The sequence below is a fragment of the Gasterosteus aculeatus genome, chromosome 12 (assembly GCF_964276395.1).
Source record: "Gasterosteus aculeatus chromosome 12, fGasAcu3.hap1.1, whole genome shotgun sequence".
NCBI lineage: Eukaryota > Metazoa > Chordata > Actinopteri > Perciformes > Gasterosteidae > Gasterosteus > Gasterosteus aculeatus.
This window is the reverse complement of record NC_135700.1, coordinates 22,788,166-22,910,061: the sequence shown is the minus strand read 5'-3', so window position 1 is coordinate 22,910,061 and position 121,896 is coordinate 22,788,166. Positions and strand designations below refer to the sequence as shown.

At 48.0% G+C, this 121,896-nt stretch overlaps 6 protein-coding genes across 24 annotated transcripts; 3 read left to right on the top strand and 3 right to left on the bottom strand.

Annotated features, from left to right (window-relative positions):
* Positions 1–264: 264 nt before the first annotated feature.
* ddb1 (damage-specific DNA binding protein 1) lies at positions 265–29,770 on the bottom strand. Its single transcript, XM_078085857.1, has 27 exons — positions 29,505–29,770; positions 27,451–27,599; positions 26,907–27,023; positions 26,540–26,761; positions 26,178–26,292; positions 25,767–25,864; positions 22,533–22,691; positions 21,258–21,341; positions 21,028–21,144; positions 19,750–19,852; positions 19,180–19,255; positions 18,879–18,987; positions 15,981–16,159; positions 14,269–14,432; positions 13,084–13,191; positions 10,689–10,896; positions 10,388–10,483; positions 10,066–10,177; positions 9,296–9,419; positions 8,103–8,267; positions 7,738–7,832; positions 5,987–6,157; positions 4,332–4,441; positions 3,594–3,763; positions 1,844–1,946; positions 1,575–1,698; positions 265–829 (listed from the first exon to the last, which is right to left on the bottom strand). The coding sequence occupies exons 1-27, from the start codon at positions 29,563–29,565 to the stop codon at positions 746–748; spliced, it is 3,423 nt and encodes a 1,140-aa protein (XP_077941983.1). The 5' UTR covers positions 29,566–29,770; the 3' UTR covers positions 265–745.
* A 1,678-nt stretch (positions 29,771–31,448) lies between these two features.
* On the top strand, positions 31,449–40,688 carry LOC120835634 (cilia- and flagella-associated protein 70). 12 transcript variants are annotated; one of them, XM_078085850.1, is made up of 26 exons: positions 31,449–31,635; positions 31,776–31,959; positions 32,305–32,400; positions 32,486–32,556; positions 33,045–33,131; positions 33,421–33,603; positions 33,713–33,895; positions 34,106–34,200; positions 34,601–34,679; positions 34,772–34,909; positions 35,056–35,193; positions 35,447–35,533; positions 35,651–35,742; positions 35,846–35,906; positions 36,004–36,186; positions 36,319–36,450; positions 36,556–36,684; positions 36,840–36,973; positions 37,201–37,316; positions 37,645–37,926; positions 38,159–38,334; positions 38,537–38,836; positions 38,997–39,086; positions 39,323–39,424; positions 39,851–39,898; positions 40,158–40,688. In XM_078085850.1, exons 1-26 carry the CDS (start codon positions 31,546–31,548, stop codon positions 40,254–40,256), a joined length of 3,375 nt encoding a protein of 1,124 aa, XP_077941976.1. In that variant the 5' UTR covers positions 31,449–31,545; the 3' UTR covers positions 40,257–40,688. The 12 variants fall into 12 exon arrangements, with proteins under 12 accessions (XP_077941976.1, XP_077941975.1, XP_077941974.1 ...); XM_078085849.1 differs by having other exon boundaries at positions 35,444–35,533; XM_078085848.1 differs by having other exon boundaries at positions 33,418–33,603.
* LOC120835616 (transmembrane protein 138) lies at positions 40,157–45,477 on the bottom strand. 3 transcript variants are annotated; one of them, XM_040204704.2, is made up of 5 exons: positions 45,378–45,477; positions 43,096–43,644; positions 42,729–42,900; positions 42,107–42,182; positions 40,157–40,940 (listed from the first exon to the last, which is right to left on the bottom strand). In XM_040204704.2, the coding sequence occupies exons 3-5, from the start codon at positions 42,852–42,854 to the stop codon at positions 40,828–40,830; spliced, it is 315 nt and encodes a 104-aa protein (XP_040060638.2). In that variant the 5' UTR covers positions 42,855–42,900; positions 43,096–43,644; positions 45,378–45,477; the 3' UTR covers positions 40,157–40,827. The 3 variants fall into 3 exon arrangements, with proteins under 3 accessions (XP_040060638.2, XP_040060630.2, XP_077941982.1); XM_040204696.2 differs by having other exon boundaries at positions 44,841–45,430; XM_078085856.1 differs by lacking the exon at positions 45,378–45,477 and adding an exon at positions 44,267–44,502.
* A 1,242-nt stretch (positions 45,478–46,719) lies between these two features.
* On the top strand, positions 46,720–56,598 carry LOC120835640 (CD151 antigen). Of its 6 annotated transcripts, none has more exons than XM_078085840.1 (9): positions 46,846–47,034; positions 48,053–48,099; positions 49,899–49,983; positions 52,073–52,264; positions 53,870–53,944; positions 54,350–54,454; positions 55,031–55,189; positions 55,358–55,444; positions 55,524–56,598. In XM_078085840.1, exons 3-9 carry the CDS (start codon positions 49,900–49,902, stop codon positions 55,581–55,583), a joined length of 762 nt encoding a protein of 253 aa, XP_077941966.1. In that variant the 5' UTR covers positions 46,846–47,034; positions 48,053–48,099; position 49,899; the 3' UTR covers positions 55,584–56,598. The 6 variants fall into 6 exon arrangements, with proteins under 6 accessions (XP_077941963.1, XP_077941964.1, XP_077941965.1 ...); XM_078085842.1 differs by lacking the exon at positions 46,846–47,034 and adding an exon at positions 47,384–47,946; XM_078085837.1 differs by lacking the exon at positions 48,053–48,099 and having other exon boundaries at positions 46,720–46,935.
* A 22,650-nt stretch (positions 56,599–79,248) lies between these two features.
* On the bottom strand, positions 79,249–106,855 carry kcna4 (potassium voltage-gated channel, shaker-related subfamily, member 4). The gene is made up of 3 exons (XM_078085836.1): positions 106,264–106,855; positions 102,260–105,997; positions 79,249–85,187 (listed from the first exon to the last, which is right to left on the bottom strand). The coding sequence occupies exon 2, from the start codon at positions 105,407–105,409 to the stop codon at positions 103,376–103,378; it is 2,034 nt and encodes a 677-aa protein (XP_077941962.1). The 5' UTR covers positions 105,410–105,997; positions 106,264–106,855; the 3' UTR covers positions 79,249–85,187; positions 102,260–103,375.
* A 3,500-nt stretch (positions 106,856–110,355) lies between these two features.
* Positions 110,356–120,675, top strand: fsh-beta (follicle stimulating hormone beta subunit). Its single transcript, NM_001267631.1, is given in 3 exon segments — positions 110,356–110,428; positions 120,137–120,315; positions 120,406–120,675. Coding segments are annotated over 2 exon segments (369 nt in total). The 5' UTR covers positions 110,356–110,428; positions 120,137–120,156; the 3' UTR covers positions 120,616–120,675.
* Positions 120,676–121,896: the final 1,221 nt, after the last annotated feature.

Here is a 121,896-nt window from a genome sequence, read left to right as displayed (position 1 = left end):
TCCGTCTGCAGGACTTTCGATACTTTGTGTTTAGTGTGCGTACGCACACGCACGCTGGTTCAATTTGCTCAACGGCGTCAGCCGTGTGGAAGAAACGATTATGTTCTTTCTTTGCCAATAATTAAAACCCCCCAAAAATCAAACATCAAAGCCGGAATGCAAATCCTGGTTATTTGTCGTTAGACAGTAATCAGTTTCCCAAAAGGCAGAGATGAGACTCGGATGACTCACTGGGCTACGAGGTCACGCTGCATTGACTCCGTGTACAATACTAAAGCAAACTTTATTAGAACAAAGGAAACATCACAAAGACAAACAGCTGTGGATCTATCGTGTGGCTCCCGGGGGGGGGGGGGGGGGTCGGGGGGTGGGGGGTGTCACTGCGGATTTCAGAGTCGTCACATGTGGAGGATATTCTGACGCACAAACACCCCCCGAGATGGCGGGGGGGCGTCTATCGCCACGGTATTCCACACGGACTCAATCACACACGCAAAACACACTCAGACCAGCTTCGGTCTCTGTTGTCCCACCAGGCGGCTGTGAGGGGGGAGAGGGTGGGTGGGGGGGGGGGGGCTGCTCTCTCATCTCAGCAAGTCTGAGGGACGAACATGCACACGCTGCTTATTTATAATTATTTACAAATCTGTAAAACCCAAACTCCTGGTTTTTCCCTCATCTCACTGAGCATCCGTTTAGTTAGTGGGGGGGGGGGGGGGGGGGGTCAGATGGCAGGTTCGGGGTGCTAGTGGATCCTCGTCAGCTCCTCCACGATCTTGATGACCTCGTCCACGGTGGCCTCGCGCTTCATGCCGCTGCCGTCGTCGATCTGGAGGGGAACAAGGAGCGCATGGTGAGCCGAGGGGGGGGGGTGGGGGCTTTTATCTGTGCCGTGCTGCTTATCAGCATCACTTTTCTCAAGGGGGGGAGATTCAAATTGGACTGAAAGCCGGACCAGTCAGAGCTTTACTTTCTGCTGAACACCATGTAATGTAATGTATGCAGGTGCAGAAGGCCACCCCCCCCCCCTCACAGGTTTACATCGTTAGCTCTGCTGTGATCTTCTTGAGGGGACCTGTGTGGACAATGTAACTGCTTCCAGTTTCTCACATAAATGAGATTATACAATCAAATGAATTCATAGTTAGCTGTGTAGTTCTATGCTGCATTTGTTTAGTTTTTTAAAGAAATAATATATATATTTCATGAATCCGGTTTTGAGGATAATCCTAAATTGCAGCCATGCGTTTTAGACAATTAATGCATGCATGCGTATCTTCAGCTGCACATGGACACGTGAGCAGCATGTTTTATAGATAAAGGCAGAGGATCAGAGTCAGCTGCTCCTGAGAATAAGCGTGTTTATGAGCCAAAAGTGAGATTTCTTTGTCAACACCTCGAGCGCAGAGACACACACCGCGAAGTTCCTCCGTTTATTGCCACCTGTTATTTATTCCCTCTTCTCAGAGACAATGAAACGCTCTAAAGGCTTCGAACCAAAAAGGCACAAACGTCTGAACCGGATCTCTCACACAAACCATTTGGTGCTTTTTTTGTCAGCGACATCTGCTCACCTGTAAAGTGCTGACGACCTCCTGCATCTTGGCCCGGCCGAGGTCCAGGAAGCTCTCGATCAGATCCCCGTCGATGAACCCGGTGGCCTGCTCCGTCTTCCTCTCCGTGTGGAAGGACCTCCAGGTGCCGCCGGAGGTCAAGGAAAATTACGACAGGCGACACGCAAGATATCATCCACCCCCCCCCCCCCCGAGGTCAAAGTTCCTCCCAGTAACACCCGCACATTCCATCACATCTATTCAACCAACGCAACGTCCCAGAAGGATATAAGCTGTGCTCGATCTTGCCCACGCTCTTGATGACCTTGTTGAGGCGGTTCTGCAGGTCCAGGAGGAGGCTGTACCAGCCCTCGGACAGCGACGTCACCAGACCTAACACGCACACGCACACGCACACGCACACGTCAGTTGAGGAGGACACGGAGGCGGCACATTCACAGACTAACAGCTCCATCAGAGGGTTTCAGGACCGGCTGTGGAGGAGAAGCTTCATGTAACATCATGGCTTCGTGCTCGTTTGCGGAGGCCTTGATGAGAGTAAAGTAGTGTGATTTGTAACAGCTCAATAATACAGACCATCCTGTTCTTGTTTGAGAGAGAGACGATCCCTTCGGAGGGGGGGGGGGGCTTTCCTCTAAGTATAAAACCTCTGACAGTTCATCGTCGCGATCTGCACTCAAACTTGTGAACAAAGGTTTGTTTCTCTGCGTTGAAGCCAAGAAGACAAACAGTCAAACAGTTGAATGAACAATGAATGTTTTCACTTCTGTTTATTTGTGGATTTCGTTTGTCGTATGAAATGTTCACGAGCTGCACGTCTACATTATGGTTCGTTGTCGTCGTTCATGTCATTTCCCTTTAAACACATTAGAACCGATCTTGGATCCAATAAATCCTTTCAGTGAAACGCAGACTACGACCCCCCCGACTGCAAGCGGGGAACTAACCACCTCGACGGTGATGAGAACAACTGATATTTGGGCGGTTTCCAGGTGAAAGCATAAAGTCAAGCTGTTTGAATGACATCTGAGACACTTTTAATATCCGCCACGCAGCAGCTTTATCAAATCTCTCCACTTGTGGAGAAGATCAAACGTGTTGCCTGCAGCTTCTTCACAGGCACTTTTATCACACGCACCATCTTGACGAGCGATAAGACGAGAGAGTGTGTGTGTTTGTGTGTGTGTGTGTGTGTGTGTGTGTGGGGGTGGGGGGGTCTGTTCTTCATTACTCGCACTACGTCTTTTCACTGTGACGAACCACAATGTAAATCTTCTTCTCTGGGACTGTAAACACTGTCGTCCAAGCTGACAACAGCTGGACAACTATTCGGCTGGAAGACGACTCTTGAATACTAAATATACATTTATTTACATATAAAAAAGCACCTGGAATTGATCCGTGGGTTTACTCAAGTCACTGGACTATTTTCACAGTTTTATTTACCTTTAATCCCCGTAATATCAGTTCGTCCTTGAGTTTAGGTGGATATTTTTGCCAAAATTGAAGAATGACATTTTGCTTGAATGAAATAAGAAGCGGACAGAGAAAAAAAAAAAGGCTTTCATTGTTGGTTGTCGTAATGACAGCGAGGTCTACTGGGGGGTCACTTCTTGGCTCCGATCAGTTACCAGGGTAACAGTAGAGAATACAGGAAATAAATTCTTGCGGCCAAGAAATATTCTATTAAACAACATTGTCATAAAAGAAAGAATTTTTCAATTTTACAAGTCCCTTTTTATCAGATTAAAAGACAACATCAAACATATTACTACATGTATTACTATACCGATTGCTCCTAAGTGCAAGGAGGTCGACGTTTGGACCGAGCCGGCTAGCTGCGCCCCCCAGTTCCAGTCTTTGTGCTAAGCTAAGCTCATTTATCAATAACGTTCAGCTGGCTAGAATGTTTTATCTCGTCAACTGGCCCTTTAAACAGCTTGGTTAAGCCATTTAAGTGTGTGTGTGTGTGTGTGTGTCTGCATGCCTCTGTGAGTGTGTAATTGTGCGTGCGCCTACCAATCATGCCGTTAACGGTGCCGAAGAGCACGGAGCCCTGGGTGGGCGTGGAGCTCTCCCCCAGGTTCTGCAGCACCAGCGAGCCGTGACAGAAGACGTTTACGAACTCCCCGAGGTGGAAGACCCCCACCTCCTGCAGGTGCTGCCGCTCCTCGTCCGTAGTGGCCGCACTGGTCCCAGGGAGGGAGGGAGGGAGGGAGGGAGGGAGGGAGGGAGGGGGAAACATTAGAGCAGGGAGCGAGTGGGAGGCAGCGGGTCATTACGGGAGCAAACAAGAGAAAAAAAACTTGTTGGGAAGCGAGAAAAGCGAGATGGAGAGAAGCATCAGAACCTTGAAAAAGGTCGGAGAGTGAAAGCGAAGTAATGGATAAAAGGGTGAGGAAGAGGGGGGGGCGAGCAACAGGAGGCGAGATGCGATGCAACGACAAAAGGTCGCGGGCGCCGAGATGTCGACCTGCCGCTGCAGACGGTTAATCGACACATTCAGGCCACACCGCTCCTCTTCCCGTCAAATCAAAACCCGTCTAATAGAAAAATGAAGCCGAGCGGCTAAAAGCTCAGCGCACACATGACTCATAATCATTTTCTAAAAAGGAGGAAAACAAACAACAAAGCCGCCGAAGGCTCATCTGCATCCGCGCTGCAGCTGAAGAGCGTCGCGGGAGGACTCTGCGTGGGGGGGGGGACGGACACCTCCAGGTAGGAAAGAAGGAGCGAGGGGACGTTCTCCTTGCTCACCTGTCCTTCTGGCAGACGAACAGATTGAAGGCGTTCTCCGCCCCCAGGAAGTTGTCGTCGTCCAGGATCTCCACGGCGCTCATCCAGTTGGGATTAAAGTCACGCGCGATCTGCCCGTAAACAAAAGAACAAACAAACGCGAGGTGTGTTGAATAAAACAGGAGCAGAGGCCTGAAAGGTTGGAGAGGCGAGATTGTGAGGAGGGGGGGGGGGGGGGCAATTCCCCCCGACCCCCCCAATAAGATAACCGTGTGGTGGCCGTGGACAGCTTCCAGCAGTGCTCTGAACACGGAGGAACACGGAGGTAAATACTTCATCTATGAGCCGCCGGCGTTTACTTAAAACTACCTCGTGTCGCACGTTCTGGGAAATATTCACAATTAGTTTGAGTTCTTGAGTCATTCTTGTGTCACATGACCTCATGACCAAAATCAGTTCACCTCTGAAGGCAGAATGCTTCCGGCCAACTTCCATCCGGAGACGACGCGCTGGCGAGGATGTGACTGATAAAAGGGGACGTTGATGTGAGGCCGCAGAGCGCCGGCGCTTCAAGGGCGATGGATTTATTCATAACATCCCAGAAAGACATTTGCATCCCGGGACGGGCGAACAATGACCCCGAACATCGAAGAAGTGCAGACCGTTAACGTTCTGCTGCAGCTCATTATGCAAACAACAACTTACTTAACATATTTTTTGCCAAAATATATGTGAACATGTTTCTGTTTTCTCCATAAAATTTGTTGATACAACATAATTTGACTTTTTCAAAAACACTTAAATTTTTGCCTTTTTTTTTTCATGACATTTTTCAACTTAAAATTTTTTTTTTTGTAACTCCTTTTTCAGTGATGTTACCATCGTAGGATATTGACTTTTTACACCAACACATTTGACATTTTTTCATTTTGTTAGGAGATTTATCTGAGAACATAGAAAGAAGAAGAACCAGCCAGAGAGACGAGTTGTGAGGGCAAACTAATCGAAGAGACCTGTCAATCAGTGTAGCCCCGCCCTAAAGCGTCCCCTGCTTCACAGTCTGTCTCTAAATGGACCATAATTTACTAAAGGAAAATCATGCTGTATTGAAGGAGACTTGAAACTAGAGACTGAGACCATAAACTCTTGTTTCCTGAGGGAACAAATGAAGAGAGAAATAGAATTATCTTCTCATCGACGTCTGTGGGAGCAGAGGAGTCGCCGGGACAAGACGTCCCTCATTACGCTGCAACATAATGCGAGATCAGCATTTGACGGCCCCGACGTTCAAACTGGCTCACTCAATAAAAACGATCGACAGTCGATCGATGGGATTTGAAACGGCTCTAAAATATGACTTTCACTCGCTCATCTTGTGTCTGAACAGATCCCGTCTCTCATTGTCATCCCGAGCGCTGCACCACATTCCTTCACAACGGCGCCCGTCCTCAAATCTCTGCTCTTATAGAGTGGAAACGTTCATACACCAACCAGAAGCTAAAAACACACAGCAACCCAATATTCGTTTGATGTGCGATAACATCCAAGTTAGATGAAGAAAAAAAAAAAACCTTCGGGCGAGAGGATTGAAAAACTACCCCATGTAAGTTCCCACAGACTCCTTTGATGAAGGCTTCTAGACCCCCGACTGGTTCGCCCTTCACGGGCCTCCTCACCTCCTCAAAGTTGCCTTCCATGGGCTTGTAGGCCAGCAGCAGGACGGACCGCATCAGGTCCCCCACCAGGATGAAGTCCCCCTTGGTCTTCAGGTAGAGGGCCATGATGTTGTTGTAGTGGTTGCACTCGGTCCTCAGCTCCTTCTCCGCCGTCCACTCGTAGAGGCGCACCTGGGAGGAGAAGGAAGGACGAGTTATCGACGGCGCGGATCAGCAATTACAGCTCCGCGAGGCGCCATCGATCAGGCAGGTTCCCGCGGCGCCCCCCCCCCCGGCCAGCGTTGATTAACGGTCGCAGTTATCAGCCGCCACATTACGCTCAGAGTTAACGGCTAATTACGCGCGTCCGTGCCAACGACCTTTTTTTGAAAATGGGTTGGAGCCGGCGATGGACGGAGCGGCCGTGGATCTAATTGCTGCGGATCACAACACCGACGAAATGCGTCAAAAGTGGCTCAGGAGATTAAATCAGTTCTCTCAATTCACCCCCGAAGTTTCTCTTGTTACACTTCATTCTTAAACCCGCTTTCACTGTGTGCCCCCCCCCGCGTTCTAATATTCTCTTTTGTTTCGTCATTTTAAATCTTTAAACTGAAGCACTTTTGCCAATTCCACAGCATCGCTGTGTGAAACCCCCCCCGTCCCGTTTCTACAGCGTCAAGGGGAATTCCTAAAAAGAAATTCATCCTTTCACCGTATTGACACAAATATGACGTTTCTGCCGTGACAGCGATGAAGAATTCCCCCGATTTCAGCCAAGAAAATGTGAGCGGAACGAGAGCGACGCAGCAGCGAGTCATTTAAGACGACATTTCACAAGCTAACGTCGCTTGTTGTTGTTTTATGTTCGACCGAGGCTTCAGCCAGAGGGGGGGACAATGGATTAGTCTTTAATGAATGAATTCGGTTTGCTGTGCAGAAGTGGGTTTAGAGAGCCCACTGATTCAAATGTCTCCTGTGATTAAACTTTGATGTGGCTGCAACCACAAACGCAAGGTTAAGTCATTTATAGAAAACTTGCAATGCGGCTCAAGTAGAGCGAAGCGGCTGCTTTAAAGGAAAAAAAATGTGGAACAAAGGAAGCGGCAGGATCCCACCGCTACTGCATTCACCGTATCTTGGGACAAAGCTTCCCTTTCAAGCTCTTAATCCTCTGAATCTATCCGTAGCGCTGTGTGGAGGGGCGGGGCATCCAAGGAAAGGCGTCTTTCACACTGCATGTCAACGGACTTCACAGAGCACGTCCACGCGGGAGGCATCCGTTTAGTTAAGGACTGGCGAGGCATTTTTCCTTAATCGAAGAGATGAGAACTTATACGAGTCTCGATGGCGAACATTCGTTCTCTAATGAGGAATAAAGCGTCAGGTTCATTACATGGAGGCCTCACATTATGCGCGAGGAGCAGCTTCTGCGGGGCGTGAAAGTTAAACAAGGAATCCAGGGATTTTCTCCCAATACAGGAAGCAAAGTATTGCCGAGTGTCGAGGTATTTGTACCGAGCTCTTGAAAACATCCATTCATAAAGCCAGCGACAGACTCAGCAAAGCGTCGTTCTGTTCTTTAAACCGTAACTTGCGTGAGTCTGAAGTAAAACGCTTTAATATAGTCTGACTAATTCACCTCTTTCAAAGTCTACCTTGACGCAAACAAAACGCTGCAAACCAACATTTCTCAAGAGTTTTTATTCCCCCCTGAACTCGTATGTAACCAAAGAAAAAGCCAAGTGCTCCGACCATCGAGCAGCACTTACTGTGCTATTGATGCTGGCGAGCAGTTTGCCATTGAATTCCACCATGGAATAGACGGCTCCTTTCACCTCCTTCTCAGCCACCGTCTGCAGCTTCCCTGCAGGAGGAAGCACAACGTCACAATGCTGCACTCTGAACGTCCAACCTCAACGCACTGAGACAGAGCGAGAGTCACACGACGGGTAAAAGGAGCCGGGGGAAGGGGGGACGAGTCAAAGGCACCTCCAGGGGGAGGAAGTACCGGGTGACATGAGGGATCGGCAGCGGGGGAGAAGATCAGGAGGAGCGATAAGAAAGTGATTAAGGGAGGAGCGGGAACAAGACACGGTGTCCGCCAGGGGAGACGGTGGAGGGAGGGGCTACTGACCGTCGGTGTAGTGGAAGACGATGATGCGTCCCTGCTTAGGCTCCGCCTCCTCCGGGTACACCATGGCGGTGCCGACGATGAAGTACACTGATGGGTCTTTTCCCAGGCGACACGACACCATGCTGAGGGCGTACTCGCTGGGGAGGAACTGATGGGCGTGGAGGACTGGTGGAGACACATGTGTCGCAATAAAGAAAAGTGATTCATCCAGGAAGCTCTTGGACCGTTACTGTGTCAATTTTAATTTAATTCATCCCCGTCAGGGAACAATTTCACTCTTGTCTAAATGTGTTGATCCCCGTAACAGTGGATGAAGTGAAGCGGCACCTGAAAGAAAAGCTTCGATCACACGCTCCGGGACAACGCAGGCGAGTGCGAGGCCATTACGCGGATGTGACACGGGCGACGTTGCTCATACAGCGGCGGAGGCCCCCGGCACCGCCGACCGAAAGGCATCGGCAGGTCTCGGCGGTGGCTGAATCAACGGCTGCCTGCGTACGTGAAGAGGGGCGGTTTGTCCTGTGGATGGACTCAACGTGCAGCGGACACGACACGGGAACGCCCCCGACTGATGAAAACCCGACAGCTGGTCCCGACGCTCGGCTGAGGACACGATGTTGCTGAGCCAGGCTCTCATTTACATGTCGTTTACATACGACTTGCACTAATGTGTGCGGGTGGGACGTCAGCGGCATTCGCACCGCCCAAAAAACCGGCAATGTTTTAATATTTAAAGGATATTTAAACAGCCCGTTTGTTTCACAGATCGGCGTGCACGTCTCCGGTAAAGGTTGCGTTTATTGTGGGATTCTTTGTAAAGAAACTTCATAGAGCCGTTGTTGATTGAATAAAGTAGTAAATCTAAATTTCAAATCACCGGACGGGCCTCACAGACTTTTAAATATCAAACAGTCCCCAGAGCACCTTCTTAAATGCTAAGAATAATTTAATTGCTAATGTTGGTAAAGACCATGAGATCCCATTAAGGATAACAACGTTGGAGCAGATAAATACAAGCTTGATTGTTGGATAAGCGAGCTGTGGGATTTGTTCGTTTAGAAGCATGATGGATGGATGCAGGAGAAGCGCGTTGTTGACAGAGTTCCTCGGCACTGACCGGTTATTCTCTACGCCCGGAGCGTTTCGACCGCGTAAAAAGCGGCTTTTTGTGGATCAAACGGAAACTCACTCACCTTCAAAGGTGTGCTGGTCCACCACCAGCAGACTGTGAACCTCGACCTCCTCGCCGAAGGACGTCTCGTGGGGAGAAGTGCTGCTGGGGAAGAGCTTGCTGGAGCTCACGCTGCTGGAGAGCGCCTGGGAGGACGGAGAGCAACGAGGGGAGAAACACAATTACAAAAAAAGGTTGTAATGCGATTCGAACCCTTCAGGTTCTGCGTGAGCTCAACAGCAACATCTGTAGCACCAGATGTGCAGCCTTTCGCAATCAAGAAAAAAAACCTTCCTGGTCATCAGGTGTTAGAGGCTTTGTTTCCACTAAACATGGACATAAGTGGAAGCCCCCCCGTTGGGAAAGCTGGAGCCGAGCTCAGTGGACCCACACAGGCTGTCGCTGTGAATCTGGCTGAGCGGAACTTAAGCCAAGATTATCTTTTGTTGTTAACTGTTGGGCCTGTCACTCCCTGCCAGCTGGAACGTCATTGTAAGTGCTACTCGACAACCAATTTCAACAAAAGATCTTTTTATTGTAATTTCAACGCGTTTTGAACTCGTACGTGGAAGTATAACGAAAACCGGCATAAACAAGTAAACGATCAGTCAAAACGACAGCAGTGAGATTTAAAATGCTGCAGCCGACCTGCTAAGTGACTAACGGGATATTTAATGTCCCGACAAGCTCCCGCTATAAATAATGTTCTTAGTCGGCGTGCCGGGTTGGACAGGAAACACAAACAATCCCCCCGGGTGTTTATTAGCCAAACACAACACGGAGCTACAGCACCTGAGTGCTGGCGCTGGGGCGCACGGCAGATGTGGTGCCGCTCACATCCTGGATCTCCACCCGGCTGGATAGAACCCCGAAACACTGGGAAACCTCCTGGTAACAGATCCGCCTGGTGGGAGGTGGGAATAAAAGGGAAGGTAAACACGGGGCAGGCTGAAGACACTGCAGTGAACCCTCTTTGTTAATGATTTAACAGCCTTGTCACACAAAAACAAGGAACAATAACCAAGTAGCGACGGGAGCGCGAAGCTGTAGACGTGCAAACAGGCAGGACTTCAGGTCTGACGTTCTAAGCTCAATGCAGGGGGGCGGGACCGACCTGGGGGACTCGTAGAGCGGGACAGTGCGAATGTGGAGTTTCTGGATCTCGTCGATGGTGCCGATGGTCAGCGTGCTGTTGTTGGCCAACGCCAGACTGCAAGAGAACAACAACAGATACAAGATGTTGCATTGATGCAGGCAGGAAAACCCACAGAGGCCACACGCGCACGTCAAACATGTTTGCATCAACACACTCCTGAGCCAGACGCATCTGCTCGAGGATCAAAACAAAAACGGGGAGCCGACGTGTTTACGAATATGAACCGGTGGAAAGTAGCAGCCCGGCGCTGGCGGCCCACCTGTCGGGGTAGCCCTCGGAGTTGAGGGGGCACATGTAGTTGACCTCCTTGAGGTTGACGTTGGAGAAGACCAGCTTGTGGTTGGAGGAGTAGATGACGGTGGGTCGGTCGGAGCAGGCGAAGACGTTGGAGGTGGAGAGGGACCTGAAGGTGCGCAGCACGGTGGGCTGCGTGCCGAGGGTGACCTTCTTACGCTCGCTCAGGGCGCCTGGGAGGGGGAGGGAGCAAAGGTGAGTCAGAGCATTGTTTCGAGTATCGAAAATGTTTGCTAATTTAAATCGGTGAATAACAGTTTATGTAGTTTGCAAAGGCCTTTGAGGCTCTTGTGTTTTGTCGTTTGATGAGATGTGCACTTCCTTGTAGGTCATAAAACTGTCTGATTGTATCCCACCTTTGAGTCACGGATTGGTTCGGCACGAAGGAAAAAGAGGATCCATGTCTGCTGATTGTTTGTGTTACACTTTTTCAACATCGTACTAAAATGAATATCAAACACTCTGATGTCAGTGTACACCAACAGAAGTTCCAAATGTTATATTTTTGCTTTACAAAAGTAATTATTAATGGTATTTCCATAAAAATGGACAATTCGAACAATGAGGAAATAGAACATTATTAATAAAAACATCTGGTCATTCGTCTTACAAGCTGCTTAAGGCATAATTCCCTCTATAAGATGGATGATGTATGAACATTCTCACTAAAATGGCCCTTTGCAAGATTTGCACACTTCACTGTGCATGTGATGAATAATCCCTCATCTCGTGTATTTCAACACAGATGTGTTGTTCACAACGCCGCATCGTCTCAATACGCCGCAAACAAAGTGTTAATTGCCGATAACGATCAGCAGTAAAACTCTATTTTTACGTATTTAGTATTCTATAAAATGCAGAGGTAGAATTAATTAGGGCCATAGAATAACCTGATCTGTATCCCTGTCTGCATGACAATAGCAGCCAGCTTCCGCACCACTGTTGCAATTTGAACCGAGGTTTTTTTTTATTCGGTCAATATGATCATAAAAAGTTCAATAAACCATCCAGGCTTCTCAAAAGGTCAAGAGAGGAACACTAAAGTGAGCTCCAGTTAGTGCAGCAATTAAAAGGCTCTTTGCAGCTCGTAAAAACAGCTGTATATTGTTGTCTGCATGCGTGGATTTACTTTTTTTACTACTTGAAATGACGTCTCTTGTGTTGATGTCAGTTCAGTTACATCACCCGGGCTCGGTCTTGGAGACTTTAACACGTTTAGCAGAAACACCTCATCGGGGAGGGGGGGGGCTGAAGGCAGTGAGCAGGCGGGAGCTGCTGACAGATGAGACTGCTGAGCTATAAAAAGGAGGATAAAGCTGGAGCCGTACCCAGGACGCATCGGCCTCTGATGCTTCCATTTTTACCAAAAACCGCCAAGAGAGCGAACGCGCTCCTACGCCGAGTCACCGTAGCTCAGGCACTCCCACGTACCATACAGCCTTCTGATGAACACACACGAGTCTAAATGCACATGTCAGTGACTTACAGGAATGCATTCAGCCTAAAAGTGACATGTGGACAGAAAGCTTGCTGCAGAAGCAACAAGAGACATACGGAGAGTCAGGATCCCACCTCTTTACCAACCCTGCTGCCTCACGGCTTACTGCCTTCTACCCTGTTTGGCAGATTAGAAAAGCTTAGTTCTGGGTTCTTTATTCCGTTGGAAGGGCATCCCACCACACAGCAGCTTCAAGGCATTTCTCTGTTGTTTGCAGACCTTATTGACAAGAAGGCACCGTCGCCCAATACAACAATCAATAGGGATAATAAACCCTTAGTAAGTCCTGCTCTTCCAACCAAGGCTTCAACTTTGTAACAGTGGTCCTCATTAGACGAGCGGTCCAATGGAGATGTACGTCTCTAACTTTAGAACTGTAGCACAGCTTCGTAATGGTTAATACATACAGTGTTCTTCATTGATTATTTCTATTTCATTTAATTAGTTAATCGTCTTCCGTCTCAATCCGGTGATGTTGTGGCACATTGTAGCTTTATCTTTCCGAGGTGTTTCTACAGCCTAATTAAAGTGATGTTCCTCTACAGCTCGACCTTTCAGTCGGCTTCTCTGTGAAATCACCTTTTCTATTATACAAAAATCGTGCTAGCGTGTACTCTGAAGTTATTGGCAGTGCGGTCTCCACGGTAACGCCGCCCTGACAGCTTGACGGAGTAGCGGCTGGGGGCGGGACTATGCAAACGGTCAATTTCTCACTGTCTCCACAGCGCTGGCGGTGTGTGCAATTCTCCATTAAATAATGTTGTGAAACTTTCTTTCTGACAGCTGCCCGGAGCCCCGGCCAAGTTTGAGAGAAAAAGCGCTCACGTAAGAAGCGGTGATGGCGGCGCGCGGGGGAACCTACCAGTCTGCAGGTCCAGACCGAAATAGAAGAGGGCGCCGTCTCCCAGCGCGCACAGCAGGTAGTAGCTGCCTTCAAAGGTGGTCATTAGGATGGAGCGAGGGATGATCTCTGAGGAGACACACACACACAGTCAAATGGTTTCTGACCCCTGTGATCTGGAGGAACCAAAGTGATAAACCCAGATAGTCTGCTGTCAGAAAAATCAATAAAGGGTTGTCGGCCAGACGGCCGGTAACTTTTCTTGCGGTCAAAAGAAAATCTAATATGAATGCTGCAGGGTGAATATAAAGTCCTCCGTCTTCTCCGTTTACTAAACATGAGTTTCTGTGGCTGTGGGCCAATTGCATGCAAAGAGGCCGCGGCTGTGATTAAATGCTTGTTGGGCCAACTCTCCACGAAGCAGCCAAGGTGAAGAAAACAGAACAAGTCTGTGAAATGTGGTTAGTTAAGAGGTTGCACGTTACCATGGAAATGCAAGTCCGATTTAGGGCAGTGGAGATGAGTAAATATAATTCATGTCCAGGTTTCAATTGTGCAGCACAATAGCGGTTTACTGAAAGCGTATGAAAACTAGGACAGGCCTTGTTAGGGGAGGAGCGTTTGTCTGAGCAGCTGTCAATCAAGCGCACCTCCAAAATCAAGTGTGACACGGTGGGAGAGAGAAATTAAGTCCTTCCTGTACCGCCGCAACATTTTATGAAACCATGTACCAGTGGAAGGGCGACTTTTAGATAAGTTTAACCAAAAAAAAAAAAAAAAAAACGTTCTTGCATATTTAAACATTGAAGGTTTAAATAATTTTCAAGCGTCTAAATGCTGCACTGAAAGCATTTGGGTGGGCAGCATAGCAAATTGCCTTTTCTTTTTCACTGTTGGGTTGTTTTGATCTAAATAGGCAATTACTGTCAGAGATTAAAATACTTCACAGCACGCATTGTCAAGGCTGAGAGTTTAAACTGTAGATAAATAAATTAAAAGACCTCTCCGGGTCTGCATTCGGAGAATTAACCGGCATGGAATGACTAAAACATCTTGCCCTTCAACAAGACGTTTCTCCCTTTATGTGCAAAGGCGATCGTGTTCTCTCGCTCTCTCACAGAGAATCGGTTCGTCCCTTTGAGGCCCTGTACTCTGACGTTATCTGCGTCCACCCGTCAGGGACAGCTTTTCGTTGCCCTCTCTCACCTCCGCCCAGCATCTCCTTGTGCAGGGCAGTGAAGCAAGGCAGCTTGAGCACACGGGCCGAGATGTCGGTCCAGAGTCCCACGGCGCAGAGGGGAGACTCGCCGCCGCCCTCCCCCAGGGGAGTGATGTCCAGACACGCCACCTCGTGCTCCATCTCCGTGGTGCTGAAAGAAGATGAAGAGAGTTATAAATACGTTCAAAAACACCGTTTTTTTTCCTCCTGTGATATTATTGACTCTATTGGTTCCATCGAGGGAATAAATCAAGAGAGGAGCAGAGTCATTTTCTTATCTGCTGGCTATATAATTCAGAGAATATTGCAGAGGAAAAAAAAAGCATCCATCTTCGGCTTCAGGACCACGGAGAGTTCCATGGATTCATCAACGCAGTTAGAGCCGTGGTGGTAGCTTTCACAAACTTCAGATAGAGGATCAATGAGGGAGGCAGACGGTCTGCTACGGTGGATAACAGGGAGGGACGCATTTCACTCCATTTCCTAACGAGGGAGGTGCCGTCCCCCCTCAGCTCTCCTATTGCTCATAAAGTCACTCCTGCATGAGGCCACTGTGGGCAACGCTGCAAATTATGGCAATATTGGACTTGAAATGAGTTTTTAGTGTGATGGAAAGAGGAAAAGCTCCTGTGTTGTAGAGGAACCAGGTTTCTCATCAATGGGGCGAATGACAGCGAGTGAAGCACTGACACTACTTCTCACTACCTCGCTTAAGAAGAGCATCCTATAAATATCTGGTATTTACAGATTTCTCTGCGCCTCACAGCAGCATTGATGTCGGTCACGCAACATTTCACCGCTCGGTGAGCCTTTCCACTTGTTGGTTGTTTATTGCCAGTTACAAACACTGAAGGCTGCACGGAGACACCTCGAGCTTCAAGCGGAGAACTTCTCTCTTTTCCTTTACGCTAAACTACTGTAAATAAGAATATAGTCAGTTTTTTTTGTAATAGAGAACGAAGGCATCAAAGATACCTTTTACTGGTAGTGTATATATACACTTGACTGCCCCTTTCACTTCAAATAGAGAAAACTTCAAAATTATCAAATGATCAAAATGAATGTGAAATAATAACAGAAGAAATAAGAGGCGAACTATTGGGAAAACAAACGACTCTGTTGGGGTTTTGTCCATAAACATGGAAGATTCTTCCTGTTATTATTGCTCTCGAGGAGGGAGGCCGGCTGGTTCACAGGGTGAGACGTTCTGTGGCCCTTTAGTCACAAGCTAAAGAGCCTCTTTGTTACGTAACTGAAGGGAGTTTTCTATTGTCACTATCAGGGTGACCCAGTTCGCAGACGTCTCGTCACAAACCTCCATGCAGGCGTGCTAGGATTTATATGAATAGTTTGACATTTTTGAGGGGGGATGGGGGGGGGAGGGGGCTTATTCCCTTTTCGTTAGATAAGAAATCACTCTCATGTCAGTGCGGCAAATTCGTACGAGGAAACGGGCCGCTGGTCTTTATCTTCTTATCCAACTCTCATCAAAGAAAAGGACAGCGCCTACGCAAAATACCACTTAACAGATTGTTCTCACACCGTTAGTGCTACTTATCAACCTACACCGATTGGGTTTGTGATACGTGCATCGTCATGGTTGATCTCTTTTTGTAATTTCATACCAAGAGAGAAAGAGATAACCGAGCGGAGATCACAGACAACAACCTCTGGGTCCGATACTTAAATCAAATCCTACCCGATCTGCTTCAGCTCTCCCGCCAGGATCTGCAGGTAGTAGAGGGCCCGTCCCACGGCCAGCACCACCTGCGTGTGGTTGCAGGCGGCCACGCTGATGTTCCTGCCCTGCGGCTCCTTCCACTGGCTCACCAGCGCCTTGCTCTCCTGGAGCACCAGGCGCACGGAGCCCGACGTGATCTGCAGGGACACGCGCAGGTTTTAAGAAGAATATCACCAGGTAACTCTTCCGGGGAGTCGCGAGGGAGGGTGACGCGCGAGAGTGTGACGCCGCTGCAACAGCTTTGTTTGTATGTGGTTTTGTGTTTTGTGCCTAGAAATCAACCTTAAAGTCCTTCAAGCATGTATTACAACATTCTCTAAACTGAAAAGATTAAGGATCATTCTGGAAAAGTATATCGTTAAAGACAGGAATGTGATGGTAAATAAAGGAAAAGTAAGTAAAAATGTGACGAGACTGACAATAACTTTTCCATGTAATCATTTACATGGAATTTAGCATGTGATGCATGTTCCGGGTTCTTGAGTCCCAAATTAAATGAATCATTTCGCTCTTTCAGAAATCCTGATGTAGCCACTCCAAATGTTTAAGGGTGCAGAATAAAAATCAAGGCAATGTAGTCGTGTTCCCCGGAGGCTCAGAATGTGAATTAGGCGCATCCAATGGTTTGGATCAGATAAACTCGGCACTATCGGATGGTTAGTTCAGACATTCTGCTCACTAGAAATCAATGTTTCTTTTTAAAATTGAATAATTCAAATGGTGCAATGGAAAATAAAAAAAGAATTACGCTCAATAAGAACGGAGGATAAATGTCCATTATGATCCGAGAAATGTGTTTTATGAAACATTCAAACCAGATGTTTGTGTTCTAAGTACTATTAATAAAGTTCTATTTGTAATGCATGTTCCCGATAGAACACCTGGCAAAAATAAATTCAAAGAAAGACAGAAATCCGCCTCAGGAGTTAAAGAGAAGTACAATGTAATATTAAAATATGAATAATGTGATGGGGAGAGCCGAGCAGTGTCGAAGAAGCAATAATAAAAGACAGACTGCAGCAGGTGGAAACAGAAGTGAAGCTTTAAATGGCTGTGCGGATCAAATAATACGGATGTGTTATGAGATGGAAAAGGCAAGCGAGGAGCTCTGAGGATCAATTTGTTCGGTTCCTGCGTCGTGAACATCGCGCCTCACAAGGCCACGCAAAGTTTGAATTCTAGCTTCAAGGAAGCGGGTCCCTGTTGGAGGAGACCCTCGTCAGAGGCAGTTGAAAAGATGCACTAGAGGGTCTAAACATTGTGCTAACATGCTAACAGCTAACACTTTACGTCTGGGCAGGTGGCTGGAACAGACAGAAGAGCCAAAAAAACTGTCCACCACGTTTCTTTTTCATTTAAAACAACCAAACTAGGGCTGCAACAACGAATCAATAAAATCGATTATTAAAAGCGTTGGCAACGAATTTCATTATCGATTCGTTGTGTCGCGCGATTATTACGTCACTCAATGAGTTGCGGAGATGCGCGCGGAGCATAAATAAAAATGAAGGCGCCGAGCCGACGTAGAGGAAAGAGCAGCCGGCAGTTGTTGTGAGTCACATGACGCAGGGAGAGACGTCTGTTCGACTAGTCGTCTAAGGTGTGCGAGCGTGGGGGGTCCCGGTCCACGTTGTCCCGTTTTGACATAACAAGCATCCTGTTTACTCGTCATCCAGCTGATCAAGCTAGCGTTAGCTCGCTAATAACAGCAGTAAAGCAGTTAGCAAGACTAAGACACGTTTTCATTTTCTCGCCTCTTTTGGACCTTTCACTTTTCAATGTGTTATCTGATATTTTGTGCTTTGTTTGGTTCGTGTTGACAAATATATTTGTGTGTGTTGTACTTTTTAATGCTGTCATATACGGTAGTCCAGTGCGCTTGCGCATATACTGTGGGTTATACGGTAGTTGATTTACGCCTGTAAAGGGAGACACACGGTGATCCATTAAATCAACTAAGAAGCCTCTAATGCATTTATTTACAAATGCCATTTTAAATTCATCTCATAGCACTTGGTTGTTTTTTAGCTGTATGCATTTACTTAACTTGCACTACAATGATGGTAATAATTTAATAAATATGCTCCAAGTGAACATGAGGGTGTGTTTGTGAGTGTAGTATAGAGAACTAGTTCTGACGAATTTGAGGTTCTGTTTTAGAATAAAGGGTAGGAAATTAAAGCTTTTTAATGCCATTTTTTTTTTATCTGATTCATTGATTAATCGAAGAAATAATCAACCAATTAATCGATTATCAAAATAATTGTTAGTTGCAGCCCTAAACCAAACGTCAAAGTATTGTAAGTCTACAGGAAGCTAAAGGACAACTATTAACTTTTAAAACCAAGGCAAATGTGTGCAAACACAAGTCGGAGAGGCAGGAGGAGTTGGTAAAAATAGCCCTGCAGTGTTGTCATAACAACCCGGACTTCAGGGTTGAGGGTCTAACATTCGGAAGAATTCCCAGCAGGTTTCATCCTCATTGCGAAATAAGGCCGGCTAAAACCTGAATTTAAATTGAGTGCAATATTCATCTCAACCAAGTGTAAAATACATGACGTCCTTTCGCAGCCTCCGTGCTCACAACTCCACTTCCAATCATGTATGATTCAGCTCGGGCAAAGTACATCTGATTAAATGAAGAGAGGCCACAGTTGAATAAGTCATTTCGATAATTAATTCAGAATTTGTGAACTTGGAAGATATTTCTGCTTTGAACTGGGACGTAACAAGTACAGAGACTCTGCTAATGCTAGACACCAATGCGAGCGCCGGTGTTCCACGAACCGAGCCGCGCTCTGGCCCGGTAGCAAGAATGTGCGTGTGTTTGTTTGTGTGTGTGTGTTGCTTCCGTACCTGAATGAGTTGCTGGTGCGCCACGTTGCCACAGTAAAACGTCTGCTGGTTGTCCACGAAGCCGGGAAGCTCAGTCTCCTCCACTTCCTCGCCACTCAGCATCAACACTCTGGGGGAAGGAGGACGGTGGGGGAGGGAGGGGGGCACACACACACACACACACACACACACACACACACACACACACACACACACACACACACACACACACACACACACCAGAGATGAGATAAAGAATGACACCCGGGATCGACCACACACACACACACACACGCCTATCTGGCACGCTGCCAACACTCACCGTGTTTGACCCACAAAGGACAGCACCAGCATGTCGTCCGTCTCCTTGCCGGCCTCGGAGCGCAGAGGCCACAAACCTACAAGGGATGTTCAGAAAGGGAGGGGGGGGGGGGGGGGGCGGAAGGAAAGGAGGGAGGGAGTGAGGGGGAGGCAGAAAGCAGAAGTTATATCCTCCATACACTCCAATATCCTCCATTTGTCAAATGTTGACAGGGGGACGTACGAGTTACAAATGCCAATCAGAGAGGCATTGATTAGCTGGTGAATAATCGTCTCTCATCAAGTGGCAGAAAAGGGGGGAGGGAGGGGGTCAATAAACAGCTGAAGCCCGACAACAGGCCTCTCCTCACCCGTGTGTCTCATTTATGCGTCAGACAACCCTCTCAGGGGATTCTTAAGCATCCATAAAGCACCGAGACGAGACCTTCGACGTCTACGTCCTCTGCCGAGCGACAGCCGGCGAGCAGATGTGCGAGGCGTACGGGGGGAGCGTACGGGGGAGGGGGGGGGGGGGGGGGGGGCAACGGGCACATGAAGTCGAGGACTCGAGGGGAGCGAAGAGCCCACAAACCTTTGATTCCCGGCAGGTCGATGCTGGCGTGCTCGTGAATCCCGATGCCGTTGCGGATGATCCGAAGGGAGCCCTCCTTGAACGCCCCGGAGCACGTCACCAGCTGCAAGCAAACAGACACGGAATGAGTTATTTTAATTGAAAACCTTGTGATAAACATTCACTGGTGGAATGATTGAGCGGATAAAAAATAAAACCTATTGTTACATTTCGTCTGAAAAGTGACGCCAATGTTTTGTGTCTTGAAGCTGCATTCTCCATAGTGACCAGCAGGGGGGACTCTTCTGCTCCTATAGAAGTCTATGAGAAAATACCTCTACTTCTCTCTTGATTTATCACCTCAGTGAACATTGCAAACATGAGATTATGGCCTCGATATCACGATTCGAGTCCACTGAGATGATGGTTGTCTTTGTCACGGTCGGGTTTCCAGCTGGTAGTAAAGTGCAACAAAGTTCGGATAGAAGTTGTGGCGTCCGATTCCAACGTGGCGCCGGTGACGAGAACCAACGGAAATAACAGCTGCCTCCCTGCAGAGTGTCAAAGCTGTGAGCGTGCGGCTGATTGTGTGCTGGTCTGAGCCCACAGAGCGGCTCCGTGCTCTCTGGTGGACCGCTGCCACTGGAGTTTAATGCTGAGCCAGCGCCGCTTTCATGAAAATAGATTGCATGCTATTAGAGGGCAGCGGTAGAAAGCCCTTTGCAAAGCTGACGTCTCAGCGTGGCGCACATGGCGTTGTGCTCTGCACGCGAGCCGGTTGAAGGTAAACGCGGCTTAAGGAACAGAAGCCCGAGGATGACGGGGATACGTGCTGAGACGAAGGCCTGAGAGGAAATCTTCCCTGTCGGTTTTTAATGGAGGAAATAACACCCCAACGGAACAATACAGCCAATTTATGCCCGTGTGCCAGAGAGGCCTTTTAACGGTCAGGTGGAACAGAATGAATCGTATCTACATGCAAATAGGACGCCGGCGGCTCGTCTCACTCCTCATTTTCTGCATTCTCCTCTTCTCCCCCCAGACCACAGAAGTAGTGGAGCGGCGTTTAAAAAATAAAAAATAAAAAAAAGGTTAACCGAGGACTGTAAATCCTCCCCGGGACACCATGAACGGGAGGGTTGGTCACGGAGAACGGAGGAAAAAGAAAGGCAGCTCAAAGTGGAGACACTCGGATGTCTTTCTTTTGTTAAAAGGATCCATTTATTGTGTTCGTATGTCACCTGCTTTCAGCGTAACGTGGCGTCTCCGCGGCTTTATAACAGAAGGATGTCATTTCACCTGTCCCTGTCCCTGCCTCTCCAGGTCCACCACACACATGTCCACGATGGGCCCCAGGTTGGTGAAGGTCTCCATCACCCCCACGTAGGAGCCCAGGTCGTTGCTGTCCACGTTGAGCTGGAGGAGGGAACAAACGATGAGCTCAGAGGATCCACAGCTGGATCCAGATGTGTGAACACGGTTGTTTGAAGGTTCACTAAACTTTACGGCGACCGTCTCTCGCTGCTTACCTTCACCAGCTGGGAGTCTCCCAGTCTGGAGCCCACAAACACCACTCCGTTATCCAAGTAGGTCAAACACTCGGCGATGGACGTCTGTCACGGGACACACACACACATCTCAGTCACAGGGGACACATCCAGCTCACAACTGTGTGTTTTATTTGTCGTGAGTTGTGTGTTTTATTTGTCGTGAGTTAACATGTAGCAACTCTGAGCCACGACTTTGCCCTTTTGTTTGTTTTATTGCTTCAGCCGTTGGAAATAAAAGAAGACGTCTCCACGTCCCATTCATTAAAGGCATTTAGCTTTAGCCGCTGAGTGCTAATTATCTTCTTGTCATCCGTGTGGCAGCGAGTCGGTCTGTGACTCGAAAGCTCACCCAGGGAGCCACTTCCATCAGAGCCTCCCCGGGGCAATTAGCAGAGAAGGAAGGGGAGGGAAATAATTAGTCTTCACTTATATAATGAAAAAGAAAAAGGGAGATAAGTACGTGTTTTCTGGGAGTGTGACCGTTTGTGAGGCTCGTTTGGATCGAAAGGGGGGAAATCCTGAGCCAAATCTCTGCCTGTTACCTCATTTAAAGGAGTTTCATTTAAGTGAATGTCTGTGAAGTCTAACTGTCCCCAAAGGGGGTAAAACAATGGTGACTGAGCCCAGTGTGGGAAGTGTGAGATCTTTACTTTAGAAGTATTACAAACCGGGTGTCTCGGAGGAAATTTTAGGAAAAAGATACCGTATTAAAGTTTACACCGAATAAGGTTTAAACTATGAACATATTTCCAAAAGAACTGAAACGCACAGATCACCTAAAAGTGCATCCGAGGACGACTTTGATTTCTCCCATTTTTTACCCTTTTCAAATTTGAACAGAATAAGAAACATGATTAGTTTTGAAACTAAACTAAAATTATAAACCTGCCTTTTTATGTTGTTTTAGTGCCGGTCAGACAAATTTAGGTGTGTTCAACTACACCGACACACACTAAGCGTTAATTAAAGCAGCTAATGGATTTGAACAGAACGTTTTGTTTGGGGTTTCTAAAATGGAGAAAAGCGTGTGAACCCTTTACGGTATTATTGACCGGTCTATATGCCACTAATGAGCCACACAGGTCCTCGGGATGACGTGGGCCAAGAACCATTAAAAACGTTTGGAACAAGCGTGAAAGGAAAAGGCGGCAGGAGGAAAAACGGGGAGTGAAATTAGCCAAATGAAAAGCACGTATTGAAATGTTTCTCCTCCCGCGGGTCCGAATTGTTGAACATGACTTGTGATGCGCAGACCTCGCCCAGCAGCTCCACGTGGAGGTCTTTGAGCGCCACCGTGCCGTCCATCAGCTCCTCCTTCTCCAGCAGGAGCATGAACAGGCGTCCCTCCATGTCCCCCAGCAGGTAGCGAGAGCCGTTGGGATCCACCCGGTTGTGACAGACGATGGTGCTTTGCTGCAAAAAAATAGTGGAACAAAAAGAGAAACGGAATCAGTGAAACGACGCCCACAGCGGAGGAGGTAGGGACGCCGCAATCAAGCCGCCCCCCTTGAACTCCACCCTCGCCGGAGGAGGCCGTCCTTCACTGTGTCCTATAACGGAATCACAGCCAGAGGAGTTTGCTGGAAGAGCATCTTAAGACTCGCAGAGCTGCGGCCCCCAGAATGGATTATTACACAAGTCGGAGAAGTGAACGCAGATCATCTTGGACCAATGATAGTGAAGATGATTCAAAGGCCTCACATCGTTGAATACCACCATCTTTAGGCCCCCAAATCAAGAGAAACTTGAGAACGAGTAACTGCAAAGCAACAGAGTGGCGTTAAAAGACTTGATGAAAAGGACGCCCTCGTCCTCAGCCTCGCTGCAGTAAACGCAGAATCAATTTCTCACCCGATCGAACATTTATAAAACTCATTTTCCTCCTGCCTGCCGTATTGTTTACGTCTTCTGTCAAACCGCGGAGCGGCTTCTATTTCTCCAAACCGCTCTTCCAGCCCCTCTGGCAGGTATTTAGCTTTAAGTGCGCCTTCAAACCCGTCGTTGGGTTCATTATACTTACGCTGCATAACCAACGGCGTCCTTTTCCATTTAGCGCAGACGGCAGAGTACCAACATGCAGCACACTTCCAACTGGGACAAGGCGCGTTCTCATAACAGAGCACCTGGACATTTAACTCGCTGGCTCAGAAATGTGCTGTGCAAAGGATTGTGGGTCACAATGAAACGGAAAAGGACGCTGGCTGAAATACTGGACATCCTGGTATTTCTGGCAAACTGCAGCCGACATACTGGAGCGTACCGAATCCTTTCCTGGCACGCTAAATAGTGCCGGGGGGGGGGGGGGGGGGGGGGGGTGTTGGAAGGTCTGTTCCTCCTCACGCTGACGTTTTACACACCAACCGAGAGGAGCCAACCTGAAGCCGGACAAACTCACAGAAGCTTGTTTTGGGCGATTTGGGCGTCATCCAGCAATCTAATTGCATCCGTCCAGCCTGCGAAGCTACTAATCATACGGATAAGAATCAGTACCGAACCAGGTGGAGACAGAAACTTAAAAAAAGCCCATTTGCATGAGGCGCTTCACTTTGAGATCGCTGTCACACACTTTTCAAATGAGCAGACAAAGCGGGCCGAGCCGGATGCAAGCACAGCTGTTTCATCAGCTCCGGGCCCGTCATTCCGCCTGGATTTACATATTTACAGACTTGGTCATATGCACACGGACAGATCGCTCACAGATTCATTACCAGCAGATGGATTCATCCCTAGTTAACATTCGGGAAATATCTACAAAAATCACGTCTTCCACCAAGATGAAATCCTGCACTTGGTCCAAAAGACCCACGCCCGACTTTTCCAGGTGATTTCTCTGGACCGGGCTTCGATGGACGGCCCAGACAGACACACACACACACACACGCGCACGCGGCAGTCCACCACAATGTCGAACGACGAATTCTGCATATTTGTTTATTTCTGCTCGCGTGCTCCTGAGTGACAGCGTATTCATTAGCTGCTGATATTCATCAGAACACACGGTTCTGTTTCCGCTGCGTGTTTCTCAGCTCAACACAGAGGCCGCGTCACACGTCAAATCGCACAAAAACAGATGCACAGAGTCACCCTTCCCTAAAAACGGCAGTCGGAGCGGAGACGCGGCGGTGACTCGGTACAGCGAGCAGGCCGCTGACAAAACCAATCAGTGGGAAGCAGACATGAGCCCCGGAGACGGTTTACATCTGCACCCCCCCCCCCCCCCCCCAGAACCAGACGGTAAAAAACCAAGAGCATGAATGAAGTGCGTAGGTAACAACGCTTTAGAGGTTAGGGAGTGAGATATCACTAAGCTTCACTCTGACACACACACACACACACGATTGTGTGGAAGACGTGCGGCCTGCTGCTGATCAGAACAATGAAAAGCTTCTTAAATAATCGTTTAGCTGTGAATGTTGATCTTTTGTGTTGCTCCGAAAGAAAGACGGTTCAGACTGACTTTTTATTGCGAGGGAAAACCAGACCAACACCTGCCAGAAAAGGAACACGGTTGTTCGGTTGGAGAATTTCTCTGTGGATTTCTTTTAGTTGGTGATTGTTAAGAGTTCAGCACGTCCCTGGCACATATCTGCTTACCTGAAGGCTTAAAAACATCTGCATGCGCGCCATCAACTGCCGACATCAGACAATTAACGAAGCAACATTCTGATCCACCGCTTTAATATCAGCCTCCAGACATCAACCTTCAGTCGACATCTAACTAATCAGCAAAACAGCCAACAATCGCTACTATTTCATCACCAAGACAAGGCGGTGGGATTAAAAGCTACTGCATCCACACAACTTGAAATGTTATTTTCCAAAATGTATAAGACCTCGGCAGCATAAAGAGCTCTCCCTAATTATGGAGGCAGGCTGCCTGCGAGCTGCTCCTCCGGGCCTCCAGCGTTTGTTAAAATGTGAGCAGACTGCAGAGCGCAACTTAATCTCCACGAGATAAACACTAAGAGCAGCGGCGCTGAGGAGCTGAAGTCATTATCACAGCAGCTACAGACATGCACCTCCGTTATCAATCACCAGATTCATAACAAACACACTCTACTGCGTTAACCTTCGGGGCTCCTAAATGCGGCTCAATATTATTTATCCATTCACTTAATGCAGATGCTGGTGACCGTTTTTATCCTCCATCCTGTACCTTCACCAAACACCCATTTTTACTGAGAGAGCTGGAATGCATCATCATATTTTAACTTAATATCCTCCGATTGCAGCGACCTTTATTTAAAGTAAACTGTGGATTTAATCCGCTGTTCACATGCTTTAGCTATTAACTATGAAATGAAAAGAACATTCCTCACGGAAAACATCATTAATACACGATTAAATACTACCAATTCTACGCTGTAGTAGTGCACTGAAGCTGAAATATTAAACTACCCCTGAAGGGTTACAAAGATATTACAAGTATTCTTCTTAAAGAGACAGGTGAGAAAAACCACACCATCGATCCCACCGCGTCATCTTTACCTTGATGGTAGGTGGTGCGATGGCCAAGTATTTGTCTCCGTTGTGGTAGGTGATGGACTCCTGGCCAATGATGATAGCGCCACCAAATGGCTCCGGCACTGAAATACAAGCACGCGGGACTCATCGTCAGTATGATCCTGAGCATATTGTAAGCCTCCCATATGGCGATGCAACAGATGGATAAGTAGTTCCCTCTCAGCTAAAGGGAGATAGTAGAACATCATGTTAAAACTATTTTTCAGGACAAGAAAAATTGTTTCCTGGACATTTGGCTTTTTTCCTGTAGTTTATTTTTACCTGGAAATTGGTGAAATATTCACCAGATAGTAATTAGCGGTGGTGCATGTTCGGTTTATGTACCAATTGATGAATCGACGTAAACACAGCAGAGAGTAGGCACACTGGGATTACCTGGGATCACCATGGAGGCCTCGGCCTCCACGTTCTCCTGTTTCCAGGGGCCCTTGTTGAACTCCTTCTCCCTCAGAGAAACCTCGTAGGTCTTCACATGCCGTCCCTGGGGGTCCTAGGACAAAGCAATGGTGGGATTAAAAAATACATTTCCATAAACATTGCTCATTTAATGTGGAAGGGAAGAACTCGACAGAAGACCTCCAGGATTCAGTTATGGTGCGTAGCTCTGAATGTTTACAGAACACTTGGTTGTTTACAGAAAACCGCCACAGGGTCACATTTCCATAAAGGAACTCTTTTCTTTCACCCACATGAAATCACATGAAAATGCTCAGAAGAAATAAAACCTCCTCCGGTACCTGGTAGATGAAGCAGACCGTCGGGGCCTGGCAGCCGTACAGGAAGTGCACGTCGATGACCTGCAGCTCCTCCAAGCGGATGTTGAAGGCCTTGAGCTCGCGGTTGTCCCGGTCCAGTGGGATCACCTTGAACAACCCGTCGTACAGCCGCAGTCCGATCATGCGGCATTCTGGGTCCACGATGCCGATAATACCCGTTTCTGACGGGCGCCCGATACGATCCTGCCAAAGAGGAATCAGATGATCGGTGAGCTGAAGCGTTAAAACCAACCATGACCTGTTCTCGTGTGCCCACAGAGTCTCTCCGGTCACATCTTCTCATGTTTATTGAGAAGATGTGAGAACCCTCCAGAAGCTCGTGACCCACCTGGACGTTCCCGTGGGCACGAGTGATGATGTCGATGCTCTCCCCGGTCTGTTTGTATTCAAGGATGCAGGCGTTGTACTTGGATGTGAGAATGAACAGCAGGTCTTTGCTCTCGCCCTGAACAACAACAGGAAAGGACAGCGAAGTCGTTAAACATGCAGCGGCAGGCTTCTAATTAAACTGCAGCAGCCTCGACCGGCCTGTGAATCCACTACACAGTCAATAAAAGCTACTCTGCAGAGACCGACGTCTGTGTGCTGAGCACAGAGGCAAAGACTTCCTTTGCAAACTCCTATAGATTAAAGGAACGGCGTACTGCGCCGCACAGCCAAGAATAAGACACGGAGGAATTCATGATGGCAGAAGAATCTAATAAAAACAAAACCTGTTCTTGCTTCTTGAGGTGCATTCTGTTTCAAAGAAGAAAGTATAGTGCAGAGAACGGAAAGCAAAAACACTATACTTTCAATAAAACAAGCCTCAATAACAACAGTTATTCCGACACACAACATGACTTTAATATTTTAAATGAAGCGACACCCACCTTCGGCCTGAAGAGCTCCATGACCGCGATCTTCCCGTACATGCCGACCTCCTTGACGGGCCGCAGTCCCTCCGCCGTCACCACGTAGATCTCCAGCCGGGTGTTCTTGGCTATGAGCAGGTTGAGGTCGTCGGCGGAGGTGAAGTGACCTGGGGACACGGCAGCGTTCATCTCGGGTTTAAGGTGGAGGGATTCAAAAAGGTGGATGGACATCAACGCATCAATATCCACAACATCAAACAAATCCCAGAAAAAAGGTTTTTGATTTAAGGGCGGGATTATTGGTGCTACTAAAAGATATTTCATTTTGTTTTTATTATTGGGATTTCATGCTGATTTGCATATTTACAAGAAACTTTGGATCTGAAGTTTTAAAGGTCTCAAGAAAAACCTAAAAGATCATGTTTGTTCCAGATCAACCCCTTACATTTAATAATAATAACATTACTTTTACTATGCAGTTTTACTTTGGTTTTGCCCTGAATTTAACTAAGGAAACGTTTTTTTTTGTTAAATAGTACAAAAGTATTCTAATTACTATAATATGATAACATTTTAGAGATGTAAAACAGAGGAAGGAAAAAATATATACTGCAACAACTAGTTTGTTAATCAACTACATGGTGATTAATTAATATTCATTTATTAAGTGAAAACCAACATGGTCTTTGCTCTATAAAATATATAAATACAATAGTAAGAAGAGGAGAGAATAAGAAAATCTAAGATATGCAGTTGGGCTTTGACAACTGATTGGCAAATTATTAAAACAATCAATTGAGCAAACGAGTTAACAGCTGCAGACTTTACATCTGGATATCGTCATCCATATTTAATCAGGAATCAGAAAGTGACAAGTGACTGGTGTATGTGTGAATCCTCACTACAGGGAAAAGCTGGCAGTGAAGCATTTCCACGCTGAGACGTGTGAATACGAGAGAATGCATCAGGTGCCCGGTTTAAAAAGAATTTTTCCTTTTCTTATTTCTGTTCTTCAACAGCCCCAAGACCTCCGAAAACAAAGCACCTGATAAAAATAGCAGCAGCAATAATAGCTTAGCTAGTAGAGCACATTATATTTTCATTTGTATATATATATATATATATATATATATATATATATATATATACACACACACACACACACACACACACATAAACACACAATATATACTTTTCCTGAATAGTGGCAGGAGAAATATTGCTGTGTATTAAGTGAATAAATACGAAAAGTAGTTGGACAGCTTCTAATATTTCTTTCTTTGAGCAGGAGCAGTAATAGCTTAGCTAGTAGAGCACATATATATATATATATATATATATATATATATATATATATATATATATACACATTCATACATACACACACACACAGGCACTCAGCATAACAGCATACACCTTCCTGCATGTACAGTGATACATGTACTCACAGAGGAAGAATACTATTAATAAAATAATCAAACCAACTCATGTTTGCAATAAATAATACAATAATAGCCTCGTTAGAATGATGTTACTATCATACATTAAAGTTATAAGTAAAAGGGAAGGTGGACATTCACCTTCATGGAGTAGTAGTAGGAGTAGTAGTAGTAGTAGTAGTAGTATCATGCACACGTTAAAATGAGAGATTAATGCCACACGTGTCTGTGGCATGATTTAATTTAGCTTCAGGTCCACGGGGAGAGATGTGATTTGAATACACAACAACACGTAAACAGAGAGTTCAGATTAACGCGTAAAGCAGCCAACGCGACCACAGCTAACGTTCGCAAGCCGAGAAGAAGAACCAGCGAGCCGTTGCGACCAGCTCGAGTGAACGTTGGAACGGACGTTGCATAGATTAAAGAGGTAAAAACAGGTGTGCGTCGTGACTTTGCGCGTGCAAGTTGTTGCTAAACAAACAATGAAACGTTTGGGTTAGCAGAGCAACAGCTAGCGGCTACCACAGGCCCCTTTTCTGGAGCGTTCGGGTGGCAGCGCGGGAGCTCTGCTAGCACGCAGGTGGGAAAAAGAAACGGTCACAACAAACAGCGCTTTCGGGTTTTTTTTACCTGTGACGCAGGCGTTCACCGCCGTCGGCTTCTGGGCTGTTACCACGTAGTTGTACGACATTTTTTCGACAACAACAAAAAACAAACACCAGATAAGTGTTTTAATCTCGCACAAGTGACAAAATCATTGATAATAAAATCTTCCGGAAGTAGTTAGCGCAGCCGTTTGAGCATGGAGCGCAGACCGGAAGTGGTAGCTGCAGGGAAAGGAGCGCCCCCTGGTGTCTCGGAGGCCCGTTGGTCCCAATGGGTCACACCACTAGTGGCGTAAAGTAACAATGTACAAAGGATCACTGTTTTCTCCAGCTTTATACTTCTATTCCACAACTGTTCAGAGGGTTTGTTTTAATGTACATAATGTTTTTTTAAACAAAATACGTGTGGTGAATGTTATATTGTAAAAGTGGAAAGATCCCACTGCGTTTAAAAAATAATATGTCTATGGAATTTTCTTATTCTCCAAAAATAAAATAATAAGAGAACACAAACATAGAAAAACAGATCAGCAGAGAGGATGTTACAGGAAATAGTCTCTGTTGTCTGTAAAATACCAATAGAGATTATAAGAGATTATATTATATCCTGGTTCAGATGACTCCTTGTAAAATATTGGAAGAAGATCAAGGTAATTAAGATAGCCTTGTCCCCTAACTTTAAATAACTTGTTCACTTGGGTGATGAACAACATTGTTCATTGTCTGCTGAAGGTATTGAAAGCTTCCATAAAATGAATAAACCAGTCTCTGTGCAACTGCGTCCTGAAGTTGTTTCCTTTTTTTTTATTTTGCTGTCATTACATGACACAACAATCATTCCCATCGAGCAACAGCAAACCACTGAGAAGAACTCACATAGATATTGTCAGGGATTTAAATAGACGAGCACACCTGGTGGTAGAAAAGGTAATACATGTAGAAATGTTTAGTGTTGTGTGATGTTAGGTATTAGTTATTACATTTGTATGTTCGATGAAATGATTGCAATATAATCAAATAACAATTTATAGTCAGGTTAATCATATAAACACAGTACACATTAACATTCTATCACAATGTTATGTTAAAACTTGGGGACGGATACTAATTGCCCCAAAGAGTTTTTTGGGGAGTTTTTTCTCCTGTATTGAAGGTATTAAATGAGCAACGATGAAGTGTGATCATGTGTTGTAATTAACGTGTACTAGTTATAAGATGAAGACAAACTATGCATGCTATGTTATATTTACTCATTAAGGTATCTACATTGAATGTACTGGAATGTGATGGAAAGACAAGACAGTGAGGTTTCCGGTTGCAGCAGCAGACTCACACTTGGATGTGAAGGGGACAAACCAGGAGGAGACACGTTTGAAGAAGAAGCCAATGACATTCAAATGCACCCCAAAGACACACTCCGGGAGGGCCTTTAATACCACGAGAATCACTAATCCCAATTAGAAAATCACACATAATATTTAAAAATGTTGCCCATTAGGCCCACTAGTAGGTGTTGCACGACCACTAGCTATGTTAGTGTGGAGAGCAGGGCCCTCTGCTGCCTCTTTGGCATTGTTACAGTTACCATATATACTTTTCCTGAATACAGTGGCAGGAGAAATATTGCTGTGTATTAAGTGAATAAATACGAAAAGTAGTTGGACAGCTTCTAATATTTCTTTATTTGATCAAACATAATATGATAAAATGACTGAAATATTTTACCCAGTTAGGGACCAGAGTTTGTATTATTCTTGAATAGCATTCGTTGTTAAATAAAGATCAACTTAAAAAGGGAGAATCTTTTTCAAAATACTTACGTATTACATGATTTATTTGATTCCCACTTTGCTTCATACACGCAGGTTTGTTGCTGTGTGTTTTATCATCTAGGTTTTATTTTATTTACTATTTGTGTTGGCCGGTTGTTGCTGGTCTCTCGGTAAATATCCTATTCCACCTGAACGCACCACACCGCGCAGCGCCGTTGCCGTGGAAACGGGACTCCGCGTATCCAACGCTAAGTTTAATAAAACGGTTCTTACACGAGTCTGACATTGAACACAATGGAGACGGCGGAGAGTACCGAAGAAACGGAGAATAAAACTATCGAAGTAACTGTCGTGCGTGGAAATTACCTGCTGAGCTCGTTAAACGTGAGTTACTGTTGTAAAAGAGACCAACTTCACACATGCTAACTGGTTAGCCAAAGAACTTAGCTTAAATGCTTAAGTGACCGAAACGTTATTGTGTAGTTTAATGGAAACACGTCGTGCGGTCCCTCTCTCGTCAGCAGGGGAAGAAGACCGGCGTCTTCAGGAGTTCAGTGCAGGTGGAGGTGGACGGAAATGTGCTGGGAGAGTCGGAGAAGAAGGAGGTGCCGCAGGTGGCGCAGCGCGTGGACTACGACTTCACCTGCGGCCTCCTGTGCCGCGGTGACGCGGAGGCCCTCAGCGAGCTCCTCAGCAAACCCCTCATCCGTAAGCCGTGTCCTCGGACCCGACCGGGGAAACATCTCGGGTCCACTTTGGTCAAGTCTCTCTAAAAATGTGTCCTCTAGCGTCCCCCTCCAAGGCCACAGCTCATTATGTCCCGATTTAGTTGTTGTTTTCATTTATATAATGTTTCGTATAGCTGCCATGCAACTTAGTGCTTTAACAATACCAACAAGTTATTGTCCCACTGCCTCCACATTTTCATTCATGGTTGTTGTTGCAGTTCAGTAGAAACGTCTTAAACAATCTTTGACACACAGATTTCGCCATCATACGACGGCCGTTTCCACGTCTCTGTTTTGATGAAACTCGGTGGCGTTGTGTTGTCAGTGACGGTGAGGGAGTTCCTGCCCGAGGAGAAGAAAGCTGTGGCGAGGACGGCGGTGGTGGGACAAGCCGTGGTCGACCTGCTGCCGCTGCTGCAGGGTGCCCGTCCGAGGCGACTTTGTTTTCGGAGCTTTTTTAAAAGCAGGACTTGCTTTGCTGGAACGATTTGCTCTTCTGTGTTTAGGTCAGTGCAGCTTCTCCGCCAAAGTCCCACTGAATCCAGTGTCCGGGTCCACGGCCAAAGACACCACCCCGGTTTGTTGATATTCAAACAATATCTCTCACTCATCAGTGGGGGCAGAACAGAAAGTGCACAGTCAAAAGGAGAAAGCAGCACGTTAACTGTTACTTTACATTTGCATCTGTGTTTTGACAGAAGATCATTGTGTGTGTGATTGAAGGGAAATGGTTAAAAAAAGGATGTCAGTGGACTCATCACAATAAGGCCCTTTAACATCTGACACGGATGCAGCCATTCATGCAATGAACTCCTCTTTTTGAGTGCCGGACGTTGCCATGCCTTTAACAACTCTGGTGTTTATTTAGTGGATAAGCCCTAAACGGACCTTCGCGTGTGTTCTTTACTCAGTTTCTAGGTCGTTTACCATTTCACAGAACTGTTTTTTTTGTAATATTTGTATCCACGATATATGAACTTGTACCCTTATCACTGGTTCACTCAAAGAGCTGGTGGATTGGCAGCGGTTCCTTCAGGATTTCTTTAATCAGTGAACGTTCTACAGTCACAGAGCAGCCTGAATGTGGAGACAGCAGTTAAAGAGAGACATAAGCAGTTGGCCAGAAACTTCCTGTTAAAGTGGAAAAATCAGGTAAATCATCAACTCACCAGTGGACAGTTAAGAGTTTGACTGCATATCAAACCTCCGACGCGTCACCGACTGACACCTTTTACCGCCACACGGAAAAGGTGTCTCCTATATGTCACCGTGTCTATTCACACCTGCTCACGCATCCACGTGGAAGTGTTTAAAAGAAAGACGAGAATAATTGTAATCTACTCAACGATAGACTTGGATGGACACGAACAAAAATAATGGCGCTACCAGTTGGTGATTGTTGGATGGTGATTGTTCCCGGTGGTCTCACCCCCTCTAGCAGCCCACCCTGTGCGTGTGTGTCAGTGTGTCGGATCCGCTGCTCTCCGAGGCCGAGCTGTCGTCCTCCAACCTGCTGAGGGTTACCGTGGAGACGGCCTTCTCCGTCCCCAAGTCGTGGTCGTTTGAGTCGGGCTCCGCTCCCTGCAAATACTCTGCCGCCCTGGAGGTCCCGCTTACTGCACAGGTGAGTGTGTTATTTAGTTTGACGACACGATCTTAGAAATCAGACCAACCTCCGGTCTCGATCTCCCCGGAGTTAAACATCTCAACGCTGTGGCTGTTCGATTCCCCAGAAGGATCAGGCGCTGCTGTTCTGTGAGGGGCAGCTGATGGCCGGCGGGCAGAGGGAGCAAAATGGCCGACGGAGGAAGAGGCCCCATCGGGCGCTGCTGGTCCCGGCGAACCACTTCCTGCCCGCCGCCTTCCTGCAGGCGGAGCCCGTGGAGGAGGAGGACGGCGAGCTGACAGGCTACGAGGTAACCGAGTGTGGCCCCTTTAAATACAGAGCTGAGCGAGGAGGACGTCCTCTTTTATGGACACGGGCGGACTTTGAGGCGGACTTTGAGAGACTTACCCAGGTGTTTGAGAAGTTTGAACAATATTACAAGTAGAAATGGTGGATATTCCTAACAGCATATGTAATACATGTACCAGTTCCGTTCCTGAGGGTCGACTTGTTCCTTCAGGACCAGGCGTTTCGTGAAACTGTGGAGACCACAAAGAACAGGGTGAGCTGGGACACGGAGATGCCCTGCTTCCTGGACGCGGGAGGAACGAGCAGGTCTGCTGCACACACACACACACACACACATCCTCCTACTTCACAATGCTGCCTCTTACACACGTTTCTTACATTATGATTTATTACATTACACACGGTTGTTCGACAAAGGGAAAGTCAGTCACAATTTCACCTGGTTCTTTTGGCTGTGTCCGGGAACCGTTAAGGATCGAAGAGTGTTCTGTAAGGCTTGGTTTCCCCATTCATCGCCTCTGAGGCCAAATAAACCTGTGTTAAAGGCTCAACACAAGAATAAGTCCCAGAGCGATGCAGAAAGCTGCTCTCGAATTGCCCGCGAGAGGATTGGGTGCATAAGGAGAACCCGTATATCAACGTATATTAAACAGAGCCAGAAATACAGCAGAAAAAATAATCAAACAATCTGTGCGTCGACGTTCAGGCTGCGGCAGAAGATCACAGAGAGCAGACTGTGGCCCGTGGAGATAATGAGGCTGACAAAGGCAGCAGAAACCAAGATGGTGAGACAGCTTTGTAATATAAGGAAGGGTTCAGAATTCTCTCTGAGCTGTATTGTGTGTATAAATATAAAGGTATGAATGTGTGAGAACAGCTGGCTGAGGGGAACCTGGAGATCCCCTTCCACGGTGTGGCGTTTGTGGACTTGGGGCGGCTGCTGTTCCCTGGAGTCCGCCGCATCCGAGGAGCCTACAGCATTCAAACCTTCTCCGAGGCTGAGCTGCTGAAAAAGGTGGATCCTTAGGGATCCTAATAGTTCTTTATCCACCTTCTGGAAATACATTTTTTGGGCTTTCTTAATGATCAATACCAGCTCCACCCCGGGGGGGGGGCCCAGGACCTAAAAAAACTTGTTTCTCATCGATCTTTTACTTCAAGGCCAAGCGGAGTGGCAGTGTGTTAAAGGAGCACGTCAAGTTTGCAGCTGACCAGGTCAAAGGTCGTGCCGGCTCTGCTGCGGGCTCCCACAAGGCGAGGGCGCGGGGAGCCAAGGAGTCCAAGGAGCCGGCCAAAAAGGTCAGGAAAGCTGGCGTGGTGGGAGGAGATTTGTTCGCATGCATTTCCAGGAGCTCGGAGACATGTTCTGTCGAATAAGAGCTTTTCAACCTCTTTGAACCTTTTATTTCACATCTCCGACAGGCTCATTGTCTACGTGATTTGTTGTTAGCTGCTATATTAATGCTGAACATGGTGCAGTTCACACTCCACATGCAGGTGGTGCTTGTACAAGGTGGGACGCTAATGTCACCTCTTCCCATTCCGGCAGCAGCACGCCAGTCAGAGCAGAATGACTGCAGATGATGTGGGGGCCAGCGGGGGGGCCGAAAGTGTGCTGCACCTCAATTTGGAGGCAGATGTAAGCTTTCATGGAACAACAGCTCTGTACCGTGTTACAACATCCTTTACTTTAAAATGGGGTTGTAGTTACAGTCTATTATGTAGCGTGTTAGCTTCTTGTTCCTGTTTGTTTTAGACGTATGCCGAGGCCCGAACTTATATCATCATTGAGATAACCTTGGAGAAACCACTGGTGCCCAAAACCCCCGCAGAGGAGCTGTCCAGTAGGTAATGTGTTGGATCAAACCTGCCGGGCTCAGTGAGTGTGACCGGCTCCTTTGGTTACTCATTTCGTCCAGGCTGTGCTGAGATGTGTTTGTATTTCCTGCAGGGTGAGGGCGTTGATCCCTCCCAAACCTCCACACCCAGCGGGTCCCAGCAGAGCGGAAACAGTAAAACGCACACCGTCACACACACACATGGACACACAAAATGAACCACAAACCGGCGGAGAATCTGCCTTTCTTGCTGATGTCTCTCTTCCCGCAGGCCGTGCTGGACTTCCACAGGCAGGTGGGCAACGTGGTGACCCATGTTTCGGACCAGTACGGGGAATTGTTGGCAGCCGGGTGGAAGCCGGCAGAAAACTGCAGCCGGGAGCAGATGCACGTTGAGCTGATGGGATCGCTCAACGACTCCAGGAGATACTTCGCCTTCAAGGAGCAGATGAAGGTCGGAACACGCCGATGGATAAAACTCCAGAGTGGAGCTGTGGCCCAGCGGGGTTTGTTTTCTCACTGTAGAGGTGGCTCTCCTGTGACTATTTGACCACATACGTGTGTCCGTGTGCACGTGCGTGTGTAGCATGCGGTGGTGAGGATCGTGCGCGACAAAATGCAGCGGACGGAGCCCATCAATGACCCTCAGGAGCTCAAACGGTTTGTCAGCAAGCTCTATGTCTACCTGGCGGACGAGATGCACATAGCTCACAACAAGGTAACGCGCACACACACACACACACACACACACACAAAGTGTATGTGTTTCTACCGTAGATTTGTATTCATTTCTGTAAATCCTTCTCATCTCGCCCCTCTCCAGATCTACTCGCATGACGTCGTTGATGACTCCCCGGATGAGATCCAGTTGAGTTCTTCTCAGCTCAGACATTTTGCCAGAGAGGCTCAGCTCGTTGGGGATTATCAGCAGGCTGTGCAGCACTACCAAGAGGTACAATAGCAGTAACAAGCCTTTTTTCCTCCTCACTCTAATGAGAAAAGAGCTTGCTGAACTACTTTGCCGATTTGTCATCCGGTTTCAGGCCCCCAAATCAATTACTTCACACTTCTGATTGGACTGAATTCTTCTTTTTGTTTGTCCTGCAGTTGGTGGTGAGGGAGCCGACTGACCCCTCCCACAAGTTTGAGTGGGGAAGCCTTTACATGCTGACCGGAGACTACATGGAGGCCAGAGAGTGTTTCCATGACGCCGTTTCCGTCCAGCAGGCACACAGGCCCAGGTTAGAAGTGCTCCGCAGCGCAGCAACAACCACTTATTGTCCATAAGAAAAGAAATCCAAACTGTGTGACATCACAACTTTGCATCTAAACCGACGCCCAATGAAAAGGTCGAATCCGGAGCTCGACGTCACTTTTCTTCGGAAGGGGACTCGTGGATATATTTTCAGAGGCACCCAAGCGATCTTCGAGTCAAAACCTGTGTGTCTGTTTCTCCTTGTTTCTCCAGCCTGATGATGTGCGGCGTCTTGGCAGCGATGTTTGAGGAACACGAGGAGGCCCGGACCTTCCTGCAGAGAGCCACCAGCATAGAGCCGCCCAGTGTGGTGGCCTGGACGCTGCTGGGTGAGTCCTGCTCACTGCTCTATCGCCTGTGACCCGGCTGCTAACACACAGTGCTCACATACTAGCGGGGCTCCTTCTGCGCAGAGAGAATACGAACCAACAATATCTTAATTTACTAGATAGATCTAGATGTTCCCTGGTTTCTTTAATCAGAATTCAAGGCACCATTGAGCCCCAACATTGTACTTCCTTAACTAGATGGGAACATCCCTCTTTATAAGATTGAACCCATTATTATCAGCCGTCACAATCTCTGACCCTAATTGCCTGAGACAGATGCATGCTGGGAGTTGCATAGCCCGATTTCAGGTTTCTATCTGCTGCCCAGGTTTGCACCATGAGATCCAGAGCGAATCCATCCTGGCAGAAAGCACTTTCCTGGAGGCCAGAAGGCAGCTGAGGGCGAACGGAGCAAAGAAGCGAACACAGAGCGCGGAAGAGGAGGAGGAGGGAGAGGAGGGGGAGGAGGAGGAGGAGGAGGAGGAAGAGGTGGAGGAAGAGGTGGAAGAGGAGGAAAAGACAAAGGAGGAGGAGGAGGAGGAGGAGCAAGACCAGCGAGACGACGAGGAGAAAGACACCGCTGCATGTCCGTCTCCCGGCGATGAGAAAGGTGAGCGGCAGTGGGACTCTTCATCTGGATGAAGTCACGTGTTTTTCTCTCTTCGGGTGAAGAAGTCTGTTTACACTGTTTGTTCTAACGGATGTTATTATGAATCTACACATGGAATACACAACGAAACACACTGAGATCTGTTAATGATCACATACAACTTATTTTTTATTGGTAGAATTTATCACGAATGATGTAAATAATAAATGATCCCTTCGTCATTCTCTCTCAGATCCACTGTGCAGAGACCAGGAGCAGGACCGGGACCAGAACCCGGACTCTGTCTCAGAGGTGCAAGGAGAGCCTTCGGTGAACCTGAGCTCCAGCTCCATATCAGCTCCAACTAAACTCTCCTCCACCATCTACACGGAGGCGGCTCAGTTCCTGCTGCAGAACTCTGCTCTGCAGGTAAAGGACACTCAGGTGGCTTTGTGGGTCTTAGTTTAGCGTTCTGGAGCAGAATGGATTCACGACCGCCAGTGATAACTACTTATTTGTTATGTTTTGCTGAAGGTTCGAGTCCAACGCTCGGTATCCGTAGACTGAAAATGTCTTCTAGTAGGCTCATAATCGTTTCCTAGTCAGCCGTCACTGTCCCTACTGTGGTCAGATGGCGGAGCGAGCCCTGTCCCTGGAGCTGCTGTCAGACGGCGGTCCCAGCGCCTCCTACCCTCTCCTCCTGGCCCGGCTGCAGCTGCTCCGAGCGGACTACCGCGGCGCCGCCGACAGCCTCCAGGAGGCGTTGTCCGACAGCGACGCGTGGGCGCTGAGCGGCCACTGCCACTTCCTGCTCGGGGCCTTCACTGACGCCCGCAAGAGCTACGAGTGGAGCCTGATCTTCCCGCAGCCGCCATCAGACTGTCACCTCGTCCTCCTGCGCCTGGGATCCATCTACCTCCAGCAGGAGAAGGTCAGGTGTCCCCCCCCCGAAACGGCCCCTTGTGAACCCGAGTGAGCGCGTCCCAGGGCGGAAAGATCCCAGAATCCACATTTACTGTTTTGCATTTCACTGCAAACTGCAGTGTAATTAAATCCCCTTTTGTGTTTTCTTTTTGGGGTCTGTCTTTCAGTATGAGGAAGCCAAAGGCGTGTACCTGCGGGCTTGTGAGGCGTCTCCGTCCTGCCTCACCTGGCTGGGCCTGGGCACCGCCTGTTACCGGGTAAAGTTCCATCTCCACACATTCACACGAGGTTCTATTGAAAGCACACAAAGCGGTTAAATTTAGTCGCTGTTTGAGGTGGGTAACGTTGGGGTTATACTGCCCTCATTCCACCGTGAACGGAGAACGGAGAGCTCAGGTTACTGAAGTGTTCTGTGGGCTGGTTTTCTTTTGCTTCGGTAGAGGTGAACCCCGCTCGTGTTCCGTGTGTGTGTGTGTGTGTGTGTGTTTTGTAGCTGGAGGAGCTGTGTGTTGCTGAGGAAGCTTTGACTGAGGCCAACCACCGGAACTGGCAGAACGCAGAGGTGTGGGCTTACCTGTCTCTGGTCTGCCTCAGGGTGAGTGCTGACCTGGAAAAACACACCAGTGTCCCAGTTCAGGCTTGGCATCGTCGAAGCGGGACAATAATCCCTAAAAAATGTCGCAAAGAAATAACTGTGAGCTGTATGCTTCTACATCATTGTTGGCTGTCATCGCTTTCATTACCTATTAATCCTTCCGTGGGCTTTGATGTGTGATGATACCGTGGTGGATTTATTGTTCCCAAACAACCGGCTGTCAGACAGCAGCTGGGAGCTCGACATAGAAACAGAGGGCACCATTTCTGAAGTGATGTGCCTCGACGTGAAAAAGTCTGAGATTGGAGGCTTTGATCAAGTTTATTGCTCAATTCTATGTATACCTCTTCACCTTTTCTCCGTCTGCCGCTGGGTTTTCCCACGCCGGCCACAGGAACCTGAACTAACCAGACCTTTTGTTTTCAGTCGGGCAGACAAGAGGAAGCGGAGCAGTTTCATAAATATGCAACAAGGGTGAGTTTGTCTGCTGTTTTAGACAATAGTTCATTGTATCTTTTAAGGTGGGGGGGTTGTCAAGGAATCAACCTCATTATTTCACCTCGAGTAAAATACTTCCACTTACATTCACTAGTTTAATTTATTTGTTTTCAACATAAACAAATTTAGCTGTTATTTGTCACCAAGACCTGTCAATTCAATCCTCATTTATTATTTCACATAAAGACCCCACACCCCTTCTAATGAAAAGCTCTTCTCATTTCTTGGCTTTTAGTTCAACCAGCAGGAGGAGCCGTTGCTCAGAGAGTTCGCTGAGCTGAAGGAGCATCTCCGCTTCAGGCCGCTGGCGTCCTGCTTTGGGACCAGCTCTTAAAGTACATTTCATGCCGAACACACAAAAGACGTTTTTATTGTATTTTTAAGCATGTAACACGGTCAGGTTTCACAGACTGTTTAGTAACTGTAATAAAGTCAAACAATGTTTAGTATCCACATTACAAACAAACTCAAAGCAACGCAAATAGTCCCAAATGTATACAAAACAACCGCAATATTCTTTTTAAAAAATGCATCAGGAAGACAAAAGGGAAGAGGGCATGTGGTATCACAGAACATTAGAAATCGTCTCACTTCTCACGTCGCTTTCACCTGCCGAGACCTCGTAGTTCTAAAACGTCTCGGCAGATTTTGGCACAATCCTTCCTGCGCTGGAAAGGAAATGTTCTGTTCGATGTGTCTCAATTACAATCCTGTCAAATCTATTTACAATGCTAATTTTTACATTAAATGTCCTATTTCAAACGAGTGTTCCCAGAGCGCCATTGGTATTTTCTTGGCAATTGCAGAGTGCATTGACGTGCCGCTCATGGACGCACGCACTGTTCCCCTGCACGGATCCTTCACCGGGACGCCTTTTCGTTGGCTCGCGCTCTCGGTGGGGGGGGTCACTGTCTGACCCGAGCGAACAGCTCCCGCAGCCACGGCGAATCCTCGTAGAGCCGGGGGTCACCCAGGTACTCCGACGTCCTCTTGTACAAGTAGTAGTACAGCACAGAGGCTGTGGGGGGGAAACATACGGGGGGAGGGTTTTAATCACACAGAAAATATTAGTAGTATTAGTGTTTTATTCAGTCATCACACGCAATACAATAAATGAAGCCTTTATACAATCGGGTATACAATATTACTGAAAAGGTACAAGGGCGATGCTTCTATATTCACATCCATTAAGTTACCCTCCAGAAAAATAAATAACAGCATCACCACTAATCTGCAAACAAATGAAGTGTATCATTTGTCTTCTGTCTCTAATAAGCAACTTTAATGAAGAATTAACTGCACATTACTCCTATTTCTGCAAACTCTAGTCATGTTCTTCGTTAAGAATTCAAGAAAATCCACTTGGCTCAGTTTGAAGAGTCCTTCACACTGGATCCAAAATCCATCAGCACACTGATGAAGACTGTTTCCATATCGTAGCGTCCCTTTCTACCAGCGTTCACAGCGTCTTCAGAAAGGTTCCCGGTGAAAGAGACTCTGCGACGTAAGCGTGAGTCACGTAACCGCCTGGGTGGGTCTTAAGTAGCAGACATAAAACATGCCGACAGCCCATGCGCACACTTAATAAGCCATCAGAGGAGAACAACAGGCAGACCACTAATCCTGTTATACACTTATGGGCTTACACGCGTATGAACATCACACCCAGGGTGGTGACGAGGGCCAGAGACCCGCTGATGGAGCTCCCCTAAAGCCTCAGTCAGCGGCCCTCCTCTGGGGTGACCACGCTGACAGGGTGGAATCGGCTTTTGGGTCAGATTGTCTGTGAAAAGTTATCCGGTTCACAGAACTTTGTTGGGTTACTAAGATAAAAAACATCGGTAAACACCCCGCTCATGGATTTCAAAGCTTTAACGTTGCTAGCAGGTGGCTGCAAAAGGTCCTCAGGTCCGCTATCATCATAAAAGTGCTTTTCAATTGTTGAGATTCTCTTTGATGAGCAAAGTGTGTAATGAACGTCTGTTTGCCACACAGCTTATTCTCTGCAATAATAGTGTTGTCGAGGGAACGAGTAAACTGAGCGTGTCGCATCCGAAATATCATTGATATCAATCGTGCAGCTTCTCTTAAAACGTCTACAGTGACGACCCACCTTTTGTTTTGAGAAAAAAAGAAACAAGTTCTATCGACAGAGAGACGCTTTCAAAATAATGTTCATCTTACCAACTCTCTGAAACACAAAGAGCACCTGCAGGCCTTCCGTCCAAATAAATCTGTTAGTGTTCAGCCAACGTAGATTCTGGAACGATTTAAGCAAAAAACATTCAGTGAGTCATTTTTTGCATTTATTTTTATTTTTTTAAATGGAGGTAAAAGACTTCCAAAGTTCCAATTTACTCACTAATATTAAACATATTTTTTTTACCAAAGCTACAAATAAAACATTGCAAGTTTCTGTGCATGCAAATGTATTTTATTTCAATGCAATATTAGAATTTCGCTCCCTCAAATTTCTTAGGAATGTTACCTTTTATTACTAAAAAATTCAATTTAGTAATAAAGGTTGCCTCAAAATGCATAGTGCATTTGACATGTAAAATGTATTGGGACACAGCAAAGAATTCTGGCATGATACATATGATGGGATCATCAGTAATGGGCCATTTCATGTTTTTATTAATTGTTAAAGTGTAGTGTTTATTATTTCAGTCGTCTGCACCATTTAAAAGAAGGATTCTCCCTCCGTGTATCTTCAATAAGATAAAAGGAAATGATCACTGCGAGCTTGACCACGGGCCTTTGATCCTAATCCATCTCTGTCCATTCGTGCACAAACAACTCGTACCATAAGCCAGGAGTGGAGTATGATGCTGAAGGTCAAATAGAGAGCAGAGAGCATTAGCGCGGCTCTAAACCGCTCCAGCAATACGGCGACCAGGCCGATCTGGAACACGTAGGTGTTGAACAGCATCAGCAGAATGATGATCAGGTTGAACAGGATGCTGATGTCCTGGATTCTGTGGAGGGAAACAGAAAAGCACCAGAGAGGAGGAGGAGGAGGAGGAGGACATATGGGACAAGAAGAGAAAGATTACCGTCTGTTTCATCAATGCTGCGGCACTCCTAATGACTCTGTTGACACGTCTGAACACGGCTATTTTTAGCCCGGGGTCAGAGATTACGTGCCGCTGCTAAAACCGTGAGGAACTCACATGAAAAGCACCAGCTGGACCGCCGGCTCGTGCCTCAGCAGCTCGCTGAAGGAGTTGACGAACAGGTCGAAGGAGAGCAGGCTGAGCTGGATCAGTAACACCAGCGAGTAGTTGCTGGTTTGGAGCGTCTCCGGCCCGAAGGCGGGGCGCCCGGGCGGACTGTGGCGGTTCCACGCCGGATCCAAGGCTGCAATGCACTCGCACTACGGAAGAACATCAATCCCGCCGGACGGCTGGTCCCAGACCGCTCGGGGGCTTCGGGGGGGGGGGGCCTTCGAGCGGCCCCGCACGCGACACGACAGCAGGGCTCCAAAACCAAAATGGAATCCTGTTTATTTGGGAAAGATCGGAGTCCTTTGGAAGTGCGAAGCGGAGTCGGGTTCTGTGATGAGCTGCGTGGAACACGCCGGCGTCCACATGTCAGAGGGGGATTTTCACTGCTCACACATGGACAGACTCGAGCGGTTCAGTCTGTGGTGTTGTGAAAAAACTGCACGTTTCCCCCAAACCTTCATGTTCAAAAGTGGAAAAATAAATCCAGCAGAGGCTCTGTGGGGAGAGACAGACGGACAAGTTGTCTTTCTGCTGGAGAACAGATTTACAATTCCTGAAAGCGGAGACTTGTAAATAAACATTGATCTAAATGAGGAGCTATAATTTATGATTCCCTTAAATCAACGTAGCGTCGGCCATTCTCATGTGAGCCGCCGCCATTACGATCGGCTAACTTCCACAAAGTCAAACCCAAATCCCTGGTGAGGACTAAAGGGAGCAGCCGAGTTGTAACCTTACAAGCGTAGAGGGGCAGACTTGAGGAGGAAGAAGAACTTGATGCTCCCTCCTTACTCTCTTTATAGTTAGCTCTGAAGCTAACTACGTAGCTAACTAGCCAGCCAACCGTTTGCGGCCCTGCGAGCTGCTGGTGTGGTGTCACCATAACAACTAACAACAATCGCCATTTTCTCCAGTTGGATGCAGGTCAACGGACGGAGCAAGGAACAAAAGATGATGACAACGGCTCAAACTCCGCTGGGCCTTGAGTTAGATCCACCGTGTCCCGTATTTAATGGGACTATATTGCTCAGTGTTGCTCCAGGTGGCCTGAAAGATAACTTTGAGTAACTCGACAGCCGTGTCTCCTTCCATAAATCATCATAGATAATCCACTAACCTCGTTATGAGCGCGGAACAAGGTCACCACACGGTCACGTTATTCTGGAGAGACATGGATGCCTCCAAAACCGCACCGCTCACATGGAAACCATCGACATCCATTTATAGCACAAAAGGTAAGTGGATTGGCTTTTGAGGGGAACCGTCCCTCTAAGCAGAAAGGTCCCGTTGAGATGTCTCCTCCCTGAGTCCTGGTCAACAATAGCAGCAAGTAGAAAGACGCCCTGGTGCACCAGTGACCGAACCATTAAGTGGACCAGTCATTTGTTCCTTTTGAATCTTTTTTTTAAATGTTTTATTCCCACCAATCGTGAAACTCCATTCCCGATCTGAAGCCGTTATTCAAAACATGAACAAATGAAAAGCCGAATCCGAGTCCTATCGGCAAATGAAGCTTTCAGACTTTCAAAACAGCCCCACAACCCTGATTAATATTACATAAAACTACAGTTAACTCATGAAAACAATCTGCATACAATCAAATTACAGCGGTGCACTGCAACGATATTTAAACACTAGATTGCAGTTTAAGTAGAAAGGCAACTTCTCTCTCAAATGAAATATCTTCTCACCTGAAAATACAGAAATTGGGAACAAATCCTCAGGTGCTCCTTCAGTTCACTTCTCATCCGTCTCATTAAAAACTAACTTTCACTGCTGCTGCTCGTCCGTCTGGTTCTCCTGTGAGCCGGGATCTCTATCCAACACGGCTCTTTCCCTCCGTTCCCGGGTGGATCCTCGCGGATCCTCTCATGACCCCGTATTTATAGCTTGGCACGGCCGTGGCAGGTGTGAGGAAGATTAGGCGTACTTCTGAAGACCAGAGGACGACTTACTGAGAAGAGCCGTCCTGCTGAGATCGTGGGGGAAGGGGGGCAGAACAACCAGCTCCTGGACCACCGAGTTCACCAACAAAGTCGACAATACGTACGGCTGAAGGCTTTAGAAACACTTCTGCCCCCTCTCAGATAAGAGCAGGTTTCATTTGTCTTCTTGGTGCCGTTTAATCGCCTTAGTAAACTCCCGTAACAGCTCGCTGCTTCACAGAGACAAACTACTGCATGAGCTGCTGCATCAAACTGCTGCTGAAACAACCAAAGCGTGCGTACCTGTACGTGGTTACGTGTCGTCGTCGGTCGAAGTGATGCATGCAGTCACAAACAACTCAGGAGTGACAGCTTGTGTCCCTAACAGGGTTACACCCCCCCCCCCCCCCCCCCCCACCCCGCTCTCTAATAGGCAAGAAGTCTGTCCCGACATTGCCCTCGGTTTGTTTACTTCTACCTTGACCACAGCACACTGTTATTGTGACTAAATGTAATATAGAAAGGTAGTTATTCATGTGTCTGGTTTTATTTGATGCACATATATATACACAATTTGTTTCACTTATAAGTAAAGATATGGAGTTCCTGTTTGGACTAAAATAATATATATAATTGAATGTAATGTATTATTATTATTATGCGCTGCTTATTTGTATTTATTTAACCTAATTTTCATTTCCTAAACCTTTCCGCTTGGTAAAAAAATGATATTGTTTTATGCTATTTTTATTTATTTTATTTATCTATTTTTATAAATTTATTGTAAAGTGTTAATGGATGCTAAGCTTTTTCAGGAAGGATATCTGGAGTTGAGCCAGAATAAAAACAGATCTGGTGGTAAATGTGCACTGCCACACACACACACACACACACACACACACACACACACACACACACACACACACACACACACACACACACACACACACACACACACACACACACACACACACACACAATGCTGAACCATCTACCTGCAGAGAGGTGAGTGTGAGTTATTTTTCCCAGTGCGCTGCTGGTCTGTGGAAAGAGGCCATTTAACAGGTTACCCATCCAAACCAGTCAAAGCTTTTATGTACACAAGTCAGTCAGGTGTCTTTTGCTCATTCAAATTCATTCTTATGATTAAATGAAGGAGCCTCTGCAATGTTTTAAAGTATCATTAAAGGCTGGTTTATTGAGTGAAGAGTTAAATTCAATGTTTTCAATGAAAAGAAGAGACGTGGCCGATTATTCTCCAGTGCACTTATAGTTAACAAGTGTATTGTTCAAGTTTGGGTTAGCTAAAAGCTGCTAAAAAGCTTCACTTGCTGACGTAAATTAATTTAGTATAAGTGAATACTGAATGTCTTTAAAGCTTTATGTATAAGACATTTCATTTATACAGAAATGATTTTAACCGGTGAAGCTAATATATCTATTTGATTAAGTTGTTACTGTTAGAATATCACCTCTGCCTTGTTTATTTTGCTATTGTTTCTGTCCATTTAAAATGAACTTGGCTACGCTTTGAAGCGCTATACAAATACACATTTTAACTGATCTTTATACAAATAATCGCATTTAATATGATTATTTGATTTTTTTCAGTAAACTTGAAATACTTACATTCATATATATATATATATATATATATATATATATACTGGGGAGGTTTTATGGTGGTTTATTCACCGTGTCGTGCTCGCTCTTATTTGTCAAATAAGCGTCGCCCCGGGACACGAAAACCAACACACCCAGACGCATGCGGGGCGTCCCGGCCGGGCGGAGTCAGTGGCAGCTCTCCAGGTCCTTCCGGAGCTCACCGCCCGTCTGACGGAGACGCCTTTGACCGAGAGAGGTGGGATGAAAACGGAACATTCTTAAGGACGATCTCATCGCGAAGCGCCGCTTTTTACTTGTTTTAAATATCGCGAAGACATCAGACGACCGCGGGCAGGTAGGTCGGTGTGCGGGGGGAGGGGAGGGGGGGTCTTCGGCCGCCATGAGCACGCGCGCCGCGGGGTCGCGTTGACCAGACGAGGAAGTCTTTTTTTTTTTTTTTACGACACAGACGAACCACTTAGCGGCCTTTTCTTTATCGAACCTCTTTCATCAAACGAGGGTTTTCACCCGCCTCTCGTCGTTCATATGCAGCCGACCTCGATAAACGGTGCGTGTTTGACGTGGAACCTTAGCGTTAGCACCCACCTGGGAAGAAAGGTAGGGAAGAAAAAAAACGGCGACGGTGACGTAAACCACGGCACTGCCACGACTGTGATTTAACGTTAAAACGCCGTAAGTACAACTCGGCTCTTAGTTAACGGGCTTTTTATTTCAGGGTCGTAGTTTTTTACGTAGGTTTTTTTTACGTAGGGTTTTTTACGTAGGGTTTTACAGATGCCCGGTTGTTGTTAGCTAACTTCCCCTCGTCGCAGGTCACGTTAATAGAACGTTGCCTCGCGTTGCTAATGACAACCGTGTGTTTTTACGTCTCACGGTGTCCTTTTAACCGTAAGAACACTGAAAATGAGAGCGTATGAATCAGTAATACGTGTATTTAAATCCGATTCGGTTTGTCTAAACTAATAAAAGTAGTGTGGTTTTACAGCGAAAGTGGGCCACCACGTCTTTAAAGGTTCGGCCCTGAATCAAACCTACATGTTGTTCCTTTCACCTGTAGTTCAATGTAGGTTTTGCGTTAATCGCCTCCCAGGAATACTTTATAAAACTGTTGCCTTCCACTAAAATCATGACCCACCTACTCAAGATAATCTGGAGACCTTGAAGGCACTGATTTCTGAAAATGAGACGTTAGTGGTGAATTTGTCCGATATATTTAGCTTTATGTTCCTGTTTTATTTGGCACAAGGTGAGAATCCGTGTCCAATATCTCCAGAAGTCGGCCACTCGAAGCAAAATAAATTAGACCGTAACACAACAGGGGAGACTAAAAATGCCTGTTTCTGATTTTATAGGTGAACTCGACCCTTTGACCAGAAAAACCATCTCACACAGGAAAAAGGTTAAGAATGACTTTATTTAGCTTTTTGAATCAGAATTGGTTTCCTGCTACTGGTGTGATTATATTGAAAACTGAATCAAACTCCTAGATTATTTCTAATAACGTAACTTTGTTACGTCCACGGTTGATGGTATAATTCATCCATTTTCCCTCCAACTTGCAAGAAACTCACCAACCTAAATCCATTTTCTTTTACCGAGTCGTGGACCCGTTCCGAGTGTTTCACCACTGTGATCTGTGTGGGTGGACGAGTCAGCCATTATTTTACTAAATCTAATTCATGTCAGACAGGCGTCATGCGTCTCGGGGCAACAATCTCATTCCATTCGCCCCTGAGAAATTACAGGAAGTTAAGATTCTCCTCCACCAGTGTCTTGCACTCCTTCCAACGACCACCAGGGGGCGACTCCTCTGGTCCTATAGAAGTCTATGAGAAGATGACTCACTGGCTTTACTGAGATCCCCTCCGTAAACATACGTTTATGGTCTCAATCTCTGGTTTCAAGTCTTTAATACAGCATTGATGTTCCAACTGACCATAAATCAGGCTAGACTTTAGGGCGGGGCCACACATTGATTGACAGCGTTGTCTGGTCTGTTTGTTTTTAACTGCTGTGTTTTTCTATCCGTCTCTAAACCGTAAAATAAGGAAATTCGTCTGCGAGGTTTTTGTTTGAACTTAATTAACAAGGTCACGCTGAAGTGGTCCCGCTCTCACAGATGGTTACCAGACGGAGCCCAGACGCACCCACTCATGCAGAGGCCTCATCTGAGTAGTGCACATGGGGAGGGGGGAGGGAGTCGGGAGGGGAGGAAGAGTTTGATGAGGCGGTCGGTCGAGGGCGAGTCTGGGCACGACGCGCAAGTGAGCCAAGAAAATGTTTGGGTTGAAAGAAAAAGACGTGTGACTCTGTGAGCCGAGAAGCTTACCTGAAGGTAGCAGGTGTTTGACTGCGATGGGAACCTTCGCGTTTGATTTTCTTTGACTGTTTTTCCTGCTTTTAAGAAAAAGTAAACCGAGTGACACTATCAAACGTTCGATCCACCAAGTGCTACCTCGCTGAAAGTACGCGTTTTCTGTTCAGATGTTGTTTTGGCGCGTGCCAGCGTTGGACTTTGGTGCCTGGCAGGAAGTGAAGCGGGTTGTTATCATTTGCAGCCCTGGGCCGACTCCCGGCTCCCGCTCGGTGCTTAGTCATGGATCTCTCTGCACACGCGTGTAATGACTCGGCTCGGCGATCGCGCCCACGGTGCACATATGACGCCTCCTCCCCCGGGTTCTGCTTCAGCGCGGCAATATGTTAAAAGCGAAGCCTCCATTAAAACGATTTCGGCCTCTAAACTGCATCCTGCCATGTGCTTTCATTAAAGGGCGGGTGTGCAGCAACGTAGAATTAATAAGCATCCCTCACCACGTGAGAATTAGAATTGTTGTGTTTCCGTGAGCTTCCGTTGAGACGTTTTAATCTACACTCAGCTGCTGTTTGCAGCCTCTCGGCTCAGAGCCACCAGATCCTAAACACCGGCCCCATTTGTTGTAGTTTTAAAAGGACATGGAGGCATCGGGACACATAAACATCGCCGCTGTTATTCCCAACGCTGTCTGTACAAAGGAAGGGGTTTTATGTGTGTGTGTGTGTGTGTATGTGTGTATATATATATATATATATATATATATGAGGGTTTTACTTCTCTGTGAGAAAGCATCAGATGTAGTTCTTGAACTTGAGTGTAATAACTTGTGTTTGGCTGCTGTTTGTGGTTGTCGTGACTGACCTGCTGTGCCGTCCCCCTCGCAGCATGGGGGTCTACGAGGAGAAGAAGGAAACGTGCGGAACCATCTGCCTGAAATACCTGCTGTTCAGTTTCAACTTTCTCTTCTGGGTAAGTTTCCGCTCCGCCGTCGTTGATCTTCCACAAAGTGGTTTCACGTTCAGTTTTTGTGTTGAGCTTCTCAAGCAAATGTGTGTTTATTTTATTAGCGTCACTGAATCACTTTTACTGGTTATTCTAAGCTTTTACCCACCAATTGAATGGATAAAAAGCCAATGAGTTGTCCGATTGGGGCGAAAAGCACAAGTACACAAGTTTCAAACAGCGTTTGTGCTCAAACGCACTTTGTTTTGAGGAGAAAAAGAAGGAGAAAACGTGCGTCTTAAGTTTCCCTTTTCAACAACGGGAAAGCCACACGTGCAAACTATGTCCCTCCTGCTGACATCATCACTCAGAGTTTCTTGTGGCATAAATAACTGTAACAAATATCTGTCTGAGCTCTTCAACAAAGCGTCTTTGACTCGTCCTCCAGTTCACAATGACCAACATTCAAAGCTTTAATTACCCCCCAAAAAATGTTCCAGTATCACAGACGAGCCGTTCCAGGATGCACATAACTGATGTCCTGATGTGTCGGTTCCGTGTGCGTCTCACACAGAACCTGTGAACTAATCAGCCAATCTAGAACATGAACAACCCTTTAAGTAAACGATGCTGGTCGTTGGCTTTTAAACAAAGCGCCGTGTTTGTGATTGTGGCATCAGAAATAACAGATTAGCTATGAAATACAGAAAAAAGGTTGTGTAAATGTTTGTTGCATGGACACACTAACACAAGAAGCCACCAATCTTCACTAAATAGTCTAAATAGGCCGACAAAAACGTCACAGCGGCTCGTTCCTCCGGCCGCCACTAGAGCCCGCCAAAGTCAAAGGTTCCCTCTGGGCCACAATGTGGAGCTCGGATGAGTCAAATGAACTAGAATATGAATAATAATTCTAACTGTAAATGCATTACACACGAGGTGTTTACTAGATTTACCAAGGATCCGTCTCTGAACATCTTGCCGCATGTTAATGTTCATGTCTTGCGTTTACATCGCTTTCTTCAAGACGACCTTCAGGCCTTAAACAAAAAAACAATATTTGTGGTTTTCTGCCTCTTTCAGGCAGAACTGAACTTGTAACATCATAACATTTTGAGATGTTCCATGTGCATTGATGTATTCCTTTTAATCCTTTATTGTTCCTTTATTGTGACGTGAGGTTTGCAGCAACTCAAAGATTAAGATAATAAATAAAACATACTATACAATTAAATAAGAATAAAATGTCTCCGTCTGACTGCAGCTTCCATCGCCGTCCTCTTTTAATTCTTTTATTAATTAAGTCTGAACCGAACTGACTGCTTTGGCTCGTGGACAGATGTCTGTTGCAGTCGGCGCTTCACCATCTGCTGACTCGTCAGTGACACGGCATTGATTCGGTTCCCCTCATATTGCCTCAAAGTGCAACCTGAATCAGGGCTGAAGATGTCGGACTGTGACAGTTATGAGCTGCACTGGAGTTTATTTTTTAGAATGCCGGCGTGGTCCATTATTTATACTTTACAACTCAAACAATGGGATCTTCTGTCCTCCATCTCAAAACGTTTGCCCATCCGACCATTTGTCAAAAAGATACTAAGGATCATCTAATTATTACTTCATTTATTGATTATATGCCAGATGTGTTTTCAAATTATTGTTAAAAATGTAAAACAAAGAAAGAAAGAAAGGTAGTTTGAGTTAGTTGTACGTTTTCATTTGTAAACCCAACAGTCCTGAACTAAAATAACTAAAATAGTTTTATATTGATTTACATATTTAACAAGAAAAGAAAAGCAGCTGAAACCTGAAAATATTTGACAGAACAATAAATCACATTAGCGGTTGACACATTTTGTCTAATTGCCGCTGGAGTTGTTTTTGTTATTTCATGTATCTATTAAATCCGTCCAAGTAGCTTCGTTCGGCTCGTTCAGAATCTGATCCGAGATCAGTTTGTATCGGTTCACTGAAATCTCCTCCTTTGTCACCTTGAAGCCGACTTGAAGTGAGCTTTGTCAGTCTCCTCCGTACTGTGCCGTGTGTTAGCTTTAGGCAGGGCGCCGCCCCCCCCTTCACCCCCCAGGGACAGACTAACCACGTGCTCTCCTCCCAGTTGGCAGGCGGCGGCGTGATGGCGGTGGGCGTCTGGACCTTGGTGGAGAAGAGCGACTACATCAGCCTGCTCTCCTCCAAGACCTACGCCGCCTCCGCCTACATCCTGGTCCTGGCTGGAGCCATCGTCATGGTAACCGGCGTGCTGGGCTGCTGTGCCACCTTCAAGGAGCAGAGGAAGCTGCTGCGGGTGGTGAGAGATCACGTCTGTCGGCGAGAGAGAAACGCTCGCTGCTGTGTGAGAGAATGAAATGAACCCCAATGCGGAGAAAACATCTCTAGGGAATCTGCTCACTGGGCCCCCCCCCAGAAGGATTCCTATGTGTCTAAGAGGATAAAGCAAAGAGGACGTTTTGGACCGATGTGGATGTAGAAAGCCGCTGGGGATCATTCAAGCATGATCCCAAGCGGCTTCACGCTCCAGATAAAAGGTTTTAGTACGATGTTAAAAGTAAATGATACATATAAAAGCACCGTGATAAATATGATGAGTCCCAAGAGACCCACTTGAAATATCTACGGCCTGCTAGCGATGGGATTACCTCATCATTCAAGGACGAGAGAAAACCGATTGTTCCAGATGTTCTCGCCCCCACCGGTAGGGAACCGGCTTTGAAAGCCGAATTGAAGAAGTCAATCGATCGTGTCTGTAGCAACAGATGAAGTCACCTCTAGATGGCCGTAGTCAGCTCTCCTTTGTGAATTTGGGGGGGGGGGGGGGGGGGGGGGGGGGGTGTTCGCCCCCTCCCGTCCTGTGTGGCTTCCAGAAACACGCCGGCGCTGAGATTAGGTCGATGAATCACAGCGACAGGGCCAACGTGGCGTCAGGGAGAGATGCTATCGAGGCTTTTAAAAAGGGCAAAGCTAAGGGTAAGTGGGGGGGGGGGGGGGTGGAACGTGGTACCCGGTACCCGCGGAGACGACACGAGGGGCGCTGTGATTGGCCAGTGACCTAAAAGCCACAAGCCCTCACCAGCAGAAGAGGCCGAGGCGGAACCAACGTGGTGGGATTAACCCGTCAGGTTAAAGGGGAACGGCCCCCCATCATTGTGTGTGTGTGTGTGTGTGTGTGTGTGTGTGTGTGTGTTAGTTCAGGGGTAGGAGGGAAAAACGTCTTCCTTTTTGGAAAGCGTGCGAACTGAGGCTGGAGACACCTGTGGTGTGTGTCCCTGTGTGTCCGTCCACTCTGCTCCTCTGTCTCTCCAATTAGATTTAAATTGATGGATTTGTCCGCCAATATGAAATGTCAAAAATGTAGAAGCCAAAGCCCATTTAAGGTAGTTCAGATAGTTAAGATACGAAGATAAGGTGTGTGTGTGTGTGTGTGGGGGTGCTGCTGTCCGGTGTGAGACGCTCCAATGCAGCGCGCCGCGTCTCCGAGCCGCTCACAGCTTTTAATCAGCCGTCAAATCAAAGCGGAGGGATCTGGGTCACGGCCGTTGGGTCTGATATCGCGTCTCGGAGAGCTTAATTCTGCAGAAACTCCCACAGACCTTCCCTCTTAACTCCCCACGGGCCGGTCGGGAGTCCGATACCGGTCGTTACCGTCGAGCACTCTGGGAGACGCGCCCATGAGCAATAACTCCCACGGCTGCCGTCTTTTGTGTTAAATGAACCGTTAACTAGTTCCACCTTCAAGCCACCACATGGGCGCTGTGGCGACTCCACCTCCTAGTGGGGGTCACGGCTCTGCGTCTCATGCAACATCCTCCTTCCTGCTCGCGGATATTCACTCAACCTGTTGACCAACTCGCAGCGTACTGACTGTCTCCTGTCTTCCTGCTCCTCGTGTCTCCAGTACTTCGTCCTGCTGCTGTGCATCTTCCTCTTGGAGATCCTGTCCGGCATCCTGGCGTATATCTACTATCAGCAGGTAACCCCCCCCCCCCAACAGAAATAACACTGAAGCCGCTCTTAACAGTGCCAACCTCCCCCGTCTCCTCTCCTCTTTGTCTTCAGCACCCCCCCCCCCCCTCTTCCTCATTCACTCCCTTGATATCTCCTTCAGGCGTTGATTTATAGTGGTTTTCCAGCTGGCTTGTTGCCATAGAAACTGAAGCCCCCCCCCCCCCCCCCCCCCCCCTAGACCTACCGCTCCTCCAGTAAGCGTTTTCTATCTGCCACTGTTCCGCCCCCCGACTTCATCTCAGCCTTCGTCGTCCCCCTCGCGTGCTGCTCAGCGGCGCCTTTATCAGCGGGTCACGCTCTGTGTGTGTGTGTGTGTGTGTGTGTGTGTGTGTGTGTGTGTATAAATATGAACGTGTGTGTGTTTGAACAGTTGAACGAGGAGCTGAAGCAGAACCTGAGGGAGACGATGACCCAGAAGTACGAGCAGAGCTCCCACGAACACGTCACCCGCGCCGTGGACAAGCTGCAGCAGGAGGTACGGGGGGGGGCGGGGCTTTCTAATGCGGTCTTTTAATTCATAACTTCACTGTGTTTTAAAATCGCCACAACATAATAACGCGTATCCTGCTCATATTTGGTCCTGTTGTGATTCCCGTTCTGGAAGGAAACGCGGCGTCATTCACAAAGGAAAGAAGGGTTTTATTTTTACCTCAAACTTTAAAAAATACCTGATATGAACTTCACGTAGAAACACTGGAGAAGAGCCGGATGGGTGTTGGTCCCTCGCCGCCTCATTGAAAAGTGACCCACGTGGATCGGTAACCAGCCTCCCATCAGATTAGAGATTTTGGGGATGAGGGCGAGTCGGAAACGAATCCTCCGTCTTCAGCGAAGCAGGACGGACTCGTCTGTAATGTAGCGTCTCCTCAGCCCGGAGGCCCCCGCGGGATGTCTGACATCAGCAGGAGGAAACCCGTCGCGGTGTTTTATAACTGGGACCAGTTGTCAGTCAGCCAGCGGAGACTCTCGGAAAGCTCCCAAGAAGTCGTCCTGCACTGAACCTCCGGACGCAGCCGGGAAATAAACGCTGTCTCTGTCCGTCTCCCGCCAGTTCAAGTGCTGCGGCAGCAACAGCTCGTCGGACTGGTCCGATAGCGTCTGGATCCGCTCCAGGGACGCCGCGGGCCGGATGGTGCCCGACAGCTGCTGCAAGACGCGCACCGACCTGTGCGGCCGCAGGGACCATCCGTCCAACATCTACAAGGTGGAGGTGAGGACGGCGGGGGGATGTCAATGGGGCTCGGCCCAGGCTGAATTTATTCATGTGTTCCGGGGCGGCCGGTTGCCCCGATGGAGATTTAGCAAACACACGCTCTCACGCGGCCCGCGTTCCGTTACCGGCTTTGACCACGCCCCCCCCCTCGTTTGTGCCCCGCAGGGGGGCTGCATCACCAAGCTGGAGAACTTCATCCTGGACCATCTGAAGATCATCGGCGCCGTGGGGGTCGGGATCGCTTGTGTGCAGGTGGGCAGAGTCCTCCGTCGTCGGAGATTAAGATACGCGTGTTTCCATCCAGCCGTTACATCCTGTCCTCCTTCCCCAGGTCATCGGGATGGTGTTCACCTGCTGCCTGTATCGAAGTCTGAAGGCCGAGCCGTACTAAGAGGAGCAGCAGCAGAAAAGTGTGTGTGTGTGTGAGAGAGTGTGTGAAGGAGGTAACTCCATCGACCACATGCTGTACTCAAATAGCCCATTGGTTCTTTTCTTTGACTTTCTACATCGGGGGAGAGAAACATTTTGGCGAGGGGTCAGATCGCTCGTCTGAGGATCTTATTTTGAAAAACATACACGGTTTCTTGAAGTAATGAAGCACTCAAGCTGCAGTTTCTGCTCCATCTGCGAGATCCCAGCGCTGAGAGAGAGAGAGCGAGGGGGGGTGAGGGGGGTTGTTTAAACTCTGCTGGTGTAAATTGGCGTAGCGAAGCCTCTGGACTGAAGCGTCGTCCTTTCCCTCTTTATACATATATTTCTCTCTACGGTTTGCGGACCAGGAGCTGCACCCTGTGGGGGCAAAACGGGCCCTTTGCAGAGAATGTGGCATCTTTCCCTGGTCTCCGGCGCCCCCCCCGCCCCCTCCCCCACACTGCAGCACGACATATTCGTTCCATTGTGGCCTTCCTAGTAAAAAATAATCACTTTTCAAACTGTTTTTATATTTTGTTAATGATGGTCTTCAATGCTTTGAGGTTGTATTTTTCATTTCTTGTGCGTTTCCGTAGCAACGCCTCTGTGTGAGTTAGTGCCTTTTGTTAACGGCAGAACATGTTGACGACGCATAACAAGCCACTAATATTACTCCATAAGAAAGCCTCATGTTTGCTTTTTAATGTTTTATATAAATATATATATATATATACACACATATTAAAGGATTTATCCTCTGATGCCAAAGCTGTCAGCTGTTCTCTGTAAGGACCTTCTGCATCTCCTCCAGCATTGTTACTCTCTTGTGATTATGGCTACTGATGAAGATGTTGTTTACTTTTCTATCGTTTTATACATTTATTATTGTATTTAACAGACACCCCCCCCCCCTCCCCGCGTGCCTCAAAGCCAACACTGAATTAACCTGCTGTATTTCTGATGATCCAGGAGAATAAACCACTGATTAACAAAAAGATTCTTCTGTGCTTTACTTTACCAGCAGAAAGCTGGATTGTTGTTGTTGTTGTTGTTGTGCATCGGTCTGGTTGGCAGTTACTGTGAGCGAACACACGGAGGCAGCAGCCGCCAAGGATCCAGCCCCCCCCCCCCAACCACCCCCACTGCTGAAAACAGCTGCTGAGAATGTGTGCAAAAACACCCAGAGGCTGTTGAGGATTACCCCCCCCCCCCTCACACTCTTTCCTAATTCAGGAGGACAGAAAAAGCTTTAATGTGGTTTCCAGGAGGGTGGATTGAAGGGGGGGGGGGGGGTCTTTTAACATGTGAAAACACAGTGTTGCTTGGGCTTTAAATTTAGTGGAAAAACATCATCCACAAATAAGCCGGAAGATAATCAAGCGGCTCCGGGCTGCTAATTGGTTTCCGCCCGGCGACGCAGACGCCGCCGAATTAAGCCATTTCTCCCCCGATGGTGGAGATTAAGGCGGAGTAGAATCCCCCCCCCCACTTGTCTGTGATGTTGTCATGGTGACCCCCCCCCCCTGCACTCCCTCTCTGAAGGTGCTCCCACTGCACACCTGGTGAGAGCTGAGTCATCGCGGGGGGGACGAGCAGGCGAGCGCGTGAGGATGTAACCGGTTGGACCGCTGGAGGTCAAAGGTCAAGGTCACGGAGACCTCGCGTCTGGCTTTTTGGCCGATGTGTCGCCTCGCAGGGCGTCCCTTCAGATTCGCCCTGAACGTCCACTTTGAGTCCGGGTTGAACCGACTAAGATTTTGGGGGGGGGGGGGGGGGGGGGGGGGTCAAAGGTCACAGTGACCTCCACACTTCCTGACGTCAACTCGAAAGCAATTGCTTTTTATTTCGGCAATCAAATCTTGAAGTGCTCGCAGTGTGTGTGTGTGTGTGTGTGTGGGGGGGGGGGTCAGCACATGGCGTCCTCTACTGTGGAATGCGGCTCGTCATCCTGTGCTTCACACGCCGATGGGCTCTGCTTTTAGACAGACGACACAAATCCCAACGTGCCTCTGAGCGCCCGCTTGTGTTAACGCCCCCCCCCCCCCCCCCCTCCGCTCATGAGCCCCGTCATAAATCTGCCCCCCCCCTTCTGCTCTGCTGTGTAACGGCCGAACACACAAAAGGCGTGAGTTGACAAACGGCGCGTGACATTTACAAAATATCTCATGCACCTCGACCTGTTGAGCCCCCCAGCAGTGAGGGGTGTCGCGCTTCGGCCAATGGCAGGCCTCCTCCCCCTTCTACCCCCCCCCCTCCAACCCAAAGGCTCCTCGTAACATACAATGAAGATTGAGCTTTATTGCAAGATCATAAAAAAACTGTTCAAATTTAAATCCGCACCACTAACAGCTAAGTGTAAAATAAATAGTGCAGCTTATTATTTCAGATTTGACGAAGCGAGTTTAATGCTAAATACTAAAAGGAGAAAAACTGTCAAATAAAATATTATGTGCAAATTAAAAGTGGTTTTGCTCCCTGATGTAAATTAATCTGCCACAAGTGGCTCGCTGGCTGAGTGGACCGATGGGAGGAGAAACGCAACCAGAGGCTGCAAATAGACACTGCATCGCCCCCCCCCCCCGAAGAAATAGGAATTTAACGTCATGCCGACACGGACACATCTCAAGAAGAGGAAGAGGAGGAGGAGGAGGAGGGGGGCTGTAGACTTGTGATTGTCGGCCGATTGTCTTGGCGGTCGAGTGCTGCCAATGGAATGTGAAGTTAACTGGAATAAACGAGAAGACGAGGAAACACTCCCCCCCCCCCCAGGAGGCTGCGCCTGTGCCCCTTATGAAGGACCGATGTTGTTATTTATTCTATTTAAATATATATATATATATATGTATATATATATGACCCTCATGTATGTGTATATACAGTATATGTGTGTGTATCACTGTGACCCCCCCGTCGTCACTGAGCCGCCTCTCTGCTTTTAGGAGATGTCACTGGGGCATCTGTCGCTGGTGGGGGGAGAAGGGAGAGGGGGGGATAAAAAAAATGGGGGTAAAAGCTGCGTGCTGACACGAAGCTTCCCCCCCCCCCCTCTCACCCTGCGCACAGAGATGCAGCGGCGGCCCCCGCAGACGTCACTCCCCCCGTCACTCACTCGCCCCCCCCCAGGCCGCTTAACGCTCACTCCCTGAAGCATAGCAACCCCTCCAACATCTGCCCCCCCCCTCTCTTCCTCTTCTGGGTCACGTCCCGATCAGGCAGAGGAGACTCCGAGTCCTGAGGTGTTTGCAGCTCCGAGGTGGTTCTTCGACCAGCTGGCTTTCGATCTTCCCCGGGGGGGGGTCAGGTGGATCTGTTCGGGTTCTGCAGCAGCAGATGTGGCGTCAGATGTTAAGCTAAAACCCGAACGCGTTACAGAGTCAACAAGACGGATGAAGAACGTTGAAGAAACGTGGACGAGAAGCTCCTCCGGCCCCCAGAAGACATCCAGGAGGAACCCGTCTCCTGGAGAGCAGCAGGTACCAGGTCCAGACGCAAGGTCTGGACCTTCTCAGAGCTCCTGTGCTGATGCCCCACACGCTGCTTTGTTCTATTGGACCTTTTTCACGATGAGCCGAATAAAGGAACTGAACCAATGAGGCTGATATGAAGCTAAAGAGTCTGAGCAACGTTTCTACGTCAGGAGAGAAAAGTGGTTTGATTTGATTCATGACTTTAACATAAAGAGCCAGATGCCACCTTGAACTCCTTAAAATGAAATAAAACCAAATTAAGCGCCAGATTAAGATTCAGAGGATCAACGTTCTACATTGAGGAGCAGAAAAGGGCGTTAAAAGAATACAAATTTCAGAATGAAACCTCCTGTCCCTGAAATAAAACGTATGAATCCTCTTTGCGGCGTTTTATTTTAAATGAAAAGGACAACAGGCTTTTGATAGAAGCTGTCAAATCATTTACTGACACCACAACACAAACTTACAGTTTGACATGTGTACTTTATATCTTGACATTACTGCATCTTAACATGGAAGCAGTGATTTTATTAATTCATCACAGCAACGCATCGTGTTTTATGATGTGGTTTTAGGTTTTGTGTGTCAATCATAAAAGTATATTTAGTTTTTTTGTGGAGTAAAGAGAGTGAATTAGCAAAGAAAAGAGTACTGAACAGTGTGATACAGGTGATCTGAACGTGTAAAATGTTTCAAAAGTGTCAAAATGTTTAGGTCAAAAAATATAATGGAAAAAAATTTGGTCTAAATATGTTTTGGAAAAAACTGCCATGGAATAAAAAGCCCGTCAGGTTGTCTAGAACAAGTATTTTGGGGATTGTGTTAAGGTTTTGGAAGCTCTCGAGGGAGGACTCAATCCTTTGTTCTCGTCCCGGCCGGAAACGAGGACACGAATGAGTCAATTCGTTTAAATTCAAAAATCAAAAAGTATTTAATGACTAAACAACGTAAAAGGGATTACAATTACAAAGTGAAATACTAAGCGAACAGTGGAATATTTCGCGAAATAGAGAATCCTCTGAGCAAGTCTGAAGCGACTTATCAACGCGGCTGCAGGAGAAGTTCTAACAGTCTTTCCCCCGCCATGGTCCTTTGAAACCTCTTGAGGTGTGTCTTCTTTGGTGCATTTGAATGTCATTGGCCTCTTCTCCAAAGGGTCACCTCCTCCATTGTCCCCTTCACGTCGAGGTGTGAAGCTGCAGCTGTAACCTGAAACCTCTCTGTCCATCTGTCCCTCACATTCCAATGCACTCAATGTAGATACATTCGGCTTTATGCCTCAATGAGTGAATTTAACAAAGCATACATCGTTTAAGTCTTCATCTTATAACTAGTAGACTTTAATTCCAACAACCCATCATTAATGATCACCGTTCATCACACTTCATCATAAGATCTAAAACAGTTCATGTGGTTCAATTCTCAAGACATTTGCCTCAGTCGGCTGCCTTACATTAAGTTGTTCATTTTATTACCTGACAGGAGAAAAAACTCCCAAAAAACCCTTTTTGGGGATAAAATTGGGAGAAATCCATAAAGGACGGCAATTGGCATCCGTCCCCAGGTTTTAACATCACATTGTGACAGAATGTTAATGTGTACAGTGTTTATATGATTAACATGACTATGAATTGTGTTTGATTGAAATTGCATTCACTTCATCTAACATGTTAATGTAATAACTAATATCTAACATCACACAAACTACAATTCTAACACTAAACATCATTACACGTACTACAATTCTATGACTAGGGGTGCACTTCTGGCTTAAATCCCTAACAATTGCTGAACATCATTGGGGTCGTGCACACAGCTTGTTCATCATTTTCACATTCTGAATAAGATCATAATTCCATCTCGACTGCTGGTTTCCTCTCATATTCACCGCACGGCTTCATCGGCTACAAGCCTCCATGTGGATGTGGAGATGCAGCTCGCAGGCTGCAGGGGATCGTTTACGTGTGTGTGCTCCTTTACGGCAGCATGAGGGCAACACACACACACACACACACACACACACACACACACTCTCCTCGTCTCCTTTCTTGCATCGGTTCATCCGCTGAGCATAATCTCAATCTGAAAAAACATTCCTCCTTTAAAAAAAAGACAAAGAAACAATTTCCGTGCCTCCACCAAATGAAATAAATCAAAACCCAATCAGATTAAGTTTTAAATGACGTCATACTTTGGATTGCGATGGGTTTTTCAGATTTAGAGGTGTTGAGGTGTTTTGTTGCGATTTATTTAATATGACCCGGCTTTAATCCTCGTAACGTTACATAAGTGCAGGACGGTAACTGAGTTGTACCTGCCTGAGACCTCCGGCCGGCCCCCCACCTCAGAGCCTCAGATTCAGTCGGTGGGATATCACACTGCTGACACTCTCTTTTATTTGTTCTGTTGTTGTGCGTTGCTTTTTAACCCCCCCCCCCCCCCCCTCCCTGCACGGGGAGCCAGGAGCTGTTGATGGGCTGCGCCTCCAATCTCTGTGTATATTGATGGGACAGGAGATGGCGAGGGGGGGGGGGTACCGGCTGTGTGTGTGTGTGTGTGTGTGTGTGTGAGGGGTGGGGGAGGCGAGGTGCCGGCGGGCGTAAAAAGTCCACTACTATTTGTCACAGTCGAGTGTGTGCGTGGCTGTCAGTGGCGCCTGCCTGCACGCCGCTGCAAAGGCCTCTGGGAGCCCCGCGTCTCGCTGCGTGCATCTGCCAGGCAGCCCCCCCCCCTTCTCCTCCCCCCCCCCACCCCCCAAACCCCCGAGCGCCTGTTGCTTCCTCTCTATGTGTGTGTTTCTGTGTGTGTGTGTGATGGAGAGGGCACCACACATGGAGCACTGTGTCAATCCAGGGGTCTCTCCATGGAACGCTACCGTATCGGGGGGGGGGGGGGCAGCTCCCGGGGGCAGACGTGACCCCCACCTTGCAGGTTTTTTCACACAAAAAAATAGAAGAATAATGAATGCAAGCTTTTCTTCTTCTTCTTCTTCTTCTTCTGTGCTATCGCTAACGTAGCTCCCTAAGAGCTAGCTGATGAAGACGTACCTGTCCCGGGGGGGGGTCACGTGACCCTCGGCCTTGCGGGTCGTAGTGTGAAACCACAGGCAGCAGCGTCTCTAGCATCACACACACACACACACACACACACACACACACACACACACACACAGGCCAGTGCCTCATCTCTGTGGACACACACAGGTCCTCAGCTCAACATGACAATGATTGAATGAAGTTAACGGATCACAAGAAGAGTCCAGGGCGTCTTAGTCAAGCTGCCTCTTACATTTAGGTTACGTAAGTGAAAGAGAGAGCGTGTGTGTGTGTGTGTGTGTGTGTGTGTGTGAGAGCTCGGTTCCTTTGAGGACCACGGAGGCGGCAGATATCGATGAAGAGCACTGCCTCGTGAAGCTCCTCCTCGTTCCTCCGATTCCTCGATGAAGTGAAATAAAAGAGTTTTTAGAATCATTAAATAGTTTTGTTAAACCTACAGATTCTTCCGCGGTTCCACTGGATGTTTCGTTTTATTATTCGTCAGCGTGAAAGTCGAACAGATTCATGGTCGCCTGGTTTGATCATCAGCTTCAGGTCATTTATTACTGTTCTTATTATGCTGCTGTCATTATTATTGTCTCATCTATAAAATCTTCAAATAGTATAAATATATATGTGTGTATATATCTGTGTATTTATCACGATGCTAATATGTAAATAGTTGTTGTGAAGACGTTTTTTCTTTTTTCTTTGATGAATAATTTAAAATGGAAACTCTCCTTATGATTGTTTTTCACCGTCCGATTAGCATAAAAATGGTGTTTGTATGTTAATACGTCTGAAGGCTCTGGTGCCACGTGACTGTGTGTGCAGCAAAGACAGGGGAGCGTGTGTGTGTGTGTGTGTGTGTGTGTGTGTGTGTGTGTGTGTGTGTGTGTGTGTGGGGGGGGGGGGGGGTCCTGCTTCCTGCGGCCATTAGTTGTCCGACCTCAGCTGCAGCTGTTCGTTTGCTCCAGATGTTCAGGCTTTTCCCTGAGAACCTGCTCAAAAGGAGCTCCGTCTAGACATCTGAGGTCAAAGACGGAGGTTAACCCCCCCCCCCACCACCCCCCACCCCCCCACCGCCCCTCGCTCCGTCCAACGTCTTCATAACGTGTCTCCGGGTCCGCGTTAAATAAACGGCGCTGCCGTTAATGAGGTCGCCGCACTACTACCTGGATCTTTAGCATCTGTCCTCTGGCCTTCCGTCCCGGCCGGTCGCCGAGGCGGTTAAATAAACGCTGTCCTCCTTGTCATCGCAGCGCGCAGCCTCCGGTTGCTTAGCGACGGGCCGGAGCTCTTCGTATGAGAGACGCGTCGAGGCGTCAACGCACAGCAGAGCGGCAGCATCTTCATGCTCGCCCCCGGGTGAAGGTGTCATCTCCTGTTCCCCCGTGCGCGCAAAAGAAAGGAGGCGGGGGGGAGGGGCAGGGGGGGGAGCTGACATGTGACACATGTGGCACAGGTCCCCCAGTCGGCATCAAACCCGCGGCAGTAAATCACTTATAATAATGACTTCCTTCCCCGCAACGACTCGTACCTCCCGGCTCCACCTCGGCTTTTCCATCACGTCGCCCCGCGTCCTTCTTCACCTCCCCCCTTTTTCTGCCTCCAGCCACCATTCAGCCTCCATTCACCCCCCCCCCCCTCCTCCCACCGGCCCCCGTTGAGCAGGAAAATGACTTTCGAGGAGCGCGCGGTGCACCGAACCATGCAGTCACACGAAGACATGCATGTGCATGCACGTCGGCGGCGCCTCGGGGGGGACGGGGGGGGGGGGGCTCAGTGTGTCACTCCACATCCACGGGCGCCTCATTATCACAATTCCGCGGTCGTGACGCGAGAGCGATCGGCTCCGCGTCCTGAGGCTCAGCGCTCCTTTCCTCAGCGGTTCAACATGAGCCGCGCGTCTCTCCGCGGGGCCGAGGGCCGCCGGGTCAACGGACATTTGGGTCGAGTTAGTCGGGAAATGGTCATTTGTTCCCTCCTCGATCTGCTAACGTTATGAATGTGGTTCACGGGTTCAAGGCCGGCGAGACATCGGAGCCAGAGCAAAGTGAGGGGGAGAAAGCTGCCAGCTGAGGAACACTTTGACATTTAGGAGTGAATCACATTCCATGTTGTGTCACCGATCAGCCAAAAACAAGAGGAGCCGACCGATGATGTCTACTGAACGGTCTGTGAAGCCAGCGCTCGGCTGTGGGTCACGGGGTGATTCATCGGGGAGGGGGCGACACGTGGACGTGGAGTGCGTGGGGCAGGCGCCTCCCACCATTTCCGTCTCTCTCGCCCGCCGTGTCCCCCCGCCCCTCCCCGTCTGTCTCTCCTGCTCACTTTCATTCAGTTTGCAGCTCAGCGCCTTCAATGTCCCCACGCCCGCGTCCCGTCCGCCTCGACAAGGACGCTGTAGCCAGACGCTCGTTTGGCTGCATGGGTGACTCGTGTGTCCACTGCGGTGGGGGGGGGGGGGGGGGCGGCGGGGGGCGGGGGGGTAGGAGGGTGGTTGCAGTTTTGCGGCCTTCGATCACAGCGGAGACGCTTTTTTCTGCTCGTTGCATTAACGTCTGAACTGTAGAAGCTGCCACAGTGGGCCGACCTCTACTCCCCGGGGAGGTGTCATCAGGGCGGGCGCCAAGCGGTGATGTAACGATGTAACGAGCTCGCTAACTGACTCGGTGGCGGGGTGGGCGGGAGGCGGGGGGGGGGGCTACACAACATCCTCTGAGCTGGATGGGACTCGACACGGTTGTACGAACCTGTCAAAGCTGAAACGTTTTCAAGGTTCACTCGGTCCAAAGACGTAGAGGACATTCTATGTCTTATTCTATGCAGGGACGGGGGGACGGGGGGACGTCCTATGGAGGGAAACACAACGTGCCATTTCGATAATTGAGACGTGCTTAACGGGTTCATGAGGTCACCCAGTGAGGCCTCCAACTAAAGCACTGAGACTCTTTTTAATTAGTTTCTGTATATTGACTATTGATCTCCTCCCATGAGTAGATCAAATCAAATGTACCATTTTTACAAACACATGATGCAGCACGAGACGAAATGTCACCACGGTCGATGTGTTGAAAGTTCTGTTGAGCTTCTCGTGCACTTTGTGCGCAGCCGGCGTGATAGAAAAGGAGTGTGTGTTTGTTGTTGACCCAAACACGTCATGTTGTCCCGTGTGTCAAATCCAGCCGTTGATTGACACTAAAACAGCCACTGAGCCTCATGTCATCAAGGCCGTCTCCACGGCAACGCGAGGTTCACTTCAGTTCAGAGTCAAGGTTTCAGCGGGAAACGACCACGAATGCACACGGACGCGTTTATTAACAAACAGCAGTGCGGAGGAGACCAACACAAAGGGTCTCAGCATTATAAATGTTCTAAAGACACATATCAAAGACCAAAATGCAATAGGCGATGAAACAGCGTCGCCACACTGTAGGTGGATGTGCTGGTGTTCTGCAGGAGCACCTTCTCCATCCCAAAGCTTGCTGTTAAAAACCAGGAGCAGGTGATCTGCAGTGAATGGACTGGAACCAAATCCAATGGTCCATTTCCTTTTTGATTTTGCAGGAACAAGAAGCATCGTAGACGGATTCAAAATCCCTCATTGACTTTCTAATTAAATGACACAGAACCGCTCTAACGTTTTGCACGCACTGTTCTTCTAATGATGTAATTATGTCGAGCTTCAATCTATTGATTCCCCCGTCCGGCGTCTTTTGAAATATCGCAGATGCTCAGACGCAAAGTAATTGTTATGAAGACGGACGGTCGAGAAACGAAGAAGATGGAGTCATCTGTGCTTCTTTCTCTCAAAGGACTCTTTCGTCTGTGACGAGAATCCAGAGCTGCAGCGAGATCACGTTTCATCAGCTCTCCGCGTCGTGGAACACGGGCGAGACCGCTGAAGCCGTGATGGATGTTCATGGTCTCCATCTGCAGTTTCAAGTCTCCTTCACCACCGCGTGATGTTCCTGTGGTGTCCTACGGTGTCCTTCCTCAGCACGTCTCTACGCCCCATCAGCATGAGCCCGAGGAATCGAACCCTCCAAAAGGCCTGGAAGCAATTCGAAAAATAGTAATGTTAACGTCGTGGCGGGCAACACTGAATTTAATCCTCATTTCCGTCTGATGCAGATTCAGGACGAAGCAGAAAGGCCGACGTCAGAACGTTTTAACGTGTCTCGGGAAACAGTTTGACTCGAATTCGAAGGGTCCAAGGGAATAAAAACGTCCCGCTGCCGTTTGTCTGCTTTAGTGCGATGGCTCGTGTTCGTTGAGCGGTTTACCTGCCGCCGATCTTCCCTTCGCCTTCGCATCAACGCTTTTAATGTTTATGGTCTTTATTGAGGACCTCACAAAGCACTCAGCTGCACGTCGATGGACTGTGTGTGTGTGTGTGTGTGTGTCGCCTGTCAGCTCGTCCCCTTCGCTCACCTCGCCGCGCAAGTGTTCAAAATGATCGCCTTGGTTTCTGAGCAGGCGACCAGAACGAAAGAAAACCTCCTGTCGCCAAAGTGACCTCAGAGCCGCCTCGGATCGAACTGCGCGCGTCGGGCAGTCGCAGCGATTCTTTGGTTGTCTTACAGCTTTCTGGAGGGGCTTTATGGAGCGGCAGCGCACTCACATGTCTGCACATGTGGCCAGATGAGGTCACACAGTCAGCTGCCTCGGACCCCCCCCCCCCAGCGTGGAAGAGGAAAGGTTGAACTGATGAAAGCAGAGTAAAAGTAAATATATTGTCGTAGTTTGGGGAAGAAGAAAGAAGAGGAACAAAGTCACACTGAAGAAAAGACTGAATGACAATGAAAATGAAAATTGGCGTCCGTGTCGGGGGACGGAAGTACTGGGGGACGTGTTGGGGGACTCCGAAGGTGCTGAGGCGAGGCGCCCCCCCTCCCCCCCCAATCAGTCCCAGTGTAAATATAGTAACTGAGCAGCTGTTCCTTAGATCATCCCTCTCAACAATAGGCCCCTTTAGACATGGCGAGGTGTCGCTGGGCGGCTTTATTTCTTTTATGCCGCGGGGAGGAAGTACAAGCGCGGAAATTAACGGAGGACTTTGGTTGCGACGAATATAGAGAGCGAAATGTTTTCGCAGCCGCTCCCGTGACCGCTGCAGTCGCGGCCAAGGTCGCCGACCTTCCAGCGAGCCACGCGGTTGTTTTTAGACTTTCATAATTCAGTCATGGCGGCGAGGAGCCCCGCAGCAACACGTGCGATGTCCGTGACGAGCAGCGGGATCACGTTCCTCTCCGTCGGCTCGGCGTCCGTCGGGTCCTCAGATGATCCGAGTAAACAGGAGCACATGGCTAATCACACGGGGTGACGTCAGCCCACCGAGGGCGCCGCTTCAGGCCTTTTTATTCTCACAAACCGGGGTCAAAGGTTCTATCGGAGCAAAAGTTCACGTTTATAATAATAATAATAATATTATTATTATAATAATATATTATAATAACATATTATACAATTATAAAAATAATATTATATTATTATATTATAATAATAATAACATATTATACAATTATAATAATAATATAATAATATAATTATTATATTATAATACATTATTATAATTATTATTCATATTTTTCTGCGTCTACGAACAAATTAATTAAAGAGACACTATATTAAGACTTAAACCCTGTACAAACTAAGAATCTAAATAAATAAGATAATAATAAAATAAAGGAGACACGATGAGAGATCGAAGGTTTTGATTGCTTGATTTTTTTGTTTTTTTTGTCACACGTCATCTATATTTGTGATTCTGCTCAGACACACAAAGCCCATTAGTGACGTCGCATTTTCCCCTTTGACAAGTCTTGTTTTTGGTAACTGTGACTAACTACAACTTCTTTTGTGTGCCAAAGACGAGCAAAGTACACGACATACGCGATTGTCCCTCACGTATGACCGTTTTCTGTGTACAACAAATACTACCACGTGATTATAAAACAAATAACTAATGATTCAAACAGATGCATGAATGAAGCATTGCAGGGGCACCAAGAAGAACTGCGTCATGCAGCTCTATGGCCCACGGTGGGTTGAGTATTGTAGCGGCAGTTTAACATAAATACCAGCAGTACGCCACCAGGACTTCATGATGGATTTATTTGTTTTATTCATTACTTCCCTTCTTCGTCTATTTTCCACTGAAATGACTCAAAGGCAACATTTTACAGCGTCTGTGGTCATTCAGCGGGTGTGCAGGCGTTGGCTTCTCAATACGAGATGGAAAAAACGACTGTGAGGTTCAAAATACTTTCCCCTTAAAGCCTCAGTGAACGACTGTACGATTTTTACCTCCATTCGGTTTGTATTTCAATGGGTACTCTTTTGTGTAAATGTCCTCTCGTTCCCAGAAGAAGCATCGGGTTTGTGAGTGTGGGCACCAGGTTGAAAGCTGAGGCTTTGAGCACATTTAGGACTTTTACAAGCAGACCCGGTCCAGAGCTCATTAGATGGTCCGTGCACTAAAGCAGCGGAGACGTCCACTCCGTCTGGGGACGTGGACTTGCGGCCAAGTCCGTCTCCTCTGATGATCAATTGAGGCGAACAGAAGGCGGGCCGCCGCCTCCGGCCCGCGTGCGGCGTGCCAGCTCTCCTCCATCAGTCTCTAATCCCACCGGCCTCCTCGCTAACTCCTCTTCATCATTGATGAAACAAACTGCACACCGAGAAATCGCAAAGTAAAAAAACATTTTGGCCGCCTCGGCAGGTTGTTTGCTGCATAAATGTAAAAACAAGTAGTTCAGTGGATCGGCGTTTTTTAAATGATTACATTTGACCGGTTCTGTGCCTTGATGTTTATTTCTTAGTGTTACATGTGCATGCAAAAAGACGCACACGCACGTGTCGCAATACGCCGGTATTAAAAACTAATACAAATGTTAAACACTTTATAGGTAAATAAACACATTTAGGGGGAGTCATTAAGTCGTCTGAACAATTCAAACCAGCAGGAAGTGCTAAAAAGCATGTTTTATATAAATCAATACAATTTACAAATATCTTGTTCCCACAGACAAAGGCCTCACCGAAAGGACTGTGCGCTTCACATGGGCCCATAAACCACTTGCTTATTTTATTAATTCACTTTTAGCTCCCAGCCAGCAGGGACTTCTTCTTCTTCTAGACGAGGAGGGTCACGGGGCCAAAGGGACCCCGGGGGGCGAGCGGTGGTCAAGGTGTGCGCGGTGAAAAGCCGCCCTTTTTCAAAATAAAGGTCAATAGTGTTTGTCAACCGGCACCTTTCCTGAGGCCCGTACTGATTTCAGAGGGAGGAATTGCACGGTTCTTATTGGTGGATATGAATCAGCGGCGCTCTGTGTGCTTTGGCCGAACGGCAATTAACCCACACACGGTTTGTGTGGTAGTTTATTAAAAGTTACTCCTAATTCTTGGCGTGATTTCCTGCAGGAGCCGGCAATCTTTTCGGCTGTCAGCAGGTCGACGTCAGTTTTGAATCCTTTTGACTTTTGCTCGTTGGAATTTGGACCAAAAGACCAAAAATCTTGAACAGGTTTAATATTATTTTGTATCCTCCATTAAGAGGTTGCTTCTTAAACGATTATTATTATGGGGCCTTCGTTGTACCTTCTGCGGTCGTATTAAACGGCTGTACAGGCGCCTCAGCGGTCTCGTGCTCCCCAAGTGACGCCCCCGCTGCCGCCGTCGCGTGTACTGCGAAATAAAAAGGCACTTTGCATTTAGGAACTTCGCCTCCATCTGGCCTGTTACGCCTCACTGTTAAACCTACGTGGTCCTTAAAGCGCGTTCTGTCCCAATATCTCCAGCAGCTGGCGATTAGTTCTACACCTTTGTTATTAGAAGAGGACAGGGGGTGAAAACCGTCCCCCCCCCCCCCCCCACTAAAGTGGACGGCCGTTCAGAAGCAGCATCTGTGGAGGCCGGAGGTCAGGAGAGTCGAGCAGCCCGGGGAGGCGATTCCTCGACGTCGCGTTTTCAGCAGAGCTCGATCAGCGAAGTGGGCTGAAGGGACGACGTCTGTCCGTCTCTGACTCCCCTCGTCCTTCAGCAGGAGGCGAGTCCACGAGACACACTCAGAGAGGACCGACAGCCAACAACCCAACGGGTGCTTCAAGGGGTCCTAACGAAACCAGGACAAGAGACATTAGAGGAGACTCACCTTGACGTCTCTGAAGGCGTCTTGAGGAGCTGTAGGCGCTTCGTTAAGTTCGATTTACATCGAGTGCAAGCGTCGGCTTATTGGTTCGCGAACCCGATCAAGGACCCCAGAAACACCGGACCCCCCCCCTCCCCCAATCTGCCCTTCCCCCCCCCACACAGAACCTCTCTTGTCTCCCGGATTAACACACTGGATGGGTCCGTGGATGATTCGGGGTCGTCCATCCAGAGCGAAGGCGGGCGGCTCCTCCTCCTCCTCTTCGTCGGTGTCTCTTACCGCCGCGCTCCGCTGCGTCGGAGCGTCTCCGGCCCCCCCCCCCCACCCCCCCAGACGCAGTGAAGGGAAAAGAACACATCCTGCACAACTGACAGGGTTTATTCTTCTTACTGTCGGGGGCTTTTTTGTAAAACAGCTCCGCTCAGGAGAAAATTCTTCTTGGAATATTAACATTCCGACCAGACGTCTGTGCTCTGCTGGAAGTTTGCAGCGAAGCAGACAGACAAGGGTGAGGATAATTATGTGGAGCATAATTCATGTAGAGGCTGCAGGTTGGGGCGGAGGAGGTGGAGTGTGTGTGTGTGTGGGGGGGGGGGGCTTCTGACAAACAGTCCTATGACATTATCTTCACAGCACTCGGCAGGAAGAGCGAAGTCTTTTCCTGCCTCATTCAGGCCGAGTTATGTAAGCGCGGCTAAATTTATCAATGCTCGTTTCACGCAAAGCCCGAGTTACCAGGCGCAGGCCGAGAACGGGGGGGGGAGTGAGTATGAGTATGTGTGTGTGTGTGTGTGTGGGGGGGGGGGCTTTTGTTTCCCTGCCAGCCATTTGTATTCTATTTCTGTGCCTGGAAAAACAGATTTGAAAAAAAAGAAAGAAAAAAGATGGATGCTAATTTAGGCCGCATTTTCCCAGAGGGAATCGGAGAAGGTGTTGCTTCACGCTGAGAGGCGAGCAGGCAACCGGAGAGGACTTCTCACGGGTCACAGCGGGGGGGGGGGGGGGGGTGAGGAGCTAATGGCGGGCGCATGCATATGCTGCCTCCATCAGTCACACACACACACACACACACACACACACACACACACACACACACACACACACACACCTCCACTGATGACACTCGCTCTCTGAACCGTAACCTAAACCCTCCTGTATGTTTCTAATTCCAAGCTTTAATCCCCCCCCACCTTTTCCGAGCAAAAGTTAATCCTCATTCCGTCAGTTGGCAGGTTTTTTTTTATTTTTTAGGTCCAGTATTAATATTCAAGACTTTATATGTGAGGAGCATGTTTCAGGTTTCCATCACTTATATGAGGGGGGGGGGGGGGGGTAGTGGATTCAGGCCGGCCGGCACAAGGATCAACACAACAACCACGGGGGAGAACATGCAAATCCCTCGATTGTCCATCTACAGCCAATAATTCATCAGAATGCAACTCAGCTCTCGTGAATCATTGTAAATTTGATCTTTTTTCTGTTACTTGATTCGGGAAAACAAGATTTTAAAACCCCACAAAGCTTCACATTTTAAAAGAAGATTGAATATAAATGCATTCGTTATTCCCTGACACTATTATCCTGCTACGGTTTCAGGAATCAGGAAACATTTATTGCCAAAATATGTCAAACATACAAGGAATTTGTCTTGGCGGTTGGTGCGCGACAGTAGACAACAAGACAGCAGTGCACAAGTAAAAAAATAAAGTAAAATGAAATGCTAATGAAATGGGTTAGTAGAATAAGGCTATGGGTTAGTATACAACAAGGGAATAAAGTTAGAGTTAAATGGATGAAGGTCTGGATCCTGCTGGTCGTGCAGGCTTTAACGGGCCTGCACAGCGCCTCTGCTCGTCCCGTATTACAGTGCAGTAACCACGTTACAAGTCCCAGAGAGCCGCCCAGCGCTGCCCGTGTCACGCTGCCACAGTCCCGCGTGGTCGGCCGTCACCCTTTACAGTAAACGTCGCGGCTGTTTCTCTCACCTTCACGCGCGGCTGCACTGAAATCCCACACGCCACGAAAAGAGAATCCGGTGACTCATCGGCCATTTGTGCAGCCCACATGCACACCCCGATCTACCACGGCCCGGCCTTACATATGAGCTCTGCTGATGTGTGTAGGTGTGTGTGTGTGTGTGTGTGTGTGTGTGCGTGCGTCTCGTATGATGTCGGAGCGCCGACGAATCGGTAAAAAAAATTTGCGGCACGATCAGCGCCTCCACGTTCAAAATGGAGGAGAGGGGCTGCGCTGGATCCGGGGCTCTACGGGGACGTGTTGTGCGGACCACACTGCCTGTTACCATGACAACAAACAGAGATCCCCCCCCCCCCCCCATCTGTGCACTTCAACAGCCCTTTACTACCTCGCCTCCGCGCTGCCGGCCTCCTGGAGTTTTTCATTTTGGTGTCCAAACCCCCTCCGAAAAACCGCCCGTCTGTGGGAGACGGCGTCCGGTAGAAACAGGGGGCGAGGGGCTGGGTGTGAGGAGCGATGGAAAAGCGTCTGACAGCCTCCACTCCCTTCACTGCTTTTTTTTGTTAAGAAGGCCCCCGAGGAGTGAAGCGCGTCAGGTTTGAGACCACACTCTCGTCAGATCAGCATCGCCTCCCGCGGACAACCTCTGCTCGTTCCCGCCCAAAGATGCGAGAAGCTCACCGTCGCCTGATCGTCGGCTTCCACGCGGCTCCATCTGTCGCACCGCTTTTATCGTGTTTCAAACACAGTTTGAACCATTCAGCTTATTTATCATAGTGTTTTTATGGTCGTGTCATTTAGCTGCATTACTGATGTATTAAAAGCCACTTAGAGTGTGAACAGCCCACAATGCATCCCTGATGTTTTAGGCGTCAACGTGAAAAACATTGCGAGCTTACATGGAGATTGTAACAATAGGAACTATAAGTAGGAACTATTGTTTAGTTCCGTGAGTCACACGGACTGTTATTGTGAAACACTGCCTTGTAACCAGACCGAGCACGATGGACCGTACACGCGACGTGAGAATGTATTAAAGTTTACAACCCAGTGAGGTGAGACCTGAAGAGTGTCCTCGTGTTTATGATTAAGAACCGCATTATAACATGGTGGCAGCGGGAGAGGACTCGGTCTGAGTACGTACTGGTTTACTCCGGTCTGAAGAGTGTTAACTGCTGCTAGGTTGAGCCGCTAGCGCGCGACTGCCGTGTGATTCCATGGAGGGACTTAAGCCGCCACAGACGTTGTGTTTGGGCTCCAGCAACCTCTCTAAAACATGGAAGAATTGGAGGGATGAGTTTGTCCTGTATCTGGATCTAACAATGGCTGAAGCTGATGATAAACAGAAGGTAAAACTGTTCAGCTATCTTGTCGGCGAGAGTGGCAGAGAACTTTTGGATACCCTGATGGGCGACACAGCTAGGGATGCATGGAGGATAGAGGACATCGTCACAAAGTTTGATGATCATTGCAACCCCAGTGTGAACGAGATCGTCGAACGCTATTGTTTCTTCACGAGAAATCAGGGCGCCAGTGAAAATATAGACAGTTATGTCACAGAACTGAGACTGCTGGCCAAAACATGCAACTTTGGGACTTTGAGAGACTCGCTCATTCGTGATAGGATTGTGTGTGGTGGTAACAACACGATCATGAGAGAAAGGCTGCTGCGGGAGAAAAACTTGACACTGGACACATGTTTACAACTGTGCAGAGCAGCAGAGCTCTCCAAGGAGAACGTTAAAACCATCACCGGGCCGATGGTTGAAGAGGTGCATGCTGTGCAAGGGGCACAGTACCAGTGGAAAGGCAACGACACAGTGGAGTGTAAATTCTGCGGAAGAACACACGAAAGGACCAAACAGAAATGTCCGGCGTTCGGAAAGAAGTGTGCAAAGTGTGGCAGAGAGAACCACTTTGCAGCCAAATGTAAAGCGAAACCAGACCAAAGGAGGAAGAAAAATGTGAGTACAATAGCAACAGAATATGTGAGTGATGAATATGTTGATATAACATGTATCACTGTGACAGACACTGAGATAGTGGATGCAGTGGAGACGGACTTGGGCAAAGATGAAGACCCAGAGAGAGAACAGGATGTGAAAGATAAAACTGTTAAAGAGGACAGTCAGCTTCTCTATGCTGGTATGCTACTAGGCAAAGACATGGTCAAATTCCAAATAGACTGTGGTGCTAGTTGCAACATCATCCCCATTAACCTGCTGAATCCAGACACCGAGCTGGAACACACTAAAAGTGTACTAGTTATGTACAACAAAAGCAAGCTGAAGCCAATGGGGAAATGTAAGATTAAAATAAGGAATCCAAGAAATCACAAACTATATCGCTTGGAGTTCCAAGTGGTGAACACAGACGGTGCAGTGCCTCTGCTGGGTCGGAAAGCCAGTGAGGCGATGAAACTGATTAAAGTGCACCATGAGAATATCATGGCAATGGACAGTATAATCACAACAGGAAAACCGACAACAGGGTGGACGATGGAACAAATCAAAACAAGGTATGCTGACGTGTTCACTGGAGATGGCTGCCTTGGAGGAAAATACAAGATGGAGGTGGACAGCACAGTGAAGCCGGTGCAGCTGCCAAAGAGACGGGTTCCAGTGGCCCTGATGAAACCACTGAAGGAAGAGCTTAGAGACCTGCAACACAGAGGGATAATCACTCCTGTAGAATGCAGCACAGACTGGATCAGTGCTATGGTGGTAGTACAGAAACAGAATGGCAAGCCAAGGGTCTGTATTGATCCCAAACCCTTGAACAAAGCACTAAAACGCAGTCACTTCCCACTTCCAACCATCGAGGACATCTTACCAGATTTGTCAAAAGCTAAAGTGTTCACAGTGTGTGATGTCAAGAGTGGATTCTGGCATGTACAGCTGGAGGAGGAGTCCAGCTATTTGACAACGTTTGCCACTCCATTTGGAAGGTACAGATGGCGGAGGATGCCGATGGGGATAAGTCCGGCCCCTGAAATATTCCAGAGAAAGCTGACACAAGCGCTGGATAATGTACCTGGTCTGTACATTATAGCGGATGACATCCTGATCACAGGACAGGGGGAGACACAAGAGGAAGCGGAACGGGATCACGATGAAAAACTGAAACAGTTTCTCGACAGATGCAGGGAAAAGAACATAAAATTGAATGCAGAAAAGTTCAGACTGCGACAGAAGGAGACCAAATACATTGGACACCGCTTGACGACAGATGGACTCAAAGCGGATCCTGAAAAAGTGCGTGCTATCGGGCAGATGCCAGCACCGACGGATGTAAAAGCAGTGCAGAGGCTGATAGGTATGGTTAATTACCTCACCAAGTTTTGCCCACACCTCTCAGACCAATGCAAGGTATTGAGAGACCTGACACACAAGGACAGTGAGTGGACATGGACAACAGAACATGAGGAGGCATTCCTCAACCTGAAAGAGACAATTGCGAATGCTCCAGTATTGAGATATTACAACCCTGAGGAGGAGCTGACAGTACAGTGTGATGCTTCAGACACAGGTTTGGGCGCAGCACTGATGCAGATGGGGAAGCCAGTCGCTTTCGCAAGCAGGGCACTTACACAAACTGAGGGGCGCTATGCCCAAATAGAAAAGGAGTTTTTAGCAGTGGTTTTCAGCATGGAGAAATTCCACCAATACACATATGGCCGCAAAGTCACTGTACAGAGTGATCATAAGCCGTTAGAAACCATTGTACGCAAACCCCTGCTGAGTGCACCCAAAAGGCTGCAGAGCATGATGCTGCGCATGCAAAAATATGACTTGGATGTCATTTATGTGCCTGGAAGAGACATGTTACTGGCCGACACTCTCAGCAGAGCCTATCTTCCTGAGAGTACACCGGTGGAAGCTGAGCTGGAGACTGTCAACATGGTGCAACACTTACCGATCTCCTCAGACAGACTACATGACATAAGGTCTGCCACAGAAAAAGACACCACATTGCAGCTTCTCATTAAAACAATGAGCCAGAGATGGCCCAAGGACAAATCACAAGTACCGAGTGAAATCAGGCCTTACTTCTCATTACAAGGAGAATTAAGCCACCAAGATGGAATAGTCTTCAGGGGTGAGCGTGCCGTAATTCCTGACAAGCTGAGATCAGACATCACTGGTCGATTACACTCATCGCATCTGGGTGTTGAAGGATGCCTACGTAGAGCTAGAGAGTGTGTCTACTGGCTGGGCATGAACGACCAGATTAAGACGTATATAGCCAAGTGTGATATCTGCAGGTCAATGGACAATAAACAGCAAAAAGAAACATTGATGTCACATGAGGTTCCAAGCAGGCCATGGGCGAAGGTGGGCACAGATCTGTTTGTGTTTGACAACAAGAACTATCTCATCACTGTGGATTATTGGTCGAACTTTTGGGAAATAGACTACCTGATAGATACCAAATCCACCACAGTGATAAAGAAACTGAAAGCTCATTTTGCCCGCCAAGGCATTCCGGATTCAGTGATGTCAGACAACGGCCCACAATACGCGTCCCAGGACTTCCAAAAATTCTGCGAACTGTGGGGATTTCAGCATGTGACCTCGTCACCTGGCTACCCACAGAGCAATGGCAAAGCAGAATCAGCTGTCAAGACGGCAAAGAGACTTCTCATGAAAGCCAAAGCAGCTGGACAGGATCCTTATCTTGCAATTCTGGACCACCGCAACACACCGTCACAGGGCCTGGATAGTAGCCCAGCACAGCGACTACTCAGTCGCCGTACCAAAACACTGCTGCCAACGAAAGCAACGCTGCTCAGGCCAGAAGTCGTTCAGGTCAGCCAGAAGCTGAAGAACAGGCAGCAACGTCAGGGTACATATTACAACAGATCAGCTAGAGACTTGGACACTCTTGCCACGGGTGACTGTGTGAGGATACAGCCACTCCCACCCAACGCTGTCTGGAGACTAGGCAGGGTGCTGAAGCCAGTTGATGGGAGGTCCTATGAGGTTCAGTTGCAATCTGGAAGTGTCATTAGGAGAAATCGCAGACACCTCAGGCGTGCACCTGGTGTGACCTTTAGTGACCCTCTCGATATGGAGATCAGTATTCCCAGTCAGCCACAGGCTGTGAGACAGGAACCTGCAGAGTCTGTTCCTGTCCCCCACGGTGTCGCAACAGAACATACACCCAGAGACACTGGTGGCGGAGACACCCCTGTCACGACCAGAGCCGGGCGTACAGTGGTGCAGCCACGTCGATATAAGGACTGTGTGGTATCATGCAGATGAATGCTGATGTTTACATGCACCTGACACGTGAAAAGTGTACAAGCGCAAAAGTTATGGTTTATTTGATATTGTTGTGATCATTTGCACATTTCATGTTTGTAGCGAATGGTTGAGTGTTATCTCACTGTGAAATTGGTGATGCTGTGTTTTTAGTTTGTTATAGGCTATGTTCAGCAGTTGCTGAGAGAAGGTTTTATAGATGAGCATATTGAATTGTTTATAATTTAGCAATAGTCAGTGTCAGTATTATAATCGTGCTTGTTGGTCACAGTCAAATGTTGAGATAACAGCTCTAACTCTGAAAAGAGAAAGGATGTAACAATAGGAACTATAAGTAGGAACTATTGTTTAGTTCCGTGAGTCACACGGACTGTTATTGTGAAACACTGCCTTGTAACCAGACCGAGCACGATGGACCGTACACGCGACGTGAGAATGTATTAAAGTTTACAACCCAGTGAGGTGAGACCTGAAGAGTGTCCTCGTGTTTATGATTAAGAACCGCATTATAACAGAGATATGTTTGCATGCACACAAATGAACGTGACTGTAAAATGCTACTAATCCACCCGGGACGACGCGTCGCTCCAGCGACGATGACTGTCAAACCCAATAAATGAAGAAGTGAAAGGACAGCGCCGGGGGGGGGGGAGGAAGTCCAAGGTCGGCTCCGCTCGATCTGTTATCCAAGTGCAGAAGCTGCTAAACGTTCCCGCGGCGAGGTCACCGAGTCGCCGCGCGTCTGTCTGGCAGACGGCCCGCTGACGTCTCATCCCGGGCGCCGGAGAGCGCTGCGTCCGGCAACCTTTTCCGACCCCTCCTCCTGGGATTCGGGGCGATCGGGTTTCAGGGGCCGGCGTCTCGGGTTTCCCACTCGGGGGGGGGGGGAAACGGGCGGACGCCAAACTCCGTGAGACATTGTCCCCTGTCGGGTGTTGTCTTACACCCCCCCGAGGGTAACGGCGTCCTTTTTCCCTGGATGACAGTGGCAGACGCCAAGACAGCAAACAGTGTTGTACTCCTTTGACCCTTGACCCAGATCCACTCCTTTCGCTGTCACCCCTTTTCACAATAAAAGCCCTTGTTTGATGAAAGAGTGAAACATTTGCATCGTTCCCTGTTTTTTTATTTGTGATGCCACCTGTTGTGGCCCTAAAATGTGCGTCTGTGCATCTTTGTCTTTTGATGGTTGGCTTCTGGAGTGAAAATCACTGCAGCGATGAACCTGGATTCACGGTCAATACAAAAATGATATCATTAATTTGTAAAAAACCCCGGCAGGTAACAAATGCTCTGCTGCCATCTCGGCCCAGCTCGTCCGTTCACATCAATAGTTCATGCGAGCGCACGACCATGAGAGCTAAACGGCACGCCGCATCGAGCTAAACGCTCACGCTCCGCCGCTCCTTCGGGGCCGCCGCCGCCGCCGCGCCCAGTGAACATTTAGGGCTTCGGCGCGAGGGTGGAGCGTGGACCTCGTGCGCCTGTAACAACTGTAAAGGGCGCGCCTCTATAAATAGCTTCATCGCCGCTCTAGTTATTTCTTCTCCGTGACCAGAGCCCCGGAGTCGACCTTTCGGGGGGGGGGGGGGGGGGGTCACGCAAGAAAAGCCGTGAGAAACTTCACCACATCGGTGCCGAGTGATCCCCCGTTTTAAAACATTCAAACGGTGTCGGACACGAACGGGCGCCGAGTTTCCAAATCAGCATCCGAGTCGTCACAAAGAAGCACGTCTTAAAAACACTGTTTCTCTTTTCTGAATTTTTATTGAATATATTATATTTTTCTTTAATCAACATTGCACATATTCCATTTTTCAATCACATCTCATATTGCTGTCTACAAAATGTTATGAATGTAGAAAATCCAGAACTTGGAAGGATTACCAAAAAATAAAATAAAAGAAGAAAAAGGGAGAGAGAGAGAGAGAGGGAGAGAGCGAGAGAGAGAGAGAGCGAGAGAGAGAGAGAGAGAGAGAGAGAGAGAGAGAGAGAGAGAGAGAGAGAGAGAGCACAAACATACCTCGGATCAGGATGCATTTTTCTCAAAACAAAGCATCATGCAGAATCAAAGCGAGGATGGTCAAAAACTCACATGGACACTTGTCGACACCTGAAACCGTAGAAACGTTCATCAATGGTCACCGTCCGCCGCGCCGCAACACGTTTAATACCAAGCGCACACAAACCGCCAAGCGGTGACGTCACGACGGAGGCCGAGGGGCTTCGCCTCCCTGCAGGTGAGACGGGCGCCGGCGGGATTCACAATGACTCGCGTGGGACGTACCGGGATTATATCAGCTTGCATAGACGCCTGATTATTATGGGATGGAGTCCCGTCAAACTCGCAAGCTTTAATCGTTTGTGTGTTTCGTCCTCGTCTTCTGCACTCTGTTCTTTTATTCCCCCCCCGGGGTCCAGAAACCACTATCGAGCGACCGGGAGGATCGACGGGTCGGAGACGCCGAAACGAAATGTCAAAAAGAGCACGAGCCGACGATCCCCGATGAGGAGAGCGACGCGCGACGTGAGATCAGCCGCAGGAGCCGACGTTGAAGTTCTGTGCTTTCCAAAAAGGAGCTTGTGCGTCTCCTGGACTGTAGCGGCGCGTCACCCAGCGTGACGAGATTACACGGCGTCCTGGATGTTCTGCTGGGCTGCAACTGTCCTTCTCCTGACGTGCCTCAGTCCAATGGTGCATCCAGACAGCTTGTTTCATCACACGACGGCCGCCATTCAAAGGCGCTAATTCCCGTCCAGCGATTAACACACAACATATTGTGCTCTGCACCGCCGAGCCAGAGAAGGTAACAAAGGTCAGATTAAGGGTCACGTTTAAGCCGTCATCGTTGAATAAATACCATAATCTCATGAAAGAATGTGCCGTCTTCTAACCATTGCCAAGGTGACATCATGTCACCTGAGCAGACTTTTAAAACGCGTGAGGATTCCGCGGTGCTGGTTGGACCGTCTCCTGTCCGAGGGGGGAACCAGGCAAACCCTGTGGTCATTGTGTGTTCGCACCAAGCGGCCTTCGCGCGGTTCTGCAGGAGGCAGCTGGTGCAAAACAAACCCCCCCCAAAATCCAGTCAGTCAGTCAGTCAGTCACGTGACATCTTGCAGCAAACGCAAACTGCGTCACTGTTTGACATTTGTACGCCGCTGCTCATAAGCCGCCTTGTTTGTGAGGCGATAGGACTTAAAAGGGGTTTCTGGTGGTTTTTAACTCTGTGGGTGTCACATCCTCAGAATTATGCATCACTTTTCTTTTACGTGTGTGTCTGTGGTATCTGTATGCAATGATATTGGGCTTAGCCAGTTCTTTTTTCTGAGAAGAAACATGAAAAGGTAAGGTTTTTTTATTAAAAGCCGTGCTCAGATGTGTTAATAGTTGGTTTGGTATCAACATCGCCACACGCGGACAGCTTCGAGCGGAGGCGGTCAGGGTGGGCCGGCAGTCGGATTCCGTCTAGTTTGGCAGATAACAAATGGGCAGCTTAGGATGTTTGGGGAGACTTTTTCTACCGTCTGCACAGTTTTCTCTGTGTGCGCTGCTATTGTAGTTCAGTGGCGACGGATAACAGAGGATCAATACAAACAAATGCATTTCTATTTATTTATTTTCTACACCGCTAACCCGTAGCATTATTTTTTTGTTTATTCCTCGTGCACTGTTGTCTTGTCGTCCGTTGTCGTGCGGTCTGCTGTTACGCACCAACCGCCAAGTCAAATTCCTCGCATGTCTGACACACTACAGCAATGATTTATTTTAACTAGGTAACCACACATTTTATAAGTTGATAACCTTTTTTTCTTTTGTACTGCTAAATGAGGGTAACCGTAGAAACGAGTGGAGCGTCGAAGCACGCTGGAATCAACGAGCAAAATAGCCAACCAGCGGCTAGTTAGCCAGCTTGCTAACGCTAATTTAATGCTACGTTGGTTTAACACATTGACGTGTGTGGTCATTTTCTCTCCTGTGCTGTTTTTTAGGAATTCACCACAACACATCTGAGATCAGCACTTATTTCTACTTTAAGGTACTTTACTTGCTTTGTGATAAATACTTGTTATAAAAATTGTGTTTTTTCATGGTTTAATTGCCCCGATTTCCTTTTACGGTTTGCCTGATATTAAAATTACAAATCTAAGCTGCCTTCTCAGCACCCCGGGAGGGTTTGTGTAAAATCTGGCAACACCGAAAGCAGCATCAAATATTTAAACGTAAAATGAAGCACTAAATCACGCTGGGCTGTTGTTCTCCACGGATCCAGATCTCAGGTCGGCGGGGGGTTTTTTTTCTGAAGGAACCCTTCGGCGTTCATCCGCGCGGAGAGCTCGGAGGATTTAAGTCTCCGGTATGCACATAAGCACATATGCACATATTGCACATATTTTCCTACTAATCCCTTTCCACTCACATCAACCGGACGACCTCTCGAGAAGTACCCGTGTGGATAAATGCGGATTACGTCCTTTTTCGTCAGGTTCGGCGCACACGAGGACGAATTACTTGTGGTGTACTCTTCAATCTGCTTAAAAATCTCCCTGTGGACCGTCATCACACGGCACGCCGGCCTCCTCCGGGCCTCCTCCTGCCGATCTCCCGATAAAAGCAGTGTTAAGTGAACTTGACTTAATCGCATCCTCTGACCAAACAAATGATTTTTGATGCTGGGATTGAGGAAGTGGGTTAGGGCCCGGCCAGTTAAACAGATTCTCTCTCGCTCTTCTTTTGGTGCCTGTTTGTTCTGCTCGATTGGATGTGCTGCCCGGAGGATTAATCAGTCTGATCCTGTTCTCGTCCCCCCCCCCCATCCAGAAACCTGTGGGCATGTATTACTCTTTGGCTTAATGTCTCGTGTGCAGCTTCGCGATAACACAAACCGAACGTATCACTACACATCAATTTGCCCCCCCTTCCTAAATTCATCCGGTGTTTCCGCATGAGCGCAGCTTCCGGCCACCGTTGGCTTTTGGTACGACGGTATCTGCGCTCGCTGCATGTCGGACCTTTAAGGGAGCCGCCGCTCAGCCCCCCCCCCGACTCTCTGTTCCTAAATGAACTCCAGGTCAGAACCGGTCTCCGGGCCCCTCGGGTTCTGGGACAGTTTGTGCTTGAGGTTTGTAATCTGACAAGATTAGAGTCAAATCACTTCTGTTAATATACATCTACGAGACCGCTGTATGTTTGGTTGTATTATAATTTTAATTAACTCTCAAAACGCCCAGCGAGTAGGATTTAGGGTTGGCCTTTTTAATTTATTTAATAGGTTTTCAGTTCATAATCACCCTGCAATGAGGCTGCACAAAATGTCTTTTATTTTTTGTTCACAATCTGTTTTAATTTGTCCTTAATTAGAATTATTTTTAATCTAACTTGAATGAATGAATTCTGTGTTTTACCAATCGGCCACATTTTGTCAGGCGGTGGACGAACGAAATATCAAAAAAGTATTTAAAATGTAATGAATGTTGATGAATTTGATGACACAACATTGCACTACACGAGTCGGCCATGTTGCTCGCCCATGTTTCCACGGTAACCCAGAACAGACCACCCGAACACTTCCTGGGGGTGGGCGGGGGGCTTTGCTTCTTCACGTTAACGGGGGGTTCTTCCGTTGGTCGCCATCTGCAGCTTGACCACTAGAGGGCGCAGGAGCACAAACGCTGGACCTTTCTGAAAGGACGAATTCTGCATCTTGGTAAACGCGCTGGTTCTCGGCCTTAAAAGACTCCGCGCACGCCCTCATGTCAGTACAGTAAATGCGTGTGCACAGCCGGAGCTTATTAGCTTAGCTTAGCATACAGGCCCGGAAGTGGGAGAGGGGGGCAGCTAGCCTGCACTCTGTGTGAAAGGTTAGAAAATATAAGTGATATTATAATCCACTGTCATTCAATTTGGATTCATTCTCTCGTACATTTATTGTTTTGGACCAACGGCGTATTCTGGTATTCTCCTTGTGAAATGAAATGAAAAACGTCATTTCTATCTACTCCTTGAGGATAAAAACCGCCTCCCTATAAGGATTTCCCAAGTAAACTGTCGACATCTATTTGATTCGGTTGTGGTTATTTTGTGTTTAGTTCAGTAGTTAGTTTCTGAGGGATTCCAGTATTGAGGTAATAATTTTTGGACAAAAAAGCTAAATGAATTTGGATTTTTTTTTTTAGAAGGAGGCAAAAGACAGAAGATCCAGTGCCATTACAGCATTGTGTTCATCCACACACGTGATATTTACTACTTCCGAAGGCTAAATTACCGGCAACTTCTAATCCTTCCATTGATGAGCCGAATGAAAAAAAGAAGAGAGAAACCCGCCAAAATGCAGCACTCACAACAACACGGCCGTGTCAGCGAGGACAGAGATGACAATGGTCGATGGTCATAACAGTCAAAGAAAGTATAAAGTCTCAAATGACTCTTATCTGCAACACATCGTAGGACACACGGGTATAAATGTCGGCTATTTACATTTCTTTTCCTATTCAGTGTGCGTCTATCACAACATTTTCCAGAAGTCCACAACATACAATAAATTCAGGGTTTCACCTTTGGTTATGTAATTATCAAGGCTAGGTTTTAAAAAAATATATAACACACGTCCATGTTACTTTTGCATACAGTTAAAGTGAAAACATATCGACAAAGCAGCTGGTCAGCTCTAAATTTGCATCTGAGAAAAGAAACCTAAAGGTATTTCATCTTGACGGTTAAAAAGCCCGGCGAGTTCCACCCGCTGCTTTTCGGGTAGAAAGTGAGTGTGGCAGATATTTACCATGGTCTTAATGTGCCTGACATCTTTGCTTCTGTGTAAGTGGATCTTAATGTAAGAGGATATTCTTCTGATGTATTTCAGCGCGTCGCATTGAGCCACGCCAGTCCCAGGTATACATATATATATATATATATATATATATATATATGTATGTATATGAGGATACATCGATATCAGGATGGATGTCTCGTCTCCCGGCCCTCTGCGCTCGTGCTGAATGAGGGTTTTCGTGTGTTGTGACGCCGTGTGAATCAAAGAGTTTCTCACCGGCGTTTTCGAGAGAGCGAGTCGGCTCCAACTTGTCGTTTGGTTGACGATATGAAACGAGATAAAAAATAGATAAAGTCGTACTGCTGACGAGCAGAGGGCGAACTCACCATTTAGTAACCGACGACAACTACGAAGCCGACCCAACTAAAACATTATGTCGACGTTACAACCAAAACGTTATTTCTATCATATTAAAATATCCACGTCTGCTCCTCACAAGACACTTATTTTTTCACATGTAAAGAAAACACGTCTGAACTATAAGTCTCTTAGTTTCATCACTTGGTACATCAGCGTATGCGTAGTAATTAAGGCAATCATTTTGGGCCACGACTTACTCGTTCGCCAACACCGGTCCCCCCGTCCCCCCCCCCGCCCCCCCGCCCCCCCCCCCGGGGGTTCCGAGTGGTCCGGTCCGCTCCTCGGTGCTTCACTTTCCTTAGTTTTTTCAGTCCCAGCTCGTGCTTGGAGGTGAACCAGTCACAATGTTGTACTTTGCTCTCTGCGATTTCCAGAGATGAGGTTGCAGTGGGGGGGAAGCGGGGGCATCGTGGGTGGAGGCGGCTCGGGGGGGTGGGGGTGGTGGGGGGGGACGGAGGCGGTCGGTACTCCTTCTCCCCCGTAACAGGAAGCGCTGCAGCAGAGAAAGAAACAGGAAACGGATGTAAATCTCTCATCATTCTTGAGAAAATGGCAGATCGGGCCTTAAGATAATCCTCAGGGGTCATGATGGCCACTCCCATCGTGACCCCTGGGGGGGTCGTATACACAGTAAAAACACCACCGTACTTTCACACGCTTTCATACATTCGTATTTCCCTTTGTCACGTCCATCTATGGACCTCCGCTGGCCGGGTTTGCAACGCCGATGTAGGCCACATCAAAATTCCTCCTCCGCAAAGCGTTCACATTATTCCGGCTCCCTGCCCCTCTTCCTCCCCCCCCCCCCCCCCCCCCCCCCCCCCCCGCCGAGCAAATAACGTCACGTTGTGCTTGTTAAGATGCGGACTATTAGATGCGAGCGTCCTCTTTTAAACGGAGCAGCTGTGGCGTAATTCTCCACGCCGATAATTTGAGGATCTCCACACAAATTCTCCCTGGAGTTGGAAACGTGCTGAATGCAATCAGAGCTGCAGCGGACGCAGCGCAATTACTGCGACGGCGCACACGCCGTGTTTTCTCATCGTATCGGATTCCCTTATTAAGGATAAACCGCTGCTTGTTTACAATACGACGCCATGTACCTGTAATAACAAGAGGAAGGCAAATAAAGACAGCGTGAGGCGGCTGCGTTGACTGAAGGGGAATTCACCAGAGATGAATACTTTGGGTCAACGCAGAATCCACCGTCACGTGGATTTAGTTCAACGTGCAAAAACAAAATGATGCAGCCAAATACAGGTCAAGTCTGGGATGAGTTTACTGAAGGAAAGGTGGAGGTCTGAGAGTCGCGAGAACCGTAAGAAAAATGCAGGCAGGTCTCCCCCCGAAACACACGAAAGACCCCAAACGATAGGAAGTCGACCCCAATCTCAGGGGCAGTTCCTGGGATAAAGGAGAACTACCACGGCCTCCTCGGGGGGGCTATCGTGGTCAAAGATGGACGTTCCCAAACCTCGAAGGCTCTTGTCTAATAGCTTCTGGGAGCTACTGGAACGTGAAGGAGAGGACTGGGGGGAAGCAGAGGGAAATCCCTCCATTGAAACCAGACAATCCCCTCCATGATTTCCGGCGCTGTAGCTCCCTCTCTTTGTGTCGCGCGCAGAGCCTCCATTCATCTCACGCCTCCGTCACCTCGGGGGGGCGCCGCCGCCTCTCCTCCGGGCGAAGCCGAGAGCGCCGAGTCGAAACCCCGTTCGGATCTACGAAAAAAACATCCGCCGCCCGGAAGTCACAGTGGAGGAGCCGTTTTTTTTACTTCAGGTTGGAGGAAAAAAAAAAACCTTGCAGAGAAAAGCGTCCGGCTGAGACGGGAAGAGACAGAACCTGCAGGTGTGACGTTACACTCACAGCCCCGAAGCTCCAAGTGATATCAACACAACTGCAGGGGGCTGATAGCAGTGAATAACTCCGAGCGGCTCGACTCACCCTGGAACAAACACAAGGACTCTGGTTCTTAAAGATCGGGCACGTCTTTTGGTTCATATTTGGGTTTTTGGTTTTCGTATTCCGCTCCCTTTTACTGTCTCTTTAAGCCCATTTTCAACAGAAGAGACTTGGGGGCGGAATAAACAGAGTGAAGCTCGCGGCTTGTCTCAGTCAACTCACTGAAGGTAAGTCCTCCTCTTAAGGAAGTGGCAGGTGTCACGTGACATTAAGCTCCTCGCAGGGCCCGAGGCCTCGTGAATCCGGCAGCTCCCTGACATCAAACGCAGCGGATGGTGCGACGTGGCACTGGCCACAATGGGGCGGGAGCGATAAATGAATGCCAATATTGCGGCTATAAATAACCGCAGCCGGGCGTGATGCCAGTGAAGAAGGGCGGCCGCCCAGGTGTTGGCGGAGGACCTCTGCGCCGCAGAACTCTCCGCCAGGTCTCTCCAACATGGAGACTCAGGCCGTAAACACTTTACCACCACAATAATACACCTGGAGAACCTCCTGGTTTTAAACCTCCTCCTGATCGTCACTAAGTCATCGCCGTGGCGCCATCGAGAGCCTCTCAGCAGGACAGCGTCCCCCCCCCCCCCCCCCCCCCCCCAGACACGACTTTGACTGTCCTTATTGGAAGATTAAAGACGTCCATCATGCCGGTGTGTGTGTGTGTGTGTGTGTTGGAGAACGAGGAGGCAGCAGCGGGATGTTTGCAGTTTTTTTTTGCCCCATGCAGGTTTTGCAGGATAAGCAAATCGTTACACATTCGAAGTTTGAACCGCGGCAAATGTGTGTCTGTGCAACGTACACAAATGACGGTCATTTTACAGCAATTAGTAATATGATCAAAGATTTGAAGATTTCTTTTATTTTCTACTAATCGTGAGTGGAAAACTTGCATTTTCCAGGCCATATGCAAAAAGCGGAGACTAAAAAAGAAGGCTTCATTTCCAAAACCCGGGGCCGAGGAATGACATGAAACCGCTGAAATAACCGCGCGCAGTGACTTCAGGAGCGTGCACGCGCGGCGCGCTGCCGGCTTCCTGCTCGCTGACACTAATCCAAAGGCAGCGGGGATTTTCTGCCTCTTGCTGCTTCTTGCCTCACACCCCTGCAGAGCTTGGTCTCTCACACACACACACACACACACACACACACACACACACACCAGATATATTCAGGGCAGGATACGTGCAGCACGCCGGGGACACAACGTGCACCGTGCTCAGCTCTCCGTCAGCTCTTCTGTGGCAACAAAAATAAACAACAACAAAACACACACACACACACATCTGGTGAGCCGCCGCTGCTCGTCGGAGCGCCGTTCGGTTGCCGTTGGGGGGGCCACGTGCGCCACGCGACGTTTCCCGCCGCTGCGAATTAAAGGCGGGAAGGGGAGACGGAGGCGGCGGGGACGGGAAGCGGCGTTTAGCGCGGCGCCGCTGCGGTTCACCATGACGACAAACGGGCCGCCGCGGTGAAGGACGGAGGCCTGGCTGAATGCGACCCCCCCCGTACTCGCTGAAGTCGCCGGCGTCCTGTTCGCTGCGCGAGCCGCGTGCAGTAACGAAGCTTTATATGTAGAAGCAGCTGAAAACGGGGATCGCGCCAATTACTTCCGTGCCAGCGGGCCGTCGATCTACACGATGTTTTGTTTCCGTCCCCGTGACACTGATAAAAAGAGACCGCAGCTCTTATCTAATCCTTCAGAACAGAGCGAAATGTCAAAGTTGGGACTGTTTGCGTCCACGGAAGCACATCCCGACTCATGGATTAATGGGGGAAATGCCACGGGGAGCACGATGTCGGTCGCGGGGTTTCTACCTGTGCAATAAATGTACGTGTCAATCACAATTAACATGTGCATTTACATTTAGAGTATTCTATGAATACATATATCATGCTGCAGGAGTGTATTTTACAACCGCAATGAAACACTTTGTTCTGAATTCATCTCAGCAGCTCTTCAGCGGAGGGAAATGACGTTTTTCACATTCATGGTCTCAAGAGGATCAATTGCAATCACGTCGATGGTGACGAGGACGACGGCCGTCATCAGGCGACCGCTTTAATCCGTCCAATGCACGCTGACGCGCTGAGCTAAGGCGGCGATCCCCAACCTGCTGCTTCTTCGCTAGCCAGCAGGGGGCGACTCCTGCAGGTGCAGGAATAAGCGCCATCTATAAACAATGAGAAGATGTATTTATTACCTCAGTAAATACGGCGTGTGTGTGTGTATGTGAAAGAAACCTGCATCCAACCTCCATCTGAAAGGCTTCCCGTCGGCTGATGTCAATCACAAACACCTCAAGTGGAAACGGACGAGGACCCGTTTGGAATGTACACAACTCCGAAAGTAGAACATCACAACCGCACGGACCCGTTGGCTGGTTCAATCTGCAAGGCCTGTTAACGGCATTCGTACCGTTTAATGGCGTGACAATCTGCCACGTTATGCAATCAAAATCCAAAAAGTGTCAGTCACCGCCGAGGCGACTTAATGGAACGCTTACTATCACGTAGCAACAGCAGATGTTGAGGCGCTGCCAGTTGTGCCGCCGAGCATAAACGCGACCGTGTTGTTCCCCCTGATAACGGGGACTTGGAATGTGTCCTAGAAGTCATTTTGCACAACTGGCACACTGAAATTGATTGAATTGGGGGGGTGGGGGGGGTGATTGTAGCTGTAAGCATGAAGAAATGGAGCAGCAGAAAACGTAATTTCAGGGCTGATATGCGACAAACAGAAAAGTGAGGGAGCCACTTCATTAGATGAGGAGCTCCAGGAAGCGTCTCCTCTTCAGATGATTTGTTGGATTAATTAGTCCTTTGATTTCCAGGTTCAAAAGTCAATTATTCATCACTATCTCCAAGTGAACGGCCGCTGCCCAGTTTGCTAAATTGAATTCTGCTGCAATGAAACAAATTGAAAATAACCCTTCAAAACGAGAATTTTCTCAAAGATTCCGCCAAAGCGCCGCTGAGACGCGTCTTCATCGACCGAAACGTCCGCTCGGTTTGATTCATCAGGCCTGAATCCGACTGATGCGTCCTCTTTATTTAAACGACCACTGACCCGCAACGCCACGTGGAGCGTTGGTATTGAGAGGGCGACTCGCTGACGTCCCGCGTGACCACGATCAACAACAAGAAGTCACCTGCGTCCGCGGCTTCGTGAAGCAAAGTCTGTGTTTCTTTGCAGGACAAAAAAGGACGACGGGAGCCTGAGCGCCACCACGCGTTTCTCACTCGTTGCTTTGTACACCGTGGAGCGTCACGTCTTCCTCGCCGCCGCTGGCTCCTCCCCTCCGTGGGCCGCCTCCCCCACCGGCTCCTTTCAGGCCTCCACGCCGAGGCGTCACACTTCGGTTCTCCTGGTTCTAAAGCTCGAAACACGAGTGCAGCGAGGTCACCTGTTTGATGAATAATGGAGCGATAATCCGCCTGCAGGCCACAGCGCAGGTGTCTTAGTTGTGTAACACACACACACACACACACACACACACACAGCGGGGTGTGTAGTGCTGAATACTGTGTTGCAAGCGGCACTTTCAGGCTGTTTTCATGCACCTGTCGCACACACGTAGCGACACAAAGTCTATTGGTGTTTCATCTGCTTTAACAAAATAAAGCGTTTTAAGAAGCTTTAAACAGTAAACTATAGTAAGTGACATATTATTGTTATTATTATTATCTATTGTTGGCCGTCTCATGTGTATTATTAGACACACTAGTGTCATGGAGGATTTGTGGGACCTGGTCTGTCCGTCTATATGTTCTATTTCCCTTCTTTCGTCCACTCGTCTCAGCTTGGATTTAGAGAAACACACAAGAGAGAGTGAATGAAGTTCCAGGCGGCTCCAGCTATTCGCCGCGGCGTTGCGTCGACACATCGACAAGGCGACATTTCGGCGACGTTTCGTTCGCCTGAGCTCCCGACGGGGGACGCTCCTTTGTGTCGGGCCGCAGCAGGTGCTCCATTGTGCGAGCGGAGAGCGGTCGATTGTCCTCCGTCCCTCTCTTTCAATGTCAAACGTCCCTCCTCTGTAGCCGCGCGATCCTTTCATGTGGAACGAAGCGATTCCCGCGCACAGAGACGCACATGTTTGCGCTGAAGGCGGCGCGCTCCTTTCGCGCAGCGCACACCTCCGTCTCTCTGGGCTCCTTCTGCTCCACCCTCAAAAAGGGCCTTCTTGGATTCGAGCTACGCACTGAGACGGAGAGCAGTGCTGTTTGGGCCTCCGAGTGGCAGCGGCGACGTCGTGTTTTCGCAACCAATGTTGAACCCAATTAACCCCAAATCGGACCTCCACATCAGTTGTTCAAAATGGATCCAAAACATCGCTGAAGGACAGAAGTTGTGGTCGAGAGAATCCGTCAGTTCTGCCCGGAGCAACCATTAGTCAAATGTTTTCATCGGCACACTTGATACCGTCTTTTTTTTTTTCCCTCCGTGATCGCCGTTTCCCATTCGGCTGGTTTCCCCCGGCCGGCTCCACGCATGCGATCCGGTACTGGACGACTTTTCAGGCTTCCCACTGTCTGTGATCTCCTGTTGTCTGCATACCCGCCATCAAACCTCAGCGAGTCAACGTTATGGTATAATATGAATGTGTCAGGAGAGAAAAAACGCCAGCACTTTGCATTGTTGCAATCTTCTCGAAGGGCAACGCTGACTGAGCGGTAATCACGCTGTCAGCTGGAAAATATGGTGGAGCCGTTTGCAATGAGATATAAATCTCTTTGCCCTTTATCTGCCAAGGGCAGATTATTTATTTATTTTATGTATAAATATATATATATTTAACTAAGAAACAGTGAAGGTGAGGATGCATCGCAAAGGACGGGCCTACTTTCTATTTCTGCTCGTCCAGCAGGGAATTGTAGGTCAGCGTGTGAACACAAAGAGCGCACAGACCCGGAGACAAACTCGACAAACTGTGCACAATCGCCCCCGAAACACGAAGGGAGTCTGAACCGCAGAGGAAAAAGGCTTCATGTCTCCCGCACAACGTTACAAAAAGCCCACGTATAATCCCCGAGTGGCCTCTTCTCCTCCGACAGCCGAGCAGCTTCTGAAACAATTCGCGGACGGAGAGGACCGCGTTTAAATGGCCGCGGTGTAACGCGCACAACGCGATGCGCAGTTCAGCCGTGCGATTAAACCTCCCCAGCTGAGCTGATCCACTGACCGATGTGCATCCACAAAGACACTCATTCATATATTCGTCTGCGCTTTTCCTTCCTGTTTGCCATTTGGAAAAAACCCGGCCCTCCAAAAGCACATATTTTCAAAACCAAGGGGGACATATGGGAAAAAAAAGGACACACAAGGGTACACACACACACACACACACACACACACTCTGGAGTTTTTTACGGACAAATAGCTCGTGTCAGAGACTCCTGTCCATGTTGCCATGGTGATGATTGCATTTACTCCAAACACTGTTGTGTTTTCATGTCTTTTTTTTTTTGTTTCCAACACGCCGACGCCCTGGAGCCGCAGCGCACGGAAGCCGATTGATCGGGACTGACACTCGGGGAGGGCAGAACCAAAAAAAACAAAACAGAGCACCAAACCCCCCCTGCAAAGACATCTCATCTCATCTGACGCCATCAGACCTGTCACTTAAATCTCAACGTTTCCTGAACCTGAGTGTGTTTCGTTTTAAAGTAAATCATTTGCTTTCTGAGTTGTCGGAACCCGGCTTGATGTGACGCGCGTGCATCAAAGGGAGAAATGAATTACACTTCCTCTCACCGACTCGTATGAGAGATACGCAAAGCCAGCAGAGCGGCTTTGAGGACTTTTGTTGCGTCCTGCCAAACGTGCACTCAGGGTTCGTGCGTCACGGACGATGTCATAGAAACAGTTCACTGTGATCTCCAGAGGACGTACGAACCGCGACGTAAACCACAGGTTTGTGGACCAATGTTATGAGGCCTGGAGGTCGCGCGCTTGAAATTCCGCCGCCACCGCCGCCGCCATGTTCCTTTTTTCTGACCGTAGCAGCAGCGAGCCGCCGATGTCGGCGTGCGTGTTTGACTCTAAATCAACCATCATTCACTAAATGAACGTCACGCTGTGTTGAATAAGACTTGAAACTAGCGGATGAGACCATAAACTCATGTTTGCAATGTTCACTGAGGGAATTAATCCAGTGGAAGGAAGATTTGTTTTCAGACGTGAGAGGAGTCGCCCCCTGCTGGTCAGCAGAGAGAATGCAAGTTTAATAAACTTCCGCGTTGGCGTCACTCAGCAGAACCGATAGAATAATGAATTTAATTTAAAAGTGCACAGGCTTTACTATTCATTTGGATCCTTAAACGGTGCAATCATAATTATTTACTTTTTTGTCAGAACATATGACTTATTGTTTGGAGAATTTGAACAAATATAACAAAACTACATCACCAAGTCCAGCTATGACCTAAAAATATGAATCAAATACTAATTGCATTTTGACTGTATTTTGAATATCGCTTTTATACATTGAGAATCAGGTGACATTTTTTGAGTTTCAAATTTAAATGAATGTACTCAGGCTACTTATTTGAAAATGGAATGAGCTTTTCACGGTTTTAAACAAGTATTATATTTTTAAGCTCACAGATTTTTGTCTCGTGTTGCTCCTTCACAACGCCTCCATTTGGTGAGAAAGCGTCGCTACGCATGCTGCTTTTTGTTCTTATTCGTGTTTGAGCCACCGCTGGAATTACCCAGCAGACGGGAGGTGGGGGTCTTTGTGAAACAGATCCGTGGCTGGCACAGCAGGAAACGCTCTACCTATTTTTAACCACAAACACGCAGCCCTTTTCACCCGGGACACATGGGAGGACTCCAATTAGCCGACAGGAAACCCACAGAGGCAAATACGGAGATAACTAATCACACGTCTCTCCCCGCATGCTGATACACTGCCCCAGAAAGGGAAGAAATAAAAGGAAAAAGCTCATCGGGAAGTGTCAGAGAAGATTTTAATTTGATTCAAATTGAGGACGCCGAAGCAAAGAAAATCCACGTTTAATATTTCATTGTGCGACAGCAGAGCACAAAGTGGCATCCGGTGAAATGAGCAATTAAAAAGCGTTCGTGTGCCTGAAGGAGGCAGAAAAGCTTGTTGCACATAAAACCTCTGAATGTCGTAATCCTGTTGAATTTGAATTTATTGCTCAAATTTTACCATCACAGATGTTGCCGGGTAAGACAACTACAATTATTAATGAAGGAAAATGCTCCCGAAGACGAGATTAAGGCGAAGCAACGACATCATCTGCGCTGATGACAGATTTATTTGCCTCGTTCACAGTTAAAGAGGCAATAAAACAACAACAACAACCTGAAGCCCAGACGATGTCTCGAGATGTGTCATAAATAATGTTATAATGACACGAGTGAGCATGAACACATTTACTCTTTCTGTGCGTTCAGTCGGATGATTCTGAGACTTTATTTATATTTTTGGCCATTCAATCTCCGGCCCACACAAACAGACAACGTGGCTGCCGGGGGGGGAAAATAAACAAAATCAACCATTTCTTCACGGAAACAAAATGAAATGGAATTTTCCGTCTGGCACTGGTGGAGGCAATTTAAATCCGCCAACCGCGGAGTGTGACGTCGAACGAAGAGGCAGAAAAGCACGACTGTATGGAAGCAAAGGCCCCGCTGTCCGCGGCACGGGAAGGAAAACAACAATCCTAAAGGAGGACGTTGTGGTTTCTCTGCACGGTCCGACTGACGTCGGCCAGAGAGGCTTCCAAAATAGCCGCGTGGACCCGGCCCGACCCCAGAAACGGGAACACGGGGACTTTTTTTCTTCTCTGAGAGAGAAGCCGAAAAATTTCCACATCCTGCTTTGACAGCATGTCGGCAAAATCGAACCACCCAGTTCATCGTCAGGGCGACGTGGGCTCTATTTCACACCTTCATCCAAAGCCCCCTCAACCAGGGGGGGGGGGGCCCAGAAAAACCAAGAAAGTACAACTTCTTCAATACAACCAAACTACAAAGTCAAATGAATGAAGTCACTTAACGCAGCTTCAATCCCTTCGCCATAACGTCTACGTGTCAAACTCAAGGCCCGCGGGTCGTATCCGGCCCGGCGTGCAATTATATCCGGCCCGCGAGAGTATTTCATATTATTGTTACTGATGGCCCAACGATACGAAGCGCCGATAACAAAACAAACTACAGATCCCATAATGCAGCACTTCAGCTGCCTTTTTCCGTGGCGTTTCTGGCTGACATGGCCGCACGTCTCAACGCCTTAAGCCTCCAGCTGCAGGGACGTGACCGCACGACCACTGACATGTATGATGCAGTGAAGGCATTTCAAGTAATTTCACGGGAGACACAAATGCACCGGTGCAACTCGCCCCACTTTCCCTGTTGCCAAGTAATGCGGCACAACGGTGTTCCCAAATACGCACTTTGCTGATGAGCTGAGTTCGCACGGCGCTTTGGTGATTTTGAGGAACAAAAAAAAGAATTTCGAGTTGTTTCGCATCCCATTTGCCGTCGACGTGTTCATATTTGTAATTTGTATTCATAACTTGTATAATTTTGACTGGATATATTTTTATGGAGAGCAAGACATTTTAAGTTATTTAAAGTTTAAGTTTGTTTAATCCAGAATAACATTCCTGTCTGTTTGTATTTATATTTATGTCAAAAGAAACATTTAATTTTAGTGTGTTCAATTAATGTTGAAGCTGAAGTGTGTTTTGAATTTTGGCCCCCTGTGCAATTGAGTTTGACCCCCCTGGTCTAAAGGGTCAAATGGCCCAAAAGTAGAAGAGGGGTGGGGGGTGTAGGGGGTCCACGCATGGCTAATCCCAATGAGTTCACATTCACATCTCCCAGCAGCTCTCGCCTCTAACTGGAGAGGACGAGCTGAGAGAGACGAAGATCATGACACATCATCTGAACGACGGGCGAGGCAGCGTAGAAGGATTCAAGCCGACGTACTGCGCTGAATGACATCCAGTGGGAGGGTGTGTGCGCCGCGTGTGTGTGTGTGTGTGTGTGTGTGTGTGGGTGTGTGTGTGTGTGGCTGTGATACCAGCGGAGCGGTTTGGTCTCCGGTTCACGTTCAACAGACAGGAGGTCGGTGCCAGAGACCAGGAGGTCATTTAAACCGTCATAGCTCCCCCAGTACCTCGTCTTAAGGCCGCCGCATGCGTCTGCGTCGTTCGTGGTTCTGCGCGTGTTGCAGAGCGATTCACCGCCAGAACAACAGGCGGAGTGACGTGTTTTTGTCGAAGACGACCCAGAGAGTCACGCCTATTTATTTATTCATCATGGACTTTATTGCCTCGTGCATCGGCACTGCTGCTTTTCGTCGCGGTCACATTTGTCCCGTATTTTCCTCCACGACTTTGTGCGCCTCTCGACCGGCAAACCGGCGTCTGCGGCGATCTCCCTCCGTGAATCCAACCCGCTTCTACAACCCGCCAAAAGCTCTTCAATCTGATCCGTTTCTCTCGTAAACATCCTTCGTTTTAATAACGGCGGCGTCGGGCTGTGAAAGCGGAAACGTGAGACTCCGTAAAGGACGCAGTTAGCGGGCCGATCGCAGCCTGGTGCCTAGAAAAATGTCTCGCCGCACGCAAGGACGCGAGGAGGTGCGAAAAGGGACGCGGGGGACACGCGAGGGGGTCCTGCGTCTGCGTCGCTCTGAAAACGCAGAAGGCCTTAGTCCGTTGCGCGTTATGTTAGAGCTCGCCCCTCATTCCGCTTCAGTTAGGGGACGTTCTGGTCCCGGGTTAAAGCGTTCGCTGTAACATTTAAACCAAACCCTGATCTTTAACCTGCAACCCCCGACATCCTCTCTACGTTATCTCTGCAGCTAAACGCAGCACCCTCCTCTGTCCAAACGGAAGATGACCCAGGCGCCGGTCACGACTTACGGCAAGTTATTGGGAAAACAAGAGAAAGCAAACGTGTTGGAAGTCGTCAATTGAAGATTCGCCCGACGGGAAAAGCTGCTGCTTTGAATCATTTTATGACGCTCTTCTTTCCCCTCGGCTCTTTCTTTTCCGTTCACGCCGACGATGCCCCGGAGACAAACTAACAAGCCAACAACCACCTTATTGAGGTGTGAAGCGGCTACGAGGCGCCCGGACGCCGTCATGCTACAATGAGCACACGCGACCACAAATCCAGCAGGCGCGCGAAACGCTCGTGTTTACGTGCGTGTTCATCTGACGCGCTTCGTTTCGTCCACTTCGTTTCCAGACACGCGGTTGTTATCCGTGGCGAAGTGCGGTCAACAGTTTCACCTCCTCTTCCTCTTCCTCCTCCTCCTCTTCCTCCTCGCTCCCCTCACACAGAAGCATCATGCTACACGCTAACTCCCGCTCATGAGTCACAATCCAAACCCATCTGCCCGGATTGAGAAGAACCACGCGTGTGTGTGTGTGTTTGCATGTGTGTGTGTGTGTGTGTGTGTGTGTGTTTGGGGCGAGTGGATCTCGGCCCTCGCGGACCCCCCCAAAAAAACTGACTCATCCTGATGTACGCGAGTCGAGGCCCCGGCGCGCTGATTGGTTGCGTGCAGCGAGAAGCGGCCCCGGGGCCCCCGGAGGGCGAGTTAGTCACTCCACGTGAACAGCATGCAGACCCCCCCTCACCCCCTCGCCCCCGCCTCCCTCCCCCCCACCGGAGCCCGAGAGCGCGAGCCGGAGACGAGGTCATACGCGGACGTCCGGTCGCGGCGGACGTTTCTTTTCTTTTTTTTCCCTCCCCTGCGCGACGCTGAAGTTTGCGTAACGCCGGTCGGCAGCGGAGAAAACAGACGCCCCCGTGGAAAACAACCCGTCCCCCGTGAACCCGGGTCGGCGGTTTTGCACGTCCGCTGCGGCCTGGACGACCACGGGGGGGGAGGAGGAGGAGGTTGAGATGGTCTGACGTACCTCCAACCTTAACCTCTGTGTCGCCGCTGTGATGTGGAACAACTCCATTGACGAGATGTACAGAGATGTAGAGATGGAGGCAATGGTCTTAATAAGACAACATTCATTCACGGACCTTTTCTTCTTGAATGTAATGGTGGTAAAGTATCCAAAAACATTAAACACCTTTAGAACATTCTCATCCAGTTTGCTGTGGCAAAGCAATTTGTTTTATCGTCGTGACGTGACGTTAAAAGGTAGAACGTTGAGGGAGCGCGTATGCTGCAGCCTAATACAGCAGGCCTGCATTCATAATGTAAGATGACTCATCATTACTCACCGAAGACGTGTTTCAGCAGCATCCCAAGAGCAGAAAAACACTCCGTGGTTATAAACCTGCGAGATCCTGTTGTGTGTTTTTAGATTTAGAAATAAGAAAGTCTACGACTAAAAGACATCTGAGGATCCAATGGATTTGGGTATCGCTCGATACCGCTGCATTTCTAAACCATTTGGAAAACTTTATTCAGTTTTGCCGCTCGACACCTGCTCTTCTGTGCATCACCTGCATTGAGTAACACCACAGTGTCCGTCATTAAGTTCAAACCTTCACTGGACGACAACGTGCGCGCTGATACGCGGCGGCTGCCGCATGAACTGACACCCGGTTTCCCGTCCAGGAAACCAGAGTCACCCGAAGAGGAAACTCAACACACGACACGTGAGGACGTTCAGAACGATAGATCTTCGTGCGGCAGATGACTCTCGAAGTGCATGCGTATCACTTTCATCCGCCCGACGGCGCCGTGCACGCACCGCTGTGTGTGTGTGTGTGTGTGTGTGTGTGTGTGTGTGAGTGTGTGTGTGTGTTGGATCCCACAGCGTGATCAGCATCTGCAGCCCTTCACTGGTTTACGTGGACCGGCAGGGCGCCGGCTCCTCTGCTCACCAGCTCATCCTCACAGGGAGCGGAAAACTTTTTTATGGCTCAGCAGCTGCTCCATTTAATCAAATCTCAAGCTTGTTCACACACAACAACAAAGAGGCGCAGCGCTGTGGGGGGACGGGGGGGGGGGGGGGGGGGGGTTTAGGTTGCACTCAGGACCTCTCACAGAAACAAAACAAAAGAGCCCTGACTTGATGTGACCGACCTTTGAAACGAAGCAAATCTGAAATCTGCGTCTATACTGCGGGTGAAGAGCGGCTGCGACGCATCATTTTAAATATGAATCCACGCTGTTTTTTTATTTATTTGCCAACACTTCTCTTTAAAGACGGTGAATGACTCTTTTCTTTTTGTTGCAAGGCGACATAGCGTGCGCGTGCAGAAGCAGCGGGTGGAGAAACCCAACACGGAGGCTCATGTGTAATTAGCAATTCAATCTACAGGTCTTTAATGAAGTAACATGATGAGGCCCGGGCTGCTGTGAGATGGATACAGTGGAGTTGTGCAAAGAATCGGGTTACTGTGCTTCTATAGAGGGCCGTTACGTAACGGCTGCGTGGAAAACAAGGCGCTGGTTTAAATTTACACCCCGGCTTTAATCCCAGATGTGCGTTATTAGCCGTGAGCCCTTTTGTCCACGCGGGAACAAAAAAAAAAAACCTGACGCGGCGATGATTTCTCTCCGGGTCACGCGGTGCCTCGGGCCGCTGAGTTGGAAGGTCAAAGGTGAGAGTGTCCCGAAGGTTTGTTCCACGCGGGATTAGCAGTTTTACACTGGCGACAGAACGCTCTGAGGGGTTAGTACATGGGACACGTGGGTGGGTTCACATCGGGACCCTAATCGCATGATTGGCAGGCCTGTGTAGCCGCGTTACGGCTGCAGAGAGCGGGGCCACGACGGCTCACCTGTTGTAAATACCTGCCATCTCCATCTCGCCACGAGGACTCGGCTCGGCTCGGCTCGGCTGCTCGGTTTTCTTGAGATGAAATTGACGAATGAGCCCATTTCTCTTTTTGGAGCAGTTTTTAATGTTTGTACAAGAAGGTAACTGGAGCCGGCACCTTCTCAAGAAGGGAACGACAATTATCGTAAACACTCACACTGTGACAACAGCTGGGATGGAGTGCAGTGGCGTGTTGGCACGGCGACCAGCCGACAGGCCTGACTGATGAATTGGCAGATGAGCGGAGAGAAATTCCTCTCGAGTTTTTCCGTTATTGTTTTTCTGTTTAAATGTCGTTCGGGTTCACCTTCATAATGCTGTTAGGAATGGAGCTTTCGTTCCGTTGACCCGGACAGAGCAGGAAATGAGTCCACACCCTCGGGTGGCTTTTTTTTTTTTTTAAAGGAACAGTGTGAAGGTTTTCAAAGGAATCTATTCCGACGTAATGTCCGTCTTTATTTTGGCTCCACGAGGAGCTGGCAACCCGTTTAATTTGGCTTCTGCTGGGATGGGTTCCAGCCGCTGTGACCCCCCCCCTCCCCCACCCGGTTTCAGCAGTTGCAGAAGATGGGTGGGTGTCTCGGCTGCGGGTGGGGAGTCGCTCTCCGCTCCGCTCGATGAGCCCCTTTATCGGCAGGTCGAGCTGCGACTCTGACCTCGGGCTCCTGCCATGCAGAGCGGCTCGTTTCGATTCGGACGGGTCGGACCGTCTTTCAAAACGTGTGCCGTGGGACGTTTGCGGTTCGTAGCTGTTCTTACTTTTTAGTCCATCAGCCCCTTTTGTATCTTCTGACCGCTGGAGGTGCGTGAAAGGCGGCCGGCCTTACAGACACGTCTGACTTCTGGCTGAACGCTTTACTCTGTGCTTCCAGATAAAACCATGAATCACCAGCTACCTGGTACACTTACTATATAGCATTACGAACATGGACTACTAACACCAGGGCGGCAACCTGTCAATCACAGTAAGCCCCGCCCTAAAACATACTCTGCTTTACGATCGATTTGACTCTTAATGGACCACAAACAAAAGAGAACCAGATATTGGGACAATAATCTCATGTTTGCAATGTTTAATGGGGGAATAAATCATTTTATCGTCCGTTGGGTCAGTAGACGGACTTCAAGTTATTATCCACTGCAGCCTTGCCTTCGCTTTTTAATTAGCGGTGAAAAGAAAACTTGAGGCCTTTGGGGCGAGTTCCTCACTTACACATTCGCCTCAAATCACAAGAGTTCATTCTTCAAGGAAGAAGTCGTCACTTTGCTTCCCTGCTGTTTGCATTGTGTGCAGTACGGAACATTGCAGGCAACATGCAAACAAAGTCCTCAGACGACCAACGATACAAGTGAAGCTTCTCCCCCCGGATCCGATTCGCTGTCTCTGGGTGGACTCGACTCACTCGTGCCGTCTCGTGACATAACCTCGTCTGACATTGTGTGCTGCACGCTCACTCCCACCGCTCCTCGCGGTCCCCCTGACAGCCGCCGAATACCTTTTTGGAGAAACAACCATAAATAAACTCAACCCCCCCCCCCCCCTCGGTCACATGGGGGCCGGCCATATGGTGGAACTCTGCACCACAGGAAAAAGCTCGGCGGCGCACTGCGAAAAAAAAGTCAAAGTCAGCTCAGGACGACGTCGGGACGTTCTCGCAGTCGGCTCGAGCAGCTACAGGCCCAACGCCATGCCTGACCCGGGGGGGAGGAGGGGCAATTGTTTCGGATTGCGCCTCTCGCCACGGGCCATGTTATGTAAGCGTGAGGCATCCAGAGGAGCTGGCGCCGTGCCTCCGTGGTGCGCTCGTGTGTGTTCCGGATGTGGGGGCAGGTGTGTGAACAGTCTCCCCCCCCCCCCCCCCCCCCCCCCCCGAGAGGATGAACACACAGTAACTTACACGCTGATGAAGCGATGACGTGCTGAGTGTTTGGATCTGCTGTACGAATCTCTATCGGCCGCCACAAAAGTTCATCTTTGCAAGTACGATATGAACTTTGGGTGCATCTCAGTAACATCTTTTCTCCTCTTTTTGTGCTTTTCATAATTCTCATGACTCCAGAGTTTTCTTGGATTGTTAAGAGAAGACTGACAAATGTATGATTAACATATGTCCTTTTTCATATATTCTGCATATGTTGCGTTCCCATCTGTAAGCAACTTAGCGTCACTTGTCCTACTTGACATAAAGGGCTCTTACTAATATCTTGTCTTAAAGTGTCTTCTACTCCGCCCTCATCACAAAAACAGTCGCCATTGAGTGTGCAAATGTTTCACATTTCAAAAGCGTTAACTGCCAGACACCAGATGCCTCTTTCGTCCATTAAAATTCAGCCCTCGGCGTTTTGTGGGCCTCCGTCGTCGCCGTGTTTTATTCATCAATGTCAGGGGGAAATGCAACGTGCAGATTCAGGCGGCCAAATAAAATGTCAAATGAAGCGACACAGCATTCACCCTTAAACGTGCACACCTGGCCCCATTATCGGACAATTGGACAGAAGAGGCCACGCACACCGGACTGCAACCACACCATCTTGTAATCAGAGAGCAGGACGGCAGGACGCGTAATCACTCCAACCGCTGACCCCTTTGGCACCGGAGCCCACAGCAGCTTGACCCGGTGTCTCCGCGTAGTAACAGCTGGACGCGCGGGAGCCGAAGCGGCAGCGTCCCCCGGGGTGCTGGAGAAACGCGGACTCACCGGTGTCCATCTGCGGGCTTTTACGCGCGCGTTGCGTGTGACCCTTTCCCGGGTGGACCGAAGGCTGCTGCTAAACGCGCTGTGCGGCACGAGGGGGGGGGGGAGGGGCATGGCGGACACGTACCTTTTGGAAGACGTCCACGTCGCGGGGGGGGGGTCCGCTGAGCTCGGAGGTAATCACGTAGTCCTCTTGAGTGGAAAAAACAACAACAAAAAACACTTTGTGCACAAGAGGGGAAGTCGCTGGTGACCTCCACCCCCCCCCCCCCCTCACCCCTCACCCCCATCCGATGGGTTTCCACAGCAAAGTCCTTTTGCTGCGTCCGTGTAAAGGGATATTGTCATATTCAAAATAAAGCAGAGGGGGGGGGGGGGGGTCCTTTATCCATGTGTTTGTTCTGATGTTTCCTGTGCTTAGCTCGACGACACAAGGCTTTTCGTGTTGGAAAAAGAGGGGAAAAAAAGTGTATTCGTGTATATGTCAGAAATAATTATAGCCCCATTTTTTTATGGCTGCCAATTGCTGCGTCTTTGTCCATGAGTTCTTTTTAGTGTTGGATCACTCGCCAAAGTTATGCATCTCTGACTTTTTCCTTTATTGGAGTCCAATTTTCACTGGCAGCGCCGGAGAGGTTTTTTTTTTTTTTTAATATTGTTAGTTTCCTCTCCCCAAAGAAGTTCCTCCAACATTCCTCAGCTAAGTGGTCAGAGGACGACTAAACTAGTGCCACGTTCCGTGGCCTGCAGCCCCTGGCTCTGTCACCGAAACCAGCCAAACTCGGCGCCAACTTCAACATTAGTGCAAAAATGTAACGTATTTTAACTTTATTGCATAAGAGCAAAACAAATCAACCCCCTCCCTCTTCCTGTTATTGACAGGTGGAACCCTTTAAAGTGCGAATGCTGTTGGTCGGAGCCGTCAGCATCAGAATCAAAAGCCCGCAGAGGTCAGTCGACTAAATCAGTCCGATATCGATCCTAATTGTTCCTAAACGTCGCGGGGGGGGGGGGGGTTTGGGCTGAAAACCATAGTGAGGCGGACGTGTGACTTGCCGATCGGTGACCTGTGAGCGTGCGCCTTGGTTTCGTGCGTGCGTGTTCGGGTCTGAGACGCGTGCGTAAAACGTGTGGTTTCGGACCACCTTGGGTATCTTTATGGAGCGTTTTCTTTTGCTAAGAAACAAAGGGGTGAGGGGGTGTGGGGGGTTTAGGAGGGTGGGCAAAGGCGAACCTCTTGCAGTCACACGTCAGTCTGAATGGATTTGGAGTTCGTGCTGTTTTTCCTGCCTATGTCTGTGCCGTTTCCTTTACTGGGGCTCTTGTCCAGCCCGCACAGCGACTCCGTCACCCCCTCCTCCATCTCCATGTACTCCGCCTTGTCGCCCAGCGAGGAGCCGGAGGGCGAGCCTCTAAATTTCCGGAAAAAGTCCGGAAAATACGGGCAGCCCGGCGGGAGGCTCTCGACCACCGGCGGCGGCGTCTGGTCCTCGTTGTCCGTCTCCCTGTGGTAGAAGTAGTTGAAGTTGGACACGATGACCGGCACCGGCAGCGCGATGGTCAGCACGCCGGCGATGGCGCACAGCGAGCCCACGATCTTCCCGCCGACGGTGATGGGCTTCATGTCGCCGTAGCCCACCGTGGTCATGGTCACCACGGCCCACCAGAAGGCGTCGGGGATGCTGGTGAACTGCGAGGTGGGCTCGTCCGCCTCGGCGAAGTACACCGCGCTGGAGAACAGGATGACCCCGATGACGAGGAAGAAGATGAGGAGGGCCAGCTCCCGCATGCTGGCGCGCAACGTGTGGCCGAGGATCTGCAGCCCCTTGGAGTGGCGGGACAGCTTGAAGATGCGGAACACGCGCACCAGGCGGATTATTCTCAGGATGGCGAAGCTCATCGCCTGCTGCCCGTTTTCCTGGTGCTGCGCCAGGTCCGTGCCGAGGGTTATGAAATAAGGCAAAATGGACACAACGTCTATTGAGTTCATAATGTTTTTGAAGAACTCCGCCTTGCTGGGACACGCGTAAAAGCGCACCATGAACTCGAAGGAGAACCAGATGATGCAGACCGTCTCCACGAGGAAGAACGGGTCGTTGAAAGGAGTGAACCCGTGGTCCGGCTGCGTGGAGTTGACCCGCGGCTGCAGGTACTCCTTCTCGTCCCTGAACTCCGGCAGCGTCTCCAGGCAGAAGATGACGATGGAGATGACGATGACCAGCACGGACACCACCGCTATCCCCCTGGCGGGGCTCGAGCTCTCCGGGTACTCGAAGAGCAGCCAGATCTGGCGCTTGAACTCGTCCTTCGGCAGAGGCTTCTCCTCCTCCTTCACGAAGCCCTCGTCCTCCCGGAACTTGAGTATGGCCTCGTCCCCGAGCTCGTAGAACTTCACCTCCTCGGAGAAGATGTCGAAGGGCACGTTCACGGGTCTTTTCAACCGCCCGCCCGACTGGTAGTAGTAGAGGATGGCGTCGAAGCTCGGCCGGTTGCGGTCGAAGAAGTACTCGTTCCTCAGCGGGTCGAAGTACCGGATCCGCCGGTCCGGGTCCCCCAGCAGGGTGTCCGGGAACTGCGCCAGAGTCTTGAGCTGAGTCTCGAACTTGAGACCCGACACGTTGATGACGACCCTCTCGCAGCAGCCGAACTCGCTGTACGCGCTCTCGTAGCCGGAGTGCGGGCGCCGGTCCGTGAGCGAGGCGGTCTCCTCCTCGTCGTCCACGGTGCACAGAAAGCTCGACCTCTTGCTCCCCGGGTCCCGCGCCACCTCATCATCGGCCTCCTCGTCCTCCTCCTCCTCCTCCTCCTCCTCCTCTATCATCATGTCCTCCTCGGATCCGAGCAGCGCCAGCTCCGAGTGGCGCAGGTCCCCGCCGAGAGAGTTCCGGCTGCGTCTCCACCGTCCGACGCCGCGCTGCTTTTTCCGCTCTCTGAGAACTCTGTGCTGCTGCTGCTGCTGCTGCTGCTGCACGGGCTCCTGCTGGTGCTGCGAGGAGGAGGAGGAGGAGGAGGAGGAGGAGGCGGTACCGCTGCTGCTGGAGGCGGCGTGAGACTGATGCTGACGGTTGATAAGGAGATGAGCGCTGGGGGAGGAGGAGGAGGGGGAGGAGGAGGTGGAGGAACCTCCTTCCTCACCGGAGCCACCTTCAGCCGCCGCCGCCGCCGCAGCTCGCGTCTGGGCAGCCTGGCGCTCCCTCTCCCGCGCCCGCGCTTGGGCATATCCGTAAGGCGGGTGACTGTTGCAGCCGCCGTCCGCACCCACCATGGCGAACTCCATTTTTCTTTTTTAAATGTGTATTCCTTTAACAGTCAACGAGCGAGCGCTGCGGGAACCGCCCGGGGGGCGACGCGCACGCGGGCCCAGCGGATAAAAGTTGCGGATCGGCGCACAAACGAGGCACGAACCGGTTCGACCAATCAGCTGCGGGCGCGAGCACGCAAACTCGCCGCAATTAGGTCCACGCTTAGAGCGGTCCACGTGGCGACCGGCACGTGACAGGAGACATGGATGAGCCTGTCTTCCCGTTTTAGGTAAATCATGACATCATTACCATAAACACCCCCCCCCCCCCCCCCCCCCCCTGAGAGCCCGTTACGCACGCGCTGTGCCTATCCGTTGCGCGTTATAAATCACCAAGTCAACAAGCTGCAGCCCAAACAGTCCCTGCACGCGCCCTCCGGTGCCCATCAGGTGGTTAATCTCTGCGCGGCCCGAATGCGTCTTTCGATCCTCCGGTGGTCCCGCCTGGTTGCCATTTTACACCATGAGATGTGTGGTGGAAAAATGCTGTTCTTCAAACTGGATCCGTGGTGTTATTTAGTGGAGATCCGATGAATCTGAATGACTTTGTTCCGCTGACGCTCCCTGGAAAGACGAGAGGAGAACAGCAGTCGGTTTTGGCAACAAACAAAAAAAAGATACAAATATTTACATTAATGTTCGTGGTTCTGGGGGACTGCACATTTGTCAATATCAGGGCGGTGCAACTACATTGTATTGTTAATAGTATGATTGTTGAGTGAGCGTGGGGGATAAAGCCTGGCCAATAAACGCGCGGCAGACGTTATGTTTAGAACTGACTTTACGCATGAAACAAAGCACCCCCTCCATCCTGACATTCAAATACTTACATGTGATGAAATCGCCTCAGCCCCCCCTACAAACAAATCTGCTCCAGGAGGAAGAGGAGGAGGAGGAGGAGGAGGAGGGGAGCTAGGTGAGGATGCAGTTCTTTGCTCCTGCCCAAATTCCCGTCCTGATTTCGGGGGGGTCAATACCACAAATCCCTCGTCGTCTCCAACCAGCGGCCGCATCCTCCACTATATCCATCCGTGCTCTGACGCACTCCCGAGGAGGGACACTTTGTCTTTTTTTTTTTTTTAGGGGCTGCGGTCTAGACGTCTCGCCTCAATTCAACAGGATCTGTCGCCACTTGAGCCCCCGTTTCTGCCGCCGCATCGCTCCCGGTGCGCCGGGAAAAGACAAAAAAAAAAAAAAAAAAAGAGGCAAAGGAGGCAAACAGAAGCAGGTGTGCGAGCGGCGCGCCACGGGGCATCAATGAGAGCTCCGCGCGCCCACGGCGGGGGGGTAAAAGTTTAGCCTCGCGAGGGGCGACGGCCCCGCGGCGGAGTCTGAGCACCGCACATCTGTCTGTGCCGCTGGAGCGCTAGCTATTCTCCGGTATCCCTCCCTATTGTGTGTGTGTGTGTGTGTGTGTGTGTGTGTGTGTGTGTGTGTGTGTGTGTGTGTGTGTGTTTGCGTTCGTGACTGTGTGTGTGTGCGCGCGCGCGCGCGTGTGACGGTGGTGGTGGTGATGATGATGATGATGATGATGATGATGGGGAGCGTCGGTGAGAAAGCCGCCCGTGTACCGCAGCGCGCGCAGGCGGCGCTCGGTCCTCCCCCAGTGGACGCAGCCGGTCACTGCGCGCACCGCGACTGCAGTCTCACACCCGAGCTGTGCGCCGCCCTCCGTCAACACTGCTGGGTGGCAACCTGTGCCCCCCCACCCCCACCCCCCCCAACACACACACACACACACACACACACACGATGTAATCAAATTGTCTCCATCCATTCCTCCGGTGACGTCAGTAGGTGTGACGGAGCAGGTTCCACTGAAATACATCCTCACAAAAAGATGCAGTCTTTGTTTTACCCTTTAGAAATTATTTTTAGAAGAGCCCTGAGTATATTGATTGAAAGCTCTTTTTTTCAATGTCATTATCAGCTTTAACCCGCAGGACCAGAAACCCCAAGACTGGATTGATAGTTTGATCCTGGATCATTCGCTTCGCTCCGTATCAACTGTTTTTCTTGCTGTGATTTAAAGACATCCAACCATCTTATCACATCTGCAATTTACCGTGTGAGTAAACAGGACGGCTGAACCAAATTCATGTGTTACTTTCACTCCTGAAAATCATATTTTGATACTTGAATAAGCAAACAGAGCACTTAATCAGGAATCAGGAAACGTTTATTGCCAAAATATGTCAGACATAAACAGGGACTTGTTGGTTGGTGCGTGACAGTGGACAGTGTAACAATAGACAACAGGACAGCAGTGCACAAGTAATAAAATAAAATGCTAATGCTAAATGGGAATGCCAAGCATTTTGGAAGCAAACTACCTAATTGTTGTACCTTTTTAATGAATCCAGAAGGGCTAGTCGACACAAATCATAAAGAAAAGTCTGCTCAGACAAAATGAACAGGCTGTTACATAACAACACAATACTTTGTTGTAATGTTTTGCTTTCAACAAATCCTCTAAAAGACGTAATGTCTTCGGAAAATCCTGCATATAAATGCCCCCCCCCCCCTCGCCCGATGGCTTTGCAGAGGAACGTTAACGCTAGAACCCCAAAAGGAAAGAACCCCTTTGTCTGATGTTCCTCTCTTAAAGGCACAATAGCTGATCCTGACAGTGACCCACTTCTTGGCGCGCGACGAGGATTCTTTAAGTTGCGGTTATCTGGCCGGAAATAGACATGAATTGGTACTAAGTCCCTGTGCCTCATTGATTAGTCAAACAATGCACTACTGGTGAAAAAGCAGTTGCATTACTTTCTGTGAGTAACGAGCATTGAAGACCACAGTCGCTGCATTAAATATCATGGGGGTTTGTCATTAATGTGGCTAGATAACTCGTGCAATGTTCCTGGAAATCCCTCAGGTGCATTTGAAATCTCCAGTTGTAATATTCCCATCGGGATATTTTTGGTTCGCCTCAATCCAAATGTCTGAATAAACTTTTTTTTTTTACATTTAAAAGTGAATGTAAAATCCAATGCAATGAGGCTTGTGCCTGTGAAATGATCCGTTCTGCTTCTCTAATCTGCGCTCGCACCTCACTGAGCATCCACCTCGCTCAGCGCCAGGGGGAGTTGTGAGGTCGGTAATGATGTGAGGATGGAGGTTGTCTTATCACACTCAAGTTCGGATGCACACAACTGATCCCAGAGCTGCAACGTCGACCTGCTGGAAGAGATGCTTTCTTCTGGTGGGGGCCGACCGCTTCCTTCAGCGCGCCGATATATCACCCTGCATTCGTCGTCTTCGGTGTAAGTGTGTGTGCAAATAAGAGGTATAAGTCCGGGGTTTACATGTTGTTTGAGTGGTTCAACGTTGACCTTTCATGTCACAGGGATCGCAGCCAGCGGCCTCCTGGGGGAAAGTCCTGCGTCATCCATCCCGATCTCATCAGCAGATAAATGTTGGTTATACATCAAAAAAAAAAAGCAATGATCCTGATTTAAACCCTTGATTATTCCCATTAAGACAATCCTTTTTATAGATATATATTCACACGTACATAAATGCCTCCTGTTACGGCGGGTTTATGGTGTGTGGAGGAAAAAAAGATCAAATTCGATGACCTCTGTGCACAACGTACGACCCGGAGCGGCTCTATGAGCGTCTTCTCATGAACCTCTTATGAGCTTTTACACCCAAATTATTTTTCCTGCCTCTTCTTACGAAGCAGAAAACGGAAGCTTCACCTCATCCATCGCGGTTACGTCGACTCCCAGTGGACGTGGATGTGACATCTCCTCCGTGCTGTTCCCTCTCACTATTTACTAGGAGCTTTCCAGGGTCACTGCGATTGAGGTTTTTCTATTAATAACTCGACAGAGACACGTTTTCAATGCAGATGCACTCATCTGACGGGGGGAACGTCCGGCTGCTGTGGACGGACAGAATGACGATGTGGTCTGCTGGGAAAACACGGCTGAGCGGCAGTGACTGTTGCTCGTCACAGGACAGAACGCAGGCGTTTAATGATGGTAGCGTCCTGGAGGAGGAGGGAGGGGGAGGGGGGGAGTCCTTGTTAGGGAGGCGGTGGATGGGCAGCATGCCGGGAGGGGGGGGGAGAGAGTCCCCGGTGGCCGCTGCCCGAGCTCCTCCTGCACAGTGTCCAGCTCGTGGTGCAGTGCTAACTTTTCAGGCAATGCAGCAGAGCAACACATTTCCCCCCAAAACGGACGGAAGCAGGTTTTTCAGGCCGATGCAGCAGTTGGAAACACCCCCCCCCCCATAAAATAACTGCAACTACTGCAGGTCTGCACAGATGTACAGATAAAACCTGTACTTTGTGGTTTTAGATAAATTATGAGTATACAGACAAATCGCCTCATCGTTTCGACAAATCATTTAGATTAAATTAACAGTAAAGACATTAGAACCTTTGTTAAAATGCATTACTCTAACAATGCTTTTACTTTTATTATATTCAGTAAACTTTGAGGACAGGAGGAATAAAAAAAGAAGCTCTGACTGTTTGTCTCTCTCGCGTCATCTTAAAATGGTAATTAATGACTGCGGCAGTAATGGTCTCGTCTGTCAACAAACAGAAATCAATCAACAAAATGATGTAAAGTTGCACATCCCACCTTTCTCACCATGGAAATCGCAAGTAGCGTTTCACTGACGCTGCCGCGGAGGGTTTTCCATCTCACTGTGGGGGCAGATTTGTTTTTTTCACATTTCTGCGGCCCCTCTAATCCTTTCACCCCCGTGTAATCCAGACAAGATGTCTGCAGATACCGACTCACGCCTCGTCGCGTGGAGGGAAAGGCCTTGAGCGACTTGTTGAGGGAAAGATGTGCCCTTAAGTCCGCACAGGTGGGGGGAAAAAAAGCGGCGAGCCCAAGGTCGAAGAGATTACGGGGGTTTGTGAGCAGCACTATTTAAGCGGCGGGGAGCGCAGCCTCGGGTCCACAGCTGCTACAGATGTTCAGAGAGCAACAGAGGAGACAACGGCAGGTTTGAAGCAACGACAGAGCTCCACAGGTACGAGAGGAGTTTTTAATATACTTTGATTCTCTGTGAAAACAATGCTGTGAGCACCAAGGGATTTGTCTATATGGGGGGGTGCAGAGTAACAGGTAAATATATGTATATTTTGTTGGAATGCATTAAGATGCATTCCAAGTATTGTTCTTCGAATCTTTATTCAACTTATTGTTGGAATGCATTGAGATGCATTCCAAGTATTGTTCTTCGAATCTTTATTCCGACTTATTATTATGTTTCTTCTATTTCTTCCGCGCCCCCTTTCAACTCCTTCACATTTTCAGCTATTAAAATCCTTCAAATATTAAAATGTTCAGCTCCTTTCTGGCTTGAGGGCTATGACTTTTCAGCTTTCTACCTCTTATGCTTGAATTTATATAAATCAATAATCATTAATATTTTAACATGGTTTTCAAATGGAGTTTGCTTTCAAATCCTCCTAAACTTCTTCAACTTTCAGATTTTTCAGCTTTGCAAATCTTTCAGCTACAGACACCATTTAAACTTTTAAATGTTGACACAAGTCTTAACTATTTTATGAAAAAAACTGCTTCTTGATATCTATTGTACTTTTTTCATAATCACTGATTATGTTTCACTAGTTCTTCGCTCCGTTTCTGACTTTTACATGAGTGTGTATTGCGTCTGCTAGAGGCGGGACCTCGAGGCTAGAGTGTGGAGCAGCGCAGAAATCTGGTTAAAAAAGTATGGAACTTCTGTCCTTGCAGCCAAAGTATACACTCTAGAGGCTTCATTTCTTCAGATTAATGAGGGTATGGTTGTGCTGATTGGATTAATGTGTTCATGGAATCCCAGAGTTTTTTAGTTTTGGCGCAAGGAGTGTTTGAGTGACACAACCTCTGGCAAAAGCCCCATAGGCTCCAATACAAATCTGCCGACATATTTCTCACAAAAATCCACAAGGTACACGTTTTGTAAACGGCCATAGGAGCCGTATTTATTACCGGACAGACATAAAAACACATCCACGCGTTCGGTAGAGTCTTGGGTCTCATACAAACGCCGTATTTTTTAGATAGCTGTTATAGTTTTGCGCTGGTTCTCATTTGTGTGAGGTGTGGATTCTGTGTAACTTGCTGCCATGTCTCTGTCTTTTGCAGCAGCTCGTTAATGATCACAGGTGCGTCGTTGTCGTGGTTACGAGCACTCACACGCTGCAGGATCTGTCTGTGGCTCACAGCTGCTCGCTCCTATGACCTGATTAGTGGAGTCACATGACGCAGCTATGCTTTCTGTCAACAGACCAATATGATAAAGACACTCGCCCCCCCTCCCCCCTCCACCCTGACCTCTACTTACTGTTAATCACTCTCAGTCAGTCAGTCTGTCTAATTCTCCTCCCCTCTCCCTCTCTTCCTCACCACCATTCCCTTCCTCACCCTCTCACCCTCCCTCCCTCTATCTACACCCCCCCACCCCACCCAATGCAATAGGTGCGCCGTTGCCGTGGTTACTCGTAAACACGCTGCAGTATCTCTGTCTGTGACTCACAGCTGCTTCTATGACCTGATTAGTGGAGTCACATGACGCAGCTATGCTTTCTGTCAACAGACCAATATGATAAAGACACTCGCCCCCCTCCCCCCTCCACCCTGACCTCTTCTCACTGTTAATCACTCTCAGTCAGTCAGTATGTCTGTCTATTTCTCCTCCTCTCCCTCTATCTCTTCCTCACCACCCCTCCCTTCCTCACCCTCTCACCCTCCCTCCCTCTATCTACACCCCCCCAACCCACCCAATCCAATAATTTCAAAATAAAAGCCACATGGAGGGAATTTTTACTGTAATGTTTGTGATGAGGCCTATTAATTAAAAACTTCTTAGTTTGAATAACAAACATTCTGTCTCCCACTACGAATATTACTCGTACTTCTAGTACTACAACTGATACTTCTACTACCATACTACTAGTATTTCTACTGCTATTAATACTACAACTACTACTAATGTTATTACAAATACGACTATGGCTAATAGTATTACAGCTGTTTCTACTGCTATTGATACTAAACCTACTATTACTGCTAGTACTACTAATACCACAATTATAACTACTACTACTACTAATATTACTACAAACAATTTTAAACAAATTTAAGCTCCTGCAACTTCTGTTTTTAGAAAATCTATTGAAATTCAGCTTCCCCACTTCCTGTATTTTCAGCAGTTCTTTAAAATAATTTCAGCTATTCTTATGCCTCTATCAACAGCAATTTTTCACTATTCATTTCTGTATTTTTTTGCAATATTTCAAATTTATTTCAGCTGTTTTCATTTCTGCTTTTTCAGCAAATCTATTGAAATTCCTTTCAGCTTCTCCCATTTCTGTATTTTCAGCAATTTCAAATTCATTTCAGCTTTTCTAATATCTATAATTTCAGCAAATGTATTCAAATTCCCTTCAACTTTCTGTATTTTCAGCTATTTTAAAAAGTTCATTTCAGCTTTCAGCTTTTTGCATTCCAACGCATTTTCAGCAGGAAATGCCTTTTCTAGTTATTATTATATTTCTTCCGCGCCCCCTTTCAACTGCTTCCCATTTTCAGCTATTTAAACCGTTCAAATTTTAAAATATTCAGCTTCTTTCTGGCTTGAGGGCTATGTATGTTCAGCTTTCTAGCTCTTAAGCTTGAATTTATATAAATCAATAATCATTAATATTTTAACATGGTTTTCAAATGGAGTTTGCTTTTCAAATCCTCTTCAACTTCTTCAACTTTCAGATTTTTCAGCTTCGCCAATCTTTCAGCTACAGACACCATTTCAACTCTCAAATGTTCACACAAGTCTCAACTATTTTATGAAAAAAACTGCTTCTTGATATCTATTGTACTTTTTTCATAATCACTGATTATGTTTCACTAGTTTTTCGCTCCGTTTCTGACTTTTACATGAGTGTGTATTGCGTCTGCTAGAGTGGAGAGCTCGAGGCTAGAGTGTGGGGCATCGCAGAAATCTGGTTAAAAAAGTATGGAACTTCTGTCCTTGCAGCCAAAGTATACACTCTAGAGGCTTAATTTCTTCAGATTAATGAGGGTATGGTTGTGCTGATTGGATTAATGTGTTCATGGAATCCCAGAGTTTTTTAGTTTTGGCGCAAGGAGTGTTTGAGTGACACAACCTCTGCCAAAAGCCCCATAGGCTCCAATACAAATCTGCCGACATATTTCTCACAAAAATCCACAAGGTACACGTTTTGTAAACGGCCATAGGAGCCGTATTTATTACCGGACAGACAAAAAAAGCACATCCACACGTTCGGTAGAGTCTTGGGTCTCATACAAACGCCGTATTTTTTAGATAGCTGTTATAGTTTTGCGCTGGTTCCCATTTGTTTGAGGTGTGGATTCTGTGTAACTTGCTGTTCTGTGTCTGCCCTCTTGCAGCCGCACAGGTGCGGCGTTGTCGTGGTTACGAGCACTCACACGCTGCAGGATCTGTCTGTGACTCACAGCTGCTCCTTGTGACCTGATTAGTGGAGTCACATGACGCAGCTATGCTTTCTGTCAACAGACCAATATGATAAAGACACTCGCCCCCCCTCCCCCCTCCACCCTGACGTCTTCTCACTGTTAATCACTCTCAGTCAGTCAGTCTGTCTAATTCTCCTCCCCTCTCCCTCTCTCTCTTCCTCACCACCATTCCCTTCCTCACCCCCTCACCCTCCCTCCCTCTATCTACACCCCCCCACCCCACCCAATCCAATAGGTGCGCCGTTGTCGTGGTTACTCGCTCACACGCTGCAGTATCTCTGTGTGTGGCTCAAAGCTGCTCCTTGTGACCTGATTAGTGGAGTCACATGACGCAGCTATGCTTTCTGTCAACAGACCAATATGATAAAGACACTGGCCCCCCCTCCCCCCTCCACCCTGACCTCTTCTCACTGTTAATCACTCAGTCAGTCAGTATGTCTGTCTATTTCTCCTCCTCTCTCTCTCTCCCTCTATCTCTTCCTCACCACCCCTCCCTTCCTCACCCTCTCACCCTCCCTCCCTCTATCTACACCCCCCCACCCCACCCAATCCAATAATTTCAAAATAAAAGCCCCATGGAGGGAATTTTTACTGTAATGTTTGTGATGAGGCCTATTAATTAAAAACTTCTTAGTTTGAATAACAAACATTCTGTCTCCCAACCCCCCCTCACCCAATTCCATCATTACAAACTAAAAGCCTCAATGATTATCTGTACCTTAACCATGAAGTGGTTTCGTTGAAATACGCATTGCTCTTTCAAATACTACTATAACCACTACGAATATTACTAGTACTTCTAGTAGAACTACAACTGATACTTCTACTACCATACTACTAGTATTTCTACTGCTATTAATACAACTACTACTAATGTTATTAAAAATACTACTATGGCTAATAGTATCAGTATTCCAGCTGTTTCTACTGCTATTGATACTAAACCGACTTCTACTGCTAGTACTAATACCCAAATTACAACTAACATTACTACAAACAATTTTAAACCTCTTTTTATTCATCTCAGCTTTTGTTATTTCTGTACTTTTTAAAATTCATTTAAGCTCCTGCAACTTCTGTTTTGCAATATTTCACATTTATTTCAGCTGTTTTCATTTCTGCTTTTTCAGCAAATCTATTGAAATTCCTTTCAGCTTCTCCCATTTCTGTATTTTCAGCTATTTCAAATTCATTTCAGCTTTTCTAATATGTGTAATTTCAGATGTATTCAAATTCCCTTCAACTTTCTGTATTTTCAGCTATTTTTAAATATTCATTTCAGCTTTCAGCTTTTTGCATTCCAACGCATTTTCAGCAGGAAATGCATTTTCTAGTTGTTGGAATGCATTGAGATGCATTCCAAGTATTGTTCTTCTAATCTTTATTTCCGACTTATTATTCTATTTCTTCCGCGCCCCCTTTCAACTCCTTCACACTTTCAGCTATTAAAATCCTTCAAATATTAAAATGTTCAGCTCCTTTCTGGCTTGAGGGCTATGACTTTTCAGCTTTCTACCTCTTAAGCTTGAATTTATATAAATCAATAATCATTAATATTTTAACATGGTTTTCAAATGGAGTTTGCTTTCAAATCCTCCTAAACTTCTTCAACTTTCAGATTTTTCAGCTTTGCAAATCTTTCAGCTACAGACACCATTTAAACTTTTAAATGTTGACACAAGTCTTAACTATTTTATGAAAAAAACTGCTTCTTGATATCTATTGTACTTTTTTCATAATCACTGATTATGTTTCACTAGTTCTTCGCTCCGTTTCTGACTTTTACATGAGTGTGTATTGCGTCTGCTAGAGGGGGACCTCGACGGCTAGAGTGTGGGGCATCGCAGGAATCTGGTAAAAAAAATATGGAACTTCTGTCCTTGCAGCCAAAGTATACACTCTAGAGGCTTCATTTCTTCAGATTAATGAGGGTATGGTTGTGCTGATTGGATTAATGTGTTCATGGAATCCCAGAGTTCTTTAGTTTTGGCGCAAGGAGTGTTTGAGTGACACAACCTCTGCCAAAAGCCCCATAGGCTCCAATACAAATCTGCCGACATATTTCTCACAAAAATCCACAAGGTACACGTTCTGTCAACGGCCATAGGAGCCGTATTTATTACCGGACAGACATAAAAACACATCCACGCGTTCGGTAGAGTCTTGGGTCTCATACAAACGCCGTATTTTTTAGATAGCTGTTATAGTTTTGCGCTGGTTCTCATTTGTTTGAGGTGTGGATTCTGTGTAACTTGCTGTTCTGTGTCTGCCTTTTGCAGCCGCTCGTTAATGAGCACAGGTGCGCCGTTGTCGTGGTTACGAGCACTCACATGCTGCAGGATCTGTGTGTGACTCACAGCTGCTTATATGACCTGATTAGTGGAGTCACATGACGCAGCTATGCTTTCTGTCAACAGACCAATATGATAAAGACACTAGCCCCCCCTCCCCCCTCCCCCCTGACCTCTACTTACTGTTAATCACTCTCAGTCAGTCTAATTCTCCTCCCCTCTCCCTCTCTTCCTCACCACCATTCCCTTCCTCACCCTCTCACCCTCCCTCCCTCTATCTACACCCCCCCACCCCACCCAATGCAATAGGTGCGCCGTTGCCGTGGTTACTCGTAAACACGCTGCAGTATCTCTGTGTGTGACTCACAGCTGCTCCAATGACGTGATTAGTGGAGTCACATGACGCAGCTATGCTTTCTGTCAACAGACCAATATGATAAAGACACTAGCCCCCCCTCCCCCCTCCCCCCTGACCTCTACTTACTGTTAATCACTCTCAGTCAGTCTAATTCTCCTCCCCTCTCCCTCTCTTCCTCACCACCATTCCCTTCCTCACCCTCTCACCCTCCCTCCCTCTATCTACACCCCCCCACCCCACCCAATGCAATAGGTGCGCCGTTGCCGTGGTTACTCGTAAACACGCTGCAGTATCTCTGTGTGTGACTCACAGCTGCTCCAATGACGTGATTAGTGGAGTCACATGACGCAGCTATGCTTTCTGTCAACAGACCAATATGATAAAGACACTCGCCCCCCCTCCCCCCTCCACCCTGACCTCTTCTTACTGTTAATCACTCAGTCAGTCAGTATGTCTGTCTATTTCTCCTCTATCTCTCTCTCCCTCTATCTCTTCCTCACCACCCCTCCCTTCCTCACCCTCTCACCCTCCCTCCCTCTATCTACACCCCCCCACCCCACCCAATCCAATAATTTCAAAATAAAAGCCCCATGGAGGGAATTTTTACTGTAATGTTTGTGATGAGGCCTATTAATTAAAAACTTCTTAGTTTGAATAACAAACATTCTGTCTCCCACTACGAATATTACTCGTACTTCTAGTACTACAACTGATACTTCTACTACCATACTACTAGTATTTCTACTGCTATTAATACTACAACTACTACTAATGTTATTACAAATACGACTATGGCTAATAGTATTACAGCTGTTTCTACTGCTATTGATACTAAACCTACTATTACTGCTAGTACTACTAATACCACAATTATAACTAATACTACTACTAATATTACTACAAACAATTTTAAACAAATTTAAGCTCCTGCAACTTCTGTTTTTAGAAAATCTATTGAAATTCAGCTTCCCCACTTCCTGTATTTTCAGCAGTTCTTTAAAATAATTTCAGCTATTCTTATGCCTCTATCAACAGCAATTTTTCACTATTCATTTCTGTATTTTTTTGCAATATTTCAAATTTATTTCAGCTGTTTTCATTTCTGCTTTTTCAGCAAATCTATTGAAATTCCTTTCAGCTTCTCCCATTTCTGTATTTTCAGCAATTTCAAATTCATTTCAGCTTTTCTAATATCTATAATTTCAGCAAATGTATTCAAATTCCCTTCAACTTTCTGTATTTTCAGCTATTTTAAAAAGTTCATTTCAGCTTTCAGCTTTTTGCATTCCAACGCATTTTCAGCAGGAAATGCATTTTCTAGTTATTATTATTCTTCTATTTCTTCCGTGCCACCTTTCAACTCCTTCACACTTTCAGCTATTAAAATCCTTCAAATATTAAAATGTTCAGCTTCTTTCCGGCTTCCCTGCTATGACTTTTCAGCTTTCTACCTCTTAAGCTTGAATTTATATAAATCAATAATCGTTAATATTTTAACATGGTTTTCAAATGGAGTTTGCTTTTCAAATCCTCTTCAACTTCTTCAACTTTCAGATTTTTCAGCTTCGCGAATCTTTCAGCTACAGACACCATTTCAACTCTCAAATGTTCACACAAGTCTCAACTATTTTATGAAAAAAACTGCTTCTTGATATCTATTGTACTTTTTTCATAATCACTGATTATGTTTCACTAGTTCTTCGCTCCGTTTCTGACTTTTACATGAGTGTGTATTGCGTCTGCTAGAGGGGGACCTCGCAGGCTAGAGTGTGGGGCATCGCAGGAATCTGGTTAAAAAAATATGGAACTTCTGTCCTTGCAGCCAAAGTATACACTCTAGAGGCTTCATTTCTTCAGATTAATGAGGGTATGGTTGTGCTGATTGGATTAATGTGTTCATGGAATCCCAGAGTTTTTTAGTTTTGGCGCAAGGAGTGTTTGAGTGACACAACCTCTGCCAAAAGCCCCATAGGCTCCAATACAAATCTGCCGACATATTTCTCACAAAAATCCACAAGGTACACGTTTTGTAAACGGCCATAGGAGCCGTATTTATTACCGGACAGACATAAAAAGCTCATCCACGCGTTCGGTAGAGTCTTGGGTCTCATACAAACGTAGTCTTTTTTAGATAGCTGTTATAGTTTTGCGCTGGTTCTCATTTGTTTGAGGTGTGGATTCTGTGTAACTCGCTGCCATGTCTCTGTCTTTTGCAGCCGCTCGTTAATGATCACAGGTGCGCCGTTGTCGTGGTTACGAGCACTCACATGCTGCAGGATCTGTCTGTGGCTCACAGCTGCTCCTTGTGACCTGATTAGTGGAGTCACATGACGCAGCTATGCTTTCTGTCAACAGACCAATATGATAAAGACACTCGCCCCCCCTCCCCCCTCCACCCTGACCTCTGCTCACTGTTAATCACTCAGTCAGTCAGTATGTCTGTCTATTTCTCCTCCTTTCTCTCTCCCTCTATCTCTTCCTCACCACCCCTCCCTTCCTCACCCTCTCACCCTCCCTCCCTCTATCTACACCCCCCCACCCCACCCAATCCAATAATTTCAAAATAAAAGCCCCATGGAGGGAATTTTTACTGTAATGTTTGTGATGAGGCCTATTAATTAAAAACTTCTTAGTTTGAATAACAAACATTCTGTCTCCCAACCCCCCCTCACCCAATTCCATCATTACAAACTAAAAGCCTCAATGATTATCTGTACCTTAACCATGAAGCGGTTTCGTTGAAATACGTATTGCTCTTTCAAATACTACTACAACCACTACGAATATTACTAGTACTTCTACACTAAAACTGATACTTCTACTACCATACTACTAGTATTTCTACTGCTATTAATGCTACAACTACTACTAATGTTATTACAAATACTACTATGGCTAATAGTATTCCAGCTGTTTCTACTGCTATTGATACTAAACCTACTATTACTGCTTATACTGCTAGTACTACTAATACCACAATTATAACTAATACTACTACTAATATTACTACAAACAATTTTAAACAAATTTAAGCTCCTGCAACTTCTGTTTTTAGAAAATCTATTGAAATTCAGCTTCCCCACTTCCTGTATTTTCAGCAGTTCTTTAAAATAATTTCAGCTATTCTTATGCCTCTATCAACAGCAATTTTTTAATATTCATTTCTGTATTTTTTTGCAATATTTCAAATTTATTTCAGCTGTTTTCATTTCTGCTTTTTCAGCAAATCTATTGAAATTCCTTTCAGCTTCTCCCATTTCTGTATTTTCAGCAATTTCAAATTCATTTCAGCTTTTCAAATATCTGTCATTTCAGCAAATGTATTCAAATTCCCTTCAACTTTCTGTATTTTCAGCTATTTTCAAATATTCAGTGCAGCTTTCAGCTTTTTGCATTCCAACGCATTTTCAGCAGGAAATGCCTTTTCTAGTTATATTTACAAACCGTTTTAAAGTGCCACAAAAGGATTTTTATCATGTCCCAGGTGTGTTTCAAATAGATGAAAAATGTCAGGACACAAGAACGTCTCGCTCATGGAGGATTGTTCCCCTCTCGCGGGCAGGCGTCTGCACCTGGCAGAGGATGCAGCTGGTTGTCATGGCAGCCATGCTGGCGCTGGCGGCGGCCGAGGAGGACTGCCGCAACGGGTGCCAAGAGAACAGCTTCAGCATCGAGGTGGAGGTCTGTGGCCGAAACACGTCCATCCTCACCACCATCTGCATGGGCCGGTGCGAGACCAAGGTACGTGGCGTTCATTCCGTCGGGGGGGGGGGGGGCAGTTTGCGCAGGGGCCGGAGTCGGTTGTGGTTAAACGCTCGCTGCCCGCGACAGGCCCCCGTCTACAGCAGCCATCAGCCCCCGCCGGACCAGAACACGTGTAACGGGGACTGGTCCTACGAGGTGACACACATTGACGGGTGTCCCGAGGCCGTCACCTACCCCGTGGCCAGGGACTGCAAGTGCCAGGTGTGCAACCCCGAGGAACCCAGCATGCACTGCGGGTACCACCCGGTGTACAACCCCAGCTGTCCGTCCATGTAAGAGAAGCCTGTCGCCTTTTTGCTTATTGTCCGTGGCCACTGAAATAAACAGATACCACCTTCCGGGGGGTTTTGTCTGCTGTTTTTTTTTTGAGACACCTCCACGTTGGGGCTTTACCGCCTGTCGCTGAGATGCTACAGGCCACGCTCCAAAAGCAAAACCCGGGTTAACGTTACGTTAAATAATTCATCAGGATTACTTTTACAAACTTTGGAAACCCCCCCCCTCCAGAACCAAAGGAGCCTAAGCGTCCCCCTACGATGGAACGTGAATTGAGTGTGTGCGACGGGAGAAAAGCTCGTATTTAGAAGGGAATCGATACGAGTGCAAAGGTCGAAGCCAAAGTGCTCTAACAAGTGAGACAATCAATAAAATGATTAATAATACAACGTAAGGGTGCAGATGGATCAATGGCAGAATAAAAAAGAGGTTGTAAGAGGAAAAAGGTGCGAGTAGATTACTGAGTATTTCGCCCCTTTAACACAGCAGCACGCTGGAGCACGTTGGGAAAATAAATGTACGCGAGAGATGGAGCCCAACGCTTTCTAGGACGCACACTTTGTCGGGCTGCGGTTTGGAGGAGAAGCCGGTGGGACGCGATGGAGAGACCTAAGACGCCCGTCCAAGGAGAGCCCAAAGCGGCCTGTGGAGACGGAGCGCAGGGCGCCGCTTTCATGGGATTTGCTATGTCACGTTTATTAATATGTTCCACCAACGGGCCGAGGGACACAGCCAGGGGAGGGAGCGCAGGCCGGATGCAACGGGGCAGTTCCTCTTAGAGACAGAAAGGGAAGACGGGAGAGAGGAAATGTGAAAACAAAAAAATTAATATATGTTAGGTTGAGAAAATATGGAAAAACAAGTAGAAAATATATTAGGGTCAAAAAAGTTTGGGGAAAAAAGCCAAAATATGTTAAGTTGGAAAATGTCATGGGGAAAAAGTCAAAGTATGTTTGGGTGAAAAAGTTTAGAAAAAAAGTCTCAATGTGTTGGGTTGAGAAAATGTCAGAAAAAAGGTCAAAATATTAAGTTGAAAAAAGGTTTTGAAGAAAAGTCTGAATATGTTGGGTCGAGAAAATTTCACAGAAAAAAGTCAAATAATATTATACAGAAAGATGTTTTGAAAAAAAGCCAAGAGCTGTTAATATTGAAAAATGTCATGAAAAAAAATCTAAACGAACGCTGAAAAGAATAATAATAATGATCAACTTTCATGACTTTATTTCACGCTGTGAAAGGGTTAAAGAGAATAAAAGAAGGACAATTCATGTCAATCATTGT

Excerpts from the sequence above, each read along its gene's own strand:
- ddb1 (XM_078085857.1), bottom strand. The coding sequence starts at position 29,565 with ATGTCGTACAACTACGTGGTAACAGCCCAGAAGCCGACGGCGGTGAAC. Across the intron at positions 8,268-9,295 it reads GGACCAGCACACCTTTGAAG|TCCTCCACGCCCATCAGTTC; the intron begins GTGAGTGAGTTT and ends TGTCTCCACCAG. Across the intron at positions 3,764-4,331 it reads TTCGTCTGCCAGAAGGACAG|TGCGGCCACTACGGACGAGG; the intron begins GTGAGCAAGGAG and ends CCCTGGGACCAG.
- LOC120835634 (XM_078085843.1), top strand. The coding sequence starts at position 31,546 with ATGGAGACGGCGGAGAGTACCGAAGAAACGGAGAATAAAACTATCGAA. Across the intron at positions 35,194-35,443 it reads CCAAGGAGCCGGCCAAAAAG|CAGCACGCCAGTCAGAGCAG; the intron begins GTCAGGAAAGCT and ends CCATTCCGGCAG. Across the intron at positions 35,907-36,003 it reads GTCCCAGCAGAGCGGAAACA|GCCGTGCTGGACTTCCACAG; the intron begins GTAAAACGCACA and ends CTCTTCCCGCAG.
- LOC120835616 (XM_040204704.2), bottom strand. The coding sequence starts at position 42,854 with ATGCTGTTCAACACCTACGTGTTCCAGATCGGCCTGGTCGCCGTATTG. Across the intron at positions 42,183-42,728 it reads TACTCCACTCCTGGCTTATG|AATCTACGTTGGCTGAACAC; the intron begins GTACGAGTTGTT and ends AAATCGTTCCAG. Across the intron at positions 40,941-42,106 it reads CTTTGTGTTTCAGAGAGTTG|CCTCTGTGCTGTACTACTAC; the intron begins GTAAGATGAACA and ends TCCCCCCCACAG.
- LOC120835640 (XM_078085837.1), top strand. The coding sequence starts at position 46,754 with ATGGTGGTTTATTCACCGTGTCGTGCTCGCTCTTATTTGTCAAATAAG. Across the intron at positions 52,265-53,869 it reads AGAGGAAGCTGCTGCGGGTG|TACTTCGTCCTGCTGCTGTG; the intron begins GTGAGAGATCAC and ends TCGTGTCTCCAG. Across the intron at positions 53,945-54,349 it reads CGTATATCTACTATCAGCAG|TTGAACGAGGAGCTGAAGCA; the intron begins GTAACCCCCCCC and ends GTGTTTGAACAG.
- kcna4 (XM_078085836.1), bottom strand. The coding sequence starts at position 105,409 with ATGGAGTTCGCCATGGTGGGTGCGGACGGCGGCTGCAACAGTCACCCG.